The sequence below is a fragment of the Paramisgurnus dabryanus genome, chromosome 4 (genome assembly GCF_030506205.2).
Source record: "Paramisgurnus dabryanus chromosome 4, PD_genome_1.1, whole genome shotgun sequence".
Classification (NCBI taxonomy): Eukaryota; Metazoa; Chordata; class Actinopteri; order Cypriniformes; family Cobitidae; genus Paramisgurnus; species Paramisgurnus dabryanus.
The window spans coordinates 41,988,485-42,106,972 of record NC_133340.1 but is presented as its reverse complement, the minus strand read 5'-3'; the positions used below and the strand labels follow the sequence as shown (position 1 = coordinate 42,106,972).

Here is a 118,488-nt window from a genome sequence, read left to right as displayed (position 1 = left end):
AACTGACTTTGGATGATTTGGCGTCCGCTCGCCGCCTTCTTCACAGTCAAGATGTATCGATCTCCAATTGCGACGTAAGGAGGGAGGATTGTAAAGATTGATATCTCCTAAAAAGCATAATTCCATAAAAATGCACGGATAAGTCGTTGTTTTGTCGCAAGTGAAACACAATATTGACCTTCTAGTTGAAAAAGGAGCCTCATATGAGATTCATTCATTCCCCTTCGGAAATCGATTATTTACGTCTGGCAGAGATGACAAGCGGACACCATAACAGCCAAAGTCAGTTGTACAAAACCTTTCTTTTTAGTAAACTCTGTGTACACAAACAATGTTCTCAATGCTCGCGTTCATGTGTAGAGATCCAGGTGATACTTCGAGCAAAGTTTCATGTTGTGTCGCGCCTTCTTATGTTGTAAAATAGTGGTAGTTCGGTGACAGCGGCTGGAAGAATGCATCAGGGATCGAGAAGGCATCACACCCGAACCAAGATATATTTTTTTAAAGTAGCGTTTATTTTTATGACAGTCGAGATCCGACATGTTGTCTTTCGTAGCCCTTTACTGTATCCATAAGAATCATAGACAGTAAAAGATAAGAGATCCGTAAATCGTAGCAAGGTAGCCAATGCTTGTCAATAGCCTACTGGTACTCGGTAGGTCCTAAAGATGGCGGCATGATGTAAAAGGTCACGTGACTGAAATCCATCTATACACAACGCCCGGACGGAGGTTCATTGCAAAACACAATGCTGTTAGATTATTTTGGTCAAAGCTGTGAGTGATAAGCACACGAGACGGCAGAACGTTGCTATGGTTATCTCTGTGTCAATCATCACATTTTCGGGAGTGAGCCTTCCATACAGACATGAAACGAACATTTAGGGGATTCACTCCCGCATTTAAATGCGGTTGTTACTCTCGAAAGTTTGCAGTGTGTACGAGACGAGACATTAATTAATTTCTCATCTCAAGTTCATGCTGTTTTTAATTTTACACATGACGTGGACTCGACTGTACTTGAGATATTTTCCGAGTCCAAAATGTCCAAGTCCGAGTACAAATTCACCCGAGTGCGTGACAAGTCCGAGTTCATTCAAAATTGGACTCGAGTCCGAGTCCAAGTTCGAGTACCCCAACTCTAGAAAAAGTTATACTGAAAATTTTTGAGCTAAGTACCTCTGTAAGTGACGTATTCTTTATGCCTAAAGTACTGAACGAAAACCTCCCAATCTCATACTTTTTTAACCTAACCCTTATAGAAAACATTCACATTTTTATAAATGAAATCAAACATTATTTGGTATGTTTAAAAATAAAATCTTCACATTTAGTCCACACAATGTAGCTGATTTCAAGTTTTATATGATGTGGACATTGGGCCATTAATTTTATAATATCAGTTTGAAATGTATTACAAAAATAAAACACAACTAAAAGTGACTGGAGTTGGATTTTCTGTTGAATTCTTATATACAAGGCAAATCCCAAATGCTAAAGGTTGAAAGGCGATCTACAGCTTTTCTAGGTCAACTTAGTTCAATGCCGACTCAAACACACATTAACTTAACTTCTTTTGGATCCCTTTAAAGTTGCCAAAGAATGCATTGAAAAAGATGGTTTTGCATGTCCATTTACAACCCTTGCCCCATAATAAAATGGTCTAATATTACTATATTTGGCTGTTTCTCAGAGTAGCTCTTTTGAATAGCTGTGTGTGTGGTGAAAACAGACCTTATGTTTGAGCCGGTATCAGACGAAGATATGGAATTAGAGGAATATCAATTGTTTGGAGATTGTTAATGGATGTTTCTGAGTATTAAGTTTGTGTTTTTTTTTTCAGTATGGACCTGCAAAACATAACTGTAACATCAGAAGTAGAACTTCAGCATAAACGCATATAGTAGCAATGCTGACATCGCAGGCACATGCGTCTAAATTCTTACTGTGGGTTCAAACCAGCCGCGTTTGAGGCGTCAAAATCATGTCTACCGCGTCTAGTTTGGCGCTTGAACATTTTGAATGCATTCGCGCGTCTAGAGCAAAGTAGACATGTGGAAAAAGCAAGCATTTGATGCGAGTCAGAGGCGAAATCCACTTCTTGTGGGAGGGGCAAGTGCTATGCAGTTGTCTGTTTACAAGATGGCTGATGTTGATCGTGCATTCATCAAGAGAGTTACTGGTTTGTATTTGATCACCTTACTATAGGTGGAAAATAGTTTAAAACGGGCGGGAATTCCACGGGTCGATAAATGTCACGTGACTCAAAAGTGAAATGTGTATTTACAACTTACCAGGTTGCCCAGTGTTCTCACTCACACTCTTCCAAGCGAGGTCCTTTTTATTCCTGTCTCTAAAGAAATAAGAACTTGTGTCGTATAGCTCTGGGTGACTGCTCACAGACAATATCAAGCGTTCCTCCATGTTGAATGAGTGACTCCGGGTGGGGCTGCCGCCAAAGCAGAAAGCAGGCTCCTGATTGGTTAAAATTTGAGCCAGACGCTCAATTCGCGCCATTCGCGTGAACTAAGACGCGCCGCACTAAACGTCTCATTTGCGCCGCAAGACCTCCAGTCGCACATCAACGCGTCTTCACATTGACTTAACATTGAAATCACTCGCGCTGGACACCTCTACCGCGGCTGGTGTGAATGCACCATTAGGCATAAAATCTGTTTACGCCCACGCTGTACTTTTACAATGCGTCTCATGCAATATCCAATCCTCGTCGCATGGTTGTAGTATGTTTTTACTAAATACGACAATAAATACGTCAAGTCCGACCACTAGAAGCGATATTTTGAGCTTTGAACCCGGAGGTGTTTTTAGTTCACAGCAACTGTTTAAAATTTGTCTCGCATTCAACCGGTCAGTGTGCTTCCACTAAACTCTGGTCACTATGAAAGGTAGGTGAACCACAATATATATATTTTATCTTGGTATTGAAACATGGTAATCTAAATCTATGGAGGAGATGGTATTTAAATAAAGTGCGGAAATTTGAATATTACGTGTCTGGTAATAGACTACAGTGAACGTCCTGAAATGGGTATATCTGCTCTGTCTAGTCAGGTGATAAATTTTGAGCTTTGAGGTTTTGAAATTTTTTCCATCATACCTACATATAGCACTAACTCAGCAGTCACAACTTTGTTTTTAGCATTGTTACAACATTGTACTTAACTGAATGTGTAATTTAATTTTGGGGGCGTCCATCTCGACTGTAATGTCACAGTTGGTGTTATGCTGAGATTGGCCTGTTTTCCAGTGGTCTTTTGCATGCACGAGGTTTACATAAGAATGATGAAACAATAGTGTTTAAGGCTCACGATATGTCATTACCATGTACACAACTCTTATTTTTCATCTATGCCTAGGTAAATACAGTTTAACATTCTACAGCACCTTTAAATCATCAGGCTTTATGTTAGCAGGCATCCACAACTTGTGTGGGACACATTTAAGGCTAACTAAACCAGGAAGGCCACTCATCCACAGGAAGCAAAACTCAATTAGGAGTTCACTTACTTGTGGTGAATTTCGTTCTTTCAAGTATTTCCAAGCCTGTAAACACATGCACACACAGCCTTTTACTCTTTGTGACCTGCAGACGCTTCGTGAGTGTAATGCAGCGTTAGTGGGCATGTTTGTGTGCATGAAAGGGTTAAAACAAATGTTGATCTAATCGTCCAACTAATGCTCCAATGAGTTGTACAATCTCGCCGCCTTTTCCTCTCCCTGTAACGGTTGACAATCGTGACGAGCCGGGGAAAAAAGACAAGGGAAAAAAGAGTACAGAAGTGAGCTGACAGGCAAAAGACCCTCTCATCCAGCTGTCTGACCCCCCTCCTCGCTCTCTCTCTCTCCATCTCTCCCAGAGGGTTTGTCCTTCTGGTCTGGTCCATGATGAATGGACCTGTCGAAAGAAACTCATCCAATTAGAGACAGAGAGAGAAATTGAGAGGGTCGGGGGAAAATGGGCGAGAGTAGGAGAGAGTGACAGGGAGAGAGAGAGCGAAAGAATCCGAAACACGAGTATGCAGGAAAGACTTGCATTAGTTTGCTCTTTACTCACTTTATAAGCAAGGTTTCTACAGTACTGTGCAAAAGTCTTAGGCCACCAGCACCAGACTTGTTGTTTAAGAAGTTTTAATGTCCATCCATATTTATTTTCAATCGATTTTATTAAGATACAAACAGAAAAATGTAGAAAAAAATTATTTTCAGGATTAAATGTCTTCTTTAGGCATCGTTGGTGTTTAGTGTGACCTCTCTTGGCACTAAACACATCTTGAGCGTTTTTGAGCAGAATGAAGTAAAAAGACTAATTTCGTTAAAATGAGAAATTAGGATTTAATTTTATTTAGGTTTAAGAGATCCTGCAGTTTCCTGCTTTAGCTCAAGTAGAAGGGTAGTTTACCCTGAAAACTTGACACATCTGTTTACATTTTTATACAGTTTTTAATACTATATACACATTTTCTTTATTTTCTGGATGTTTTCTATTAAAAAAACCTAGAAACAATAATATATGATGACTAACATTGGAAAAACAACATATCTAATTCTGGCATGGTGGCCATCTTTAGATTCAAAATCTTTAACTTGGATTTCATAGACAGGGTATATTTTATTATTTCCGGTTTTCTATCATTTCTCTAACGTTTGTGCACACTTTAAAGCTGCTTTGCAACAACGCAAAATTGCGAAAGTGATATAGAAATTGAACTGAATTGCACACACAGGTATCTTAATGAGGACATTTGAAATAAAACTAATACAATTACGACAGATTAATCGCATCTATTCTGTTTACAAACAGAGAAAATCTGTTTTGCAAAACAACATTAAATATCATTATAAATGCTGTTATAAATATTTTAAAAACAAATGTGTGAGGGTTTGGGAATGTGCCTGAAGGGTGAATGATGGGTTTTGCAAATTTCCAGAGCTATGTGTGGATTTCATGTGGGCCTACGGTCTAACCATAGCTTTATAATTAAAAGCATTATTTATGAATCATTTAAGAATGTCTCAGACATTCTGATTTAGCAACTTCTGAAGGCAATTGTCCCCAAGAACAGCTAAATAAACCCACACACACAAGGATCGGCCACCCCCCGAAATAGCCACCGGGAGCATTTTGTACAGCAGTGAATAGAGGATTTTTCTTGATGCTTCTCAATTTCCTCTGGGCTTTTGTTGTTTTGGTGAGTTTGTTTCCTCCTTACAAGTGAATTCTGTCTGTGCGTGTGTCTGTGTGTGTGTGAGAGAGAGAGTATTAGTGTTCTGTAGCTCAAAGGCACACACACACACACACACACACACACACACACACACACACACACACACACACACACACACACACACAAACATACACACATTTACACAGCCCCAAAAGAGGTCTTAGGACTTTAACCATGTCGGTTTAAGCTGTAATATTACTGAGAGAGAGAGAGAGAGAGAGAGAGAGAGAGAGAGATCCATTTCACAACCATCTGGACCGAGCAGACACCAAACAAATACGCCAAGTTAGAATGAGATCAAGACCTGGATACTATACAGGAGTGAGAGATGGAGAAGGAAAGGTGAAGATTAGGGATGAGGCTGGTCAGATAATGAATAAGAGAAAATGACTTAGATGCTCAAGGTTAGGTGGGAAAGTTATAACTGCATTCATTGAACAGACATAAAGAAACATACAGATATTGAGAGAGTTGGAATGTATAACAGACAGAAAAAATAGATTAGAAGAATGTTGAAAAGTAGATAATATTGTACAATAGTGTGTAAACCTGGATAGTCGAGCTGCACAAGCCAGAGATCATTGAAAGTGAAAATTCTTAGGTCGCTCCATAGTCAGGCAACTTTTTTGTCATGAATCAAAATTTGAATAATGCTCATTTTCATATTAAATGATTATACTGATCATTGCCTTTCAAGTTCATACACTGCTAAAATTTTAGTTCTTATGGAACTATACCCAGCTTTTAGTACCCTTTATTTTTAAGAGTGTATGTAACTTTGCTGAATTTATTTAAAATAAACGTTCACATCATTTTCAACGCACACAAAATCTATACCATTAAGCCATGCAGCAAGTTATGCAGAAGTCGTTGAATGTTTTCTTTTTCACCTTTTGCCTTTGGTCAGGCCTTATGACAGTTCAGGGGTTTTGGGGGAAAAAGTGATCAGACACAGAGGACAGAAGAAATGAACAGAGAAGAAAGGGTAAGAAGAAGAGTTAGAGGGGGTCAGATACAAGGAGAAGGAGAGAGAGACTGAAGAAAGGATGACAGCACAATTAGGGATTTTAATTCTCTGCTTGACTGAGTAAGTCCAGTCTACATGATAATGAGCAGTTTCAATGTAATAAATCTTTATGATACACTGACACACACACACACACACTTCATAGCACCTCCCACATATACATTTATAACTATTAACAATTATTCTCTGCATCTTTATAAGTACTCAAAAGTACAAAATAGTACAAAAAGAGACCTATTTCATAGCTAAAACAACGTTATTTCATGTATTTGGTATAATATAATGTGTTTGCGATGTTTATGGTTCAAAAAACACATTATTTTCCACATACTGTTAGTGATGGTCGTTTTCGAAGAATTAAGAATCTTTTGTTTCAAATCAGTGGTTCGGAGCTTGTTTCAAACTGGCTAAAGTCACGTGATTTTAGCAAACAAGGCTTCATTACGTCATAACTGTTTCGAAACGTTTCGAAAATCCGATGGTTCACCACTAGGGGGAGTTGATCACATGACCAGTGTCTTATATGTTCCCTTTCGAGAGCGGTCACTCGACATTGCGTCCGCTGACGCTATGGGGAAACTCCTCCCTCTTCCGGTTTCTGAAGCTTTTATTGAACAACGCCAGTGTTCTGGCCCATGACAGCCTTATAGGGGCGGGACTTCCGCTACTATATAGCCTGTTTAGGCGGCAAAATACTCAGATTCTTTCTCTTCACCGTGACTGAAGCGTCTCGCCGTAGATCGTCGCACTTGTGAGGGACGCAAGGATCGCGTCCCTTACACGCGTTCCGGCAGAATTTTACAAGGATTTTGAGCTTCGCTCCTCGAGTGAAAGACCGTGTATCTTATGGACCCCGAGATATATCGAATAACTGCGTTCTCGGCAGCAAACCACCGCCGCCAGAGCGCCGTTGGTGGCAATGCTGTCAACACTGCCATTTTGTCTACTTTTTGTTTATAGACAGATTTAATGACAAAAATGTGCAGAATTAAAAGGGTAGTTAGTTTTAATGATTTGTTTGCCCTAAATAAAACTAAAAACACATAATACACTTTTAACTATGTCTTAGTTGAGTTAAAAAAAATTTTTAACATATTTTAATAAAAATCTTGCTATTATTTTGTAAAAAAAGTGTAAAATGTTTGGAAATATCTGCTTTTACACTTCTTTGACAAGCAGGGGTCACCAGCGTGTGTGGTGTTTCGAACTGCTTTGAAAAACTGAATCAATTTTCGAAGCAATTGGTTCAATTGATTCGAAGCTTCGAAAAGCTTTGTTTCTCCCATCACTACATACTGTACATTTTTGTAGCTCCAGATATCCCTGTGTTCCTGAAACGCACTGATTTTGTACAAAGCTCATCGATCTGAAAAGGCTTGTGCCCCTAATTGGCCACCTAAAGTTGTGATTGGCCTGAATACCTCTGACGGGACAGGAATTAATTTACTGTCTGAGTCTGAATAATGTCGGTCTTGTCCACGTCAACTGGAAGTAAACTGTGGCGTACAATCCGTGTGTTTTTGTAGTAAAAAAAAGAGATTTAGGTTGGAGACGATAACTCGCGTCATCGTTTACTTTGTTTTATGTACCTTTTGCATATCATTAACATGTACTAAAATAAACTTACACACCAAAGGAAATCTAAAATTGTGAATCGGACAATAGGTGCTCTTTAAAGGGCACCTATAATGGACTTTTTACAAGATGTAGTATAAGTCTCGGGTGTGCCCAGAATGTATCTATAAAGTTTCAGCTCAAAACAGATCTTTCATTATAGCATGTCCAAAATGCCCCTATTTGGGTGGGAGCAAAACGTGCTGTTTTAATGTCTGTACCTTTAAATGCAAATGAGCTACTGCTCCTCACTTCCTTACAAACAGACAGTGAGCGCTTTCAATTAAAATAGATCTGATTAATAGATTAATACAGTCTGAGACAATAGTATCTAGTGGACAGAGTACAACTCGCTGAGGGTGAAAATTATGGTAATGCAGGACTATAAGTGGGTGGGGCTTTATCAATGTGACCTCACATTAAGAAGTTATGGGCCTGTAAATGTTGAATGTTATTGTTGTTAATGGTATAGTTCACCCAAAAATGACAATTCTGCCATCATTTACACACCCTCATGATATTTCAAACCTGTGTAAGTTTCATTCTTCTGTTCTATAGACCCCTTTTGCGCGGACGTCACAGATACGTCACGGCGCTAGCTGGAGGCAAAACAAACGGAAAACTTACTGGAGGCTTCTAATACAAACCAACACAGGGTCGGCTACACAAGGAGCCTTTAAAATGTCGTCTTGTTGTGTTGTTGGTTGCCAGAATCGACAGAGAACAGGCAATTTGAAGTTTTATCGGATACCTGCTGCCACTGCCAGACAAAAAAAAAACGACGACAGCTATGGTTAAAGCTAAGAAAACTCGCTAGCTACCGTCTGTTAAAGCGTTGAGGAGAATCTTTCTGCCTCCAGCTAATCCCCGCCCACACAAATACGTCACATTGTTTACCAACTGTAAAAGGGTCTATTAAACACAAAATATGTTCTGAGAAATGATACACATGGTTGACGGTGCCCATTGACATCAATATTTGTTTTTCCTACTGTGGAAATCAGTGGGCACCATCAACTGTGTGCTTACCAGCATTTATGAAAATATGTTCTTTTGTGTTCATTAGAGTTTAGAACTCCATGGGCCCTATCTTGCACCCAGCGCAATTGACTTTGTCAGTGACGCATGTATCATTCGTATTTTGCACCGGCGCACAGCGGGTTTTTCCCTCCACAGAAGCACGTCGGCAAACTAGGGAATGAACTTGCGCTCCCTGGGTGGTTCAGCGCAAAAAAAGAGGCGTGTTCCGGCGCAAACCATCCCTGATGCTATTTTGCAGTTTCAAAAAACAATTGCGCCACTGACCAGAAAAAAAAAGTTTAAAGTCAGTGGCGCGTTGCGCGTTGTTCATTATGCTATTTTAAGGGCGCATGCTTGACCATAATGTATAGCGTGCACAACGTGCACACACTTTGCTTATCTAATCTACATTGTTACACTAAAAAATATTAATACACGAGATAAGGGGAATCATAGTGGTGAGCATTATGGTGATAGTTTTTATTTATTGTGTGGCTGCGTTAAAAAATTCTCATGCAAATAACAATTAAAATATTTTCATAAGTTTGTTGTGTGGCTGTATTACGTTTATTTTATGTAAATAATAATTAAAATGTTTTCATAAGAAACCTTAATGTATATGAACTTGATTTGTAAGAGTACTTTGGGGTTGGACCTTGCTTGTGTTTCTTGGGTCCGATTTCAAAGCCCCCAAACCCTTTCAGCGGTGAGGGTGGACGCAGTGATGTCCTCTGCTGGCGTCAGGTCCTGAGGCAGATCCACCTCCCGTTACACGGCGTGCCCGATTTATGCTGGCAAGCTTGGTATTCCCCCATCTCCTGACATCATTGTAGTGCTTGGCGCAACGATGGGGATGCCAGCTGATGAGACTGTGGCTATTTCCTCTCACGCCTGTTTAACCTACACTGATTTGGGCGGGTTTCTCCTATCCCCATACAAAACAACTTCTCTGTCTTTGACTGCTCTTACAAGAACGTGGGTCTCCTCGGCTGTGAACCGCTCCTGGCGTGCGCCTGGTAAATCCGTCATAATAATAGCAACCCGCCATGGAACTTGCGCCCTTGCGTTTAAAGGGAATGTTGGATAGCGTTCTGATTGGTTTATTTGACGTTACGCCCAAACCACACCTTTGAATAATGAACCTACTTCAGACCAACCCCTTATTGATTTGCGCCCGGCGCAAGAGTTATTTCTCACGCCGGGAAAATAGCAACAGCGCCCAAGATCCGCCCACAAACTCACTTGCGCGTTGCGCTTCGCACTTGCGTTTCAGATCGTTAAAATAGGGCCCCCTGAGTGTTAGTAAATAACAAAATATTCATGTTTGGGTGAACTATCCCTTTAAGTTGGGCTGTAAAAGGAAAAGTGGTAAGAACTTTTTCCAGTTAATAATGCATTTTACATTTTTGTTGCACTTCTTGACAACTGTTTCTTTATCTTTTACAGTGTTTCAAACAGCTTAAAGATGTTCCTAAATTTACATGTCATTGTTTCCACTGCTGGCATTTTTGCCAATAATTTCCTCAGGCTGAAAAGACATTTCGCCATGAGAATCAATCTCTTCATTTGTTCTTCAACCACTGGAACCGTTCGTCCGTTAACAAAACAACGCGGCGAATAATTTTTCCCATTGGAGACATCACATTCCGCCATCTACTGTACACGCCTATTAGTCTGGGTCTGTGTGTGTGATGGAAACTCACATCTCTGAAACATGAAGTCCTTTAATGAACAGCCTTTCTGACTGAAAGCCGCATTGACGGAAAGCTGAAAAATTTGTTAAAACCAAAGCTGGTAATTGGAAAGTGAGCCGTCAAAGCACATGCACCCTTTGTATCTGTCAGTTTTGTAATGAAAAGACACATTGCACATTCTTTGACCCAAGAAGACACAAATACAAGAGAAAGAATGAGTAAACACGTGCAGCTCATTACGTTTAACTCCTCATGGGCGCATAAGTGAGGTTCAGTGCTGCAAACGGCCAGGGGTGACTGATCTGAAATCTTTTGTGACTGTCTGTGAAATCCAGGCTAAAGTTTCATAATCTAATGGTGGGTACACACCAAAAGAAGTCCAACAAACCACCTTATGCTTGTTCAGTTGGTCTTTTACTGCCAACTGACTAACAAATAACATATGCGTACAGTCCATAAGATCACTGGGAAAGCAGAAGCAAGTGAACAAAATGAAGAAAGACGTGTGAAAGGGCGTGTGGAAAAACTGAAAGTAGAGGAGACGTTTTAGGGAGATGTGAGAGAGATGACAGCTAGCGTCTGTTCCTGCAGCTGGCCCTTGCCCCCCACCTCTCTAAAATGCACAGCAGGAGTCATTATCATAGGTGGGGGGTGAGTTCACACCCATATTACCACCTTACCCTCCTATTAATATCCAACCAGCACACACACTTCATCCGATGTTAACTATGTAAGCACTCATATCTGTCACACTAATGGCTATTGTTATGCTGATACGCACAGTAGGACTGACACACAGGTTGATCCCACTTCAATCACAATGGAACAGTTAAAGCAAGATAATACATGATCTAAACAGCATGTGACACTGGTTTCACAGAACTACACATAGCGTGAAGTGGTGGGAGGGGCTTAATATGAATTTTTGTGGGGACCATCATCTAATTGTTATTATACAGATAATTATTTTTAAAACATTCATTCTAATTTTATTACTGTTCATTGTATTTTAAATTTTTGGGTGAACTTTACCATTATGCAGCTATATATAATTTTCCCATATTTTTTGGTAGGGCTGTCAACAGTTATGATATTTGGCTAACGATTAATTGTCTAATAAATTGTGACGATTATGCTGAATAATTGCCTATTTTAGTCTACATTTAATAATCATACATTTTTGCAAGGATAACCATTAAATATTAATACACATAAAACATATTTAAAAGAAATTATTTAATGAATATTTCTTTCAAAAACTAAAAATTCATCATAAGAAATAAACATAATAAAGTGTCTGAAAAATAACAAAACAAAACAAATATTATACCAGAACTGGCCTTAAATAGTAGCAAAGTCATATGGACCACGTCTGTAGTGGTAAAAAAAAAAATCCTTATGGATCCTTAAAGGGACACTCCACTTTTTTTGAAAATATGCTCATTTTCCAGCTCCCCTAGAGTGAAACATCAACTGATCTCCGGGTCTTGCGGTAGCATTTTTAGCATAGCTTAGCACAATCCATTGAATCTGATTAGAACATTAGCATCACGCTAAAAAATAAAAACCAAAGATTTCCGATATTTTTCCTATTTAAAACTTGACTCTTCTGTAGTTACATCGTGTACTAAGATAAACGGAAAATTAAAAGTTGCGATTTTCTAGGCAAATATGGCTAAATACTGGCCGAAAATAGTCCCCTTGGTTACTTTTAATAGCAGGGGACTATTTTCGGCCAGTGCGTAATATCACTACGCCTGCTACAGCCATGTTACATCAGCAAAGTCCTTGATTATTACGCCAGTTTGAGAGTATAGTTCCTAGCCATATCTGCCTAGAAAATCACAACTTTTAATTTTTCTGTCAGTCTTAGTACACAGAGTAACTACAGAAGAGTCAAGTTTTAAATAGGAAAAATATCTAAACAGTTTGGTTATTTTTTTTGTGCAATGCTAATGGTCTAAGCAGATTCAATAGATTGTCCTAAGCTATGCTAAAAGTGCTAGCGCCAGACCTGGAGATCAGCTGAATGGATTCCAAAACGGTAAGAATCAAATGTTTAACTCTAGGAGAGCTGGAAAATTTGAATATTTTCAAAAAAAGTCATATGTCGCTTTAAGAATAGCATCCTTCATTTCCCTAAATTTGGAGTAGCTGTTTTGGAAATGTATGTATAACCTGGCAGTTCATACTACTTATCAAAGTTTTGCAGCATTTCTATTTAAATGCAGTTTTTTCCACTGTATTGAATCTGATACATTCTCGTTTATACAGTTGCTACAGCTCCCCCTTGTGTTTTTTAGAGAGATGTGCAATCATTGCGGTGATCTGAAACCATTGCGATGTGGTCAAACAATCGCAATGAGACAATTATTTAATCATTGTGACAGCCCTATTTATTGGTATAAGTAAAATCCACTATTCAAACTGTATTGTGTTATTAGGTTAAAGTTTATTTGGAAAATTAGATCTGTTTGAAAAGCTTTCTTATTGATGTTTATCCAACAAGACATGTGTTAATAACACTGCGAGAAAAACTGTTAAAAATATTTATTTTCTAAAATTCAGAGAGTCATTAATATTACAAACTTAACATGAACAAAACTGACAAACAGAGTAACAGATTAGGAGCTTAAAACAAATAAAAACATGACAGACATTTAAGGATGAAGACAGAAAACAAATAAAGGTAACGGGTATTATAATAATGCTGCAAGAACAACTCCATCATCAGAATTTAGCTTAAATTAAAATAACCAAAGATATTTTTACATTGATAAAGAGCATGACAAATAATACTAGTACGAGGCAAACTGATGGACCTTGTCATAAGTAGTGAAATACATCAGACACTGTAAACAGACCTCTATTAACTAAGGATGTAATGCAATGTCACTCTGTCGGTGACATCATATGCTCGAGGTGGACAAGATGTCTTCTACCAGATGTTTGTATACCCAGGCGTCACCTTTGAGCCGTTGCCGACGAATCCCGACCACCTCTGGCTTATGCAGCAAACACACCTCCAGCTCGAACTGCATGGTCACCTTGCCAAAGTCCGATTGCGTGCGGCACTTCAGAGTATACCTACCAGAAAGATCAAACATTGCAATACTTCAAATATAACAAATTGCTATGGGTAATACATATAGTGTTTGCCGAATATAAGACATCATTTAACGTACCCTTTCTGAATGAAGTCCACATTCTTCTCCGGTAAGATGCTGAGAATCTGATTCAGCACTTGATCTGCATTAGTGTGACTGGTAAGGGTCACATTGTATTGAGCCTGAAAAACATCATGAAAAAAAGTTTCTTTGAGTTTTTGATCTACGGTTTCTTACACCTGAAAGCACCTAGAATGAATGAAGTCGTGAAGTTGTTCCAATAATAACACTGAGATGTATCCGCTTAGGGAAAACTCGTTTAGTTTAACACAACTGTGTGTAAAAGCAGGACAACCGAAACCTTAATTTTGCGTGGCCCATCTCGTGGTCCCCTCTTTTTGCTGGGTGTGAGCATCGTGATGACTTTATCCAGGCCTCTTTCCAGACTACCAAACACTTTTCCACCCTTACGCTTCTGTCCACTGTCTACCTGACAACCTGCAAGATCCAGGGATCGAGACCTGGACACATGGGAAACGCCATTTAGAAAAACACAAGTGAACCAATAGCATTGTCAGCACCCTTTAATAGTGTATCTCATTGCAGTTATGTTAAAGAAGTAGTCCACTTTAAAGATGGGGTCCATTGACTTTGAGTGACTTCTGAGAATCAGTGGAAATCTAACAGGTAAAACGCTTAGACATGACATCTTTAAAGGTGAAATTATCTTTATTAATATTAGAATACGTTTAAACCGAGTTTTAGGTAAAGATAAACAGGTAAGCTATTCATGGACTGAAATGAAAAGAATTTGTTATTTTTGTATTTCCTTATTTGTGCTAATGGAGTACAACTTCTGGGACCCATAATTGTTCTTTGCCCATAACATTCAGAAACTTTTTGTACCTCCTCTCAGGGCTGAAAGCCAGCATATCCAGCTCTCCCTGCTGAAGGTCCATCTCTCTCCTGCGGGACATTTCTTTAGAGGCACTGGCCGCTCCTGCACACACACACACAAAATACAAACACATGTCATTACATGCTACACGTTGCCGGCAGCACTGGGAACAGTGACACGTACACCTGTCAGTACGCGCTTCGGGAGTTGTCTTATACAGTACGCACGCAAGCTCTGTCCCCGGTGTGCTGCTGTCCGTTCCAGTGCAGAAGGTGCTGTGTGACAGTAACGATGTGACCGCAGTGTATGTTGGGACATAATGACTTTTCCCAAGACAGACACACACTCACTCAAAGTGAATCAAACTATAGACGGTTTCAGCAGTAACAACAAAAACAAAACGACTTTCGTCAAAAAAAAGTAGCTACTGGTTAACTTCACAAAAGATCAATAACCATAGAGTAGGTTATTTCTGATAACAGGCAAAATAAACACCAAGTAGATTACCTTAGTTCATATTTCATATCTAAGCATATCAAAAACTACACTGAGCTCACGTTACTGTGTAAAATTAATGCATACAACGTTTACTACAGATTAGCTGCCAAACCTCCCTTCACACAGGGGTGATTTATGATCGCCTCTCGTCTTTAGGAAACCAAAACATTTGTAATTTATGAAGAGGAATTTGTCCCAGAGTTCAGTTTAGCCACTAGCCAGGCCATTGAACAAACAGAGATGGGAAGTTCAGTATTTTACACTTAAAGCCCTGTTTTCAGATTGTTTCTGATGAAATAGAACGGTTTTGACTGAAATTTCGACATATGCGGCTGCCCCGAGAATTTTCGGGTGTTTGTGTTTCACCTCCCACCTCTACAATGGGTTTAATGGTGCACTGGAACAATCCTTCCTAAAATGCATTAAACTTTCGTTTACAAAGACGTGAAACTCACCAAGTGGTCAGGGGTGTTCACTAATATGCTCACACAAAAATCGTTGCAAAATACGCATTCCAACAGGTTTTATCGTAGTTTTTGTCCAACTCCATTGACTTGTATTAGATGTGCTGTGAGGTACGGTATTACTCCGCGCCGGGAACTTTGTTTCTATTCTTGCAATGGGCAAAGGCGGATTATCGCCACCACCTGCGCTGGAGTGTCTATTATTCAAGCTCTCAGCGGAAGAATATACGGGTGTGAGGCGTTGGAAAAATAGGTCCACAAGTTAACAACGAATGCTAAAACAGCTGTTGGAAAGCATCTTTTGCAGCGATTTTTGTGTGAGCATACCAGTGAACACCCCTGACCACTCGGTGAGTTTCACGTCTTTGTAAACGAAAGATTAATGCATTTTAGAAACGATTGTTCCAGTGCACCTATACAGCCATTGTAGAGGTGGGGGTTGATACAAGAAACACCCGAAAATTCTCTGGCCAGACGCATATGTCGAAATTTCAGTCAAAACCGTTCTATTTCATCATAAACAATCTGAAAACAGGGCTTTAAGTGTAAAATACCGAACTTTTCCTTTAAGTTTCGTCCAGACATGTAAACGTGACAATGCGTGTGCGTACGATAAAACAGTCTATACATGCTACTTAAACTGTATTTATCCTCGTAAACAGCTAAGTTGACTATGCTTATTGTTGGCTACTTAGACAAAATGTTAAATATTCAAGGCGATTAAAAAAATGAGAGCAAAGCTTCTGCCAAATGAATGTATGTAAATGTAAACATGCAGAATAAACCGGGCTTAAACATTTTGGAAGTACTGTGATAAATAATGAAGATGATAATTTTAATAAATGAGTAAGGAGGTATGTTTGTGTAAGGATAAATGAGGTAAGCACACACTTGTCGGTACCCATTGAATTCCATAGTATTTGTTTTTCCTACTATGGAAGTCAATGGTTACAATCAGCTGTGTGCTTACCATCATTTATCGGAATACTTTATTTTGTGTTTATCAGAAAAAGAAAAAAAAACGTGAGGTGAGTTTTCAGTTTTAGAGTGAACTATCCCTTTAAAGCCTCAATTACAGATAACATTGACACTTGATAGTGCAGTGATGTTTCATTTTATTCGTTATCAAGCTTACCTCGGTTTGTGTCACTGCCTGTGTTTATAATGTTGTTGTTGGGTGTTGTCGCAACAGTTCTGTTGGATCGGGTGGCCTTTCTGCTGCTCATTGGAGTTCGGGGAGCAGGAAGAGCAAAGACATCTCTATCTGAGCTGTTTACAGCCAGGTTTTCTTTATTTTCTCTGGTCCGTTCACGTCTCTCTGGCTTCTGTGGGCGGGGCTTTCCTCGCTCTATAATGGGGGACTGACCTATGTCATACCACCTCTTCTCTGATGATTCAGAGGTGAGAATCTGAAAAAGAGATCCCAAAACTATTTATAACAGTCTCACAATGTTCCCTAACAATTAAGGTTGCAGGTTCATGAACTTCATACAGGGTTCCCACACTTTTTGACTTTCTGATACTTCATGATTATTGAATTGATAGATTTTTTTCTTTATATAATTTATACAGATTGCACAATTTTTACATTTATTTGGCGGATGCTTTAAAGGGGACATTTCACTATATGTTTTTAAGACGTAAAATAAATCTTTGGTGTCTCCAGAGTACGTATGTGAAGTTTAATCCCAAAATACCCCATAGATAATTCCTAACAACATGTTCAAATTTCCACTTTGTAGGTGTGGGCAAAAATGTGCCATTTTTGGGTGTGTCCTTTAAAATGCAAATGAGCTGATGAGATGCAAACTCTGATCTAGAGGTCTTCACGGGTCCACTTAGATCCGAAAACCCGAGGTCGGACCCGAGGCCCGATCCGGGTCTAAAAGTTTAATGTGTGCCTCGGACACGGTTCGGGTATAATATTAGGGACATCGGGTCTCATCGTGTGTTTTTGCCGAACGGACCAAAAACCCGAACTCTCACGTGTGTGCCTCAATGTCCTTCTTAAACCTCTCCTCTGTTTGCCAAGAGCGCTTACGACTTTGTGTGGCTGGCGGTAGTTAAATTTTCGTTGAGACAGACATGGCAGTCAATGTACATTTTAGCGGTTACCTGGGTGTCATCTTCAAACAAATGGAGCAGTTCACCAGATTGGTTGCGAGACCGGCAGGGTTTCTTTCTTTCTGACTGCTGTGCCGTTTACATTCGGGTCCAGACGGGTTAACAAAAAAAGCCACTGGTTCGGGTCGGACTCGGGTCTATTTTCTCAGGTTGTCTCGGGTCGGGTCTTTCTTTAAAAAAAAAAATTATTTATGCACATCGGGTTCGGGTATAAAGTGATTTGGGTCATTTCGGGTCGGGCTCATTTCTTTGGACCCAAGAGGACCTCTACTCTGATCGCCATACTGGTGGTTTTTTGTAACTCAAATGTGCTGTCAAATTATTTTCTTGCTCTTTCTCTCAGCACTAAAAGGCAGCACCGTGGTTGGAAAGTGCAGATTAAGGGGCAGGATTATTATAATAAGATCCCCTTCTGACATCACAAGTGGAGTGAAATCTGAATGACGTATTATTTCACATGCTTACAGAGAATGGTTTACCAAAACTAAGATACTGGGTTGTTCTTTTTCACATTTTCTAAATTGATAGAAGCACCGATGACCCAATTATAGCACCTAAACATGGAAAAAGTCAGATTTTTATGATATTTCCCCTTTAACCCAAAGTGACTTACTCCTAAAAAGTGTTCCTTGTAATGTGCCACGTGTGATCCCTTGAAATCAAACCCTTATCTTTTGCGTAGCAAAACAATTCTTCACTAGCTGAGCTACAGGAACACTTTATTTTTTAGAAATATTCATTATCTATGAAATAGTCACTTAAATAATTCCCAGGTAAAGTATGTTTATGGTAACTCCATATACAATCCATCTCTAAAAATAAAATAAAAATAGCAAGTGAGAGTAAACGGAAATGAGTGTGGTTAAATGTAAAAAGAGAGAGATTTGTGGGATATAAGCAGCACAGGACTGAAAGAAAGGGCAGACAAATAGAGAACAGGGTAGCTAACCATGCGTGGAGTGTTTGTGGTGTGTGTGTTCTTGGGTGTGAGAGGGGTCCAGGAGTTCTCGTCATCGCCGCAATCAAGGGGGAAGACCACAGAGCCCAGCACCACTGGGTGAACACCATCATCATCCTCACTGAAGCGTAGACTCTTCTTCAGCTAACACACACACAGGAATGTAAAATAAAGTACCAGGGCTAGCAGTATTTGTTGGAATCTGTAACTATACCAGCACTGTACCATGTTATCACATCATGTTGTTTTTTGTAATAAGTGTGGTGTGAACTGAACATTGTGTTTATGAAACTACAGCATGCTTTAAATAACTCTTGTGATGCTGGATTTGTGAATAAGGGAGACTCACTTGTATGTCTTGTAAAGGAGAGCACGTGGAGTCAAGCACAGGGCGCTCGGCCCTAAGACGGACAGGTCGACCTTGGCGCTTTTTAGCCAGCAGTAAAAGATAAGTCGCTGTCATGTGGTCATACTTCCACTGGAGAAACACACATTTGTGTGATACATTTACAATGAAGGCTTAAAACAGTAAGTCACTAACTATAGAAGTGGCTATGGCTGATAGACTGGTGTCTACTGACATCTAGTGGTCATAATTAATACATTTAAAGAAAGGTGTTTTAAATAAATATTTTACCCAAACATAAAAATGATCTTATAATGTACTCATCCACATGCCATCTAAGATGTATGACTTTCTTTTTTTAATAAGTGATATACAATACTTTGCAAACAGTTTTAGGCCACCATTAGATTTGTTGTTTTTGCAATGTTATAGTGATCATACATAATTATTACTCTGTCTCTTTATTAGAATATAATCAGAAAATGCAGGAAATATATGTATATAGTATTATAAACAGTATAAAAGTATAAGCTGAAGTGTCAAGTATTTAGGGTAAACTCCCCTTCCAGCTGCAGGATCTCTTAAACCTAAATAAAATTAAATCCTAATTTCTAATTCTAATCGAATGACTTCAGTCTCCTCAAAAAAGCTCAAGATGTGTTTCATGCCAAGAGAGGTCACACTAAATTCTGACTGATGCCTGAAAAAGACATTTAGATCTAAAACAATGTTTTTTTCTTTTTAATTTGGTGTAGATATTTCCTGTATTTTCTGTTTGTGTCTTAATAAAAAGAGTGAAAAATAAATATGGATGACATTAAAACTTTGCTAAATCAACAAAGTTGGTGGTGGTGGCCTAAGACTTTTGCAGATCTGTGGTACTGTATGGGATAGTATATGAGCGCAAGTAAATTATGAGAATTTTCATATTTGGATACTTACAGATCATTACTACACTATCTACTTGTAACTTTACTTTTTATCTGTAGTCTTTAAAAAAACAAGCATTTAAGAATACTAACATAAGAAACAAAAAATACATCCATCCAAAATAAAATCTGCAATTAAATATTAGAAAATATACATGTATGCAAGTCTCATCTTCTTACAACGTAAGAAAAATGGGTTTGGTTTCTCTACCTCTGATACAATTTGGATTGTGCGTTGCCTGGATTGTTTGAAAGCCACCGCCATTTCAGTGATACAGTCATCATCAATATGACCCAGCTAAAAAAAAAAATCATACAAAATTTACGATGGGTTCAAACAGGGCTACTAGTTGGTTTATGAAGTAGAATAAGATAAGTTTAAATAAAGCTTCCTCTAGTTTTTATATCAATACGGCAAATTTAATATAGAATCTGGACCTTCTTTTGATAGACCCCCCCACACATACACAACTCAGGCAACAATGCCGGTTAGTAGACACGCCCCTTACTGCTGATTGGCTACAAGTGTGTTTTGGTAGTCGGCCCGACTCCCCTCTCCAAAGTGTTTTTTAAAAATCATGCACCCTGCCTTTACTATTGAATCCACAGAACCCAAATATTCAAACAAGTGCTGTTGTGGTTTAAATGGAGATGACAAAAAGGATCTTGCAAGCAAATGTAACTGCAAAAGTTTACAAAAAATGTAAGAGCTCATCTTACAGGATGTTTACTGTGCCACTCCACTGGTGTGCTGTAACCCTTCAAAACCCAGGGATGATCAAGCAACTGTTTCACTGTCAAACGCCTCTTTGGGTCCACCTGCAGGTAAAGTGAATGAACGACAATGAAACAGTGTTCCCCTTAACAAAAACAAATATAAAAGTAGCAGATCATACACAGTACCTGCATCATCTGGTTCATAAGCAGAATGCTTCCGGGTGAAAGCCAGTGTGGGTGACTGTAGGTTCCTCTCTGTCAAAATACAAGCAAATATTTTTAAAATCACACAACACATTTTTTAGCTGTTTCCAGACAAATCGCACGGTGGCAAGCAAGCAAATTCATCACCAAGGACAAACAGACATGTAAATCAGATTAAACTGCTATACCCAACACCGCACAACAAAAGCTGAGATGGATTTAGATATGGATGGACATGAATAAATCATTTCTTATCAATGCACAGCTGAACAAATAACAAAACAGTAACAGATGAAGTGGTAGAGTCATATCGCTCACATGAAACACAAACTTACTGAGATTTTTCTGTAGAGGACCATACAATTGTCATCATCAAATGGCAGAAAACCACACAGCAGAGCATAGAGCAACACACCCATACTCCACACATCAGCCTAAAACACAATCATATAAAGCTTTTTTACTTATAAACTGTAAATAAACTGGACTGCTAAAATATGACAAGTAGCATACACGCTGCACACTGACCTCAGAGCCAATGTATGCCTTGCCCTGAATGAGTTCAGGAGCTGCGTATGCTGGACTGCCACAGCAGGTCAACAATTCATAACCCAAGCCACCCTAAAACAAAGAAACATTAACTTTCACAATGTCTCACAAAACCAGATATCAATATCTAGAGATTTATTTTTTATAAAGAAAACAAAAATCGATTTATAATAATAGGTTTGATTCCCAGTGAATGCCAAACTGATAGATTGTGTACTAAGTAACTTTTGATAAAGTGACTATAAAATGCATAACAGTAATGTAAATGTATGCAGTAGAAAAAGCGGATAGATACACACCTTGGGTTTGGCACAGAGGCCAAAGTCAATGAGTTTTAGGTTATGATCTTCATCGATAAGCAGGTTTTCCTAAGATCAGTAAAAATAGTTATTCCTTTAAATAATCAAACACAGTTAAATGCAAGACATCAGTATACAAAAACTATTTATAAAGGAGCTGTTTTGATGGACTAACTGGTTTGAGGTCCCTGTGGGCGTAGCCTTGGCTATGAACGTATGCCAACGCAGAGATGATCTGACGGAAAAACACCCGAGTCTCCTCCTCTGATAACCGATCTTTGGCAATGATGTAATCGAAAAGTTCCCCACCAGGACAGTACTAGAAGTAATGAGAGAGACAGATACATATAAAGACTCATATATTTTAATGAACTCTAGAGTCAAGGTCGGAGTAAAACATACCTCAAGCACCATGTAGATCTTGCTTGATGTCTCAATGACGTGATAAAGACGACACACGTGTTGATGACTGAGGTTCTTCATAGCCTCAATTTCTATCTTAACTCGAGGCAGGTCATCCTAGAAATAGATAGCACACACTTAAAATAAAAAATGACTCTTTCATTAAAGGAAAACACCACCGTTTTTCAATATTTTACTATATTCTTACCTTAACTTAGACAAATTAGTACATACCTATCTTTTTCAATGTGTGCACTTTTAATCTTTGTACAGCGCCTCGTAAATGTGTTTGCATATAGCCTAGCCCCATTCATTCCTATGCCACCAAACACTTCCATGTTTTTTTCCTATTTAAAGACTGTTACAGGAGTAGTTACATGAGTAAGTATGGTGGCACAAAATAAAACTTTTGTTTGGAGCCATAAGAATGAATGGGGCTAGGCTAAATGCTAACACATTCAAGAAACGCTGTACAATGATTAAAAGTGCATGCATTGAAAAAAGATAGGTGTGCATTAATTTATCTAAGCTGAGATAAGAACATATTATACCACGGGTCTGTTGAATGCTGCATTCTGATTGGCTGAGAAATGTTCCGTGGGTATGCATTAATTTCTGATAACCACACACCTAACTTGTAAAGTGTCTTAAAAATAGGCACCAGAGCAATGTTTGTGGTAACCGTGGTATAAGAGGAATAATTAAAGACGGGCCATTGAATTATAAGAAAATAATGCACACCCGCGGTGTAACGGTACTCCGCTTCGCATCGTGCCGCATTGCACCTTGGGTGTGCATTATTTTCTTATAATTCAATGGCCCGTCTTTAATTATTCCTTACTTAAAATTTTGAAACATTTTGGTGTTTTCCTTTAAAGCAACAACACATATTCTTATAAACAGTATAAAATGTGTTCAGAAGTGTATTTATCTTCATGTTCAACATAATAGTAATGTGCTTTGCTTTAATGGAGGTAAACTAGACAAAATGAAAGTTAAATCTGAATAAGTTAGTTCATATATATAATCATCTAAATTATGATTATGGATATTGTACAGATAAGGTGTAATATCCCTAGAAATATTTATTAAAGTATTTTTGGAAAAGCATGACTAAAGTCACCTTACCCCTAGGTCTTTCTTTTCCATTATTTTGATGGCCACTTTTTCTCCTGTCAGTAAATGTCTACCAAGTTTTACCTTGGCAAACCCACCTGTGCGTTAAAAATAAACTTGCATAAAAAGACTTGAAATTTGATCAAATACACTAAAGACTGATCATTTTAAGCAATAAAGCCACAAAACACAATCAGGAGGAGACATTACCTGAACCAATGGTTTCATAAACCTCATAATGCTTAAGAAGTTCAGAGGCGTTGTCTGCAGGCATAGTGAAATCCTTCAGACCTGTCTCAAAAACAGCACTAATTCATTAGCACAGAGCACATTTATGTTTATTATTTTACACACTGCTACATTTATTTAGGATGCCTTTTATCACATATTTGCAAAATGAAGCAATTGATGACATGATCAAAACAGAGTACGTTTCGATCAGGTATATTTCATTTATTTCACCTTCTTTTAAATTACGGAATATGCCAGAATATCATTCAACACTTAAACCGATGTAATTGTTTTGTACTGTGGAAAAAGATCTTGCATTTTTGTAAAGACAAACATTCTTGTATTTTCGTCGACTGATGAATGCGTTATTACAGTTTTAAGGTAAAACTTTAAAATGTAGTTTAATATCAAACTTAAGCCAGCTAAAAATGAACTATGGTGTACGTTGTCGTCTTTGTAAAAAGGTTTGTCTAACATAAACAACATAAGACTTAAGTTACTCACCAGCAGTTCTCCAACGTTTAGCTTAAAAACGATAAAAACAAATTCAACACAAATGGTGGGTATACTTAACGCTAAAATATAAAATGACGTTGTTAAGATTTCATTTCTTTCTAATCCCGTTATTAAATTAAAACTGTCGAAACATCCTCCATATAAACATCTTTTAAAATTTGAATCTCCCACTTCCTACGTCTGATGATGACTTCCGGTTTCCTGTTAATGTAAAAGTCTCTCGCGGTAAACGCTGTTTTTTTTTAAGTGACGCAAAGAATTTACAGAATAAAATTTGTAATGAAAAAAAAAAAAAAACCGTATCTACTTAATTATTGTATTTAGGAAGATATGTTGTATTGGTTGAGTTGTTAATCGATTATTTGTTATAAATTGTTTTAGGTAATATCGACCTACATTTTTTTCTGTGATTGAGAGTATGCCAAAATAGGAAAACCTAAATATATTAGGGTATTTTTAACTGCCAAAGTAGAAAATGAAATGATTACACACTTTAAAAATAAGTTTACTATTTTGTATAAACATTTTAAGATATTGGCTAAATGTTTCCTGTTTAAGCTTTCTTACGTATGTAACGTAAGAAAAAACACACTGCACGCTAATAACGTTACAACAAGCTTATCAATGCCCTGTCCCTGACCATTATGCTGGGTGTGGTTATTTTTTCAAAACGTAAATCTTGTTTATTTTTTGTAAAGTTTCTTTCAGTAAATATTACTTTAGCTATCTTGTGCAGAATTCTGTTTATAAATGTCTCCCTTACTCCTTACTACAGCAACATGGACCAAGGTAAGAAATAGTAAGTATAGAAAAGAGTATTTCTTTTCACTGAAGTCACGTCTGTGCCAATTTTGAAATATTTATAATATTTTGTATCCCAGATAGCACGTCTGTAAGATGTCTGCTAAAGATCTGGGGATCTGGAATACATCTGCTGTGTAAAAAGCAGTTTTACATACATTCTAAAATCATAAACATTACAGACATCTACTAAACGTCTATGACCTGAAACGCGGATGAGCAAACACTTAAAAAAAATATTGCAGATTTAAATGCAGACATAATAGACGTCTCCAAGATGTAGGCTTTGTGTGCTATCTGGGATATGTGTATCTTACAATGCATAAACAACACTTGGGTTAGATAGCAAGCTGGTTGTTGTTATTCGGGCCAACGAAGTTCATTAACAAGTTATCTTAAAAAGGTATTTTATGTGTAATATGTAGCATTGTTTTTCAATGAGTTTCTATTGACCAGATATCAATTATATTAAAATTTTGTTGGTAACTGGTTGTTGATGTCTTTTATTGCATTTTCATTTACTTTAATGTACTACAGGTAATTGAAAACATGACACTTAATGGAAAAAAGCAATAGTAAGTAACAGATAATGGCACATAGAGGAAAAGATAGCTTTTAATATTGTATATTCAAATTATGAAAACAAACTTTGGTTATTTAAAGTTCATTTTAATAAGGTGGGTAGTACTGCATTACAAAGTCTGTTTAAACAACTCTTTCACTCACTGGTCATCCTCTCAGTCATGCATTCATGTATGTTGGCATGCATCCCGCTTTTTCAAGGTATACAATATGTTTATGCCTTACAGCATGCCTTTCAGGAATAGCATGGCAGCTTTTTGGTATTTAGACATTTTGCACTGCTAATGACTCTAAATGTTTCTAACAGTTTATCTACAATAATGTAATTTTGCATGATTTTGGGAGCAGAGTTTTGTGAAAACTTTGATTACTGATAAAAACAACCTAATATGTGAAAAATAAATAGTGGCACCAAATTGATAATGTTTCCTTGTTAAATGAATCTAATAGGTCAGGTAAACATATCTTTATGAAGTCACTGTAAAGCATATGGGTGGTTTTATAATTGCAGGTACATTTGGTGTTCAACTTCATTTTTTTTTTTTGCTATTTTCAAATGTTTATATTTTTATTTAGTTTAATAATGAGATACTTTGTTATGGATCACAAGATGTTACATGCCATAACAATATAATATTTTCCATGAAAAGTGTAGTAGTATATAGGCTAGCAGAAAATCATGACTTCCTGTTGTCTGAATAATTCAGTCTGAGTTCTGTTACTGTCAAACTCTGTTACCAAGGTAGATTAACAGTGTTGACAGTATAGAACTGGCAGTCGTACAGAGAGGGTGTTTTACACTTAGTTCGTTTGAGCCCTCCAAATGCCCAAAAGTGGTTCAGTATGTTAATGTTCACCATAAAAGATTTTCTTATGATTTTGCTAAAACTGAAGGAAACAGACTAAGAGAACTGCGCTACAATGTTGTGTAATGCAACATGTGACAACATTAGTGGTTAATTGAATCGGCACGCTTGCGATCCCGATACACGGATGAATTTGCACATTTGTAAATGGTTCTTGCAAATATTAACATTCAAGCGATTTAAAAAATTTAAAGGTCACGTTTTTCGTGATCCCATTTTTCAAACTATACTTAGTGTGTTTGGTTGCTGTTATAGCATAATTAATACCTGCAAAATTATAAAGCTCAAAGTTCACTGACAGGCGATATATTCTACTTTTCATTCTACTTCCCGGTTGAATGACGTCAATACAAGAGTTTTTGACTAAACTGAATACGTCAGTTGCCAGCTAAGTTCAAACAGCTCTGGCTAAGCTAAGAAGCTGGTCAAATCACAACACACTAAACCAGCTACACAATCAAAACTCGTTACGTATTTCTGAAGGAGGGACTTCATACAACAAGCAAGACATCAGCTTGTTTTTAGGACAGTAAAAACAGTGGTATAGAGATAAGTAAATTGTGTGAAAAAATTTTTTTACACAAGACACATGAACATGTTATATTGCGTAGCGTTAAAACAATCAAGGCTTCGAAAACACAGGAAAAATGTGACCTTTAAGCACAAAAAGACGAGTTGATGAACAACACATACTCAAATGTGCGCACACTTGTTGAATGTGCTTTACTTAGTTCAAATCATAGCTAAAGCATATCAAAAACTACACTGAGCTAACGTTACTAAATTGTGTAAAATTTATGTATACAACGTTAACTACATATTGGCTGCCAAACCTCCCCTTTACATAGCGGTAATCTATGATTGCCATCTCTAAAGACGATGGGAGACAGCGAGCATGGACCATAACTGTGCAGAGAGGTTTGGCAGCCAGGCAAGAATTTTAAGGACTTTAGCTAACATTGTATACATTCAATTTAAACAGTAACGTTAGCCGGAAGTTGCATTTAGATTACCAAAGCCGTTTGTTTATGTTTAAACCGTCTATAGCCAGTGTGAAAACACCCATTAATCGCCCTCTCTCACGCACATACATGACTGTTACTCTACCTTGGAAACAGACCTTTGATGTTATTGCTTAAAACATCTTGTGATCCATGACAATGAGTACCAAATTATTAAATAATCTAAGCTGGCATTTTTCCTGTGTTTACGGACCATTAATTGTGTTTACGGTGCAAAATAACATAACATATTTCCTGTGTAAAAAAACAGTATTTTTCACACAATTTATTTATCTGTATACCGCAGTTTTACACTGTCCTCAAAACGGGCTGATATCTTCCTTGTTCTATGAACTCCCTCCTTCAGAAATACAGTACGTAACGAGTTCTGATTGTGTAGCTGGTACAGTGTGTTGTGATTCGACGCCAGCAGCTTCGTACACGTTGTCCGGAAAGGTCACACCTGATTGAGGAAGCTGTCCTCAGCAAGACCAAATAAAGGGGATTTGACTTCGGATAGAAATTAACATCATCTCGATGGCATGGCGACAAAAACACTCTACTACCCTTTTTTGACGTATTCCTGTAGGCAAGGTTAGTCAAAATTTTTTTGTCATATACCTGGAAAATAGAGAGCTGTAGTCCACCGGCCGTTCTATGTAGTTCTTGAAAAGCAAATTCTGTTAAAGAAATATATCGCTTGGCATTGAACTTTAAGCCTTATAATTAGGCAGATATTATTCATGCTATAACAGCAACATTACACACTAACTAAAGTTTGGAAAATGGGATTACGAAAAACAGCACCTTTAAAAAGGGGAAAAAGCTGAAAAAATAATGACTTTGGCAAAATAATGACACCAAATTAACCTGCTATTATATACTGTTCTCATCCATATGCAGAAAGTCAATGGAATGTATTTTGAGTGAAGCTGCATTCATTCAATCATTCAGCCATAAGCTTTGGTTTAGTCTTTTAATTTACTGATTACTAAATTAATTATAACCCAGCTTATTGTTTATTACTGCAGACTCTTTAAAATCGTTCACTAATAGGAATCAGGCATGGCGGAAGAAAAAATACTTTATATACATAACACTGGTGAGAATAAAAGTGAGAAAGCAAGCAAGAAAGAGAAAACATGAGAGAGAGCAGAGAGTTTTCAAAGTCCTTGTCTATGCTTTCCCTATATGATGCAGAATAAATAACAGATAACCATAGTAAAAAGACAATAGCGGTTACATTCAATTGTAAATAATCCTCATAATCAACATACAAATAATGCCAGCTTCTTAGTACAAAGTTGTATTTCTAGATGCTATTGTATGTCAATGCATTTAAAAAAAATTTAGAGGCAGGTTTTAAGTTTTTGTATGAGTGCAAATGTATGTTTTAGTGCATGCTTACTATTTGTATGCCAGTGCATTTGGACAGTATACTTGCCGCAATATTTATTTATCTTAACATGTCTATTCAAATCACTTTTCGCGTTTAAACAGAGTGCTAGTCTGTCAAATAGCTTGTAGCTTTTGGTTTAGGAAATGCTACAGATGTAACAGTTCAGAGGTCAAAGGGCAGTAAGAGTGCGAAAGAGCTGGGTGAGGCAGAAAACTGAGGTTGTCAGTGCAGTGCATTGGCGAGCAAGGAGTTTAATACTGAGCTCATGACAAGTGTTCCTTTCAGCAGCGCATCCCACTAATTCTGCCGCACGAGCGAAGTCCTGATACGTTTTTGTAACATCTGCTAGTCCTGTAAGCGCTTGGGCATGGCGCTCCCTGCATCGCTGGCAGCTGGAAAAGCACAAACACACACTGGTCAGCTGCACCAGTGAGCGAAAGCTTTCTGAGAGTGATTGAAGTGTCTCCTCTGGTGTCTGCCCAACCCTAACCACACGCTGACACCCAGCCAATAGCCCCCGAGCTTCCACATGCAGTCGGCTTTTGTTTGTTGAAAAATGAGCCACACAGGTATCCCTGGGGTGCTCTTGGACCCCATCTTGATTCTTCATAGAACCAACAAGGATATTTAAGAGTGTGTCCACATCCATTTGCAAAGAAAGAAATCCCCTTGGTGGTAGAGGATACCGACGTGTCAGCAGGGCAGTGACTGCATCTTCGTGAGTGTCAGACAGAAAACAGTCATTGGTATCAAGAGGGGACAGAAGGAGACCGAGCTCTGTAGATGAAGAAGGTGGCAGTAGTAAATGAGGAAATGAAGGCAATGGAGATGATGGTGAGAAAGAAGCAGGGGATGCTGAGAGAGAAGAAGGAGGGATAGACACTAGCAGTGCCTCCTCTGTTTCACCGTGGTTTGTTCTGTGGGAAAATTCATAGACGGTAAGTTCATCATCAAAGGTAGCGCTCTCTAGGACTCCACTGAAACAGTTTGTATATACTGTTTGGCAGGCCTCGAGTGGTGTCTGGGCATCGTCCATTACTGTCTCACACCCCACAGCCAGTACTGAGCTACAGCTAAGATCTGGTTTCTCCTGCTGATATGGGCTGGGCAAAGCCTGTGGCTGGCCTGTGGTAGGTTTTGCCCTGCAGTTTGTGAAAACCCCACAGCTGGATATAAAGTTAAGGGGAGTTGTGCTTAAAGGAGAGCAGCTATGTTTTTGCAATCCACTAACTTCATTAGATGTGACCACCTTCCAGGGTACATTTAAGTTTTGTGTGGTAACCACTACAGATGAAGGGCTGACTTGGAAAGAGTCAATGGAAGAGAGTTGGACCCTAGGACACAAGGTTATTCCAGGAAACTCTTTGGGATTAGTTTCATTTTTCTGCTGTCCACATGGTTGTGGATTTATGTGGCTGACCTCTCTTACCTCTTCAATAACTTCTGTAACCTCTTCAGGTACTATAGTAACCACTTTTACCTCTTTTACATCAGCAACTCCTTCATTCGAAGTTAAATCTTCAGTTGCCTCTTTTGCCACTTCAACTTCATTTGTTTTCAGTTGTGATTCTGAAAGCCTTCTTTCAGATGTAACATTACTTGCAGGGGAATTAGCACTTAGCGTTTCCTGAGAACGTGATAGGTAGAGAGGGAGGTTCTGGATCTTTCCCCGTAGTGTTGAGGCAGAGAGTCGCCCAAGGACTCCAGATGAACAAGGTGTAAGAAAAAAGTTTTGGGATGGTTCAAAAGATAAAATGCCAGAAGACAGTTCTTGAATGCATGGGTCACAAGAACTGTCTTTTTTATCAGATTCTGATTCTTTCTTTGAAAATAAGTGCTTGGGTGGGTAATGTGCATCATTATCGGATGTTGAAGACACGCTGTGACTCCTGGCCCTCTCTGTTGGCTCCACTGTGTCTTTTCCCATCCCAAATTCTAGAATTAAAGAATCGTTGTTCATGTCCCTGTCTATATTTGGGCTTGTAGTATATGATATACTTGGGATATGTACGCAGGGCAAACTTAGTTGGGTTTTCTGGCCTAGTCTTGGCAATGAGCTGCTCTTGAGGGGCATTGTTCTGCGCTGGAATAAACATTCCATTTGTTTGCATGCCTGGTCTTTAGATGATCCACTGTTGTCATTTGTTTCTCTAGATGTATCAAAGAACAAGTGACCTCCAAACAGTGTCTCAGCCAAACCTCCTACTGCTCCACCATCTTGATCATCATTTCCATGGTTGCTGCTACTACCTTTGTCCCGAAGCCCCATGGGTGAACGTACTGCTACTATAGTTGGTGATACAGTAGACATTAGCTCAGTGACTGATTTGCACTCCATTGAGTCTGGTTCCATCTCTATAAGTTGCTGTTTCCGCTGATATGCCTTGTTTGAATGTGACCCTGCATGTGAATCCGTGGTGAGTCCTGACCCACTGGGTTTAAATGGGTGGATAGGTTTGGATTCTAATTGTGCTGGTTCTCCTTCAGAATGCGTTAGGGATGAGACTGTTGGACACAGACTTTGATCTAAGCAACTACCCTCAAAACATGCCTTTCGGTCAGTGTCAGGCTTGAGAGATATAGAACCATAACTTGGGACGCTGTTGCCATAACTGTTTCCTAATTGGTCCTGTTCTGGAAAAGACACTAGGGATGTATAATTTGTTTCCATGAATGAGCGGCGCTTCTTGGACCTTTTTTGGAACCTTGACAATTGATCTTGTATAGCCACTTTTTCCTGCATTTCTTCCTTTTCTGCCTTTTCTAAATCATCTGCATCTTGTTCACTGACACATATTCCAGTCTCATTTAACCTTCGTGTGCGTGTCCTGGTGCTTGACTGAGTAGAATCTTCTGTAAAATAAAATGCCAGTAAATAGAAATTAAATTATGGGTATACCAGTATAATCTGTACAAATACTACTTCCTATTCATACAGTGCATTGCTGTACTTTTACAACATTTCTTAGAACCAATTTGAGAATGTTTTAAGAAGTATTTCATCTATGTCATACCTTTTGTTATGGCCGTTGAAGAGAGATCTTCAGGGGATATGAATTTTTCCTGAGCATCAAAGAACTCTTCATCTGAACTGCTGTCTCCAAACCCTGGTGGAGGGAGAAAAATCGGCACTGATTCCATCACTTTAACTTCCACTTTTTGCAGATCCATCTGTCCTTCCTTAGAACCATGTCCTTCCTTAGAACCTGGAGGAGAGAGAGGTCGTGGAATGCTGCGTGCACTGTCAGGGGTAACATTGGAGCAAATATTGTAGTAGTGTCTAGTGTCGCCATGCTCAAATGAAAACACATATTCTCCAGAAGAGGGAACTGTGGTTTTCAGTTGATTTTCAGGTGACCCCTTTTTGTGCCTTTCTTTCTCTATTCCTAGATCCTCACAGTCCTCATCTTCACTTGCTTCAGGTGGGCTGGGAAGACATTCAGCAATATTTGAGAGTGCAGCAAAAGCAAAGATTTGGTCAACCTCAGACTCACAATTTGAATCTGCAGAGAACATGTCACTTAGGGGATGACTGTCTTTGCTCTGCAGTTGCACTGGAGACAATGATGGAGTAAAGTGGTCTACATTGCAAAAAGACTCTTTCACTGGTAAATGCCATGGGTAAGTGGCAGAGAAGTATGTCATGAGGTCATCCTCCTCTAGGGCATCTATAGAGTCACTGGAGATGCTGGTCATGAAAAGTGACTCAGTCTGGAATGAATCAGATGCTTCAGATGTTGGGTCATCTACAATAACGCCACACTGCGGATCTTCAGGCTTGTTCTCTTGCTCTTTGTAATCATTGTCTGCTCCTACTCTTTCATCATCTGTTTCTACCATCTCTTCATTATTAGCAGTTATAAATTCAGGGCTGGTTTCTTTCTTCCTTTCACAGTTTTTCTCCATCTCTTCCTCTTCTTTCTCTCGGTCCCTCTCCGCCTCTTCTTTTTCCATCAGACTTTGTTTTTCAGTTTCTCCATCTAGATCATCACTGGGCTTAACTGTTGTTTTGTTGTTTTTGGTACTAGCAACATGAGCAAGGAGAGCATCCATGTCTGTATCTGAGTCTTCAGAGTCACTGCCACAATGTGACACATAACCTATACATATAGGCAGAAGCAGATCAAATGGATCAGCAATGATGGTGGGCATGGTAGAAACTTTCTACTGTACATTTGTTAGTCACATTACATCAGTTGATCATAGTTGCCTTGGAGACCAGCTACTGACTTTACTTCAGTAGTTTGTTATTTTTAAGCACAGTAAGAAAACTCTGTTGCATACCTTCTTCTGCTGATATGCGGTGGTTCTTTGAATTAGCTGGCCATGGGAAAACACATATCTGGGGGTCCACAAGAAGTTTGCAGTATCCAGCAACCAGACACAATAGATCTTTAGCTGCTACCGATTCCAACAACAAGGTTATTGGCTGATAAAGTGTAAGAAAGACATAAAAATAAAAAATGTGTTTTTATAAAGTGCAGGTTTTTTTAGATCTTAACATGATCAGGTGTACAGTATATGGATACCTTGATATCTTGCAGGTAGATCTTGACCAGACTAACTCTTTCAGATTCAGGAAACAGTTCCACTCTGGTAACGCAGCTGAATTCTGTTAGTGTGGTCATAATGCTCAGCTTGTGATTGATCACCTGACTCACCCCATACTTAGCTCCCACCAACAAACTCACTGTTGACTCTCTGTCCTGCAGCTGGTTAAATTGAAAAATAGCACTGAGTATGCAACAGACCAGGACTGGTTTAAGAAAAACTAGATCGAAAGGAAGAAAGTTATGAATTCAGATAAACCAAAAAGGTTGTAAATAGCAGTTGCGGCCCGTGACTTCTCTTTCGAGCGCGCACGATGCGAAGCTCGTCTCAATATGTACTTACCACGTCATTTGTGTGGCTCGTCATTCAAAATATATGTTCGCCGCGTCATGTGAACCATGTGCATCACGCATCTTGTCAAAATAAGTGCCTGCTGCACACGTGTATAAAGGGTTCTCACGTTTGCCAGATACTCGCTTAATCTCATGTCTAATCAGAGTTAAGTGTTAAGTAAAAGTCTTGCGAGTATTTTGTGAACGTGAGCGTCTTTTCTATCATAAACCCTTTCGACACACGTGCAGCAGGTACGTATTTTGACAAGACACATGATGCACTGCACATAAAGCAACGGACACATATTTTGACATGACGTGACACTCCAAACAAATATTTTGAATTTGCGCCCCTCGGAAGAGAAGTCACCGGCAGCCACTGGTAAATAGAATACATATCATTGTCTTAAGTGTCAAAATTATGATACCTTGGAGACCAAGAATGTCTTACCATCATAGTGGCACTGAAAGCCTTTCCTCCATATGATTTCAATTCAGCTATCTCATTTAAGTAGTTCAGTCTAGCTTGGTCCACTGAGATCACCTAAAAAAACAAACAAACATTTAAAGTACACTAAACAACAGTACACTACATTAAACAAAAGTTGTCACTGGGACGGTACCTTTTAAAAAGTAGTTAAGGTACCTCTAAGGTAACAATGTGTAGCATTGTGTACAATGTGCACATCTTTTAGGTACAAAAGTTTACTTTTTAAAAAGGTACTGCCCCATTGACAACTTTTGTACCTTTTTTCTGAGAGTGTAAAGTACTATTCTAAACAAAAAGTACAGGAGAAAGTTTAATGTAAAATACCACTGCATTTGGATATTTACCTGGGTGGTACCTTGGCATCCATTCAGGTACTATTTAAATACCACAGAACAGGAATGTAGTTCTATCATGCAGTGCCATGGTATTAGCTGTACCATCTACTTTTAGTAAGAATTTGCATAATAAATAACTGCAATAAGAACTCAGACATGCACACACCTTCTGCTTAGGCTCTTGAGCTAGTAGTTTCTTCATATGATAACTGATTGCTTTCTTCAAGTCTTTCTCTTTCATGTTGCGCAGTAAAGTGTGGGATATAAAGCTTTCAATACCCCACTCCTTCCTTCAGACAGAAATGGTTAGAAATAGCACACACTTGTTAGTAAATTATGGTAAAAATGCAGGGGCGGCCGGTGACTTGTTTTATCGAGGGCGCATGATGCGAAGTTCGTCACAACATGTAGCCCAGCATGTGTGTGGTACGTAATTTTAAAATATGTGTTCGCCGTGTCAAAATAAGTGCCTGCTGCAGACGCGTCTAAAGGGTTTATGATTAAACCCGCGGTTGCCAGATACTCGCATAATCTCATGTGTAATCAGAGTTTACACAGAGTTTAGGGAGTGTCTTGCGTGTATTTTGTGAACGTGAGCGTCTCTTTTATCATAAACGGTTTTGACGCGTGTGCAGCAGGCACTTATTTTGACAAAACAAGTGATGCACATCATTCACATGACGCAACAAATACATATTTTGAAAACAAGAGCAACACACATGAAACTTTGAACACATATTTTGAATTTGCGCCCCTCGGAAGAGCAGTCACGAGCCGCCACTGGTAAAATGCAAAGCAAGTCTTCTTAAATACAACTGAAACACAGCATACTTAACTGAACTTGAGTAAACTTGCATTTCATTGTTAAGGTGTATGAGTAAACACTCACAAGACAGCCTTGAGTGGTGTTTTAAGAGTTTGTCCAGTGCTTGCTAGTCTCTCCTGTACATGCAATGCAGCCAGTCTGAGAGCTGTATTACATTTCATCTCCACTGCGAACCTTTCCAGTAAAACATCACTCACGCTCTACACATACATGTCAAATACAAAAGAGATGCATTTTCAGTTGAACACCATCTATCATCTGTGGTGATATTGTTTAAAAAGAATAGATGTAGTTGCATTTGTGGTCTCAAGCTTTTTGGCACACACACACACAAACCTGTAAGAATAGATATTCAAAGGCCACAGGGTCGTCTATTAGCATATTCTCAAAGTCTCTGGGCAGAAAACAAACTCGGAACAGACACCTGTAGTCATGAATCTCCTTCTTCTCAGCCACCTGTCCCACAAATACAAACAAACTATTAGAGAAATAACATAAGATAACACAAATACTGTATATATGTTAGATGCACATTCAGATAGAAAAGAGTTGTTGTAGTAGTATTAAAAGATTAGTAAATTTTCTTTAAAATATTTCCCAAATAATTTACTCACCACCATGTCATCCAAAGTGTTGATGAAGTCGAGTCGAGAAGAAATTATGTTTTTGGAGGAAAACATTCCAGGATTTTTCTAATTTTAATGGACTTTAATGGACCCCGACACTTAACAGTTTTAATGCAGTTTAAAATTGTAGTTTCAAATGACTCTAAATGATCCCAAACGAAGCATAAGGGTCTTATTTAGCAAAATGACAACTTGTCACAACTTCTCAACCGGAGGTCCTGTGACGCTAGCGTGAACACATGTAATATGTCATCACGTCAAGAGGTCACGGATGACATATGCGAAACCATGCCCCAGTGTTTGCAAGTGTGGATAAACAGGACCGTTCTGACGTTGTTGTATGTCGAATGATACGAATTAATGTCTTCATGTCAGTTTATTGTTTACAATGGTCCGCAAATGTGCATTTTATATATGTAACACGTGACCTTTCCAAGGCATTACGCAATTATATGAGGTCGCGCTGGCTCGTCACACAGCTGGAGGAAGAAGAGAAGTTGTGGTTTAAAAGTGCATATTTTTTATTTTTCTTGCCAAAAATGACAATCGTTTTGCTAGTTAAAACCCTTATGTCTCGTTTGAGATCGTTTAGGGTCATTTGAAACTGCAATTTTAAACTGCATTAAAACTGTTAAGTATTGGGGTCCATTAAAGTCCATTAAAATTAGAAAAATCCTGGAAATTTTTCCTCAAAAAACATAATTTCTTCTCGACAGAACAAAGAAAGACATCAACATTTTGGATGACATGATGGTGAGTAAATCATCTGGATTTTTTCTTAAGAAATTGGACTAATCCTTTAATGAAAATGGGTATTTAAGTCATTTTTTCTTTGAGGCTGTACCCCTTGAATGATCTCCTCATCATGCAGTAGATGTAGTTTGCTGCTGCTGTATTGTTGTTCCAGTACTAGAGAGAAATATTCGATACGGGTGATAGAGAGTTTCTCCTTCAGGGTCATCACTATGTCCTAGTCAACATGAAATGAGTAGAGGACATGTTATACCAATGTCTACATATACTGATCTATACTACACTCTTAAAAAAACTGGGGCGTTTTTGTACCTAAAGGTTGCATATTTGTACCTCAAAGGTACAAATCAGTGCCTCAAATGTACATGTCTGTCCCTAAATGGTACATATTATAACCTTTAAAATGTAGCATTCCATTGACAACTTTTGCACCTTTTGACAGTGTAGTATAGGTATAATGTGCAAACACTTCCCTTACAAGTACTTTATATTGTGGGTATCATGGTACAGTAATGGACCAAATTGTAATACCATGGTACTGAAAAATTACATATTTATGTACAGGGTACTCTAAGGCAGTGGTTCCCAACCTTTTTCACTTCAAGGCCCCCTAGTTGCCCACAAAAATTTTTAAAGGCCCTCCAAGTTTTCCACTTTAAAGGGGCTGAATGTAAGTTATTACTTAAAAAAATCTTTAAGATTGTAATAGAAAGAATGACACCTTGAGTGTCCTCCACGGTTGTCTCTATCAGCCTGTAGGCTTTTTTCTGTGTGAAGGAGTCGGGTCCGAATTGGCGCGAAATTCAAAATGTGACGTCATGCGCGTGCTCGTCTACCTAGGAGTTCCATATAGATGCTTACGGCAGTCATTAGTAAACAGGGGCAATCGCTAGCATGTTTCAAATGGACTCTGTAGACGGAAAGAAGCTACCAACTTCCAGCACAATCCAGACACTTACGGAAACTCCTCGTAAGTTTAAAAAAATCCTTATCTAGTGCGGCCAAAATAGTGCGTGACCGGCGTCGGGGAAAAGACAAGAGTAAACATCAGATTGACATTTGATGCTTGGAGGGAGCTCCGGTCAGCGCTGGGTATGAAAACAGACCTTGAGCAGGTTTCCTTTTTACTGCAAAGGTAACCCTTACGAAAAAGAAGTTTATTGAAGTGTGCTATAAGTATTCTTCTTTTAAACTTAAAATAAGAAAGTATACTTTCAGTTTACTTTTTATGTACTTCTCTAAAATGTACTTTAGGTACTTCTCAGAAATATACTTAAATTGTATTAAAGTTTACTTGACCTATACTGACTGAAATGTCTAAGTATATTTGGCCTATACTTGTTTACTGACATAAAAGTATAAAGTAAAAATGCAACAACGAAAGCTACATCAAGAAAGCTGCAAAAAGCCATACGAATAGCCCTGGTTAAAAATAAATATACTTTATTGTATTTCAAGTATATTTAACTTTGCAATAGTACATTACAAATATACTTAGAAAGAAATGTACTATCTTTGAATATATTGAAAGTATGCTTACAATATATTTGCTTACAATTAAACTTTTAACGTATTTCAAAATAATTATAATTTAGTATATTTTCTAAAAGTATACTTTAAAAAATATACTTGGAGTTAAAGTTCTGTGCAATTTTTAAAGTATACTAATTTGAACTTATTTTAAAGTTTATTTTAGGTTTACTTTATCTGTTAAAGATATCATTATAATAATGCACTGACAGCATATTAATAAAATACATTATTTAGCATCCTTTAGAAACAGTATATTTTAAATTTTGAAAGTATATGTACAAATGTATATTATCTTTATGGAGAATTTTTAGTGTTAGTAAACTAGTAAGTTATTAATTTTGTGCTGCATGCAGGTATACTTGCAAGTATTCTTTTACTATACTTTTAGTTAACTAGTGTACTCATACTGAAAGTGTACATGCAAGTGTTCTGTTAGTGTACTCTTAGTAAAGTAGTAAGTTACTAATTGTGTGCTGCAGGTATACTTGCAAGTTCCCTTTTATTATACTTTTAGTTAACTAGTAGTTTACTAATCAACTTTACTTTAAGTAAACTTAACATCATACTATAAATATTAATATATTGCACTTAAAGTACAATTTTTTTACTTGTACCTTTTAATTGTACTTTCAATTTGAAGCTAAATCGTTCGTATGCTATCAGTGAGCTAATCAAACAAAAATAATAAATACAAAAATTATATATATATAATGGGACACTACAGTGGGACACTGTAGAAATTGTAAAAAAGGAATGGAATAATTTACAAATCTCATAAACTTATATTTTATTCACAATAGAATATAGACTATCTCTGCCCATCTTGACTTCTGAGAGACACTGCCACACTTTTTATACCCAATCATGTTGCCAATTTAGTTGCAAATTGGTCCTTTAGTTGTTCCTTATATGTACATTTAACTTTTATAGTCTTATTGCTACCTGTCCCAACTTTTTGAGAATGTGTAGCTCTCATAAAATCCAAATTGAGCCAATATTTGGCATGACATTTCAAAATGTCTCACTTTCAACATTTGATATGTTATTTATATTCTATTGTGAATAAAATATAAGTTTATGAGATTTGTAAATTATTCCATTCCTTTTTTACTCACAATTTCTACAGTGTCCCAACTTTTTCTGATTTAAGGTTGTGTATATATATCTATATATATGGCTGAATCCCCTGAATATTAACTTTTGTTCTGGACTCCATTTCCCATAATCCTGCATGCCTGGACTGATTAGTCTGCCACCTGAAACTCATTGGACAGCCTATATAAACTCTCTGGAAACATTCAGTCAGTGCAAAGTCTTGATTTGTACCGGCTGTCATTGCTGACCCTTTTGCCTGTTTCATGACTACGAGATTTGCCTGCCCTACAGTGCTGTGTTTACTGTTGTTTGACCTTGCCTGTTGGAATATGAGTGTGTTTAATAAAAACCTGCAGATGGATCCTCAGTGTCAAAGTGCTTTGTTACACAAGCAGTATACAATAAGTAACCTACTAGTTTACTAAGAGTACACTAACAGAACACTTGCATGTACACTTTCAGTATATGACTAGTAAACTACTAGTTAACTAAAAGTATATTAAAAGAACACTTGGAAGTATACCTGCAGCACAAAATTAGTAACCTACTAGTTTACTAAGAGTACACTAACAGAACACTTGCATGTACACTTTCAGTATATGACTAGTAAACTACTAGTTAACTAAAAGTATATTAAAAAAACACTTGGAAGTATACCTGCAGCACAAAATTAGTAACCTACTAGTTTACTAAGAGTAATCTAACAGAACATTTGCATGTACACTTGAAGTATAAGTCTAGAAAACTACGAGTATACTCATGAGTTCACTTGCAGTCCAAATGAAGAACTAATTGTGCACTAGTTGTACACTTAAAGTTGACTACTCTTACACTTATAGTACACTTAGAAGTATACTTTTATATACTAAAAGTGGGCCAATTTAGTCCCAAGCAGTATTCAAGCAGTACACTTACAAGTTTACAACTAGAACATAAATGTTAGTACACTTACAACATAAAGTATACTTAAAACTATACTCCAACATTACTTAAGTATACTTAATATAATGAACTTGAAGTATACTTCTTTTTCGTAAGGGAAGACATAGTTACAGGGCATCTGTAATATATTATGTTATTGTTTTTGTGGTGTAATGCTAACGATAGCATTTATTTTGTGGTGTAATGCTAACGATAGCATGTAGCACAGGACCGTTTCAAAAGTTACTTTCTTATATGAATTATCTTTATTCAGAGCACGAGTGCATTAAGATTGTGAGTGTCGGGAGTGTGTTTTACAGTGTTGTGTTACAAAACTTTTAGAAGTAGACTTCTGTTGAAAATATAAAGTAGCACTGCAACATTTTGCTAAAATATGGTCTGTCAAACAATAACCTTACAGTACTGTAACTTTTCTTACATTTGTAAACATGCTGGTGAATCTCAATGAGCTGTCTGTGGTTGCTACGGCAACTCTGGTTGTTGTGGTCATGCTCATACGAGTGTGCCCACCGAGAACGAGCATGAGACTGGCTGCAGTTTCTATAACGGCCACTGGTGTCAGTAACGGTTAGAAATTTCTCAACTTACGGACAGCCCCTTTAAGTTAAATAGAACTTGTAATGATTAGACAGATGTATATTCACTACAAAAATGGCCAAAAATTAAGCTTGTTTTAGCTTATTTTAATGCTTGTTTTGTCCAATATTTTATAACTTTAAGTCATCTTGTGGCCCCATTGGAAATCTGCTGATGCCCCCCTGTGGGCCCCGACCCTCTGGGAACCACTGCTCTAAGGACTACCATGGTACTAAACTTTTTTTAAGAGTTTTTTTTAGAGTATATCATCAGTACATTTTTTAACGTACCTTAACAGTGGTTTTGGATTCAAATTTAAAAGCCTTTGTTTGGCCATTCTCCAGGTAGACCTTCAGCACATTAGGCAGGAACAGCAAAGAGTTACCCTGGAGATCAAAGGTCAATATATGGTCCAAAGTTATTACATTTTATATAAATACCACACCATTTCTCCATCACTCACTTCTTTGTGTAGTTTAGCATGCTTGCAAACTTCATTTTTGAGATGGTGTGAATAACAGAATGGAACAAACCTGTGAGTGACCATTGACCACCACTTCTTCTGCAAACCTCACTTTAACTGGGTTTGTCCTCAGCTTGGCTCTCTTCTCTGGAGTTATGAAAGATGACTTTGGCCCCTATGACATAGCCAACAACGGACATGTTTGACCTTCAGTGACATATTTCACCAAGAAACATTTATTTCCACATGACATTGGCTTTTACAAATGTATTTGCTTAAAATGTAACATGCACCACTACTGTGGTGGTAACACTTGATCCTGTGTATAATTTCGCTTTTATGTAATGTTTTGTGAGTAAACCATAGGTAATTCTTGAATTTAAGTATGGTAAAATGTATTTAAAAATAAAACGCAAAATTATATGTAGACATGGTAGGCATAAATTTGCTGAAATATGGCAAGCTTTTTGCAGTTTGTGCTATTAGTAATTGTTTACATTCTGTTGGGTAATTCTTTCCCCTTTGCCTAACACGGGGCAAAGGCATTAACGCTTGACGGAAGGCTTGCCTGAAGCGTGGCCAACAACAACCAATCACAATGGCCACAACATATGCTCCGGTCTTGCATAAACGTAATTGGCTGGCGCATGCGTTGGCGCTTTAAAAAGTTGAGAAATGTTTAACTTCTGCCGCGAGTAACGACAGTGACCCGAGTAAATGTACCATTAGGCACTGTTACACCACCTGAAATGCCCCATTCAGAAACAACTACATTGTGTAAGAGACAAAAAGTGTGAGTCTCTGTTCACACACTTACAGTATATCTCAGAACAGTCAATGTTAGAGTATCCTGACATTCCCTGTTAATGAGTGGAAAAGAATACAACTGAATTAGTGCTACATATTTAGTGGTAGATATTTAGGTTTAGTTATAGGGTTATATACAGTATGTAGTTGTCAGGGGTGCCATACACACACATGCCACATACCTGATGATGTCAGCGGCCTGCTCTGTGGATAAATCATCAACAGCAACATTATTTATTTTCATAAGCTGGTCGCCAGGGACAAGCTTTCCATCAGCAGGGCCTCCTAAAAACACACAAAGTGCATCAATGAAAATATGACTGTAATGCGACTATACGAAACAGGAATATAACTGTCAATGATATTATATGTACAGGGTTTGGACAACAATTACAAAAACTTTTTAATAAACATTTGGAATCTTGCATATTCAGCTTTAAGGTTAATGTAGCTATTTGGCTGTAACCAGGTGGTTTCATCCATTTCAAGAGTAATGGTGCCTTCACACCAGACGCTGAAGAGACGGCAAGTGCGAGTTATTTACATGTAATGCCTGAAATACACTGCAAGCGTTTGCGGTGTGTTACGACTCCGAGGTGGCTTTGTTTCGTCTTCTTTGTGGTGCCAGCTCACACAAGAAGCGGATAAGAAGAGCAGAAGTAGAACTGCGTCATCACGTGATATTCCTGTCAGACGTTTTTCTTGATTTCTAACATGGATAAGTTGGCTAAATGTTAATGTTTTTCTGTAATTCTGTATATTGTTTTGTTTTTGCAATGTCCTATTTTGTTGTTCTGTAGTCAAAAGAGTGAATACACTTTTAATTATAATTGACAGCAGCGCATCTGGTGTAAACACAAGCATTGACTTGAATGACCGCAATCAGTTCCGGTTGCCTCTTCGGAGCCGTAACATGGGGTGTAAATGAGGAGTAAGTCAATGCAAAGACGCAAATAGGCATCCTGCGGCGAGGTAAGCGTGAATGGCAAATTGAGCATTGCTGCGGGGAAAGCGCAAAGTTAAAAAATCTAAACTTTGGAGGATATTCGCACCGCATTAACCAATCAGGAGCTTGCTCTAGTAGTGACGTGATTACATGAAGCGAGCAGAGTCGTAGAAGCCCCTCCCATGCCGAAAATTTCCATGTGAATGTCTCGAATGACTAGAATTTCACACGCAGCTTTCACGCGCAAATGAAGCGAGTAAACTCAAATGTTCAAGCGTCCAACTGTGCGAATAGCACTTTTTTGCCACCTCTACTGCGTTTGGTGTGAACACACAGTAAAAGGGTAGATGTTCCTAAAGATATTTGCCAGTCACATACTGATCTCAACAGGCAGGCGGCACATGCAGATATATGCTGGGTCACAGTTTTCAACCCTCAGTCAAAATTATGTAAAATTAACATTTACAAAATATTGTATAAATAAAAAGACCATATTTGTATGTTTTATTTATTAATAAAAGTTTATACTTTTTTATAGGTTTTAATAGGTTATCGAAATATCTTCTGCATAAAAGCAGTGAAAAAATTATATTGTTTTATGAACTTTATTATCTAAACTCAACTGTTATAAATATGATAATTTATTTTAACAAACAAACAAATATGATTGTAATTCTATTTTAATTTATATTGCTTATATCCAAATCCACTTTATTTATATAGCACATTTTACAAACACAAAGTTTCCAAAGTGCTGCACACAAAAATCAGAACATACGAAACAATTTATAAATATAAAATACAGAAGATAAAAATAATAAATACCAGGGGCGTTGCTAGACATAAAGCTCTACTGGGGCACAGGCCCCCCATTTTCTGCTGACTTTTTTTGAAAGCTTGCTGTGTGCAACACTTCTATACAATGTCCTTTGCTTAACCCACTATTCTACAGTGCAGTTACTGCAAAAGACACAGTTTTGAAATATTTTCTACATTATACAATGATAGCAATGATTAATAACTTATTTTTACAAGAATATTTTAAGAAACCAGTCTTTTTATGACTTCTATACAAAATAATCTCAGTCATAGTTACTGCTAACTGTTATGTAAGTTAGTGTCCTAGAGTTAAATATTAGTAAACTAAATATTAATTTCAAATCTGAAAATACAGAACAGTATAACACATACATCTGTTGATTTTCTCAGCAACAATGCAATCCTATAGACTTGACAGAGGTTTTCCCCTGAGATTTTTCCTCTAATGTTTAAGACCTGACAGGGTGAGAATGTACTTTGTCTAACCTCCCTTAAACTCATCATCTCTCCTTTCTGCTTCCCTTTCCCTGCTTTGCACAAAACATTTCTGATGTCCATCACATAAGGCAATATGATCTAGTCAAAGTAAGATTAGCATTATTATTTAGAAACTTACTTTAGTCTCGTCATGTTTTCGTACGCTATAACTCACTCGCGTGGCATCACCTTTTAAATGCGGGAACGCAAAGACGCGCGCGGACATGTATACGTGCGTGCACGCGTCAATGCGACTGCTTCGTCGCTTTTACAAACATAAATTGGGTAACTACATTGCAAATAGATCAGTTTTTGCCGCGATTGTCTTAAGGATTTCACTAGTTAACTGCTAAAATTTAAACTTGAGATTTACACCGGGGCACAAAAGATTTACACTGGGGCACGTGCCCCAGTAAAAGGGGTCTAGCGACGCCCCTGATAAATACCACAAAAAGGACCACACGACTCAAACGCAGTTAAAAGCTAACGAATAAAAGTGAGTCTTTAGATGAGACTTAAAACACTCAACTGTAGGAGCAGTTCGGACATGGAGGGGCAGAGCATTCCATAATTTAGGTCCTATGACAGAAAAAGCCCTGTCCCCCCGAGTTTTAAGTCTTGTCTTAGGGACTGCAAGCTGTAGCTGGCCCTCTGACCTCAGTGTCCGCACTGGCGTATAAATTTGAATGAGGTCCGAGATATACATTGGGGCAAGTCCATGTATAGCTTTAAAAACAAACAATAAAATCTTAAAATCAATTCTAAAATGAACAGGAAGCCAGTGCAATGAGGCAAGGATTGGAGTTATATGGGTGCGCTTTTTTGTTCCTGTTAAAAGACGTGCTGCAGAATTTTGGACTAACTGTAATCATGAAAGTGCATTTTGATTTATACCAGTATAAATAGCATTACAGTAGTCTAAACGAGAAGAAATAAAAGCATGAGTAACTTGTTCAAAATTGTTAAAAGACAAAAACGGTTTTACTTTATCTAAAAGGCGAAGATGATAAAAACTAGATTTCACTACTGCATTTATTTGTTTGTTTAGTTTAAAATCACTGTCTATTTTTACCCCAAGGTTAGTTACAACAGAATGCACAAAATCATTTAGGGAGCCCAAATCTATCATGGGGTTAGTGGGGCCAAACTGCATAATCTCTGTTTTACTCTCATTTAGTTTAAAAAATTTTTGGGCCTACCATGCTTTGACATCATTTAAACATTCAAGAATGGGTGTCAGGGGGCTGCCTTCATGCTTTCTGATTGGCATGTAAATTTGACAGTCATCAGCATACAAATGATAGGAGATGCCATGCTTTTTAAAAATCATTCCAAGTGGAAGAAGGTACAATGAAAAAAGAATTGGACCGAGAATTGATCCCTGGGGAACCCCACAATTTAAAGGTGCAGTTGATGATGTATAGTCCCCCATTTTAACAAAAAAGCATCTCCCTGAAAGATAAGACTGAAACCACTTCAGGGCAGTCCCCTTGACACCCACACAGTTTTCCAAACGAGATAAAAGAATTTTGTGGTCAACTGTGTCAAAGGCAGCAGTGAGATCTAAAAGCACTAAAATGGCTGAATCACCAGAATCTGTCATTAAAAACAAATCATTTAAACCTTTAAAAGTGCAGACTCAGTGCTATGATATACTTTAAAACCTGACTGGAAAATATCTAGGATGCCATGTAAATCCAGAAAAGACTGTAACTGCAAAAATACACATTTTTCCAAAATTTTCGATAAAAAAGGAAGCTTTGAAATGGGACGATAATTTGAAACATTTGTTGAGTCAACTCCAGCTTTCTTAATTAGTGGCTCAATCACAGCTTTTTTACAAAAAGCAGGCACAACTCCGGAAGACAGGCTACTATTTATAATTTCCTCAACATAAGAGCCAATCGTTTCCCATACATCCTTAAAAAATTTTGTAGGGACAGGGTCTGTAGAGGATGTAGAGGGTTTAATTTGATTGATAATCTTTGTAAGAGATAACAATGAAACTGGCAGAAACTGACAAAGAGTAGTGGAACATTGCATGTTTAATGATAGGTTTAAAGGAAGGGGCAATATTGTCTCTAATATTCAAAACTTTACTGTTAAAGAAGGCCAAAGAATTCTCATAATATATATAAATATATTTAAATTTTTGTAAAAGTATAATCTTACTTTGGAGCTAATGCACTGCAGTTCTATTGATTTTCAATAAGTGATTATGTGCTGTATAGTCATAATTTAACTTTCTCAGCGATGCTTTATTTAGAGAGTTTAAATAATATGATCAAAAACATTATTTATTATTTATGTGAAGATATCTTGATGGAGTTGATAAAGTTCCTCTTTATTCTAAAATCAAGTATAGACAGTTTCATTGGACACATGTGCATTAGCTAACACTGTATAAATTAATTTTACACGGTAACATTAGCTCAGTGTGATGGTTGATAAACGCTTTAGCTATGATTTGAGCTAAAGTAATTTACTGGTTATTTATTTTGCTTGTTATTATAAATAATCTACTCTAGAGGGCCTCTGTTGTTATTGATGCGAAAGTCTACCCGAAGTTATGTTTGGGCCACAAAAGCCAATATTATATAAGTTTATGTTGTTGGCGCTAAAACCGTCTATAGTAGGAGGGTGCCAAGAAAAGCAGCACATGTTTCTTTTAAGAACTTTTGACTGAATGTTTCTTTGAGGAACCAAAAATGGTTCTTCTATGGCATCAAGAACCTTTTATGAAGCTTTATTTTTAGAAGTCTACTGACTAGCTTCCACACTGTGGGCGATCCATGGGCACTCTGGTAACTAATGGATCTCTCTTTATTGACAGTCATTTGGGAATAATAATGTGAAGAGGTCATGAGAGGTGTTTTGCTATTATAAGCACTATCATAAGCTAAATCGATATAAGAAAATGAATAATTAATTGTGAAAGACTGAGGTGTCGTGGAGGTCCCACTTCAAGCTATGGGAAGAGACATGAATAAAGAAATAAAGAAAAATTACCAAAACAACAAACCCAAAAAACTATTTAATAATTTGTATTAAGCCATTTAGTCTAGAATTCTGGTTTTATGTGTGGTGAAATGGGTCCTCTAAAAAACCAACGGTGCTAAATAGCACTAAAAGTGGTTCTTGGCTCGTAATCATAGAGGAACCAGTTGTAGTGATATATAGCACCTATGAAGAACCATACGGTCAAATAGCACCACTGTAGCACCACATTTGGTTCTACATAGCACAATATGGTTCTACAACGGTGCTACACACTTCATCTGTGCTAAATGACACTTAAAATGGTTCCTCTATGATTACGAGCCAAGAACCACTTTAGTGCTATTCAGCACCATTTGTTTTTAAAGTGTGGGTTCAAATTATTGCATAATACATACATAAACTTTTAATAAACCGAAACAAATTGCAACTGAACATGACAGCCAGTGATCATGAATATTCTTTCTGTGGAAAAGAGCAACTTTGATGTTTTTTCCACAAGCAAAAGGTCATATTTAGAGATAATGAATTATACGAATCCATTAAACAGATAAACAGTTTTAAACATTGTAAATGCCCTGCTTGTGATTGACTATATTATGTGTGTAGATGTACCTTCTGTCACATCCAGCACCAGGGGTGGAGTGTGTGTTGAGACAGTAAACCCATGGGTGTTGAGGGTGGGGTCAAGTGGCACTTTAATAATGACACTAATCGGACAGCTCCTCTGGTCCTGAGAGCCATTTTCGGCAGCATGCCCATCCTCTAACACACGCTCCCTGTAGGAGATAGCGATTTTTATGCTCTCAAACAAAAAATACGAAGACATAGGTTCACACACTCATCCATTCCACACACAATCTTTGATCAAAGGACCGCTACCGGCTGCTGGACTCCCTGGAGCGGCGTAGCCAACGTCCCACCACCTGTTCTACTTTGCTGGTCCTGCGAGACGGAGAGCGACTGCGGTCCCGCTCCTCCATTTATCTGCACACAGGGTAAAATGTCACTTGGCCACTATCTATTACATAGATTTATTTTAAACATTTGTGGAGGACACTCAACTGTTGTTAAATTATTTAAGTGAATATCAAAACGCAGGTCAACCATTTAATGATTAATCACTGACATAAACAGACTAAATTATAAAGTTATAATTCTTGCAGACTATCAAAGCTCAAATAAAAATATCTTAAACAGATATTAGATTAGCCTTTACTTTTTTACAAAAGGTCTGTTAATTTACCCGAAGAACTAAATTAACTTTAAAATACTGCATGTTACTGGCTTTGTTTAGTTTTTCCTTTGTTCAATATTATGAAGGTAGCCATACTTATTTTAAGTACTATAATCCATAGTCACAACTTAATTATTTATTTTAATGGTTATATGTCTTGCGTGATTCAAACCGGTGCTTGATTTTCAACTCAATGAGTCAAGGGACGAATCCAACTCATTGGGTTGCAATTTAACCTATGCTAGGTTGTTTTTACCTAAATGCCAGGTTGTCTTAACCCAACTGTTGGGGTCGTCCCTTTTTAAACCAAAGCTGGGTTGAAAATAACTCCTGGTTAAAATGTTTAAAACAAAACCTCATTCACACAGCACTTTGGTCCCAGAAAATACCCATAAAATTGCCAGAAAAGCCTCTGTGAACGCAAACACGTCCCTAAAATTTTCTGGGATCGCTCCCGAAAAGAGGACCTTGTAAGATACCAGGAAAACCCTCTGTGTGAACAAGAAGCTGAAACAATGCCATAATGGGCGTGTCGGAGAATGCGTGTCATCACAACAAAGTTATGTTTCTGCTCTTTAAATCGAGAGATGTACATGCAGATGCAATACCTTGTTGAAAAGACGTCAAAACGACGACTTTTCCAAACGTCGTAATGATGTGAAATTCAGGTTGAAAAGTGAAAAGACGTCTTTTCAGGGTCGTTGATATAAATAGAAAAAGGAAAATGTTTAATGCAGGGTGAAGATTTTGTATCATTTCATATCATTTGATGTGAAATGTACAATTATTAGAAAAAAGAAAGAATGAAGCCACGTCCCTAAACTCAATGTCACTGAGGTAAAAACAGATGAATAAGATCATATAAATTTACATGAATAAGCCACCTCATAAAATAGTTTAAAATGCCATAATAGTAGTAAGTTGAAGTAGCTTACTATGAATTGAAATTTGAATGTCTGAGTTGAAAACATTACATCTTATTGGCTAAAGCTTGATCTAATGAAAATTTCCATGTATTTTACAAGTAGGCTAGTTTGAATGAATACATTTGAAGTGAATCGAATAAAAACGATTAGATTAAACAATAATGAATCTCCACCCATAACCACAATGTCAGTGGCGAAAGCAAATCATACAGAAACGTATGAATGTGGTCGTTTGAATTAATACGAATTAGCCACTTCGTAAAAAATACTTTGTGTTGGCATACTTTATACAAAGTCTGTAGTCTCGAAAACCCTTAAGAGAATGAAAATTTTTAAACAGTGGGCTCCTTCAGGAACTTCTAATGGTTTTTAAATTTATAAGTAAAATCAAGTCTGTGGATAATACTTGAAAAAAAATAGCTATATTAAAATAGCTGACAGGAACAGTCTGTAAATACCAATAAGTCCAAATACACGGTATACCAGCAATGATATATAAATAAATTATGCATGTGTCTCCTGACTGACTGTCTGTTGTGTTTCCTCTGAAAGACTCATAATGGGCATATCTGTGGTGATCAAAACGGTGCGTACAGCAGTACTGATAATGTTATAATAATGTGCCGTCAGCCAGTCTTCCCACGGCGATATCAAACACGTTTTTATATTGTAACATTTATTGCAATGTGGCACAGATTGCATCATGTGGGTTATGTTTATGGCACGTCTACCAATACTTCTCATTAGGGAATGTGAGAGACAGTTTGGAGCCTCATAATCAACGGAGAGAGGTAAAAACAAAGACAAAGAGACAAACAAGACACTGAGATGAGAGAAAGATCCCAGGAGGCCATGACTCATGGTCAAATTATGTTCTCAGTTTTCACAGGATTTCCATTTGCACTGTCCATTCATTTTATCGCTATCTACAGTATTGTCAATCTTACACACATCTTGCTCAACCATTTTAACTGTAGTATTTCTTTCCATACAGGAACAGATGAAGTATGAAGTAGATGAAGTAGAATATAACATTTACTACAATATAACATTACTACACTGTTTGTTTTGGCTTGAGATTTTAATGCTGTAGCTCAGTGGTTCTTGGCATGCACCCCTCTTGTGTAGGGTGTATCCCTTTGCGAAGATTAATGACATTAAACCATCTCAAACTTCAAACTAAACTTATTTATACAATGTAGTGCTGTTGGTTAGGATCCTTATTTTTCTGAGGCAGGCACGGCTCCATATATGAGATGAAAGGGGCCAAGTGATATTCCAGGTGGGCCCATCGGTTTGGGGGTTCTTTAATCTCACATGCTTATAGTTTTCATATCATATATTTAAGACAAGGGTTGTTTGTTATTGTTGTGTTTTCTTCATTTTTTATATTTTTTTGTAAATATTTTGGAACTATTTAGTAAATTGAGATATATATCTCATGTGTCATATATTTATCATGTTTATTTTTACATTCTCTCTTTTTGCATTTGTAATATTTTTGACCCCTTAACAGATCTTGTATCAATAAAGTAACTTTAGATTTGGTAAAATGTCTTTAAAACTGTAAAACTGTAAGAATTGGGTCTATTCTGTTAAAAAGGGGCAGTTCTTTTAAAATAACTATTTAAATCAACTAAAACAAACTTGTTACAAACTGAAAATGTTAATTATATCTGAAATGCTGTTTTTCTTAAGAAATATTCTCATGTATTTTAATATAATATAACATTACAGTGGTGTGCAGCCAGAGTGGGCCGAGCCTTTGATTGGATGGGCCAGGCCCACCCTAGCCCCCCGTGGAGCCGAGTAATTACACATAATTTATAATAACTCTATGTATTTAAAAAAAAGTTATAAAACTTAGGCCTTACTGGCACCATCTTGACCCCCACCCGTTTAAGAACTGTTAGAGAATTGTGTTTGCAACGCAAAAGTGATGGGTTTAATCCCAAGGAACACACATACTGTACTGATATAAAATGTATTGATTGACTCCACTTCAAGTCCCTTTGGATAAAAGAGTCTGCCAAATCCATAAATTTAATGTAAATGTGTTGTACCATTTAGGTGTTCGGGATTTTAAAAAGGACATACCATGAAAATGTGACTTTTTTCATGTTTAAGTGCTATAATCGGGTCCCCAGTGCTTTTATCTACCTAGAAAATGTGAATAAGATCACACCAGTAACTTAGTTAACTTAGTTTTCACAAGCATGTGAAAAAATACGTTATTGAAATTTGGCTCCCCTGGTGATGTCAGAAGGAGATAATACCGCATCTTAATCTGCACTATCCAACCATGCCACTGCCATTTAGTACAGAGATCAGCTCATTTGCATGTTAAAGGACACACCCAAAACGGCACATTTTTGCACAAACCTACAAAGTGAAAATTTTAACTTGCTAAAATAAATTATCTATATGAAATTGTGAGCTAAAACCTCACATATGTCCTCTGGGGAGACCAAATCTTTACTTGAAATGTCCCCTTTAAAGGTGCAGTGTGTAAATTTTAGCGGCATCTAGTGGTGAGGTTGCGAATTGCAACCAACGGCGTAGTCCACTGCTCACCCCTTGCTTTTGAAACACATAAAGAAACTACGGTAGCTGCCACCAGACAAACATGTCATCGTCGGAGACAACTTAGTAGAAAAAAATTGTCCGTTAAGGGCTTCTGTAGAAAAATGGTGGCACAAAATGGCGACTTCCATGTAAGGGGACCCTATTTGTATGTAGATAAAAAAGGTCTCGTTCTAAGGTAATAAACACATAACAGTTCATTTTGAAAGGTCTTTGTACACCCCTGATAATATAGTTTTGTATATTATTTTGCATTTATGTCAAGAGATCCTTCTAAAAATTTCACACTGCACCTTTAAAATGTTTAAAAAGTTAAAACAAAAACTGAAGAAAAAAAACAGAAACCAGAAAGTAAAAGACACATGAACGTAAGAATAAGGATGACATGATTTACAGATATTTTGATCTGTAAACTGCTGGATCACAAAATTTTGAAACAAGTCTTATTGTGTACAACACATGTAACTGACCTATCATAAAATATATTTACGGTTTAATATGGGAGTAGAAGTTTTATTAGGTATACCAATAGCAAAACAACAAACTTTCTCCTCATGCATTGTTATTGTTTCCATTGTGTTACTGTGACTCCTTTGGCATAATGCAACTGCCCATTTTCTACTACAGAAATCAGTTTCCATGCTTATGAACTACTCTGTTTATTGTGTTGTTTTTGCCTGATTAAATATTAATAATGAATGATATGAACATATAAGCAGCTGTTCTATTGAACCTAAAACTTTTCACTAAATGAAACAACTCTCTTTAATTTTTTTAACAATATAGAGGTGTGGCAGGTTCCCAAAGAGCCTTTCTTTTAAATCTTTCATTAAAGCTGCCTGTAACATAAAGGCACAGTATGACTTTTCATCCTCTCTATTATCCACCTACAAGAGGATTAAGACTAAATGTTGTTAAGGTTTCCTTACACGAATCTCCATTAACGGTTCTCTTACTTTTTCAGCACTATTTAATAACTTTAATGGATGACATATACTTCAGACTCCTCTTGATCAATAGGGATCGTATGTACCTCTGGCTTCCGTTCTCGAAATATGGAGCCAGTGAAAGACACGTAATGTGTATTTGTTAAGACTACACAACACAGACGTTTGGGCATTCCCTTTTACTGTAAAATGTGTCTTTTCATCTTGGAATTACATCTGTTGTTCATATTCAATGTCTTTCACAAATATCCATTCATTTAAAATGTCTCTCTCCCTCTCTCTATTGTTTTCTCTCTTTCTCTCTCTCTCTCTCTCTCTCTCTCTCTCTCTCTCTCTCTCTCTCTCTCTCTCTCTCTCTCTCTCTCTCTCTCTCTCTCAATTAGATTAGAGGCCTCTAAAGTGAGGTTTCATTCCCTCTCACGTCCATGTTTCCTCATAAAAAAGTCTACTCAAGTTCTCTCTAAAAAATAATGTCTGTACTCCATGATTAGCATGGGCAGCTATCTCGAATGGCTACGTGGAACTGCTGAAGGTAAGATTTGTCTACAATTCATTTACAGTCACATGGGAGGATTACGGGCAGACTATTGCTACGGTGTTACCTAAGCACCAATGTCTGGTGCTAAATATCTTTTTAATGTACCGAACACTTAGACAGTTACAGGATCCTGACTTGTAATATATCTTTCAGTAGACTATAGCTGACACCTACATACACACATGCAAACAGATGACCCTGAGGTTGCTGACAGGTTTTCTAATTGGATTAGACTGGGACACTGCGTCACACATTCTGAGCTGATCACGGAGGTATATACTTTACACACACATAGTAAACACGCTACATTATAGAAAAAACTAATACACCAAAGCACACACACACACATAAACACACACTGCACACTTACCCTGGATTGCACTGATACGTTGCAGAGGAACTTATCCTGGTACTGCATCACCAGTTCTTCAAAGCTTAATTTTTGACCACTTGGCACTTTATCCCAGTCATCATTCTGACAGTTTTTCTTCAGTCTGTCAAGCACTGTGGCAATATTTAGCAGTTCGGTACGTAAACTGGTTTATTTTAATGGTCACACCAGTGCACATACAGAATTGATGTCATTCATATCCAGTGCTGCTTAGACTTGACTTTTCATTCGCAGTTCAAGAAACTTGTTTGCTTTTCCCAGGCTGATTTGGTGTCTGTCGTATGGCAGCAAACAATCAGTCTTATTCCATCAGTGAAAAAGTTGCTGTCGTCTTGTTTTGATGGTCCTTAGCTCTTGCGTCAAACATAGACTCGTGTTTGTTTCCATAGCTGGAGCTCCTCTGTCAAAAAGACATAAAATGTTATCTTTCAAACAAACACGTCTTGGTGGTTTTCAATGAGGTCTAATGAGTAACAGAAGCACATCACTCGTCACTAAATCTTTATCCACAAATCTTCAGCCCTAGCAGTGTGGGCTCTGAAAGCAAATCCTTTCCTAACAGCCTCCTCTTCCCAAAAAGAGACCAAATCTAGTATCCCCCAATGTAGCATTGAGTCATCCTGCAGCTGTCTCTCCCTTTTTAGAGAGGACAAATTGTTTCCTTTAGGGCGTGCCTTTGTTTTTTTGGGCTTAATGGCTTTGACATCGGTTGTCATTTCTCTGGGTTTTTTCAAATAGGGCTGTTTCAGCACTGGACAGCGACACAACATCACACAAATACACTTTGGTGTGGAAGCATTAGTCCGCCCCTAACTGAATGCCCTTCTGTAAGCATTTAAAGTGTATGAATACACAGCCATTCGCTAATAATAATCTTCAGTTCTAGCCAAGAAAATGACAGATCTACCACCAGATCGGGTGGCTCTGTGGTGGATGTCCGGTGCTTTCCGCAAGATCATATGGATCATCTTCCACAAGATTTATTTTGCAGACTGTGCCACACTGTTGCTGTATAATAAGTAAATAAATAATTTAATTTAAAGGGCACCTATTTCATTGCTAAAACACAATGTTATTTTGTGTATTTGGAATATATGGTTTTAAAAAAACATTATTGTCAACATACCATAAATTTGTTTGGCTCCAGATTTCACTCTCTTCCTGAAACTCATCGATTTGAAAAGTGCTGTGTCCCTGATTGGCCAGCTTATCTCTACGTTGTGATTGGCCTGAATACCTCTGACATCAGCCGGAAATGTGATGCTCCTTACCATGTTTGAAAGATTCGGTCACAATGTAATGCTAATAAGAGTTAACTTATAGGCTTAGTCCGAAGCGGGAAGAAATATGATAATGTCGGTCTTGTCTACATCACCAATCCCAGGAAGTAAACTGTAGCCTACAATCCGTGTTTATTGTAGTCCAAGAAAAGAGATTTACGTCGGAGATGATATCTGGCGTCGTTGTAGGCAACATGTACTAATATATACTTACAGACCAAAGGAAATGTAAAATCGTGAATCAGACCATAGGTGCCCTTTAATAATAATTTAATAATCTGCTCTTTATCTTATATTTTTCTAATGCCAGTTTCCTTAATTAGAAGCTATCATATCATACTGCTAATGTGCCCGTTTTTACAAGATTTAATAAAAGTCTCAGGTGTGCCTAGAATGTGTCTGTGAAGTTTTAGCTCCGAATACCGCCAGATCTTTTGTTATAGCATGTCCAAAATGCCCCTATTTGGGCGGAAGCAAAAAAAGTGCTGTTTTCTTGTGCTACTGCTTTCGGTTAAACAATGATCTGATTCCTGTGAATGCAGTCTGGAACACTAATGCAGTCACATTAGTGCTACAACATGCTGGCAAACACATTTAGAAAAGCTTTAGGGTAAAGTAAACCAGTCAGGTAGTGGCCATGGGCGGGGCTTTGTCAGTGTGACATCACATTGCCAAGAAAATAAAAGTAAAATTTATAATAAAAAAATAATAAAAAAATAAAATTAGTTTAATGGGAATAAAAATAAAAGGAGTAGGTGCGGGTAGATTGTTTCCAAACCTTAAAAAAGTGTATTTTGCATTATATGTTCCCTTTAAAGGCATTCTAAGCAAATCTGCGAGACGTTAGTTTTTGTTGACGTTTGAATTGTTTTCAAACAGACGGAGCGTAGCTAACTCCTCCCCCTCCCTTCCGTGCTTTCATGAACGCGCCCAACCCCCACCACAAAATCCTTCTTGTCGTTTATTGTCTGGAATACTTTGTTATGGTTTCTGTTTGTAGGTTTGGCCACTATGTTGTTATTGCTGTTTGTGAAGCCGGGGCTGTCTACAGAGATCGCGTTTTTTTACAGTTTGATCAGCGGACAGGCAGCAAGAAGATAGTGAGGGGATGTTTACTGTATGTAACAAAAAATGTATTATGGTCTAAAACGCGTCAATTCGCTTAGAGCACCTTTAAACTACAGGATAAGGATTCCCCAAAAGCTCAAACCCTAGAAGGTTTAGCAACTTGGCAGCGATAAGGACATTTTAGTCCAGAATATACAAGCTGGAGATCACAGTTTGTATTGTCATTTTGTTAATATAAGCTATTTTAAAGAGAGGGTATAAAATTATTTATCAATAATTTTTCTTTCACAGTATTGACTTGAACTCACAGCGATGCCATAGAAGAACCTTTTTCTTTTTTGGTTCCTCAAAGAACCATTTATTCAAATGTTTTTTTTTTCTTATATACATTTTATAATCTGAAGAACATTGTGTTACATATATCACCCTGCTCTAAAATAACAAGGAATCTCACTATATTTTTCCTCCTTGGGTCCAACATTGAGAAGAGATATACTAAAGAATGATGCAATGACAGGTGACAGATTACAGCAGGTAGACAGGACTCGTATGTCAGCCTGTAAAGTTAGTGCTGTCATTCACTTTAAATTCTGCTGGGTTATTTTTAACCCAGTGCTGGTTAAATATTGGACAGAACACATGTTGGATTAGTAGATACACCTATGTTGGGTTGTTTTAATGTAATTGAACATGTGGTCTGTCCATTTACACAGCATTGGGTTAAAAATTACCCAGCAGAATTTAGAGCGTTGGTGCATTCGTGGTTCATCACTGTTTCCAGAAAACTGAGGTTATGCAAGTAGCCTTATGTTTACTAAATTCGTTTTTTAAATCAAGAAAGAAAAGTTCATTCGTATTCTGTTATTTTAAATTTAATGCTAAAAGGAAAATTAGACATGATCTAAAGGACATTATTCAATCTGCAAAATAAATCTGGCAATATTTATGGCTGTACAACAATTGGTTGCAGTATGTTTGATGTTCAAAGCTGTTGCCGCAAATGATTCATCTATGATGGCTTGTTTAATTGAAAAGGAGCTCTCTAATTGAAAGGCATTTTTATGTTCAAATGAGCAGTGACACAAACAAAAGCATTTTTAGGACATTTAAGTATTAGTTAACACACACTTTACAAAAACATCAGCTCAAACATGCATTTTAGTCTTAGACTAGACTTAAAGGGGCTCTCCACTTTTTTGAAAATATGCAAATTTTCCAGCTTTAAACATTTGATTTTTACCATTTTGGAATCCATACAGCTGATCTACGGGTCGGGCTGTAAAAATTGTAGCATAGCTTAGTATAATCCATTGAATCTGATAGGACCATTAGCATTGCGCAAAAAATAACCAAAGAGTTTCGATATTTTTCCTATTTATTTTTCCTATTTTCCTATTTTTTTCCTAAAAAAAGTTACATTGTGTACCAAGACAGACGGAAAATTAAAAGTTGTGAATTTCTATGCAGATATGGCGAGGAACTATACTCTCATTCTGGCGTAATAATGATATTGACACATGAAATTACGCAGCAGCCAAAATAGTCCCTTAGTATCTTTCAATAGCAGGGGACTATTTTCAGGCACTGCGTAATATCATTGCGCCTACTGCAGCCATGTTATGGCAGCAAAGTCCTTGATTATTACGCCAGAATGAGAGTATAGTTCCTAGCCATATCTGCCTAGAAAATCGCAACTTTTAATTTTCCGTCGGCCTTAGTACACTATGTAACTACAGAAGAGTCAAGTTTTAAAAAGGAAAAATATCAAAACTCTTTTGTTATTTTTTTAGGCGTGATGCTTATGGTCTTATCAGATTTTATGGATTGTGCTAAGTTATGATAATAGCGGAAAAAAGCAGAGTGTCCGTTTAAAGTTACTCTTACTCTAAATTTTTCTAATTGTATGTTTCTTGTTACTGCATTTTGTTTCACACTTTTAGAAAAAAATTACAAAAGTTGTCACTGAGACGGTACCTTTTAAACAGGTCCTAATATGTACCATTTTGGTACAGATACACACTGTGAGAAATAAAGGTACAAAACTGTACCTTTTCTGTCACTGGGGCTGTACCCTAGTTTCCGTTTGGTACCTTTACATGAATAAAAACAGAATACAATTTTGGGTAGATTACCGTACCTTTAGGACCTACATTGTTAGAAAAAAGTAAAAATATGTACCCTAGCTGTCAGTGGGGCAGCACCCTTTAAAAAGGTAATTGTATGGACCACTAGGTACAGATATGTAAACATGTAGTACCAATATGTACCTTTGAGATACTAATATGTATTTTTAAGGTACTAATAAGCTCTCTTTGGTCCCAGTATGTACCTCTGAGGTACTAAAATGAAATCCTTAGGTGCAAAGCTGTACTTTTTGAAACGGTACAGCCCCAGAAAAGGTACCGTTTTGTACCTTTATTTCTGAGAGTGCAGTATGTAGCTTTGGGGTACCAGTGTATATTTTTGAGGTACCTTTTAGGCAAAAGTTGTACCTTCTTGTAACTGTTTTTCTGATAGTGTATAGTTTTGTATTTGCACTTATTTGTTGAGTTCTTTAATGATTTTATGTCACTATTGACATGCTCTTCAAGAAAAAAGATACCAAGTTATTGTGTATAAGGGCTTGAGAGCTTGTAAGAGTAAGATGGAAAGACACAGATGCAATGGGCCAATCTGAACTCATGAAAGCAAATGGATGAAAAAAAGTAGGGACTCCACATTTTGATGGTAAGGTCATAAAATAGTGTTATGGCAATAAAGAGTGACAATGGAAAAAGAGAGACAGAGAGAGAAAGAAGAGTCGGGTTTGTTGAAATCCCCGCTGAACATTTTCAAGCCTCTATCTGTTGAATAATTAATGCATCCAGTACAAACACAGAGAACATAGCTCTCTTTCTGCTTTCTTTAACTGCTGTCCCAATCTGCATCCTGCAGTCTATCAGTGCATCTGTTTAATTGTACTTACTTTACTATCTCATTCATACCCTCTCAAAAAGTACATCTTTGGATCGAAACAGTTCATATTAGTACCTAAATGGTACTTTTTAAAGGATACTGCCCAAGTGACAGCTGTGGAAAATATTTTAACAATTTTGTCTGACAGTGTATAAGACATGCAAACTAAATAAAATAATCTCGACAGGGCTCCAGACAGCTACCAAATGGTCGCATTTTGCCACCAAAATTTGAGAGTGTGCCACTGAATTTTACATCCAGTCGCACATGTGCGACCAGTAAATTTGACCTTTTTTTGTGATGTGACACTGAATTTAAAACAGCACATTGTACTTTCTGCATCTATCATCAAAGTATTTATTAGTAATACAGTGTATTACTTAGTAGAAAGGTGAATATTTGGTTAGCATGTTGATTTACGGTGTGTGCCCCTAAATTTTCTCGTTGCTCCCCTAAAATTTTCAGTTGGGGGCCACTGTGAGTGAAAAAAGTTAGTCTGGAGCCCTGCTCGATATGCTTTTAATTGGTTTATTGGCCATACTATCTATACAGTACAGTATGTGCAGTATGTGCAGGTGTGTGTTTATGAGGTGCACTGTGAAACCACTTTGAGTGTGCGCATTCTTCAACCTCTCCTTAAACGCTTTGGTAATCTTATCATTGCCCTTAAACTCATCTTTCAGACTAATAGAGGAAGAAAGAGAGAGAGAGAAGACCACAGAGTGCACAGACATTAATAATGCATTTAGATAATGCTGCCTCACCACTCACGCACAACACAACAAAACAAAAGGAGAGCGTAAGAGTGGTCGCACACCATGATCTGAGGGGTGTGTCTTTCTCTTTCACAGAAAACTGAATGATTATTACAGGTTAGGGGTCATAAATAAGGGTGAATGAAAGAGGGATTAAAGGTGCTCTAAGCGAATTGATGCGTTTTAGACCATAATACATTTTTTGTTACATACAGTAAACATCCCCTCACTATCTGCTTGCTGCCTGTCCGCTGATCAAACTGTAAAAAAAACGCGATCGCTGTAGACAGCCCCGGCTTCACAAACGGCAATAACAACATAGTGGCCAAACCTACAAACAGAAACCATAACAAAGTATTCCAGACAATAAACGACAAGAAGGATTTGGGGGTGGGGGTTGGGCGCGTTCATGAAAGCACGGAAGGGAGGGGGAGGAGTTAGCTACGCTCCATCTGTTTGAAAACAATTCAAACGTCAACAAAAACTAACGTCTCGCAGATTTGCTTAGAATGCCTTTAAGAAAATTATTAAAATATGTATAGAGGGAGAAATTGCGAAGAAGATCAGTTAGTAGAAATGGAGAATGTTCAGATGTTAAAGGCGGGGTGCATGATTTGTGAAAAACACTTTGGGAAAGGGAGTCAGGCCGAGTACCAAAACACACTTGTAGCCAATCAGCAGTAAGGGGTTTGTCTACTAACCGACATCGTTGCCTGGGTTGTGTATGTGTGGGGTGGGTCTATCAAAAGAAGGTCCAAATTCTGTTGGGGTAGGGGGCAGGGGCGTGTTTGTTTAGGTGATTTCAAATATTAACATTGGCTTTCAGAGATCATGCACCCCGCCTTTAATGTGGATTCTAGGTTTATGACATTATGAGAAATAAACAGGAAATCCATCATCTTTTCTGCTTTCCATAAAGAACCAGAGTTACATACCATCTGGATGTTGTTTGGATTTTTAATACCTACACTCACCTAAAGGATTATTAGGAACACCATACTAATGCTGTGTTTGACCCCTTCAGAACTGCCTTAATTCTACGTGGCATTGATTCAACAAGGTGCTGAAAGCATTCTTTAGAAATGTTGGCCCATATTGATAGGATAGCATTTTTGCAGTTGATGGAGATTTGTGGGATGCACATCCAGGGCACGAAGCTCCCATTCCACCACATCCCAAAGATGCTCTATTGGTTTGAGATCTGGTGACTGTGGGGGCCATTTTAGTACAGTGAACTCATTGTCATGTTCAAGAAACCAATTTGAAATGATTCAAGCTTTGTGACATGGTGCATTATCCTGCTGGAAGTAGCCATCAAAAGATAGGAACATGGTGGTCATAAAGGCATGGACATGGTCAGAAACAATGCTTAGGTAGGCCGTGGCATTTAAACTATACCCAATTGGCACTAAAGGGCCTAAAGTGTGCCAAGAAAACATCCCCCACACCAATACACCATTGCATTAATGAGAAATTGAACAGGTATTCCTAATAATCCTTTAGGTAAGTGTATATTTTATTTCAGTTGTGCTTGTTTGGTTGTAGTGTATGTATAAATTAATGAAGCTTAACATATATTAAGACTAGCAATAAAGGACTGATAAACTGTACTCACAATCTAATACAAAATAAATCCTTGCAACATTTGCAATGGAATTACTAACATGTAGGTTATTACTTGAGCCATTTAGTTTTATAATATTAAGAAAACTGCAAACTCAAATACCCAGATTAGATATCCTACACTAGTTTCAAGTGTCAATACAACAAGATTAGTTTTGAAAGTGTAATTCTGTTTAAACTTGTGTGATTGTACCCGTGTTCAGTGAAACATGCATTAGAAGTACATATCCACGTGTTCCACGTGTAGATCAATTTACAATACTGTGTTAGCAGTGCAAAAGTTATGGGTTTGATCTCCAGGGAACATGCCAACTGATAAAATGTACACTTTGAATGCGCTATAGGTTGCTTTGGATAAAAGCGTCTGCCAAATGCATTAACGTAAAAGCATCAAGTGTAGAATGATCAGAGTCTGAAATCTTAGATATATCAATAGATTAACAATAAAATTGTTAAAAAAGCTGTTAGTATGTAATTTAGTCTTGCAATCCAATCAGTATATTGACAATATTAGAACAAGAGGTTAATTGAGGTAGATATACATACATGTGTCCATCTGTCCTAATGTATATGTGAGATGTATAAATGTGTCAGATTTTACTAAAGCAATAAAAAATACTTCATAATCAGTTGTGTTTTTTGGGAATCTGACTCATAAATTTGTGTTGCAAGTTGCATACTCTACCAATTGAGCTACACTGCTTTTCACATACAGCAGTCATTTGCCAAGCGGGCTTTAGTCACTCATATGGAAAGGGTAATCAGATCAGTTCCCGCTATCTCTCTCTCTCCAAGAGCCAGTTAAGTGAATATTGACATAAAGTGCCTATTGCAGCTGTTAACAGCTTGTAAAACACTGGACAATGCGCATTTGTACATGTCTGTTATTGTGTCTTAATGAGGAAGTCACTGAAATATGCACCAGATGTCTAAGCATGGTCAGTTTTGGTAAGTTTACAGTTATGGGGCATCAGGAATTCACAGTATTCAGCTGCTTCTAAAAATATCCTTATAAATGAATTATGGACCTTTCTGAGCCTGTCGGATCTCCTTCCGGATTTCTACTCTTGGTTTCATCACATATCCTGATAGGAATCCGGTCATGTAATGTCTGCATACTCCATCAAATACATTAGTTAAATGTATGTCCTGTAAATGGTGAAATCATTCTGCAGATCTTGCAGTATAGGTCACGAATGCACAACTCCCTTTCAACTTCCCTTAATGAGTTATTTAGGAACCACTAAAAGAAATGTTGTAGCATGCTGTTCCTAATAATATGAATTATTTTTGATGTACACTTTGTTCATATTTCTTTAGGGAAGTTCTACATTTAGGTCTCACTTAAAGAATCAATGTTATCTGGCATTCCCTGAAATGCAGAAGATAATGTAATAATGTTGGCTAAAGGGAAATCTCTCTGTATCAGTGAAAGACATGAAGACTCTCACAGAAAAGGCAATACTATTCTATCCATGTTTTTCTTGGTCCAGTGAAATGGACAATGTCTACAAACGCATACAAAACGCATACAATTTTTTTTAAATTAAATGCTTGTTTTTTTGTCCAAATACATTTTACATCTTATTGAATTTTCTCTATCGTTTAATAATATTTAAGAATTTTTTTCTATCGCTATCGGTGCGTCTTTAGAGGCGTGAAAGTGCTGTCTGCTTAATTATTTTAATATGTCAAAGTCATTTCGTCCCGTGCAGAGACGCGCCTTCATCTTTACACCACAACGCTTATAAACTACATGTTTTATGGTATGAAACACTCACCTCACAAAAAGATTCACACTTTCATGAAGTATCCATCACTTTGAAAGATCACTCCGGTTAAATAAAAGAAGTAAAGACGAGATAGTCCGATCAGAGTCTCACGGCTCTGGAAGAGAGGCGCACTTCAGTTTAATCTGCTTTCAAAGCTTGCTCAGTCAAATACCCCCCCCCCCCCCTCTCTCTCCCTCTCTCTCTCTCTCTCTCTCTCTCTCTGATAAAAGGAGCTTCTTCGATATTGTGGTAAAAAGGTTAAACATGAAATTATAATTATATTAAATTATAAACAAAATAAGCTGACTAAACAATTAAAAGATCCGGAATACACTTTATACTATAGCTTTTAGTGATGTCAGTAATGTCAATGCAAGGTCTCTCTCTCTCTCTCTCTCTCTCTCTCTCTCTCTCTCTCTCTCTCTATCTCTCGTTCATGTAAACACGCGCACACACACACATAAAGAAAACCTAATTTTTATATATAAATGCTTATTAATTAGCCCACATGAAAAGACAACCAATATTGAGAAAGGATTGTGCTGTTTATACATGAAATAATAATGAGTTGGGTGTGTGATGGTTGGTAACATTTTAGTGTGTTTAGATGGACATAAAAATGTTATTGTCCAGGAGTGTGTAATAATTGTTTGTTAAACTATAGCAAACACATTAACAATGCACATAAATGTCTACATTGTTTATTGCAATGATAAGAATGACACTCTGGGATTTTTTTTCTCAGTTTCAAACAGCAGACATAAAAAAATGGTTTCTCCACAAATAAATTGGCACAAAAAAAAACAAATAATTAAAATTGTACTCTATTTGGAGAATTTACGCAAAAAATAGCAAATTTGTGACCTTGACCATACACTCTAAAAAAATGCTGGGTTGTTTTTAACCCAGGGCTGGGTCACTATTGGACACACTGCCGGGTTAAAATGACCCAACTGCTGGGTTGTTTTAACCCAATTGCTGGGTTATTTTCAATCATCCATGTTGTAACAACCCAGCAGTTGGGTTAAAATAACCCAGCAGTTGGGTCATTTTAACCCGGCAGTGTGTTCTGTCCAATAGTGACCCAGCCCTGGGTTAAAAACAACCCAGCATTTTTTAGAGTGTATTAACTGGAAATTAATATTTTCTTCCTATTGCTTACAAAAGGGAATATTTTAAAGGGACCCCTCACTTTATTTGAAAATAGGTTCATTTTCTAGCTCTCGTAGAGTTAAACATTTAATTTTTACCGTTTTGGAATCCATTCAGCCGATCTCCGGGTCTGGCGGTACCCCTTTTATCATAGCTTAGCACAATCCATTGAATCTGATTAGACCATTATCACGCTTAAAATGATCAAAGAGTCAATATTTTTCCTATTTAAAACTTGACTCTTCTGTAGTTACATTGTGTACTAAGACCGAGTACCCAGAACTATTTTCAGGCGCTGCGTAATATCATTGCACCTGCTGCAACCCCATGCAGCAGCAGAGTCCTTGATTATTACACAGGTATAAGAGCACAGTATCAGCCTAGAAAATCGCACCTTTTAAATTTCTGTCAGTCTTAGTAGTGGCACACGATGTAACTACAGAAGAGTCAAGTTTTAAATAGGCAAAATATCATTTTTGAGCGCGATTCTAATGGTCTAATTAGATTCAATAGATTATGCTAAGCTATGCTAAAGTGGTACCACCAGACCTGGGGATTGGCTGAATGGATTCCAAAACGGTAAACATCAAATGTTTAACTCTAGGGGATCAGGAAAATGAGCCACTATTTTATTAAAAGTGGATTGTCCCTTCATATATTTTCAGATCATATTGTGATTTATATAGCCTAAAATGCATGGATATCTTAACTCCAGTTTACTCAAATTCTTATACAGATATTACAATTTGTATGACAAAACTGTTCCATTAAATTAGTAAAGAAAGCAAAACAACAGCATTGTCATTTGGACCCCTTTTATAGTTTTTTTTTTTCATAAATAAACTAAGATATTGTTTAGCCAATATATAAAACATTTAATTAAACATTATTTTTAACTTTTTTATATTTTATCACTTGTTCTTTTGTTTGTTATATTTACAGTACGGTATATTTGGCCTACAAAATGGTACAATATGGTGTCACTACTCTGGCAAACACAACCCAGGCCAGTCAGCTGTCCTACAAAAACTGGTTGAAAGGGGCCCACATGTAGCCAAAAATAGACCAGAAAGTAAAAGGCGTAGAAGGGGGAAAACCCAACATAAACCAAAGCACAACCCAAGATAAACAAATGACTAGCCTCCTCATGACTTAAAGGCGCTCTAAGCGAATAATGTGCGACGTCACTTCCTGTTGATGTTTGAACTGTTTTCAAACAGACAGAGCGTAGCTAACTCCTCCCCCTCCCCCTCCCTTCCGTGCTTTCATGAACGCGCCAAACCCCCACTACCAAATCCTTCTTGTCGTTTATTGGCTGGAATACTTTGTTTTGTTTTGTGCTGGCTAGGTTTGGCCATTTGTTGATATTGCCGTTTGTGAAGCCTGGGCTGTCTACAGAGATCGCGTTTTTTTACAGTTTGATCAGCGGACAGGCAGCAAGCAGATAGTGAGGAGATGTTTCCGGTATGTAACAAAAAATGTTTTATGGTCTAAAACGCTTCAATTCGCTTAGAGCACCTTTAACTTGACAGTGAGACTATAAAACAACAAACCAGCACAGAACAGCAAACACAAGGGTATTAAACAGGGGAGGAACTAAAGAGGGTAGGGGAAGGCAGGTGAACGGGATGAACTAATAATTGGATTATTAACCAGTGAACAATGGGTCAGGGTAAAGACACAAAACAGGAGAGCACATGACACACAGAAAACAATGGTCATGTGCATCTAAACAAAACACAGCATAAGGCCTATAGCAGATGGCAAATAAAGATCATGATCCATGGGTTCAAGAGAAAACACAGGAACACTCTAATCACAGAATACAATAAATACAAAGCATGACTTAAGGCCCTGACACCATGAAACAGAACTAAGACATGAATGTGCATTAAGATTGCAACCACACGATATACATGCCAAACTATAAGTGATGAAACCCAGACTTCATGTTCCACCATAAAACACAGCAAGACAAAGGATAGCACATAGGTCTACTGTAGAAATGCATCAAGGGCAATGTGCTGAAAATCAGATAAGAGACAAACATGAGTCCATATCCCGAAACAAAGTACAAAACACCACAATAAGAATCAGGATACAAACACTCTGACACAAAACACAAGGCAGACACGTACAGCTGTAAAAAAAAAAAAAAAAAAAAAGATTGCAGTGTGTCCCCTGAACAGTATGATATAATATAGCGTGACATACAGGCCACTAGATGGCTCTGTACTCTTCTAAACTCAGGTTGAGATGAAGAGAAGCAGAGGTGAAATCGTGTGAGAAGAGAGAGCTGTCATGAAGTGCATCAGCTGGGACGTTTAAAGGGACTGGAGTGCGTGCCCACGATCACAGTTTACTGAGGTATTTCTGATCCGAACGCGTGACAGATCGCGGATGAACTGCGAGCACAGACGCCCGTTAATTTCCAGACTATGGGCTCAGACAACAGCTACAATAGCGAAACTGTAGTACTAGACATTTGATATTATCACTGTAGCAGCTAATAAGCTAACTAATTCCTGTCCTTACTACAACCACAGTTATATTCAGAACGTTAAAATGAGAACGCACGAGCTTATACTTAAGAGATTACATTTTATTTATACATTTCGCCAATCTCTTTACTCGTTTTATGTCATTGTTTTATCAACAGTTTATCAGGGTGGGCCCGTGCATTTTAAACTTAACTATACGTGCATAAATGTTTTTGTGGCAGCTTGGTGCATTGTGCTTTAATACGGAATCGGATCTTATCTAATGCGTCGCGAATTATTTTATGGCACACATTTGATCTAACAGCAAATATCTTCAGAATAAATAAATATTCGTGTGGGTAGGCTACTGTCAGCAGTATCCACATGATGATGTTGATGATAATAATACCGCAATATACTTTAGTATTAACTATAGTAAACTGTAATACATTATAGTATATTCATGTGGTATATTATAGGCTACTGTAGTTATTACTATTTGTTCATGTATTTTAAAGTATTATGTAGTAGTACTGTAGTAAATTATAGTATTGTTGTATTGTAATCACTACACTTGATAAACTGTAGTAAATACTGTATATATACTTTAGTATCTATTATAGTATACTGCAGTAGAGTATATTAAATTATTACTACACTTTGTTAATGTATACTATATTATTGTGTAATGTTAGTTATAGTGAGTTGATAAACTGTAGTAAGTACTATAGTATATTTTAGTATTGAACTACATTAGTTGTGAACTGCAGTATATTATAGTATACTGTAGTATATTACAGTAATTTCCATACCTTTGTTCATTTGTAAACTAGTATTATGTACTATAATCTTCAGAGAACAGATAAACTGTAGTAAATCCTGTGGTATATGTTAATATTTACAGAATATTCACACAGTAGTATCCAGAAATTTGAATACAGTTTACAGTCAACTAATACTACACTGTAAAACAGTTAACTTAACTCAAACCATTTAAGGAAACCGGTTGCCTTAAACCATTTAAGTTTTAAAACACACAAATTTAAGTACTGTGAACTTGAGTCATGTGCAATTGTGCACTTATATTTAAGTAGTGTGAAGTTAAATATAAGTGCATAACTGCATATGACTTAATTTGTTTAAGTTCATAGTACTCAAATGTATGTGTTTTAAAACTTAAATGGTTTAATGCAACCGGTTTACTTAAATGGTTTGAGTTGAGTTAACTTTTAGGTTTTACAGTGTAAAGTATCCTACAGATTTTTTTTTTACCTAAACAGTGATATAATGCTTGTTAGGTCTGTAGTTTATATTAAAATGTCTTAGAAAATTAAATAATTGCTTGGAACTAGTAAATATGGTTTTATCTTAAAGGGACAGGTCACCTGAAAATGAAAATTCTGTCATCATTTACACCAAACTTGCTTACATTTCTTTGTTTTGATAAACACAAGGAAATATATTTTGAGGAATGTTTGTAACCAAATCGTTCAAGAGTCCCATTTACTTCGATAGTATTCTTTTATCTCACTATGGAAGTAAATGGGGCTCAATTGGTTTGTTTACAAATATTCCCCAAAATACTGTACCTTCCTTCGTGTTCATCAGAAAAAAGAAATATATTTACGTGAGTAACTGAAGATAGAATTTTCATTTTTGTGTATATATCCCTTTAACTTTTATAAAACATAAGATAAAACATTTAATTGTGTTTATCATGTTTTAATGTTTGATCAAAATTGTTCATTGCTCTTCAGGAAAAAGCCTCTGGGAGGCGGGAGGGACGGGTCAGCATGGCAGGTGCAGGGGCAAACGCCTCTGCTAACCCTGCCTGTAAAATCATGACTTTCAGACCCACCATGGAGGAGTTTAAAGACTTCAACCAGTACTTGGTGTATATGGAGTCTCAGGGAGCTCATCGTGCCGGCCTAGCTAAGGTTGGGTGTTTGCAGTGCATGCATTTTGTGTGTGTGAGCGATTATTATGTTGTATAACATAGCTGCAGTCGGTAATATCTGTGTCATATTTTTTGTGTAATTTGTTGTGCAGATCTAATTGTACAATATATACACATAGGCTGCGTCCAAAATTGCATTCTGTGACAGTAGGTACTGAATTAGATGAAGTACCTACACATTTAGCATACTGTTTTTCACAAAGGTAAACGTGAGTATAAACAACAATGAATAAATTAAGCATTGCAACTTTTATTAGGTGAAGAGACAGATCTGCTGTGTCATTCCCATTTTTTAACAGTTCACGAAAGAAACAGAAATCTATTTTCTAGTCATTAAAGTAATTTTATGTCAAAGCAATTGTTTACCAAGGCAAAATATAACCCCAAGTTAAATAGTTTTTCTTGTAGGGGTCTGCGGTCCCTTTATGCTAATGAGGGAGTCCAGAACCCCACGACTCCCCTCAGTTCCAACACTGCATGTGCAACAAAATTAATTCATCCCTCCAAATTCTTACAGCTGATCTGAATTTGTTCGCAGGTTATTCCACCCAAGGGTTGGAAGCCACGCCAAAATTACGATGATATTGATGATTTTGTCATCCAAGCCCCTATACAGCAGATGGTGGCTGGCCAATCAGGACTCTTTACTCAGTACAACATCCAGAAGAAGCCTCTCACTGTGCAGGAGTTTCGGAGACTGGCCAACAGTGACATGTAAGTGACGCACACAAAAATACACATGTTTGGATTGGAAGTAACATGCCACCATTCTACTCTCAACTACATTTAAAGGCGGGGTGCATGATCTCTAAAAGCTAATGTTGACATTTGAAATCACCTAAAAAAACACGCCCCTACCCCAATAGAATCTGGACCTTCTTTTGATAGACCCGCCCCACACATACGCAACTCAGGCAACAATGTCAGTTAGTAGACATGCCCTTTACTGCTGGTTGGCTACAAGTGTGTTTTGGTACTCGGCCCGACTCCCTTTTCCAAAGTGTTTTTCAAAAATCATGCACCCCGCCTTTAAAGGATGCAAATAAAGTTTGGCACATAATGTTTTAGTGCATTTGCTTCTGTTATTTTTCCAATCATATGCCAGAACCTATGAGCTAGGTTTTATTTGTATAAATGTAATTCATTTGCATAGCAACTTCTGTTATTTGATAGGAATATTTAGGGGTGTAACAAGTTGCAGGTTTGTGTGCCTCAGTTCAAGCAGTTTATGATCAAATACTGTGTAGTGTACCAAGCTATATGCAGCTGTAAAACATGGCATTTTCTTTTGTGCTGGACTTTGTATAAAGTTTCTTTTAAATGATGGATTACCTATAAGGCCATCAGGAGATGTGTGATTTACCTACTCAGGTACTGCACACCTCGATACCTGAACTATGAAGACCTGGAGAGGAAGTACTGGAAGAATCTGACGTTTGTCTCTCCCATCTATGGTGCTGATGTGAGCGGCACTTTCTACGATGAGGTGAGGATGCAGAATTTAAGAATAATCACCTTTGTAAATAATGAGTGTGAATTTATAAATTGGCTGTAAACCATAGGAAGTCATCAAAGCTTTTCTTGTTAAACATTTATCATTTATCGTTCTTCTGTTAAAATTTACATTTGAATTAAAGATTTTTCATGCATGCATATATTTTAACAACTGTCCCCTTGAACTGAGCAACTTGTTGAAGTTATCAGATGTAAAAACCATGATGCTATAATATACTTAGGTTCTGAATGATTCTGTATAATTAAGTACTGTACAAATGCAATGTCCCTTATATCCTGAAAACGAGTATGGTATCTTGTAACAATACGGTAGTTCTGTATATTGGTAAGCAGGTTAGAGTTGTGATGTTGTATACCTCTTGGATCTCAGGGCATTGATGAGTGGAATATTGGGCACTTGAACTCAGTCTTGGATGTGATAGAGGAAGACTGCGGTGTGTCGATTCAGGGAGTAAACACACCGTATCTGTACTTTGGCATGTGGAAGACCAGCTTTTCCTGGCACACAGAGGACATGGACCTCTACAGCATCAACTACCTGCACTTCGGAGAGCCCAAATCCTGGTAGGACACACTCATTGGAGATGTATAGTAGAAATTATAGTCTTTACTTGATTTGCCAATGACTTTTGCCATTGAGCTTGTCACAAAAAATGTTTAAAAACGAAATATATGTCATAATTCTGCAGGTATGCCATCCCTCCAGAGCATGGAAAGAGATTAGAGCGTCTCGCTATAGGTAAATATGTGCACCTGTATAGCTCTTTGGAATAGCATTGTGTTAACAGCGCAAAAAGGTTATGGGTTCGAAACCAGAGAAAGAACACACATATTGATAAACATGTATATCTTGTAATGCACTGTAAGTCACTTTGGATAAACGTGTTGTCAAATGCGTAATTGTAAATGTAAAATTCCTACTTTTTTTTACTTTTATGCAATAGACCAAGTGAAAAGTAAATGGTTTTGCAAAACTGTACTGCATAAAACCATACTGTTGAGCCTTAAAGGAACACGCCCAGATTTTGGGAATTTAGCTTATTCACCGTATCCCCCAGAGTTAGATAAGTCCATACATACCTTTCTCATCTCCGTGCGTGCTGTAACTCTGTCTGACGCAGCTCCCGCTAGCTTAGCTTAGCACAAAGTCTGTAAGTGAATGGCTCCAGCTAGCAAACTGCTCCCAATAAGTGACAAAATAACGCAAACATTTTCCTATTTATGTGTTGTGATTTGTATAGTCACACCGTGTACAAATAACAAGGTGATATGGGACACAGCGATCTTTTTACAGTATACATACTGGGAACTATATTCTCTGAAGACGAAGGACTGCTACTTGGGCGGAGTGATTTGCTCGCAGCACCCGAGAAGCCCCTGGTGAGGAGCAGAGAGTTCGGTCAGAGTTGTGCAAATCACTCCGCCCATGTAGCAGTGCTTCGTTTTCAGAGAATATAGTTCCCAGTATGTATACTGTTAAAAGATCGCTGTGTCTCATCACCTTGTTATTTGTACACGGTGTGACTATACAAATCACAACACATAAATAGGAAAATGTTCGCGTTATTTTGTCACTTATTGGGAGCAGTTTGCTAGCTGGAGCCATTCACTTACAGACTTTGTGCTAAGCTAAGTTAGCAGGGGGGCTGCGTCAGACAGAGTTACAGCACGCACGGAGAAGAGAGAGGTATGTATTGACCTATCTAACTCTGGGGGATACGGTGAATTAACTTAATTCCCAAAATCTGGGTGTGTTCCTTTAAAGGGAAACGCCACCATTTTTCAATATTTTACTATGTACTTACCTCAACTTAGACGAATGAATACATACCTATCTTTATTCAATGCGTGCAGTTAATCTTTGTACAGTGCATCGTGAATGTGTTAGCATTTAGCCTAGCCCCATTCATTCCTTTAGGATCCAAACAGGGTTGAATTGAGAAGCCACCACACACTTCCATGTTTTCCCTATTTAAAGACTGTTACATGAGTAGTAACACGAGTAAGTATGGTGACACACAAAAAAATGTGGCAATTTTTTTTTACGGATGAAAAATGAGAACTATATTGTATGGCGGAAGAGCACTTAGTTTGCAGCACTTCGACCTCTGCGGGCAGTAATATTATGGAAGTTTGAAGGAAAGGGGGAGTAGTCAGGAGTGATGATGTTACTGCGCACCAAGGTTGAAGTGTTGCAAACTAAGTGCTCTTCCGCCATACAATATAGTTATCATTTTTTAAATGCTTAAAAAAAATCGCCACAATTTATTTTTTGCTGATATACTTACTCGTGTAACTACTCATGTAACTTGGCCATAGTCTTTAAATGGGGAAATCACGGTGGTATTTTCTTTTTAATATTTTTGCAAGATAAATAATAGTAAGTTGAAATGACTTGTAATTCTGAGTTGATTCAACAAAAAAAGGCAGTAAATCATTTTTTACAGTATATAAGTAAACGCACTTTATAGCAAATAATGTATTTGTTTCTATTTTCTATAATAGTTGCAAATTTACACACTTGCTGGAAAATGATTTGTTTATAATTTTCAACTCATTTTAACCAACGTTGCCAAGACTATTGCTGTCAGACTAAACACTTGTACGTGACCATCAAACACAACACAGTGACAACACAGCACTGGCCTCAACTTGTGACAGTTCTGTTTACCCCTGACAAATATGTTTTTGGATTTGGTATGATAAATGTATTTTTGTCCTTAGGTTTCTTTCCGAACAGCTATAAAAGCTGTGAGGCATTCCTGCGGCACAAGATGACCATAATATCCCCTTCTGTACTAAAGAAATACAGCATCCCATTTGATAAGGCAAGTCAGATTCCTTTAAAAAAAATTCTAACCTTTTAACTGTTGTGATGTCTTTTCTTCACAATTTATTTGCAATAAACTGATGACTTTTAACAGATTACACAGGAGGCGGGCGAGTTTATGATCACATTTCCCTATGGTTACCATGCTGGATTCAACCATGGCTTCAACTGTGCTGAATCCACCAACTTTGCCAGCATCCGGTGGATTGATTATGGCAAAGTTGCAACTCAGGTATTTAAAGGCACTGTTTCTGGCTTTTTGGGAGTCTGTCAAACTGCTTTTGTGCAATTTTGTGTATTACCTACAGCTAGTGTTGTAGTACTTGAGATCGATCTTGGTCTTGAGACGCGTCTTGAGACCACTTTTTAAAGGTCTTGGTCTCAGACAAAGAGGACTCTGAATTTTATTTCAAGACAGGTCAAGACCACAATTAATGGCATATCACGATATTATTTTCCATCATTAATTATTAAATTATAATTTACTGATTTTTATGGTGCCAATTTATTATATTTTTTTATTTTATCAACTTCTTTCATGGCATACACACACAAACACGAGAAGTGCCTAATCATATGCATATTCCACATTTTATCATAAGTGTTTTAATGCAGTGACTTGCACTAGTCTTGGTCTTGAATTGGTCTCGGACTGTCTTGGTCTTGACTTGGTCTTGACCCTTCAAATTCTTGGTCTTGTCTCTGTCTCGGCCTGTCTTGGGCATGACTTGGTCTCGGTTTATGTGGTCTTCACTACAACGCAACCTACAGCTTATGAATATATAGCACACTTTCATGTCTTGCAGTGTACGTGCAGTAAGGACATGGTGAAGATCTCAATGGACCCGTTTGTCAGACGATTCCAGCCAGACCGCTACCAGGCTTGGACACAAGGTAAAGACCCATGCTCATTGGATCACACCCTAGCCACGCCTAGCACCACACCTGAGCTGCAGAGCTGGCTTCAGAGACGTCGGAGGAAAACACCCATCGCCAAAAGGTATGAAGAAGTTAACCAAACACTGCAAGCTTGATGTCTTGTGCCACAAGAAAACATTTTACACAGAAAATAACACAAGTAGTATCAGTGTTGCAGTGTGCGCTGTTATCTAGACCTTATTTATTTTGTCCATCAACAGTGTCCACTACCCACGTGCATGCTCCAAACAATCGAAAACCGTGGATACCACATCAGTGAGAAGGGGTGCTCGAAGGAGTAGAGGCGCAACTTTATCATCAAATGACAAGGAAGAGGAAATCCTTGTGGAACACAAGAAAGAGCAACAGCATTCAAGCGAAATGAAAGGTTAGGATTTCATTTTTTTATGCTGTCATAAAAAGTCAGTCTTGTTCTGTACAGATATGAAACTAACATATAGGGGATTCACTCCCAACATTTGGAACTGACTTGTAATTTGCATTCAACACTAATGTTATGGGTGTGTGATTTCCAACATAGTTTTAGCACCCAATTAACTAAAAGTTACCAGCAAGTGTTGAAAGCAACAGCACTATCAGCAGCTTTAATATTTGCTTGTGTTTTTGTTTGTTCTTAGGGCTTGCTGGCTCATGTCGACAAATGTGCGTTGTTAAAGTGACAAGAGTACAAAGTGATTTGCTGGCCCAGTCCTCCAGACAACTCCGAGGTTCTTCCCCAGAGAGACCCTTGACCCCTCCGCTCACGGCTACATCCTGCCAGAGAGACCCTGATGTCGGTCATACAAATGCTCAGGAGTCTTTAATGTTAGATGAAGATCAGGTGTCCACAAGCTCAAACTCCAATGTGCAGCCTGGACCTGAATCTTTAGAGAGTGCCATGACTGTAGGTGTTACTCCTAATTTGCAAAGAACTGCTGAAAGTTCAAATCAGATGGTAAACTCGAACTGTGAATCGGCCTCTGAAAAAAGTACACCTTCTACTCCGGTGATCTATTTACCATCACTCGACTTCAGAGGTACTGCAGCTCTATTTCTGGAAAGTGGATCGCAGCAAGCTAAAATTGAAACGGACGACACAACCGCCGATATCTTGACTGAGAGCAGTATCGACTGCGGTGCATCAGCACTTTACACTGAGCAAAGCTCAATCCGTTTAGCCTCAGACTCCTCAGAACGCAAGAAAAACTCTGGAATCCAACATGCTGCTTTATTTTCGGAAATGCCTCTATTGATGCCCGAGCTAACGGAAGATGAAAGATTGAATTCTCAATCTCTCGCACCAGAAATGCCCTCACTTACTCTGGCTGTCCAAACGGACTCCACAAAACTCCTTTGTAATGATCCGAACACTAGTGCAGCACCTGCTCTCCATCTGGAAAACCCAAACTTACCTCCTGTTTTAACAGATGACATGGCAACTCAAAGAGCATGTACCCATTGGTCTTTCACTACAACCCAAAAAGGTGCCAGCCAATCAAGTAACTCAGACACTTGTATATCCGAACTAGCATCTTTCACCTCAACGCAATGGGAACCACCAGAAAAAAAGTCTAGACAGGAAGGACATAAATATACACTCCCATTCGCAAACCAGAAAACTCAACACAAGGACACACACACTTCCACTGTTCCACTGTCCGCTGAACAACTTCAAATCCCTACTAACAGTCTTAAGCAATGTCCTGCAGTATCAGACATGGCCTCTGAAATTTTTGACAGCTCATGTCCTCTTGATGTTTCATCGGATAACAAACAAACTACTGTGTGTGTTGAAGAACAGCCCAGCTCTCTCACTGCATCCGCGAGCCCATTTGTAGATTCCAAACCTTTCACTTCAACCATTTGGAAAAACCTCAGCTCCCAGAATCCTGCGGTGCTCATTGAAAGTTTGGAGCCTGAGCTGGCGGTGGGTATTTCCAAAGGTGCGAGCAGTCTCACAGACTACGCCCATGACTCACTTCCCTACACTATGTGGTCTGAATCAGGCTGCCAACCAGGCAAGTTCCATGATTCTCCAAACTTTTCACCTTGCACACAGGCCTGGGGCAACTTGGAACGCAGCTCCATGCAGTGCCCTGGGTCTGAGATGACACCAAACCTTCCTCCAGATCTGCAGCTCCAGAAGATGGAGGTGGAAGCAGCTGAAACGTGTGTTCTTGGAGAGGAAACAGGCTCTCAGCAACTTCAGCCGGAGGAGATAAAAAATCAAGAGTATTACGAAGGTGCCAAGTCGGAAAACGATGGGTCCGCAAGCGAATCGGATTCCTGTGAATCGGGAGATAAGTGTGCCGAGAGCAGCAGTGAATCCAGTGATGAGAACGCTATGAGTGACCCTGAATGTGGGGAAGCAGGTCTGGAGCCAGGGGAAGTGTGCACAGTGAGTTCTGGTGCACCTTGATTATGCACCTTTTCCAAACCAAGTGATAAACCAGGGATTAGCTTGGGTATCCACACCCACAGTGTAATTTCATTGATCAAAAGTCCTTTATAACTGCATGTTATGTAAGAAATGTACATTATGATCAGCCAGAAGAAAACCATCCCACACATTCTATTCTGGTCGCTCTAAAAAAATCAGACAAATTGTTTTCTATGAGTGTACGCACACCAGCACCAACAGGTGGCGCCTGTCGGCGGAACCCTGCTACGACTCAGGAAGTTGCTCAAATCCCTGTCGCGCCACTCTAGTTTAACATTAAATAAAATTATATTTGTCCAAAATCATTAACGATTAACATTGGCTGCTAACGTATATTTTGCATGTTGAAGTAGACGCTATCTGACTAAGCTCACGCTATTTAATGTGCACTTCTGGTTCTATGATACCTCTGAGTTGTCCTAGACGCGACTCGTCCAGTGTGCGACCCCCTTAAGAAAGGATGTGTTCATTTTTTACATATTGTTTTGTGTTATATATTTAAAGGAAAACACCACTGTTTTCAATATATTACTTTGTTCTTACCTTAACTTAGATGAATTTATACATACCTATCTTTTTTCAATGCGTGCACTTTTAATCTTTGTACAGCACCTCATAAATGTGTTAGCATTTAGCCTAGCCCCATTCATTCCTATGGCTCCAAACAGGGAAGAATTTAGAAGCCACCAAACCCTTCCATGTTTTCTCTATTTAAAGAGAAGTACAGGAGTAGTTACATGAGTAAGTGTGGTGGCACAAATTAAAACTTTTGTTTGGAGCCATAGAAATGAATGGTGTTGGCTTAATGCTAACACATTCACAAAGCGCTGTACAAAGATTAAAAGTGCATGCATTGAAAAAAGATAGATATGTATTAATTCATCTAAGTTGAGGTAAGAACATAGTAAAATATTGAAAAACAGTGATGTTTTCCTTAAACATATGTGTCATTTCTTGGGTGACCATATGTGCCATTCTTCCCAGGCGCGTCCTGGCCAGGATTTCGGGTGCGTCTTCCGGAAGTCGTATTTGTCGACCGCATACTTCATAGAGGATTATTATTATTATTACAGAAAAACAACTGTTACATTTTAAGGTAAGAATGAAATTACGGTTGTATGTCTTCTGGTTTTAACTGAATGGCGTATGCTGTCAACAAATATGACTTCTGGAAGACGCACCGTAATCCTGGCCAGGACGCGTCCGGGAAGAATGGCACGTATGGTCGCCCTAGTCATTTCATGTTGATTTTTGTCTTCAAATAAATAAAAGGTACAACACAAGATGTGTTAAAACAACACAAAGTGTGTTATTCCAAAAATAACACTGAGATGTGTCTAGTTAAGGACAACACACAATTCATTTTAAGTAAGAAAATAAATTAAACATTCAGTTTGTCATTGTCATTATACACAAATATATGAATTCATCAATCAGAATCCACCAAAATATATAAAAAAAAGCTCTAATTGGCTAAATTTTTCATGCTGCATTCCATTTTCTTGTTAAAAGGTAAATAACTTCTTGCTGGAAACTAGTTGCGTCTAGTTTGGACACTTTTTATATTGACATTTTACTAGGATGATAAACCAGTATATACACACATTCACATATACACTCAAAAAGGTGGCCACAATATGTTATGATTGTGCAAAGCATCGTATGAGTTATATTAATCTTACATTTACACCTTTCTCTCACATAGTATCAGATACAAAATGTTAAGAAGACCACCAAGAGTTGGCGTCACCCCCTGAGAAAGCCAACAGCCAGAGCTGTACCTAGTGCTGTAAAACAACAGGCTGCCAGTGATGATGGTAAATGTCTTTTTTGCTTTTTTGGGAATTCATGGTTTTAATAGAGATGACAATGGGGAGATGACAGTAAATCATATGGGACAGATAGAGGAACATGATTCAGGAACGGAATGCAAGTCGGTCATTTGGGTTATTTTCACCTACTGTTGTTGTTTTGGCCTATTGCTTTTAGCCTATTTTTTTATTTTTATTTTATTTTGGCAAACGCATTTATCCAGAGCGACTTACATTGCATAACAAGGAATACATTTATTCAGCATGTGTGTTCCCTGGTTTCGTACCCAAGACCTTCTGTAATAGTGATGCATCGCTTTACCACTGAGCTATTTAAACCAATTTATTTCTAGGGGTTCACATACTTTTTCTTGCCACTGTATTAGTATGGAATTAAGTTGTTTCGGACTTGACGTATAACTTCCCTCCCTTTATGGGTGAAAATGTGCAGAAGTTTCAGCACTATTATCACAACTGAACCCATAAAGCCTCAAGCCCCAACTCTAAAATAAGATCTGCTTCAAACATCTTTATGTATGAGCTTCATATGTTTTTCGTGCTACATGACATTTTCTCTGTTTGTATTCCAACTGAAAGTGCTTAATAATGTGTGTGTTTCAGATACCATAGAGGAGTGTGAATCTAAAGAAGAGGAACCAGAGACTGAGGAATGGGCAAAACCTTTTGTTCATTTGTGGCAGCACAGGAAAGTCCATTTCCAATATGAAAGAGAGCACAACATGGCTGCAGCTAAAACCGCTCCGCACTGTGCTGTTTGCACCCTCTTCATGCCTTACTGTCAGGTAACACATAAAGACAAACCCAGTTTGGCGTTTACATTTTTTGTATGTGCTACAGTATGAGACAAAAAAGTTGTTTTCGCTTTTCCGCAGGGTGAAAATACGGATGAAAGAAAGCATGAAGTATTAATGAGTGCTGATACAGAGTCACAGGAGACCCCGGAGCCACTTGAGGCAGGGTCGAGATCACGACCCCTCATCCCTGAAATCTGTTTCGCATATGAGGAGGGTCCTTGCCCATTGAATACGCTTTTGGAGGAGGATGGATCCAGTCCTCTTGTGGCCTGCAACAATTGCTGTGTTCAAGTTCATGCCAGTATGTCTAAGAGATCACCTCACAACTTAGTAATTTAAAGTCCAAATATATAAAGATAAATATATAGATAAAGGAAAAGAAATGTTGATGCGTTTTACATTTAAAATATAAGGGTGACATTCACTGTAAGTCACAAAAATTTTATAAATAAAATTTTAATGCTCCTTATGTTTAGATTATAAGACTTAAGCCTGGATTTCACATATACACAATACACATAATATACATATACACAGACTGCATCACATATACATATGAGAGAATGTATACGTAGTTTATATAGTTTGATTGGTCCACAGGTTGTTACGGTGTTGCAGCTCATGACATTGGCACAGTGTGGACATGTGACCGATGTGAAAGCGGAGACCTGGCAGCTGTATGTTTTTAATTAGTCAATGTTTTCTCTATAAGTTTAATATCATACTTCTTAATTTAACATTTGAGGAGCTCAGATGCAAAACTTGCTCACATAAGTGATTTTGACGTTTTTTTTATTAGGCTCCTAAATGATTTTGCAAACAAACCGGCATCTTTGAATTCGCCATTCAATTCCCGGGATTAGTCGGATTTAAAGCAAAATTATTTAATGAACGTATTTAGTTAAAGGGGGCATTTCACAAGATTTTTTAAGATGTCAAATAATCTTTGATGTCCCCAAAGTACATATGTAAAGTTCTAGGTCAAAATACCTTATAGATAATTCATTATAGCTTGTTAAAAATGGCACTTTGTAGGTGTGAGCAAAAATGTGTCATTTTTAGATGTGTCCTTTTAAATGCAAATGAGCTGATCTCTGCACTAAATGGCAGTGTCATGGTTGAAAAGTGCAGATTAAGGGGTGGTATTATCCCCTTCTGACATCACAAGGGGAGCCAGATTTCAATGACCTATTTTTTCACATGCTTGCAGACAATGGTTTATCAAAACTAAGTTACTGGGTTTTTGTTTTCTTTGTCAAAATTTCTAGGTTGATAGAATCACCGGGAACCCAATTATAGCACTTAAACAGTCAGATTTTCATGATATGTCCCCTTTAATATCATTATCTTGTTTTTGACAGAGGCAGCATTTAGTGGCTTTTGCATCTGAGGTCCTCATTTGTTTGCACAGAAAAACCATGTTCATGTCTGTATGTTTCTGTCATTTTTTTTTTAACAGGGATGCTGTTTGTGTAACCTAAGAGGAGGTGCTTTAAAAAGAACTTCAGACAACAGGTAACCCCTAATACAGTGATGTGTTATACAAAAAACAAACCAGAACGCTGATGCTTTTTACACACATTCTCCAGTAGTTAAAATAGACACATAAGCAAGCAGGAGTTCAGCCAGGCCAGTGGTTAAAAAAAAAATGGCTCATGAATTATATACAATCTGTAGATGGGCCCATGTGATGTGCGCTGTGGGTCTCCCTGAGGTGAAGTTCATTGACGTGGTGAAGAGAGCTCCTATTGACGTCAGTGCCATACCTGTACAGAGATATAAACTGGTAAGTAAACACATATGTATATTCTACATTAATACTAGTAGATATATGAATATGGGGACAATTTTATTCAATTTTTTTATTGGTGAGTTGGTCCTGCATTTGTTGGTTGAACAGGTTTCATTCTTCTGGGAAGGCTGTTTGCTAGAAGTTACAACCAGTGCCAGTGGAGATTTGTTCCCAATTTTTCCTATTATCCAGTTTATTTTTCAAATCATCGAGTATTTTCAATGGGGTTGAGGAGTAACATTTGTGTAGGCCAGGCAAGGTTATTTATACTGACAGTAATAAAGCATTTCTTTATGGACATCGCTTTCTGGAATAGGAATGCTCAATTTTTCTACAAAAAGCTTTGAAATTGTATGGCTGCATGACTGGTTTCACAGTATGCACCTGTTTGTAATGGGTGCCAAGCACATTAATTAGAATGTGCTGTCCACATATATTTGACAATAAAGGACAGTTAAGGGTTGTCAAACATCCATAAAATTGTATGTAAATGGGTTTTTAAGAGCCCATAAGAAATTTAATGTTCCTTAGAGCATCAGTGTAGAAATAAGTTATGGCTGTGTATCCACTAAATGGTTTTTAACCAGCAGGTGCTTTTAAAAAAAAAAAGCCCATTGTGGGCATTTGAGAGCGCTTTCAATGCTTTGGTTTCTTTGATACTGTATATCCACAGAAATAAGTATTTGACATGGCAAATAGTTTGTTTTATTAACAATTATTGAGTATAGATGTGTTCACCCAATGTGTGGATAAATGGTAGGCCATACCTGGTATTAAGATGCGTTTTGACACAAGTGGATGACAGAGACACATGCCCATTCACACCTGGTGTTTTAATCTGTCTCTTTTGTCCACTTTCAATCGTTTCTGTCCTGATCGTTTTTAGGGGAATGGTCTGTGGGGGTGTCTCTCTGCTTTCGTTAAAACACGAGCGGGAGAAATGACAGGTTTAAGTTGATGCGCACTAATATCAGTAAACATGCTGCACAACGTTTTGTACATGCACATGTAAGGGCTTTCTCAGACATTTCAGAGCAATTGATGAAACTTTCACATGCTCGCAAAATGAAAGAGGCAAAGAGCATCCACTTTAGTTTCATCAACTTATATAACCAGTAGACTGGATTAAGCTCTTTGGTGTACAGTTATAAACAACTGTTACTCTGTTCATACACATTCAAATTTTCCTCTTTCTCTTTCTGTCTGTAGAAGTGTATATATTGTCGTAACAGGATAAAAAAGCTGTCTGGGGCGTGTATTCAGTGCTCATGTGGACGTTGTCCCACATCTTTCCATGTCACCTGTGCTCATGCTGCTGGAGTGCCCATGGAGCCTGATGATTGGCCGTATGTGGTTTTTATCACCTGTCACAGACACCAATCACGGAGCTCCAGTGCTGTAAGTGTAGACCACAAAAATAGATTAATTGATCAAAACCACTTACACAGCCATATTGATTGGAAACAATGCTTTTAGATTAGTTTCAGCTTGTCAAGGGTTTTCCGCTTCATCTTTATTGATGTGCTGTCTGTTCTTGTTTTTTGATGGTATTTAACTTAATTTTATGACACAGAGTATGTGATGTTCTTTAAAGTACAGTATAGTATATGAATTCTCACATAATTTATCCATCCTCATGTCATCTCAGATCTTATATGGGGATCATCATGGCAAAGCTCCAAACGCACATACATCCATCATTAAAGTAATCCAAATGACTCCGGTGGGTTTATTTATGTATTCTGAAGCCAAAAAAACATATTGAATAATGAATATTTAAAAAAAGAAAAGCATTCACTGCATCACTTTTTAAAATTATAATTAAGATATTGCCAAACATCTACTACTACATTGTCATCTTGGGATAGTTAAGCCATTTTGACATCTTTTAATATTATGATGAATTTTAATCTGCTGTTAAGTCTGATGTCATGCGCTGCTTCCGGGTCCAATCGATCTCAAATGCCATAGGCAAATAACTGGAAAATCACGCTAATATACACTTGTATCATAATACAAAATTACCAACAACCCCCAATTCTAATTTTTACTTCATAACTGAATCCGAGAAGACCAGACATGGACTCATGGACATTGATTTTTTTCTAATTATTATTAGGGCTGGGCCGATACCACTTTTTCATGTCTGATACCGATCTCGATACCACAACTTTGAGTATCTGTCGATACCGATACCGATCCAATACCATCTCTATCGCCATTTTAATAAATTAAGCTGCAAATAACACATTTGTTAGCCGTACAAAAAGCAAATTTAAGACTCAGTGAAACATTGTGCAATACTGCTGCTTCATTTTTATTTAAATGTTTCAAACAGACTAGAGGCAACATTTTTAGTTAGTCAGCAAAACAATTCAAAATGTTAAGGTGTAACTTTGGACAATTTAAAGTGCAACTTTGTGCAAATTCATGTTGCTCAGCAAGTCGCGCTTTACCCCAATTTGCCATGACAAGGTATGTGTTAGTATTGGATCGGATTGTACTCCCCGGCCTCTTCGATATTCGATCCAGCCATTTTCGCAAATATCGGACTAATATTGATACCAAATATCGTATCGGCCCACCCCTAATTATTATTATTGCTGTCTGTGATTCTGTGAGCCTGGAGAAAGCAGTGTACACTGTGAGTTTATAAAATGTTCACTTAAATGTGTGATGTGAATAAATAGTGCTCATAAACAGTTGTTTAAATAATTTCCTCTACTGAAATGAGTTGAGGCTTGGACCCGGAAATAGTATTTCTTACATCATGACTTAACAAGCAGATTCTGAAATGTAAAACTTGATGTATAGTATTGTACTTGATCTACTGTGTGATTTGCATTTTGTGTGTGTGATTTTTTTTTTTAATGTAAGGAATAGTACACATTTTGCAAAAATTGAAATAAAGCCAGTGGGGTGAATAATGAAGATCACATTTTATTTAAAGGCACAATGTGTAATTTTCATTGCTAGAACAACAAAAACTGGCTGCAGCTTGATGGTGCTTATAAAGGAAAATACCAACGTTTTTCAATATTTTACTATGTTCTTACCTTAACTTAGACAAATTAATACATACCTATCTTTTTTCAATGCGTGCACTTCATCTTTGCACAGCACGTTGTGAATGTGTTAGCATTTAGCCTAGCCCTCATTCCTTAGGATCCAAACAAGGATAAATTTAGAAGCCACCAAACACTTCCATGTTTTCCCAATTTAAGTGGATAAAAAAATTTAATATTTCGCCATACAATATAGTTCAAATTTTTTATCCACTTAAAAAATTGCCACATTTTAGTTTGTGCCACCATATTTACACATTCACGACACGCTGTTTAAGGATTAAGTGTAACATTGAAAAAAGATAGGTATGTATTAATTTGTCTAAGTTGAGGTAAGAACATAGTAAAATATTGAAAAAAAAAACAGTGGTGTTTTCCTTTTAAAGGGTGTGGACCTATGGGGAGTTAAGGGGGTTGCACACCAGACGCGCAGCTCAGCGTCGCACAGCGCTGCACCGTTCTAAAAAAAGTTAAACACATTGTTTTCTATGAGTATATGCACACCGGCACCGACAGGTGGCGCCTGTCCGCGGCGCCCAGCTACAACTCATGAAGTTGCTCAAATCCCTGTCGCGCTACAGAGCGCCACTCACATAGTTTAACATTAAATAACATCATATTTGTCACAAATCATTAACGATTAACATTGGCTGCTAACGTATATTTTGCATTTTGAAGTATACGCTATCTGACTAAGCTAGCGCTATTTAATGTGCACTTCCGGTGTATGATAACTCAGAGTTGTTCTAGACGCGATGGTGCGCTGAGCTGCGCGTCCGGTGTGCGAAGATAACCTTGAAAAATACATGTAATGGAAATTATGAGCACACAATTAAAAGTGGCGGCATGTTTTTTAAACTGCTAATTCAAACATTGTTGAAAATATTTGTGAAAACTACATGTTAAAAAAATATAATACTGTGCTAGTAGTTTTGGGATATTTTAATGCAAAAATCTTACATATTGTGCCTTTAATTATTCCTTAATTAGAACACAGACATAAGCATTATGTTATTGACACAGTATTTTTTTCTCTACCCAGAAAGTGAAAGTGAGCAGAAGTGAATTGACAGTGGGGCAGACAGTGATCAGCAAGCACAAGAACCTGCGTTACTATAGCTCTCGTGTTACACAAGCAACAGCCCAAACATTTTATGAAGTCATGTTCGACGATGGTTCATTCAGCAATGATACATTCCCTGAAGACATTGTGGTAAATGTTGCTATCACTTCTGTTGATAATAACTATGCTAACTGTACTAATCCATACAAACGAACAAAACACATTTCAGTTTTGTTTTATTAAATATATTTTTATTATTATGCCCTTTATATGTAATATTTAAAAATATAAAATTGCCTTTAACTTACTAAACACATGCATAGCTATTTTTCCCAAGTTATGTGAAGGCTTACAGAGTCTGCCTATACGTTGTCTCTTATAAATGTATGTGAGAACAACATTGTTAGTATTTTAACAATGTTTCTAAGTGAAATCCATTCTCCTTCCCTCTACAGAGCAGAGATTGTGCCCAGCTTGGGCCTCCTGAGGTCGGGGAGGCTGTCCAGGTGAAATGGCCCGATGGACTTTATTATGGAGCCAAGTACCTTGGCTCCAACACTACATATATGTACCAGGTATACAGAAGCACAATATATCCTTTCTGTGACACCCATATAAATATAAAAGTGCTGCTACACCATCTCTTGTGTTGTTGTATGTGCCAGGTGGAATTTGAAGATGGATCTCAAGTATTAGCAAAGAGAGAGGACATTTACACTTTGGATGAAGACCTACCCAAAAAAGTCAAAGCACGTCTGGTGAGTTCTCACTTCATATACTCTTATCTTTTATTACCAAAAGCTACAGTTTGTATTATTTTCATGTTTTGTTAAATTGTTTTTCTGTGTTGTGTGGTGAATGCTTGGTTTGGTCGTATTGGTTGCGTGATTGCGGTTTGCAGTCAACAGCCTCAAGCATGCGTTTCCAGGATGCCTTCTTCACTACACAAGCTGAACGAAAAAGGCGACGCACACCAAATTCCCGGTTCCAGACAGATTACATCGCTCATATTAGCCCTCGAACCTTCGCTAGGGCCTTGGAAACACATAGCAGCAAATACAACTGACTGTTTGCAATTTCGTCATTCAAGATTGTGTATCAGTGAGCCCATGATTTTTAAACGTTGCAGAAATACTGTGGTCTCATATGTCAGGGACAAGAATGTTTTTCTAAATTAGAAGTTTCTCCTGTTATATTCCAGAGGTTTTTCTAGCCTCTAATGGTATTCTGTAGCATTGTAATCTCATAATTGTCCCCAACACTGTTCAGACTAATTTTCCCTGCATGCTTGCTTTGTAAATTATTCGTCTTGTGCCATGCACCATTACTAGTCACTAACACTACAAGCCTTGAGCTTAACAGTATAAATGTCAAAAGTTGCTACTGATGTCCAGCAAAGCACATGTCACCTTTTACTTAAAGCTTTTTTATTTATTTTGGGGTTTATTCTTTCTTTTCTAAGTGGTGCTTAAAGCTGTTGAAAAAATTAAGAGATTTATGTTTGCTTTGTGAACTGTGTGTTGACCTCAGCTGAATAAACACACACTCTTCATATGGATTCACAATTAGAGAAAAACTGAAGAACTGTGTCTTTTTTTCTTTTACAGTTGCAGTTGTTCTAAAGGCCCTATATATAATATTCATCAATACTAAATGAATGCAATTACACTGTGATTTTATAACTTATTTTGAAAAACTGGCAAATATTGTTTACGATTAAATGTATTAAAAGGGGACATATCATGAAAGTCTGACTTTTTCCATGTTTAAGTGCTATAATTGGGTCCCCAGTGCCTCTATCAACCTAGAAAATGTGAAAAAGAACAACCAGGTAACATAGCTTTGGTAAACAATTCTCTGCAAGCATGTGAAAAAATAGGTCATTGAAATTTGGCTCCCCTTGTGATGTCAGAAGGGGATAGTACCATTTAGTGTAGAGATCAACTCGTTTGCATTTAAAAGGACACACCCAAAACAGCACATTTTTGCTCACACCTACAAAGTGGCAATTTTATCATGCTATAATAAATGATCTATATGGTGTTTTGAGCTAAAACTTCAGATACATACTCTGGGCATACCAAATATTTATTTTTAATCTTAAAAAAGTCTTGTGAAATGTCCCCTTTAACATGTGGCATAGGAATGCTATGGCACGTCCAAAAACATCTCTTCTGAATAAGGGTATAAGGCTTTATAAATTCTAAAGTCCCAAGAGGTTTTGGATGTTGTTTTGCCAATAATTGACCATCTTTATGCTAGAAATACATAGCATATGTATTTGCATAGAAGTATTTTCAGATATAAATGAAAAATACTCTGAACCATATGGTTTTCATTTAGATATAACCCCTAGATATGTTTTGTGTGTGTATAGAAAAAATATATACAAAACATGCTGATCCACTTGTTGAAGATTAAGATTTTGGGGGAACTTTCATATCATATGGTATGACGTCCTATTCTCAATCTATAAAAAAATAACACCGTTTTGTTATGCATACATTGTATTTATTTTTTAGAGATTACGTTTACAAATACATTTGTGACACCATGGGATCATGGTAACATGAAAGCATTGATGTGATTAAAATGGTGAAACTCTTGCCGTTGATAAAAATAAAAAGTCAACAAGTCAGTTTGATGGTAGAGACAACATGTATATATATATATACATGTTTACAAAATATATATATATATATATATATATATATATATATATATATATATATATATATATATATATATATATATATATATATATATATATATTGTAAACATGTACAGTACAGAACCACACAGCTATCTTGACCAACCAGGTGCGAGTGCTACTCCTTTCTTGAACGTCCATTGGCTGTTGTTAAGAGGTTGCTATGGGAGATCAAGATGCGTCGGAGTAAAGCACTCTGGGAAGTGTAACGTTTTGAAGCTTTGCACAAGCTACAATGAAGGCAAGTATTTAAAATAAATCTTCTGTGCGTTTAATCGAATTTTAAATTATTTTTAAGTGCATATGTAAAATCGCGAATAACGATTGTTAGCATGCTTTACAGGAGCATAGCATTAGCATGATGGCTAGTTAGCGCAGAACATGTCTTATCTATGAAAATAATGCATGTAACGTTAACTTAAATAAATCGACAAGTGTAACGTGATGCTACCTTATCGATATGTTATGACTGCGATTTATCTATCAGCTGTAATATTTCCCCCCTTGTCATCTTTTAGCGTGTTTTCACGCTCTCAGAAAAGTCGTGGTCGGGCTCATGTTTGCTGTACAAATGGCAGAAAACAGTTGGCAACTATCTTGCAGTTGCTGGGTGAGGATTTAATGGATTCTTAGATTTGTTTTTATTTCATATTTTGGAAAGTCTGGGTGAACTGGTAACGTTATGTATGTTCTGTCTTAAATTGACACAGCCCGGACAATGTTGTACAAATCTTTGATCGGCATGGGCAGAAGGTGAACGAATTAAAACTCCCAGGGTAAGCAAATGCAGACATATACAGCACACCGAGTTTGTTAAATAAAGTCAAGACGTAAAGCTTCAAGTTTAGTTCAGATTTTTGTCATTTTGAGTATTTTCCAGGTAAATGTTTTCTGTTTCATGTCCATATTGGGTTTTTGTGTATGCAGAAGCTGCATTTCTCTTGATTGGGATAAAGATGGTGATATCTTGGCTGTAATTGCTGAAAAGTCCAGTTCTATTTATTTGTGGGATGCCAATGTCAACAAAACCTCACAGCTGGACAGTGGCATGAGGTGAGAAAAGGAGTATGTGTGTATTATAAGGTGACTTACTGAACATTTGTGTTTCAGATCATACCTCTATTGTTTGCTGTATTTGTGGTTTCCACAGAGATCAGATGTCGTTTTTGCTCTGGTCCAAAACTGGGCCTCTATTGGCTGTTGGCACATCTAAAGGAAACCTACTTATTTACAACCAGCAAACTTCACGAAAAATTCCTGTGCTGGGTAAAGCCATGCCACCTGTATTGCTTTGAAATATATGTTAAAAGTTTAATACAAATTGTGTTGAATTTCTTTATTTTATAAAAGTACATCATGCATTTATATGTGTAGGTAAGCACACAAAGAAAATCACATGTGGCTGCTGGAGCTCTCAGAACCTTCTGGCTTTAGGCAGTGAAGACCGCAGCATAACAGTCAGCAACCATGAGGGAGACACAATTCGACAGGTACGTTTTGGGAGACAGTCCCTGTATTGTCATACCATATGCATTGTATCTGTTAATGCAGATTCTGGAAAATCAATAAAAGTTTAAAATCAATCTAGCTCATCGTCAGTCTCTTTTTTTTTTTTTTTTTTTTCAGACTTCTGTAAGAGCAGACCCTGCAGATGTTCAATTCTCAGTGATGAAAACAGATGAGCGATCATCAGGAGAAAGCACTGTATGTTAACATACATTTACCTTCACCACTTTCTAATAAATATGGATGGCAACACACACAAAACATTATCCCACTATCTCATGATTGCCTATAAAACACAGACATTTGATGCAAAAATTTAGATTTTTAGTTGCTTTAGTTTATTTTCATGCTTTGCTTTAGTTGCTTTAGTCTTATTTTAGTCTTATTCTTGAATTTTAAAGCAATACTTCTGCATCAAAATTACCACATGATTTACTTACCCTCAAGCAATACAAGATACATATGTCCATCATCTTTCAGACTAACACATTTTAAGTTATTTTAGTAAATGCCCTTTCTTTTCCAAGATTATAATAGAATAAAACAGGGATCAGGGAACAACTTATGACTTTAAAGCCACAGAAAGTGCATAGATGCTTCACAGAAGTAATCCACATGGCTCCAAGGGATTAATTAAGGTCATTTGTGGGTAATCAGTGTGATATTGTAAGAAAAATATCCATATTTTAAACGTAATAAACTGTAACTAATAACTAGCTTAGCGGGTTACAACGCCATCTCAAACTCGCGTGATACACGGGAGTCACTGCGCAACGTACCCCATGAAAACGAACTCTTACTGCGCTTAAACTCCAAGATGGCATTCAAGATGCCTATATTGAAAATTCTAAAGAATGAAATGCTTAACAAACAGAAGTAAATCATTTAATTTAATGTAAATGAATAGATTAGAATTACTAACAAATAAATAAAAGCTTGGCATCAGTGCAAACACAGTGAAACCAACATTATAAAACAAGTAGTTCCAACTCTTAATTCTGATTGAATGAGCCACAAATGGAGCCCTAATATAATAACCTCCTATTGACTATAGCCTCACCTGTGACTGCACATTTTGTCTTACTTCTATATTAATAAATACTATATTGAGCAACCTGGCACGGATGCATCTTAAAGGCGGGGTGTATGGTTTTTGAAAAACACTTTGAAAAAGGGAGTTGGGCTGAGTACTTAACACACTTGTAGCCAATCAGCAGTAAGGATGATGCATGTCGACTAACCGACATCGTTGCCTGGGTTGCATATGTGTGGGACGGATCTATCAAAAGAAGGTCCAGATTCTATTGGGGTAGGGGCGTGTTTGTTTAGATGATTTTAAATATCAGCATTGGCTTTCAGAGATCATGCCTTTAAGTAATACAGATCGTCTGTTTTACCTTTTAACTTGCAGGTAAGTGTGGCTTTGGGCAAGAAGACCTTGTTTCTGTTCAACCTGAATGATCCTGATAACCCTATAGAACTGGCTTTTCAGCAGCGCTATGGCAATATTATCTCCTACCGCTGGTATATGCAGACACTCACAGATGTATCTAAGTATGACAATCTTAGTTTTTATGTACTGAACATATTCTTCTCACTATAGGTATGGGGATGGCTATATAATGATTGGATTTTCACATGGTTATTTTGTGGTAATTTCCACACATATCCGTGAGATTGGCCAAGAGCTGTTTCAAGCCCATAATCACAAGGACAGTCTGACCAGCATCGCCATCTCACAGTCGCTAAATAAGGCAGCATCCTGTGGGGACAACTGGTCAGTGTTTGTTAATGCATGTGTATCTTATTTGCATGAATGTTATCGTAAGATTTGTATGACTAAATGTAAAACAGTAGTATTATGGTACAGGGATGGGCTTGCCTTGAAATTTATCCTCAGATTGGCCCGTTTAAAGAGACACTGCTTTTTTGAAAATATGCTCATTTTCCTGCTCCCCTAGAGTTAAACAATTGATTTTTACTGTTTTGGAATCCATTCAGCTGATCTCCGGTTCTGGCGCTAGCACTTTTAGCATAGCTTAGCATAATCCATTTAAATCTGATTAGACCATTAGCATCGCGCTAAAAATAACCAAAGAGTTTCGATATGTTTCCTATTTAAAACTTGACTCTTCTGTTGTTACATTGTGTACCAAGAACAACGAAAAATTTAAAGTTGCGATTTTTTTTTTTTAGGCAGATATGGCTAGGTACTATACTCTCATTCTGGCATAATAATCAAGGACTTTGCTGCTGTAAAATGGCTGCAGCAGGCGTAGTTATAATACGCACTGCCCAAAAATAGTCCCCTTGGTTACATTCAATAGCAGGGGACTGATTTTAGCCACTGGGTAATATCATTGCGCCTGCTGCAGCCGTGGTATGGCACCAAAGTCTTTGATTGGAATGAGAGTATAGTTCCTAGCCATATCTGCCTAGAAAATCGCAACTTTAATTTTCCATCAGTGTTCGTACACAATGTAACTACAGAATAGACTAGTTTTAAATAGGAAACATCCCAGCAAGCAATTTGGGCTAAAACCAGGCTAAATTTGGGCTGTCAGTGAAAATCTAACAGACGTCTACCATAGCCCAAGAGTAGACGATACGTATAATTTTAAAACAAATGAAAGCAAACCCCTTGAACACCTGTTGACTTTGCCTACATGTTGGAATATCATATATCTTCAAGTTATTTTGGCAAAAATGGCATGTAACCAAATTCAAGGCTATTTAGGGTAGAAGTGGGTTACTCATAGCCGGTCTATATTGGGTCTATAGTTAGCCGTCATTTCAAAGTCTTGGTTTTTGCTTGTTGGGATATTGAAACTCTTTGGTTATTTTTTTATGCAATGCTAATGGTCTAATCAGATTCAATGGATTATGCTAAGCTATGCTAAAAGTGCTAGCGCCAGACCCGGAGATCAGCTGAATGGATTCCATAGCGGTAAAAATCAAATGTTTGATTGAACAATAAGAATATTTTCAAAAAAAGTGGAGTGTCCCTTTAAGCCATATTTGGCGGATTCAATTACCTTTAGTACAGTTAACCACTAGGGATAGTGCCTAAACTAAGTATCACCCAAAATGAAAAATGAAATGTCCAAGTGGGTAACTTTGTGAGTCCATCTCTGGTGTAAGCTATTATATCTAGAACAATTTATCTATATATGAGCATGTGAGAGAATGTTGCTTTATGTCTCTATCAGTATAAAGATACATGACCTGACTGATCTGAAGGAGATGTATGCTATAGTCAGTCTGGATGAGGAGACTAAAGGTATTACATCATCATGGATGTAAATGGATTTCATAAAAAGCATTTGTTCTCAATGAAGTGTGCAGTTAATGCCTAGTGTGTCTCTCTAAGGTCTTGATCAGATGTGTTGGACTGATGACGGGCAGCTGTTAGCTGTGTCCTCTCAGCAGGGCACCTTGCACGTCTTTCTCACAAAATTGCCCATTCTGGGAGACAGCAGTGGCACGAGAATCGCCTATTTGACATCCCTGCTGGAGGTTACAGTTGCCAACCAGGTGGAAGGGGTAGGGTAACACAAATATGCACTTATTTCACATGGATATACTCTCTCTTGACTTAGCAACACACAATCCTTTAATGGTCAAGCACACTCTTAAAATGTAAAAATGTAGCTTACATTAATTCTTTAGATCCTGTTTTATCTCAGGAATCTCCTGTTGCTATAGCTGTGGAGGTGGAACCTAGTTTCATCGCTGTGGGACCGTATCACGTTGCTGTGGGCATGAATAACAGAGCATGGTTTTATGTATTAGGAGACAATGGTGAGTTAAAAAATGTATAACGTATGTTAGATTGATTCTGGGAGGAATCAAAGGAAACAGATGTAAATAACTTCTAGATCCTAAGGGCCTTGTTTGCATGTCTTTGTGTATTTCAGGAGTGGAGCGTGTAAAGGACACTGAGTATTTAGGGACAGTGGCCAGTATGTGTCTGAACTGTGACTATGCCGCAGCCCTGTTTGAGGGGAAAGTCCAGTTGCATGTGGTATGAAGTTTTGAACATGTAGTTGTCAGCTTTTTCTACAAATTTTGAACATTTTCTGATTAATGTTTGTGTTTGTATGAAAGATTGATGGAGATGAACAGGTTGTTCAGGAGGACAGACAGACAAAACTGTTTCCAGAACCCGATCAGAAATACCGCATCCTCTGTCATGCGCTCACCACTGAGTTTCTGTATTATGGGACTGATGTGAGTCATATTAAAACATAATGATCTTTATTTTATTCTCAGTCTACTTTCTTAATTACAATTGTGTAACCAAAAAATTGGTTTATCTCAGTTTAGTTATGTAAGATACAATTGGCCATGTGGTAGCCTACTTTCCCTAATAGTGTTTTAATGAAAATATATCTGTAATGTTTTTATAATGAAGTAACGGTTTATGAAAGCAATAAAGCACTGGGGGACGTTCTATATTGTAAATATAGATTAAAGGAGTTTCAGGAGATTATATTTACTGTCATGTTCTGATAGCTTCTCTTTCCTTTGTTCTGTAGACTGGTTTGATTCAATGTTTCTATTTAGAGGACTGGCAGAGTGTGAATGAGCACCGGCACACAGTGGGTATACGCAAAATCTTTCCTGACCCCAATGGAACCCGCCTCGTCTTTATTGATGAAAAGAGTGACGGCTTTTTATACTGCCCGGTAATACTGCATCATGTGGGGATAAAATACAGTTTTTCTGATCATTTTTTAAAATTAATATTTATTAGAGGTGCACCAATAAAATCAGTATCTGCATTTTTTTTTTCACTATAAGACATCAGTTAATTGTTTAAACAGCCGATGATCAGGGTAGATTATATCATGGCAATCAAAAGGGGTCAGAAGTCACTATCGATACCTATTGGTAGGGCTGTAACTATATATCGCGTGTCCCATTAAAAAGACCTGTCTAAAATCGATTCTGCATCACAAGGCTGCGATTCTGTGTTTGATGCGCTGCTTGTGCGTGTACTATGGCGCTTTGGTCAGTAGGAAGTCCTTATCAATCTAAAATCATTATGAGTCGGAGTCGTTTATAACGTGCATTTAAAAAAGCAACGCTCGTTAAACAAAATCATTAAAAATATTCTTTATTATCATGAAAATACCTGAAACAATCTGAAGAACGGCAATATAAATATTCTTCTAGACATTTCCTGGAATAGGGTTTGCAATGCTACTTCTTCTGTGGCACAATTGGAGTTTCTGCACAAGAACGTCCTCTGGCTTTTGGATGTGGCGGCATTTCACCGTAATTCATTCAAATTCATTCACTGAGAAAACGCGCATTTGCATGATAAACCGTTACAGTAATCGAATATCAGTATCGGGACAGAAATTTGTATTGGTGCATCCCTATTATTAATTATACTTTTATGTCTATATACTTTTTTTATTTTTTTATTATATGTTTGTTTTGGTCATTTACAGCTTGTCTTCTAATGATACGCATTAATTTCAAAATAAATGTACGGTATATTATTTTATATTGGTTACATTAGAGTCCCTTTGAAATCAAAACTGACAATTCATATTTTTTAGTGAAATATATTGCAGTGTTTATTATCAGTGGTGGCTCGTGACTGCTCATCCGAGGGCCGCTAATTCAAAATAAGTGTTCGGAGTGTCGGGTGTGGTTCCTTTTTTCAAAATATGTGTTCTGTATGTCGAGAGATCCTGTGTGCATCATGTGTTTTGTCAAAATAAGTGCCTGCTGCACACGTGTCAAAACCGTATATGTCTTCATAAACTTTAATCAAAATCTGAAAATGTACTTCCACCCTCTTGTTGCGATCATTTTCTAATTATGTCAGCTAGACCGCTTGAGCTGGAACATTCGTTAACCCCGCCCCCTCTAACCATCAGTCTGCTAAGAGTTCTATTTCTGAATGAAATGCCACTTTTCAATATCCAATCAATTCACAGTGGAAAACACAAGCCACGCCTGCAATTTTCCTCATATGGTATTCCGTTTCACTCAGAAATACGTCACAACAGGGAAGTAAACTCGATTGCGACTTCTGTTTCACGGGGACTTTAAATTAAGCAAAGTTTTTCTTGTAGGTGAATGATTCGCTCTTTGAGATCCCAGACTTCTCTCCTGCCATTAGAGGGGTACTGTGGGAAAACTGGATCAGCAGTAAGGGTGTGTTTGCGGCATTTGAGGAGGACAAAGTCTACACGTATGCCTTCCACAAAGACACAATACAAGGTGAAAATTAAATATTAATTCTGTTTCCTTAATGGTTCTGTGAAAGATTCTTTTAGTAATTTTGAAAATGAAAGGATGAATAGGGTTTAAAAATAGCCTGTCCAATGATGAGATAATAACTTCAACTGAACAGTAATGAAACCGGCTACTCATTTACAGTATAGAAGGGTCTGCTAAATAAATAAGTAAATGTAAAGTGTTTTATCTGCTCTGCTCTAATATCCTACTTTAAAATTTTATTTTTCTGTGAGCCGTGCCATGTGTCCCATATTACCATGCTGGAAAAGATATTGAAATCAAACAATGATAACAATGAAATGGAACGTTTTTCTGATTTCTATCTATAATCCTCATTGCTGATACATTTTGTGTTGTTTCGTAAGGGTCCAAAGTGATTCTGGTGGGTGCCACCAAGTTGCCATTTTCCCATAAGCCCTTGCTGCTGTACAATGGAGAGTTGACTTGTCAAACCCAGAGTGGGAAAATTAACACTGTGCTTTTGAACACACACGCCTTCCTTAACATCCCTCTCGGTGATACCAGCAAAGAAAAACTCCAAGCTTTACTGAAACAGGCCATCATGCTCAAAAGGTATTTTTACAAGGCCATTTTATGCTAGGTTAGTTTCATTTCGTTTTTAAAGTATCTACATTTAGCCATATAACACTGCTGAAAAGACCAGCTTAGACCACCATGAATTTTCATGCTGGTTTGCGTTGGTTAATGCTTGTTTGGTGCTACTGGATCATTATAGGAATGCTGTTCCCCAGCAAAACATTCATGTCAACCTGCTTGTTTTTTTGGTATAGCTTGTTAACCAATGATCTCATACGGAGTAATTTAGGAAGTTAGGAAGAAAAAACATAAAACAACATCCTGAGGACCATCATCCATAACACATCATATTGTGAAAAGTTATCTAAAGTCATTTTTTTGAAATTTACTGCATAAAATAATCATAATGTAAAGAACATTTTGTAAATTACATTCTTGATATCTTTAATATTGACCGAGGCAATGTCAAACATTGAAATTAAAGTGAAATCAATAAGTGAAATCAAACATTTATGTTCTTAAAGGGATAGTTCGGCCAAAAATGATATTAAAGCCATGATTTACTCACCCCCAAGCTGTCCGAGTTGCATGTCCATCGTTTTTCAGACAAACACATTTTCGGATATTTTAGAAAATGTTTTAGATCTTTCAGTTGATTAAATGTGCGTTCACCCATAGTCCACGACCTTCAAGTCCAAAAAAAAGTGCGTCCATCCTTCACAAATTAAATCCAAACGGCTCCAGGATGATAAACAAAGGTCTTCTGAGGGCAATCCGCGCGGTGTTGTTGTAGAAATATCCATATTTAAAACTTTATTAACGAAAATAAATACCTTGCGGTAGCGCTGCCATCTTAGTCGCGTGCGCAATCAGGATGAGAGCTTACACAGCCTACGGAGGCTACTCTTCACTAAGAAAGTGCGTACACTACGCTAATACTCTCTCCTGAATACAGAGGAGTCTAAGATGGCGGCGCTACCGGAAGGTATTTATTTTTGTTAATAAAGTTTTAAATATGGATATTTCTACAACAACACCGTGCAGATTACCCTCAGAAGACCTTTGTTTATCATCCTGAAGACGTTTGGATTTAATTTGTGAAGGATGGACGCATTTTTTTGGACTTGAAGGTCGTGGACTATGAGTGGAGCCCGTAACATTACATTTAATCAACTGAAAGATCTAAAACATTTTCTAAAATATCCGAAAATGTGTTTGTCTGGAAAACGATGGACATATGCAACTCGGACAGCTTGGGGGTGAGTAAATCATGGGTTTAATATCATTTTTGGCCGAACTATCCCTTTAATCTCAGCCTAAATGCACTTTTTAAACAACTGGTGTTATAGCATCTAATTGTAACCACTTCATGTCTTCAACAAGGTTCATATGTTGTATATGTGCGTGTAGGTTCTCTGATGCGTGGGATATATGTAAAGCTCTGAACAGTGCTGAAGAATGGGGTGAGCTGGGCAGGGCGTGTCTGCACCACATGGAGGTGGAGCTGGCCATCAGGGTGTACCGCATGATGGGAAACGTTGGCATGGTCATGTCCATTGAGGACATCAAGGTATGACCGCATGTCATTTTGTGTGTGTTTGTGTGGGACAGTGGGGTAGATTGTGCTGGCATATAAATCAAACCATTATTTTTATCACATGGCCACAGATGTGTGGAGTGAATGCCATGTATCCTGTATAGCTGTCTTTTATTTACAGGCAGGTTGAACACTTGCTATCTAAATATAGGCAGTATTATTACAAATATTATTACAGATTCTAATGCAAACTGAACTTGGTTTTACTACATTCACATATTCAGACTTTGAGTACATAATATTTTCCTAGTTTATAAAAATTAGTTTGAAAAGTTTTTCTTTATTACGGTTTTTTTTTACTGTTATGAGAAATCCTTCATATATTCCCAAAAAAATTCAACTTGGTTTTTACATGAAGTTACATGAAGTGCATTACCTTTTTTAAATATAAGAGCTAAACAAGTGAGGCCTTTAATATTGCTGTACTTTTGTACTGTACTTTTCCATGAATCCCTATCTGTCTCCATAGGGAATAGAAGATCAGAATTTATTGGCTGGTCATTTGGCCATGTTCTGCAATGACTTTAACCGAGCCCAAGACCTCTATCTCTCTTCTTCATATCCTATGGCAGCCCTAGAGGTAAAATAGGCACATACTTACTGTAAACATCCACGAGTACATGTTTGCATCCAAATATACCTTAGACTTCCAAAGTGTAAGCTGTGCCTACTGTAACAGTTGTGTTGTTGTGTGTAGATGAGAAGGGACCTGCAGCACTGGGACAGTGCATTACAGCTGGCTAAAAGACTTGACCCTGAAGAAATCCCTTTTATTTCTAGAGAATATGCCATACAGCTGGAGTTTGTGTGAGTCAACCTGTTCCACAGCCACATCACATGCATGCTCATGCACATTAAGGGGGCTTATACACAGTGGGGGCCGGTGACTTCTTTTTTCGAGGGCGCTCGATGCGAATGTATGTAGCCCGTCATGTGTGTGGTTCCGTTTTTTAAAATATGTGTTCTGCACTTTGAGAGATCCTGTGTGCATCACCTGTCATGTCAAAATAAGTGCCTGCGGCAGATGCATCTAAAGAGGATAAAAGAGACCCTCCCGTTTGCCAGATACTCACATAATCTCATGCGTAATCAAGAGTTTAGTGATAAGGGAGTGTCTTGCGTGTATTTTGTGAACGTGAGCGTCTCTTTTATCATAAACAGTTTTGACGTGTGTGCAGCAGGCACTTATTTTGACAAATGATGCCCAAAGGATCTCTCGACACGCAAAACACATATTTTAGAAAAGGAAACCACACACGTGACACTCTGAAAACTTATTTTGAATTAGCGCCCCTCAGATGAGCAGTCACGAGCCGCCACTTCTTATACACCAAACATTTAAAGGGATAGTTCAGCCAGAAATGATATTAAACCTGTGATCTACTCACCCCGAAACCGTCCGAGATGCATATGTCCATCATTTTTCAGACAAACACATGTTCAGTTATTTTAGAAAATGTTTTTTTATCTTTCAGCTGCTAAACAGTAAAGTTACGGGGTCCACGTCCTTCAAGTCCAAAAAATTTTCATATATCCTTCCCCAAAGGCCTTCTGAGGGTCATCCATGCGGTGTTGTTGCAGAAATATCCATATTTAAAACTTTATAAATGAAAATAACTACCTTCCGGTAGTGCCCCCATCTTAGACTCCTCTGTATTCATGAGAGAGTATTAGCGTAGTGTACGCACTTTTCTTAGTGACGTATGACAAATTCGGAGGGCGGGGGCGCAGAGCAGCAGCAAAAAAAACCTCCGTAAGCTGCGTAAAGCTCTCATCTTGTATGCGGACGCGACTAAGATTGCATTGTGGAGCCGTTTGGATTTATTTTGTGAAGGATGGATGCACATTTTTTGGACTTGAAGGACATGGACCCCATAACTTCACATTTGATTAACTTAAAGATCTAAAACATTTTCTAAAATATGATGGACATATGCATCTCGGACAGCTTCAGGGTGAGTAAATCATGGGTTTAATATCGTTTTTTGCTGAACTATACCTTTAACCGCGGCTGAAAATGGCAGGCGGACACCGACTGTGGGCATTTGCTAGTGATGAGTACGTTTTCTAAAATAGTTATTCATGCTGGCGCAAATGACACCAGATTCCGCCTGTCGGAGATCACCAAAGATACTATGAAAGAGGTGTGTGAAATTGCAAAAACAATGTCAGATAATGTTATATGCTCTGGTCCCCTCCCTGCCTACCGGGGTGATGAAACTTATAGCAGATTAGTGTCTCTTCACCGCTGGATGTCAAAATGGTGCCCTCAGCATAACGTAGGGTTTATAGACTGGTCTACTGGCTGTTCTTCAACGTGATATCCAGCTGATGCCTGACCAATGACCACCGGCAGAACCCGCTTAATCTCCACTTAATCTCCTTCCGTTTCAATGTGTATATATATATGTATGTATGTGTATATATATATATATATCTCTCCCAATGGTTTTCTCCTCCTAGGACTTTTTTTACTTCCCCGGCTTAAAATCCGGGGTTTTTTTTCTCCTAGGGGGTTTTTCAACCCGGGGAGGCAGCCATTTTGGGCTTAACTTCTATACGTTACATTAGTAATACGTTTGCTTATAATGTTGATTTATAGCCGCAGCAAATTTAGCTGCTTGTGCTATCGTGTATTACGTTGTGCTATCTGTCGTTCTTCTGTGCTTTTCACTGCTTCTATTAATGTAAAGCTGCTTTGATACAATTACCAAATTGTGAAAAGCGCTATATAAATAAAATTGAATTGAATTGAATTGATACTTCTGTTCTGTTTATCAGTCATTGGTTGTTGTGGTATTTGTCCCATCCCTACTCCATTGCGATTGGATGGCTGAGTGAAAAAATGACATTGATGAGTTGAGCGTTTTACTCAAAGTTAAACATTTGTCAACTCTGGGCACTCAGCCCTGGATGGACAAAACCCACCAGCTGCTGGTGTTTTTGAAAAGTGCGGTGCTTCCATTGGAAACAATTAGTGGTGTGAACAAGAATGATTCGCTCACCTAAAAGATTAATTCAAAAAGAACAATTCATTCAAGAACATAACATGACTAGAAGAAATTGGAAACATATGCCGTCCACAGGCGTAAATGCCCCCTTATTGTTTCACATTTTTAAGGGTTGGTTCAGTCCAGAATGTTGATGCAATACAGTGTTTATGGGGCGCTCATGTCTGGACCAATGTGGCGGCACCTGTAAATTAATGTACATATTAACAATTTAACATTCAACAATGCAATATGTAAAAATGGCTGTAGTACTTCATACGGAGTTTGTGAACAAATATGGGTCAGATGACAATGACAACTTGGCGAATTGTGTGTCTGAAATGTTTTCATTACTGTACCCTATAGCCTACTATATAAAACATACTGTTTAAGTATGTTTGGTTAGTGTTGGAGCTAAATACTAGAGGACCATGGCTCTACATGGGTCGAAATTGACTTCCTTGCCCTGGTAAGTGTTGCTAGTAGTTTAATATGCTGTTATGTCACCCTCTAGTGGAGATTATGCGAATGCACTGGCTCACTATGAGAAAGGAATAACAGGAAACAACAAGGTGAGTGTAATTTTCGTTTATTAATAGTGATCAATTTTAAATTAGTAATTCTTTTTGTGATTCATATAACTTTTGAAAGTGTATGAAAACTTTGTGTAATTTAAATGTAGCCCCTAACCCTTTTTAAGCACATATGCAGTAGGTCCTGATACACGTGTATGTGTAGTTCCAGGATCATGAGGAGAGCTGTCTGGCAGGTGTGGCTCGTATGTCCATTCGTATGGGTGACATTCGCAGGGGTGCCAATCAGGCCATCAAACACCCCAGCATATCTCTGAAGAAAGAGTGTGGAGCCATTCTGGAGAGCATGAAGGTGTGTGTGTATGTCTTTGTGTTCATTCATATCTATTTTTTGCTTTGGTGATACACTCCAAACTTTTATTGCCTACTTGTTTATGTATGCAGCAATATTCAGAAGCTGCTCAGCTGTATGAGAAAGGCCAGTACTATGACAAAGCTGCCTCTGTCTACATACGCTGCAAAAACTGGTATGCTTCACACCTCAACAGTAACCAAAATCATATATCACAGAAACTAACCTGATTTGTAACTAAACATAGACCTTGAACTTCCTCATGGCAGGGCAAAGGTGGGGGAGCTACTGCCTCACGTGACCTCCCCAAAGATTCACCTACAGTATGCTAAGGCAAAGGAGGTTGATGGCAAGTATGTATCACACACAAAACAAATATCTTATAGCTCAAGTGGTAGAGCATTTTTATAACAATGCTCAGTCATGAGTTTCATTACCTAGAAATGCCAGAATAAATCAAACATATACCTCAAATGCACTGTATGTCACATTGCATAAAAGTATCTGGCTGCCTAAAATGGGCTTAGGGTGTTTACTGCCCTGAAACCATCAAGGCCCTTAAAAAGTCAAGTTACAGGTCATAGGCTATCAATTATCCCTTGGATCACACTGAAAACTACAATATGTATATGTCTAGGTATAAAGAGGCTGTGATGGCATATGAAAGTGCTCGAGACTGGGACAATGTAATTCGGATCCTACTGGAGCACCTTAACAACCCTGAGGAAGCTGTCCGCATTGTCCGAGAAACTCAGTCTATCGAAGGAGCCAAGATGGTGGCCAGGTCAGTAAGAATCTCCTGATCATCTGTTCATGAATTTTGAACCTTTCTTCTAAAAATTTGTAACTACTGTATTGGTGAGTTGTTAGGGAATCGTGCATTATAAAGCATGACACTGATCTGCCGGAGAGAAACCACCCTTAAAGGGGAATTCCGCCTTGAAATGATCCTAGGGTTAATAACAAACGTGTACCGAGTTCGACCGTTCACTGGAGTTTGTTTTCATGTTAGTCTAACGTGACCAGTGTTATTGCTAAACGCAAATTAGCATGTTATGGTAGCCTTCGGGGCATCACTGCATTAAAAACGAAATCGCTATGTCTATACTACTAATAATGCTCAAAATAACCCCACACTTACACTGTAGCACAATGAGGGTCTCTATATGTAAACCGAAGCATTGAGAACTTTGCAAGTGTACAGGCAGTTTATTAAAAATAAACACTTACCGTTCACGTCTGGATCACATATCCATGCGGGCGCCATCTTGGGAAAACTAAACTCTCGCGTGAAACGTTGTTGCCCGTTGTTGTGGAACAGGTGTTGTGCTTTCACGCGAGAGTTCAGTTTTCCCAAGATGGCGCCCGCATGGATATTTGATCCAGACGTGAACGGTAAGTGTTCCTTTTTAATAAACTGCCTGTACACTTGCAAAGTTCTCAATGCTTCGGTTTACATATAGAGACCCTCATTGTGCTACAGTGTAAGTGTGGTGTTATTTTGAGCATTATTAGTAGTATAGACATAGCGATTTCGTTTTTAATGCAGTGATGCCCCGAAGGCTACCATAACATGCTAATTTGCGTTTAGCAATAACACTGGTCACGTTAGACTAACATGAAAACAAACTCCAGTGAACGGTCGAACTCGGTACACGTTTGTTATTAACCCTAGGATCATTTCAAGGCGGAATTCCCCTTTAAGCCCTGGGCATAATCTATTTTTTTACACATACATCGATGAATGAGTAGCTTTGCGAAGCATAGTTTATTTGACTCGTTCATGGAACTCAGACCTTCGACGCATGTGCATTGCGACAAAATGCAATGCATCTCATGGGCTACATACTACATACTCCTGTACCACATGCGCGACCTACACGTACAATGTATGAGGTTTCAAAAATCTGGTGCTGCCATACTCATAGCTGTAGGCTCCGCACCCAGGTCTCACCTCCTCTGGACTAAATCCTTCTATTGACCTATGGCAAAGCCACACCCCCAAACGCAATAAGCCAATCACAGTGCGCATAGCAACTCAAACATTCTTTCCTTCCATGTCCATTGAAATGCATTGCAGTTAGTCAGTTTTCATTCGTTTTTATATGTTTTTTCTTGTCATTTTAAGTTTAAGTATGAGAGGTACATGCAACTCTGACACTAGGTATCCCGAAAGGCTGGGCGACGGTGTGTATTTTTAACCCTTTCCCAAGCCACATCTCAACCGAGATGAGTGTCTGCTTAATCCAGATTGAGTTATGCTGTAGACCACAACACCAACTAAACGTGGATAAATTAAACAGGGATGTCTACATCTTTTCTAAGCTAAGTCAACAACGTATTTGAACGTTATCTTTAACATCTCTAACGTAACTTTAGCCTAACCTTAGAAAACATTAACGTTAGCTTCTAGCTGCGTTGTACATCATGTCACTTAGCTTCATTAACATAATCTGTAAATAACCGAGATAACAAATGTTATTTGTAATAGCAATGTTGTGCTGAATGATTTGTGTAAATACAGTAGCACCAAACTAACAGAGAGGTAACTTACTCTTGGTATAGATGGTAAAAAGGTTCGTCCTGGAAACGTATGCTGAAGCTTTTCATCAAACTTCTCAACAATAAAATTATTAATAAAACCCTCCAATGAATAGTTAAGGCCCTTTTGGTAACTTTGGTAACTTTGATACTCTATCTCCAAAAATTATCAATTGCCTTCTGTGAAATGTCTCCTACTGTGACAGCTGCCATAGCGCCTGTCACCGTATGTTTATTGAGTGAGTGGAGGGGGCGTGGCTTATCCATAGGTCAATTGCAATCCCCTTTACTTCAGAATGACCATAAATGACAATTTATTTTGAGTTTTTGGATGTTTCCTAATCAAACATTTCATGTACTTTTATTTTAAAAAACGCCTCTCTGAAATCCGATGCCATACCTCTCACCACTATGTTGTATGACTTTAGGTTTTTCCTGGCTTTAAGTGATTATGGTTCAGCGATCCAGTTCCTGGTTTTGTCGCGTTGTAGTGATGAAGCGTTTCAGCTCGCTCAGCATCACGGTCAGATGGAGATCTATGCTGACATCATTGGTAAGATCATCCTATGCTTGGATCATTGCTATTGTGTAATACATTTTCATGTTCTGATTGTGTATATATATGGCGGGCTGTGTATTTTACCATACAATACGGCGGAACGATATGGATGCCTCCTTGGACTTACCCGTTCAATGTTAGTAAAGGGAAGAAATTCTAAGCTTACAAAGAAAAGTCTGATCACTGGCAGAGGTCATTTGACACCAACGAGGACATATTTATGAATAAAAACATTGATTTTGATTTATAAAACACTTAAAATCCTACTTATTGCCCCTTTACAATTTGTGTTCATCAGAACAAAGACATTTATAAAGGTTTGTAACAACATGAGAATGTGAAAATGATATTAGAATTTTCATTTTTTTTGGGTAAACTATCCCTTTAACCTAAGGAAACAGAATTTTTACAGAATTTAACTACTGTTTGTTAAAAAAAAATTCTATTTTTCCGGCCACTTCCAAGGTAAAAAAAATTATTCAAATGTTAAAAGCAAAACATTTTGGGTACTATTTTTTTTTAGTTGGTAATAACCCATGGGGTTTCTCTCATGTACTCAATAAGTTGTGCATTCTGTTAGTTCATTAATTAAAGTGAAGTGATAAAATATTTTTGGATAACAACTCACATCTCCACTAGCATCAACAGAGCATTGCATTAGCAGCGCAGAGTTCATGGGTTCAGTTCCAAACAAACATACTGATTAAATTTATACTTTGAATGCAAATGAGAAAATGTAATCGAAAGTTGATAACTCTTAAATCCTCACTGTGAAATGACTTAGCTCCTTATTTTCATCCTCTAGGTTCAGATGCAACAACAGAAGACTATCAGAGCATAGCGCTTTATTTCGAGGGAGAGAAGAACCATCTTCAGGCTGGGAAGTTTTTTCAGAAGTGTGGCCAGTACAGCAGGGTACGAGACTCTCACTTACTCATTTCCCTCTGCCCTTTGCCTGAGTGCGGTCTAATCATTTTTGTCACACTTGGTTGCCCCTCTCTATTTACTCATTATCTCCAGAGGGATTTTTTACACAACTGACTGCGCTCATTACTTGTCATTAAAGCTTATTAATAGATGCATTCTCTCTCACTCTCTCTCTCTTTATCTGTCTGTCCACACAGGCCCTGAAACACTTTTTGAAATGCCCTAACTCTGATGATAGTTTGGCTGTAGAGATGGCCATTGAGACAGTAAGTACAGCTGGGGAATAACTAATTCAATCTTAGCTGATAGGATTCTTGAAGAATAGGGATTCATTATAAACAGATGACCACTGAGTCATTTAGTATTCTGATTCAGTTTTTGTTATCAGCATTGATTGATATTTATAAAACGTGATAATAGAAGGGTTCACTATTGCAATTAAAACAGTACAGTACGATATATATATTTATATATATATATTTGTTGGAGATAGGGAAGCAGGATCGGCAAAGGACTCCAGAGTCGAACTCGGGTTGTCGGGAACACACTGGCGCAATGTGTCGGTGCTAGGGTGACCAGATGAGATTGGCTGAAATTTGGGACGGGGGGGGCAGCCGTTAAGGGGGGGGGGTCATCAAATAATAGTTTTATTTATTTATTTTATTTAATAAAAGATAATGAATTTCAAACTAAACCAATCATATTAATATAAGTACATATGCATATAAATAAATTGATATAATACATATAGAACTGTTTTATACTTCAACAATAATTGTTAGATCATCCAATAATAGTTTTCTTTATTTGACTGTATAATAAAAGATAACGAATTTCAAACTGAAGTTACTGAACTAATCATATTTTTATTAAAGGTGACATAGAATGATTGAACGGAGTATTTATCCTTGTTCTGTGATGTGACATGTAGACAAAAAATGTTTTGTTTGGGTCTATAATGCCTTAGAAGCTTCCTAAAAACCTCTCTCAGATAGCTCTATTAGGGTGGGGGATTTTAAACAAGTGGTTTTGCACCTATTTGGCTCCCCCTACTGGCTTAACTTGCAGTCTCATTACTGATTGGCTGACTTTGCTGCCACTCAAAAAATGTAGCCAATTATTTTAAAGTGGAGGGGCAGGGAGATGCCTGTGATGTCATAAGCATCAGTTTTTTAGATTGGGCCGTTTTCTGGCTGACATTTCTAAAAGAGGAATTTCTATGAGACTGAGATGTTTAGCATGTTTAGCAGTTTTTGTATGTTTGTGAATGTGGGTAGACTACCATTATTCAACAAAGACAAGGTAAAAATGGTTTTTCATTCTCTGTCCCCTTTAATATAAGTACATATGCGTATATACATTTATATACGTATAGAAGTATTTTTTTAACACCGTGCCTCGCCCTCGACCAATCTAACTCCTTCACGCGACTGACTGTCGCTGCCTGCACTTTCAACTGTCCTTGCAGCTGCTGCAACTTTCGCTCTCTTAATCTACTCTATAAAACAAAAAGGCGACAAAAAGGTCCTATTGTCTTTGTGCATATAGATGAATTAGATAAATTAATAGAAGCAATACAACATCACATATTTCGCAGAGGTTTTAATTGCTGCCAATGCCAGCACTCCCCGTACCTTAACAGTGCATATCTCAATGCACGCCTGTATATATAAAAAAAAAACCAAGATGCTGCAGCCAATGAGCAGCCGGCGGGGGCTGGCTGCAGGATGACTCAACCTCCTCGCTTATGTTTTATCAAACAATAACTAGGCTACTCAAGATTTAGCTTCTGTATAATTTTCGGGACAATTAGGGCATGATTCGGGATTCGGGACAGCATCTTAGATTTCGGGACTGTCCCAAATTTTTCGAGACTTCTGGTCACTCTAGTCGGTGCCAACCAGACGGCTACTGATATAAATCTTACACATTACACTGTTCTGTTGCATAAATTTATAGCATAGTTTTTTTTATTAATTAAAATATTTAAAGAACTATTTTTTAACAAGTAATAACATAAAGTTATAATAAGTTATAATTTTCATCTTAGTTAATAGTTAATAACATGGAAATAATTATAATGTAGTCTGGATGAGCTGTAATTTTTATATTAACACTATAATCAGAATTTACATGTGTGTGTGATGTTTATTTTGAACAACAAATCTTGAAATGGGTTTTATGATGAAGATAATAATGAGTGTTTACTTAACAGGTAGGGCAGGCAAAGGATGAAGCACTGACCAATCAGCTTATTGATTACCTAATGGGAGAAAGTGACGGAATGCCTAAGGTAAACTTTTTTTACTAAATCAATTCATATTTATGTTTGTTGACACGTTTTGTTGCATTGTGCATTTACATTATTACACACACTGTTAAAGGAACAGTATGTAGGATTGTGGCCAAAACTGATATTGCAATCACAGAACTTGTGGTTAAAACTGGTACTGCAATAACCCTAACTGGTGGCCAATACACAACATGACAACATAAACATCAGTTGAGGGCTGCAACTCCACTTTTTAAATGACAATATCATGGCCAGACCACCGTTGTGAGTGATATAGGGTGCTTTCACATATACACTGTTTAGGTCGGCCCAAATGACGTGACGCTCCGAGTACAGTTCGTTTGGGTCAGTGTGAACACAACAGCCGCACTCAAGTACGCACTAAACGGCCGCTCCCAGACCACCTCTGTCGCCGAACTCTGGGGCGACCCACCTGTGGTGTGAACACTGCTGGAAATACAGGAAGTTCTCCACATGTTTGAGCCACTGGGCTTTCGTTGTGACGTGAGCCGTGTGTTATATTGTGGGTTAACAACAAACAAGTCAATCCTTGTCCGTTGCAGAGATTCGCTGTCTCCTTTACGTTTGAGCTGATGATTTTATAAATGCATAGCTGTCCTCCACACACAAATAGTGACATTACGGGCTTTTTAGCAAACGGTTCCATGAGAAAGGCTTTAATAGAACAGCTACGCAATTTCGCGTTAAAGCAAAGAAACTTCGCAAAGACGTGCATCGTTTATTTCCACATCTTGATAGCTGCGCTCTCCCTGTCAGGCTGGTTGTCGTGGAAACGTGGGGGTGGTCATGAGACGGTAAGAGCTGTCAGAGACCAATGACAGCGCTGACTGTTGTCACATGGTGTACGGTGCGGCATTTCGAGTACAGTAAAAAAATATGTGAACACGGACCGCACTAACTGAAAAATTATACAATGTATTTTGGTGCGCTCTGAGGCCGCACCACGGTGCGCACCAATAAATATTTGAAATTAGGGATGCACCGAATCCAGATTTTTTAGGTTCGTCCGAATCCCGAATCCACCGTTTAAGATTCGGCCGAAACCGAATACCGAATCCTACTCGCATCCTTATTCCATTAACACAGTAAAACACATTAATGAATTATACAACGTCCACAGCATGTATTTTTCATTTTATTTAATTTTAACTGTACATTATGCCAGGATGACAAGTTGGAAAACTATTTTGACAATTACCATAAGCCTATGCATAATGAAAGCGATGCGTTGCGACACGCTCGTTTTTCCAATAAGCAAGCAGCTCCGCACTGAAAACAATATTTAACTTTGAGTGAGAAGCTCCGCTCGTCAATGTCAGTTTTCACACGGCCGTCCAATTACAATGGAGGAGGGGCGGGACATTACCACAGCAACCAACCGGCTCACAGCTGAAGCATCACAGCTACCAAGCGCTCGGCTGAAAAACAGCTGGCATTTGGTGTCCTCAAGGCGTTTTCAGCCGTGTTTAAAAGTTTTGGTGTGTCCAGCCCCTAAAGCTCACCGAAAGAAAAAGCTCATCTCCACGTCAGCACCCGATGTGTGTAATCAACGGCCGCGTGACGTCGACCAGCGTAGCGCAAGCCTAGGATTCGGTTCGGTGGAAAAAAAATCTAGGATTCGGCCGAACCCGAACCCCGTCAAAAAGCCCAGTATTCGGCCGAATCCGAATCCTGGATTCGGTGCATCCCTATTTGAAATGAAAATGATTTCTTAATGTCTAGTGACATATCAGGGCCATTTTATGATTAATTGATTTTCATTTCTTACCTGCTGTTCCTTTAAATTAAAAAGGTTTAAAAACTCCTAATATGTATCATTTAGGTACATACATGTATAAATTTGGCACCAATATGTACCTCCAAGGAACTAATATGAACTGTTAAGGTGCAAAGGTAAACTTTTTGAAAGGGTACCACCCACTCACAGCTGCCCGTTTTTTCTGAGTGCATCAATATAGTACATTTAAAGTAAAGTAATGCGGAAGTAATATAAACAGTATAAATCCTAATGCCAGGATAAGATACAAGTATTACAATTGATAAAGATAAAAGTAAGATGTTAATGTAAGCCGTTAAATAAATAAAAAATGTATATTACCCAATGATTTACTCACCATCAGGCCATCCGAGATACGTATGTCCCTCATCTTTCAGACAACCACAATTTGAGTTATTTAAGTAAATGTCCTGGCTCTTCCAAGCTTTATAACGGTAGAAAACAGGGTCCACAAGTTTCAAGGGACCAGTCACTGAGGACCGATCAAGACGTTTTGGCTTCACTTTTCAGGGCTTGTGCGGCACGCTTGCATTAAAAACTATGCATAATACACATTGGCATAACCGGAAGCTAGTTATTAAATTTTATAAAGTTTTAAACATGGATATTTTTCTTATAAAATGGCATTGATTACCCTCAGAAGTCCTTTGTTAACCCCTTGTGGATTACTTCTGTGAGTGATGGATGCACTTATTTTGGGCTTGAAAATCATGAAACGTGCTTTCTACCGTTATAAAGCTTGGAAGAGCCAGGATATTCACTAAAATAAGTCAAATTGTTTGTCTGAAAGATGATAGACATTTGCATTTTGGATGGCTTTGAGGGCAAGTAAATCATGGGGTAATTTGAATTTTTTGAACTATTGCTTTATGTGCTTATGCTGTTCCTGGCTATGAAAGATCATTTGCATATCTCTCAAAATGTTTATCCCCATTTTAGAGACGTGACTTCTTTTAATACTGCTTTATTAAATCAGGAAAAGCATTAAGATTGTCTAATTGCTCCAGACAGCCTTTTACTTTTTAAAATGATTGTCCCCTTTTGAAAGTTTCATCTCTCTCTCTCTCTCTCTCTCTCTCTCTCTCTCTCTCTCTCTCTCTCTCTCTATCTATCTCTCTATCTCTCTATCTCTCTATCTCTCTCTCTCTCTCTCTCTCTCTCTCTCTCTCTCTCTCTCTCTCTCTCTCTCTCTCTCTCTCTCTCTCTCTCTCTCTCTCTCTCGTCATTTGCATGTATGTAGTCTTTTGGCGTGAGTAGTTCATTGCAACTGCTTGTATTGTACTGCCCCATGTGGTGACCTTGCAGAAGTAACCTCTACTGTGTGTGTGTCTGCGTGCGTGTGTCTGTTTGTGCATGTGTGTGTCTGTAGGCATATGTGTAAGTGTGGATATGTTTTCAATAAGGCTATCAAATTAACATATTAATATAGGACAATTAATTCTCAAGAAACAATTCTTAGGCAGCCCTAATCAATATATGTAATCTTTGCCATTAGTTTTTGCCATTTTGTGTAATTAATGTAATTACACTGTTAATCGATTGACGGCCCTGGGTTTCCATGTAGTTCCTCTGCTTTATTGCCTTAATACATTACATTCTGTATGCGTTTGTGCAGTTATTTGAACTTTATGTTAGAAATAGTTTCATTTAATATAATGTTCGTGTATTTGCCGGTCTGAATTATTAACTCAACTAAATAATATTTGTTGGATCCGCTCTTCTAGGATGCGAAGTATCTGTTCCGGCTGTACATGGCTCTCAAACAGTACAGAGAAGCAGCAAGAACGGCTATTATAATTGCCAGAGAGGAGCAATCTGCAGGTCTCATTTTAGTCTTTTAGTCATGTTAATTTGGTTTTCATGTTCACAAATCCTTGCGCTTTATTTATTTACAGTACCACCCACAATTGAGTTTACCTGAGTAATATCTGCAGAGGTTAAGTGCTTACATATTTAATGTAAATAGGGCATAATATCATTTCTCTAGAACCACCCACAGAAAGCATGTTGAAAACTGAATTTTGTTTAAAGTGGTATTGTGTATTTAGTAATTCATTAAATGATGGAGAATTGCTTTAGATATCCAGACTCCTAAACTTTCTGCATTTTAAAGATCTGATTCAGGTGTCTCAGTGGTAAAGCAATAATATACAGTCCCTGTAAAGTATGTCTGATTGTTTTAATCTGCCGCATACCTTAGCACTCAGGAGCAGCCTGCAAGATGGGAAATTAGGCCATGCATATTATGCCAGCTACGCTCAATGCAAATTTTTAGGTTGTGTTCACACACCTATCAAATTGGCCTAATACTTTTAGTGAATCTTAAATAACGTGGGCTGCATGCGGTTCATTTAAATAAAATCCCCCCATAGGTACACTTATATGTGGATTGCTTGTTGTAGGAAACTACAGGAATGCCCATGATGTTCTGTTCAGCATGTACTCTGAGCTCCAGACACAGCAGATAAAAATCCCAGCAGAGATGGCCACAAACCTGATGATCCTACACAGCTACATATTGGTGAAGGTGAGAAATGCATTTACACACACTTACATTATATTATGATTACATGTTATTTTTGTGTTTCTCATGAGGACATCCACACAAAATAAAGTTTTCAAAAATAAAAAGTTCATGGAGAATTTTGTGGAGTGTTACATTGTAATATGGATTTTTTGCATTTAGCGTGACATGCTAACAAGTACACGAAGACAAAGGGGCAATGTTTCAAAAATAGACTTTAATAGAAAACACACTGATGACAGGTGTAAACAACACAAAGTATAGACAATACCGGACAATAAACAGGGCTTAAATACACTGGGGATCATAGTCAGGTAGAACAGAAACAGATGCGGGACTAATTAACAAAATAGAAACTAAGGGAAATTGGTAACACAGAACAAAACCAGAACAGAATATAACCATGACAGTTCGCCCCCTCCTGGAAAGGCACCTTCCCGTGCCGACAAAGTCCAAAAAATAAGCCCGGTGGAGCTAGTGGGATGATGGGCCACAATGAAAACAAGGGAGCCATGAGCCAAGGAGGGGGCCAATGGTTCGAAAGGTCAAGAAGGAGTCCGGGTCGAGGAGGCAAGATGCAGAGACATTTCAACCCCCGAGGTAACTGGAGATCCCAAAGCTCATTCGACCCAGCAGTACCGGCTTGCGGAAGGTGAGCTGATGTGTCTTCAGGTGCCTTCTGAGCGGACCCAGGGCTGATGGACCGGCTGGCAAAGACAGACCCTAGTGAGGACTGAAGATGAGCTGGCTAAAGAAGGAGATCTGGGCGGGACCAGCAGGGGCGGCAGACAGCAGAGGCAGGAGGGTGGGCGGGGCTTCCCTCTGAGCCCCTCGGTCTCCCTAGGTCTCCACAAGCACTCCTTTAGGCATAGAGACAGAGTGCAGTTATGCTTATCTGAAAACCACGCCCACCGGGGGGAAAACAATCCAACCATCTCCATTGACTTTGTATTGCGAGACACCGCCTCCTTGTCATTATTGCACCCTTCTGGCTTATAACAAAAAACAGAATAATGCCTAAAGCTGCTGTGTGACAGGGTGTACAGCTAACAAGCCAAAAAAACCCAGAAATAAGTTTTTATAACGAGTCGTAAAACTCTACCTTTAAGGTGAAAAAGTGGATCGCCGACTACGTTTCCCCCTAGTGGGTGCAATTCTACTAATAATAGTACTATGAAAAGTTGCCTGTTTCCACTTTTGTGTCTTTAAATGCTCGTTTTTTGGGGTCGACAGCTTAAATATGCGGGGAACATAATAAGGTAGAACACAATAGAAACTGTTTTGTTGTGACTGACATTTGTTCTTTGCCAGATAGTAAGAATATTCATAGTTCATGCAATGCATTGTGTGTGGACTAAAGTTTATAATAGTTTATAATAAATATTTCTTTAAAATCTTAAATTTATAATTCTTGTTTCTTAAAGGAAAACACCACAGTTTTTCAATAATTTACTATGTTCTTACCTCAACTTAGACAAATTAATACATACCTATCTGTTTTCAATGCATGCACTTAATCTTTATACAGTGCGTCGTGAATGTGTTAGCATTTAGCCTAGCCCCATTCATTCCTTAGGATCCAAACAGGGATGAATTTAGAAGCCACCAAAAACGTCCATGTTTTCCCTATTTAAAGACAATTACAAGTAAAATGTGGCGATTTTTTTTTTTTTAAGCGGATAAAAAATGCGGAAGAACACTTACTGTAGTTTGCAGCACTTCGACCTCGGGTGCAGTAATATTGACAAAAGTTTGAGCGAAAGGGGAGTAGTCAGGAGTGATGATGTTACTGCACGCCGAGGTGGTGTTTCCATTTTTAAGTATAGCTTAAGTGTCCCAAAGTGTTTAGTTACTTTATATCTAAATTTTTAGGTTTCCTATTTTTTTTATAATAAAATCTGAGTAAAGTAGGCCTGAGGGATGTGTTACATTTTTGTCAGTGTCATTCTGCAGAGTTTGTAGCAGTGCAGATCCATGTGGGTTTAATCATCATGACTTATTCACTGTTCTGAGACACTTAACATGTCTGTTTTTCATTTATTTTTCAGATTCACGTTAAAAGAGGAGATCATTTAAAGGGAGCACGAATGCTTATTCGTGTATCCAACAACATCAGCAAATTCCCATCCCGTGAGGCTCTTGTTTATACACACACATAGATGCTTCTGTACTTATAGCTATTTATTAAACAGCTACTGTCTGTATCACAATTACATTTATATTAAACTCCACACAAAACTCAGTACTAACTGAATAGCTTTAATGCTTAATCTGATCTATTTTACCGTCCCGTTCCAGTGGCACTGGATCAACTTTTAATGTTGCCTAACTCTGTTTGTTGCTCACAGACATCGTTCCCATCCTCACATCAGCTGTTATTGAATGTCATCGTGCTGGACTGAGGAACTCCGCCTTTAGTTTTGCCTCTATGCTGATGAGACCAGAATATCGTAACAAGATCGATCTCAAATACAAAAAGAAGATTGAAGCAATGGTCCGGTAAGACACACAGACACAGTCTCTCTTCTTCCCGCTTTACTTTTTGAATTGTTGTTCAAATACAATTCAAACCATTAAACCCATTTGTTTGTATTATGTAAGTGACCCCCAAAGCTCTTTATCTTTCTTCCATCAGTCGTCCAGACACCTCTGAATTGGAGGAAGAATGTTCACCATGTCCCTACTGTGGCTTCAGTCTGCCTGACTGCGAGCTGCTCTGTCCCAGCTGCAAAAACAATCTGCCATATTGTATCGCAACAGTAAGTACAGACATTACTGTGTGGACACAAACAACTTTTTCTCCGTGGAAGCAGCCTGCAAATTAGATTTCTTGGTGTAAACATTACCGAGAAGAACATTTCTTGAGCTATGAACACCTACAGTAATTCCTTTGCTTTTTCAACTACCTCTGATATATATCATTCGTGGCTCAATCTTGTCTATGGCGAGGGTAATGACATTAAACTTGACTTGACCTCCTACTGTATATACACAGATGTTAAGTGGCGTGTCTGATTAATGTGTGTGTATATTTTCTTTCTCAGGGTCGTCACATGGTTAAGGAGGACTGGTGTGTCTGCCCACACTGCGAATTCCCCGCACTCCACTCGCAGTTCAATCAGTGAGTCTCATTCATGCTTGTGTTCATCCATCAATGGCATACTTGCACCCTAGCTTATCCTAATTGATGCATCCTTACGGTGTTATGAGTTATGATCATATTACAGATATATTTGCCTAGCTAGAGCAGTTTTACAGTTCATCTGTGTAGCATTGATATTGTGCTTTTACCCAGACGTTTTATGCCACACACAGAGCAAGCATTGTTTCACATTCCTGAATGTTGATTCTTGCGCACAGGGGAGAGAAAAAGCTCTGTTTTTATGACATGTTGCAGCACGGCAGTGGCATTCTTATACTTGTGCATCAGTTGATGTTCTGCATTTAAATATGTTTGTTTTAGGCTTTTAGAGACAGAGTCTGTCTGCCCAATGTGCTCTGAAAGTTTAAATGCCAGTGAAGTGAAAAAGGTGTCAGACTGCTCCAGATATCTGCAACAGGACCAGCTGGAGCGCTGAGACAGAGGGAGCACAATTGGAGAAACAAAGAGGTAATGAAAGGAAAATCTCTTTTGGTAATACTGTACATACACCTCCATCACTTTAGAAGATGCTGATTTAATCATTAGAATACGAATAATCCTCCATTTTTATTTATTTTGAAATAGTCAGTAGCAAATAGTAGTCAGTACTAAACTGCTCAAATCAGAAGCAGGCTGGATTATAGAACTATCCTTTTTTCTGTTCCTTTTTTAATAAAAACTTATTTCATTATGTAATATTGCACAGAGCTTAATCGGGCAGATTTATGTAACATTTAAAGTGTTTTTTATGTCCTATTTTCAGGTACCTGGCGATTTGATGTTTTCAGATTTGATGAAATCTGATGGAGACTCATTTCTGAAGTTTAATAAGTAGATCAACATTTCAACATTTCAAGCAAGGCCTGGTGTCCTTTTAAAAATGTACATATACTTGTATATTTATATGCATCAATATTTTAGTAATATGCTTTTCAATTGTATGCATTTAGTGTATTTAGCATAGAATAAAAAAGTAAATGTTTATCTCTTCTTGGTTGTTTTTGGGTTGTAAATTTGTTCAGTATCTGTACAGTTACTCTAAAATATAGTTCTGAAGAGTCTTGGGTCAAACGTCATGTGTACCCTGGTGGACAAACCAGCAAGACCAGCATATGTTTTGTTTTGGTGCTGGTTTGCTGGTGACCACCAGCTAAACCAGCACCAAACCAGCATGGGAATTATGCTGGTCTATGACGTTTTTTTCAGCAGGGTAATAATAATGCACAAAGTCACATTTTTACACACTGTAAAAAATCTAATTTCAAAATATTCTTTCAACAAAGATAATTAAGTAACTTGAACAAAGATTTTTTTGTTGAAGGGCGTCAATTCATTATTTTGTGTTCACTGAATGAAAAAAGCAAAATCATTCAGCTAACAAATATTATTTTGTTGACTGGACTTAGATATATAAGTTTTTGTCCAATTCGTTCACCCAACTTGCCAAACTGAGTAATCTGAACAAGCAATTAAAAAAAACAATGGTTGGAATTAATGGTTCCCAGCATGCATTGTGAAAATTGCGAAAACAGAAATTTGCTGATTGCCTAATCAGTTTAAGTTGGTTCAACTTGTTGGTTTAAGTTGGCATTATTGAGTGGAGGAAACTCAAAAAAGCTGTGCAGCAAGTTGCCTTGAAATTTTCAGTTAAGTTAACTTTTTATTTTTTACAGTGCATTTTAAATGCAGTGGCAGCCAGTGCCTTCTTTTTTCGAGGGCGCTTGATACAAAGTTTGTCACATGTATGTAGCCCGTCATGTGTGTGGTTCCTTTTTTCAAAATATGTGTTCTGCCCTTCGAGAGATTCTGTGTGCAGCATGTTTTCAAAATAAGTGGCTGCTGCAGATGTGTCTAAAGGGTTTATGATAAAAGAGACGCTCGCGTTTGCCAGATACTCGCATAATCTCATGTGTAATCAAAGTTTAATGTTAAGGGAGTATATTGCAAGTATTTTGTAAACGTGAGCGTCTCTTAAATCATATACGGTTTTGAGGCGTTTAGAGCAGGAACTTATTTTGACAAAAGCCGTGATGCACACAGGATCTCTCGACGCGCGGAACACATATTTTAAAAAAAGGAACCACACATGACACACTGAACACTTATTTTGAATTAGCTCCACTCAGATGAGCAGTCACGAGCCACCACTGTTTAAGAGATTTGTACTGCTGTTTTGTAGCTTTGCCACGTGTGTTCAGCACTGTGTGTGCTATTGGAAGGAGAAAAACTGTTAAAATTGGCAGTGCTGACATTTTAGGTAGCAACTTAGAAACCGTTATCTGTTGGGTAAATTTTAAGTGTTGAGTTTTAATGTAGTCAAATTTTGATTTTGAATTGCTGTTTTTTTAACACAGTATTTAAGAAACTAAAATGTTCGTTGCTGCCGCTATGTAAGGGCTTTTGACTGAAAGGGAAGTGTTTGTATTACTATGCGTCCTGCATTTATGGGTTCATTTTTTTGTAGCTGTGGTGTGCCTTTTTATGTACATTTTTGGGTTGTTTGAGTAAACACAATCAGTTAAAACCAGCTTAAAAGTATAAAGAAGTGTTTGCGTGTGCAATGTGCCCACAGTAATGCCAGTCATTTTTTACCTTGTGGGGACATTTTTGGTCCTCATGAGGAAAACAGCTTAAGCATACTAAATAATTAATGTTTATTTGATTATGTGAAAATGCAGAACATTTTCTTTTAGGGTGAGAGAAAGGTGATATTATATATAGTTTTTTACAGAATCAAAGTCATTACAACTATACACAGCATTACAAATTATTTTTGATGATTTCAGTCAGTAAGCTCACAAATTTTATTTTACCCTCAACAGTTATATTGACAGTGTGGATGTTTTTATATTCAAATGAAATAAAAATTTAAATAGATGCTTTAATAGTTTGAAAAATATGCAAAATATGCTGTTCCAAATTATTAAGCAAGTTTTAGTGCTCATACAATATGGGTACGAAAAAGATCTTTATAAAGACAATAAAGTGTGCATTATCTTAAAAAAAGGCTAATTATTTCCTATAACAACTTATATTTGGTGGACCTAAACAGAAATCATTGAACTATTATAAGATTCGTTAGTTATTCACAGTAGAGAAAGATTTGAAAAATAAATCTGCTGGTGTCTCTGGA

The 118,488-nt window shown here is 37.8% G+C and overlaps 4 protein-coding genes across 6 annotated transcripts; 2 read left to right on the top strand and 2 right to left on the bottom strand.

Moving 5' to 3' along the window:
- Positions 1-13,137: 13,137 nt before the first annotated feature.
- melk (maternal embryonic leucine zipper kinase) lies at positions 13,138-24,137 on the bottom strand. Its single transcript, XM_065274981.2, has 18 exons — positions 23,947-24,137; positions 23,422-23,502; positions 23,224-23,309; positions 22,096-22,212; positions 21,869-22,012; positions 21,694-21,762; positions 21,374-21,466; positions 21,181-21,279; positions 20,828-20,896; positions 20,645-20,743; positions 20,136-20,222; positions 18,999-19,127; positions 18,641-18,793; positions 16,703-16,976; positions 14,614-14,707; positions 14,069-14,228; positions 13,786-13,889; positions 13,138-13,687 (listed from the first exon to the last, which is right to left on the bottom strand). The coding sequence occupies exons 2-18, from the start codon at positions 23,483-23,485 to the stop codon at positions 13,510-13,512; spliced, it is 2,019 nt and encodes a 672-aa protein (XP_065131053.1). The 5' UTR covers positions 23,486-23,502; positions 23,947-24,137; the 3' UTR covers positions 13,138-13,509.
- Positions 24,138-27,939: 3,802 nt separating this feature from the next.
- Positions 27,940-63,376, bottom strand: frmpd1a (FERM and PDZ domain containing 1a). 2 transcript variants are annotated; one of them, XM_065275032.2, is made up of 17 exons: positions 63,260-63,376; positions 53,777-54,197; positions 48,058-48,162; positions 47,791-47,954; positions 42,119-42,221; positions 41,947-41,989; positions 41,200-41,304; positions 40,957-41,052; positions 36,612-36,737; positions 35,478-35,597; positions 35,205-35,341; positions 34,482-34,605; positions 33,942-34,034; positions 33,137-33,319; positions 32,892-33,036; positions 31,622-32,707; positions 27,940-31,460 (listed from the first exon to the last, which is right to left on the bottom strand). In XM_065275032.2, exons 3-17 carry the CDS (start codon positions 48,156-48,158, stop codon positions 28,777-28,779), a joined length of 5,310 nt encoding a protein of 1,769 aa, XP_065131104.2. In that variant the 5' UTR covers positions 48,159-48,162; positions 53,777-54,197; positions 63,260-63,376; the 3' UTR covers positions 27,940-28,776. The 2 variants fall into 2 exon arrangements, with proteins under 2 accessions (XP_065131104.2, XP_073670513.1); XM_073814412.1 differs by lacking the exon at positions 63,260-63,376 and having other exon boundaries at positions 53,777-54,383.
- Positions 63,377-66,674: 3,298 nt separating this feature from the next.
- kdm4c (lysine (K)-specific demethylase 4C) lies at positions 66,675-86,848 on the top strand. 2 transcript variants are annotated; one of them, XM_073814411.1, is made up of 23 exons: positions 66,675-66,772; positions 68,644-68,819; positions 69,378-69,553; positions 70,211-70,325; positions 70,725-70,918; positions 71,044-71,093; positions 73,079-73,182; positions 73,279-73,416; positions 73,991-74,184; positions 74,324-74,490; positions 74,741-76,500; positions 78,248-78,359; positions 78,975-79,156; positions 79,247-79,469; positions 79,769-79,845; positions 80,628-80,683; positions 80,846-80,954; positions 82,170-82,358; positions 82,609-82,683; positions 85,068-85,238; positions 85,544-85,663; positions 85,754-85,846; positions 85,990-86,848. In XM_073814411.1, exons 2-23 carry the CDS (start codon positions 68,676-68,678, stop codon positions 86,152-86,154), a joined length of 4,614 nt encoding a protein of 1,537 aa, XP_073670512.1. In that variant the 5' UTR covers positions 66,675-66,772; positions 68,644-68,675; the 3' UTR covers positions 86,155-86,848. The 2 variants fall into 2 exon arrangements, with proteins under 2 accessions (XP_073670512.1, XP_065131031.2); XM_065274959.2 differs by having other exon boundaries at positions 66,685-66,769; positions 68,640-68,819.
- Positions 86,849-87,939: 1,091 nt separating this feature from the next.
- Positions 87,940-116,191, top strand: wdr19 (WD repeat domain 19). The gene is made up of 37 exons (XM_065254662.1): positions 87,940-88,039; positions 88,317-88,408; positions 88,509-88,574; positions 88,726-88,851; positions 88,949-89,064; positions 89,173-89,288; positions 89,425-89,502; positions 90,716-90,828; positions 90,908-91,081; positions 92,514-92,584; positions 92,675-92,847; positions 92,991-93,105; positions 93,222-93,328; positions 93,412-93,534; positions 93,843-93,992; positions 95,397-95,544; positions 95,928-96,135; positions 97,510-97,669; positions 98,166-98,276; positions 98,394-98,503; positions 101,201-101,258; positions 101,425-101,571; positions 101,664-101,746; positions 101,841-101,924; positions 102,209-102,355; positions 104,541-104,665; positions 105,477-105,586; positions 105,796-105,864; positions 107,814-107,891; positions 111,414-111,510; positions 112,092-112,216; positions 114,262-114,343; positions 114,562-114,712; positions 114,849-114,972; positions 115,258-115,334; positions 115,677-115,823; positions 116,119-116,191. The coding sequence occupies exons 1-36, from the start codon at positions 88,034-88,036 to the stop codon at positions 115,789-115,791; spliced, it is 4,035 nt and encodes a 1,344-aa protein (XP_065110734.1). The 5' UTR covers positions 87,940-88,033; the 3' UTR covers positions 115,792-115,823; positions 116,119-116,191.
- Positions 116,192-118,488: the final 2,297 nt, after the last annotated feature.

Excerpts from the sequence above, each read along its gene's own strand:
- melk (XM_065274981.2), bottom strand. The coding sequence starts at position 23,485 with ATGCCTGCAGACAACGCCTCTGAACTTCTTAAGCATTATGAGGTTTAT. Across the intron at positions 14,229-14,613 it reads GCTTTCAGCCCTGAGAGGAG|GTCTCGATCCCTGGATCTTG; the intron begins GTACAAAAAGTT and ends CCATGTGTCCAG. Across the intron at positions 13,890-14,068 it reads ATGGGCCACGCAAAATTAAG|GCTCAATACAATGTGACCCT; the intron begins GTTTCGGTTGTC and ends GATGTTTTTCAG.
- wdr19 (XM_065254662.1), top strand. Across the intron at positions 97,670-98,165 it reads TGTCCATTGAGGACATCAAG|GGAATAGAAGATCAGAATTT; the intron begins GTATGACCGCAT and ends CTGTCTCCATAG. Across the intron at positions 102,356-104,540 it reads GGAGCCAAGATGGTGGCCAG|GTTTTTCCTGGCTTTAAGTG; the intron begins GTCAGTAAGAAT and ends GTATGACTTTAG.
- kdm4c (XM_073814411.1), top strand. The coding sequence starts at position 68,676 with ATGGCAGGTGCAGGGGCAAACGCCTCTGCTAACCCTGCCTGTAAAATC. Across the intron at positions 68,820-69,377 it reads ATCGTGCCGGCCTAGCTAAG|GTTATTCCACCCAAGGGTTG; the intron begins GTTGGGTGTTTG and ends ATTTGTTCGCAG. Across the intron at positions 82,684-85,067 it reads AAGTAATCCAAATGACTCCG|AAAGTGAAAGTGAGCAGAAG; the intron begins GTGGGTTTATTT and ends TTCTCTACCCAG.
- frmpd1a (XM_065275032.2), bottom strand. The coding sequence starts at position 48,158 with ATGGAGGAGCGGGACCGCAGTCGCTCTCCGTCTCGCAGGACCAGCAAA. Across the intron at positions 41,305-41,946 it reads TGACTGTTCTGAGATATACT|GGGCCAAAGTCATCTTTCAT; the intron begins GTAAGTGTGTGA and ends GCTATGTCATAG. Across the intron at positions 33,037-33,136 it reads TCTACCTGCAAGATATCAAG|CCAATAACCTTGTTGTTGGA; the intron begins GTATCCATATAC and ends ACACTTTATCAG.